General features: G+C 44.0%; 1 protein-coding gene across 2 annotated transcripts; it reads right to left on the bottom strand.

The window, feature by feature from the left end:
* Positions 1-39,886: 39,886 nt before the first annotated feature.
* On the bottom strand, positions 39,887-105,124 carry dcn (decorin). Of its 2 annotated transcripts, none has more exons than XM_048548678.2 (8): positions 104,847-105,124; positions 86,847-87,056; positions 64,053-64,165; positions 54,931-55,144; positions 48,273-48,386; positions 45,221-45,314; positions 43,401-43,539; positions 39,887-40,703 (listed from the first exon to the last, which is right to left on the bottom strand). In XM_048548678.2, exons 2-8 carry the CDS (start codon positions 87,028-87,030, stop codon positions 40,509-40,511), a joined length of 1,053 nt encoding a protein of 350 aa, XP_048404635.2. In that variant the 5' UTR covers positions 87,031-87,056; positions 104,847-105,124; the 3' UTR covers positions 39,887-40,508. The 2 variants fall into 2 exon arrangements, with proteins under 2 accessions (XP_048404635.2, XP_048404636.2); XM_048548679.2 differs by lacking the exon at positions 104,847-105,124 and adding an exon at positions 104,673-104,795.
* Positions 105,125-144,179: the final 39,055 nt, after the last annotated feature.

Below are 144,179 nucleotides of genomic sequence, written 5' to 3'. Positions count from 1 at the left end.
AAGGGAGAAATTTCGAAGTACACATAGTTACGAGGGGAAATTGTCTAATCAGGTCGGCAGCTGCTAACACTTGGATTTTTATCAGAGCAAATATTTATCTTGGCTCTTCCAAAGATTTTCTGGTCATGTTTGAATTGTGAAGAAAAGAAATTATGAAAACATGATTTCACAGGCTCAAAATGCAAAAATAAACTCTTTCAAACTTTACAACTGATTTGCCACAAAGCAATGCGAACATATCAAGTGATTTAATTTAATTACAACACTGTTCTGTCAGTTGTTAGGTTACTACCAGAATGACATTCATCTTGGAATCCAACTGTGTGAAATCCTGCAACATTCGGATTTTCATTGTCTTGTCATTTTTTTAAAGCAGATACCTCACCACCCTATTGAGGCCCTGCTGCAAGCTCTGTTTATTCATAGCCACAAATTTTAGCCAAAAGTCAGGGTGAAGAGTTTAATGACTGCAATGTGGCAGATGTCGAGCGTAGAGACTGCAATTTTGAGGAAGGTACATTATCTCAAGCTATTCAGGAGAGAGAGAGAGAGAGAGAGAGAGAGATTAGACAAGTCCCTGGAGAATCATTTGATGGAAAAGCAGAAGAGGAACCCTGGGATTTGATTATTTCCTGACCAAGCCGACCAGTCAGATGAGCCACAATATTAATTTCCTGTCCTGTAAATTCCAATGTTGCGATGTAACCACATCTTAGGAGACATGGGAGTCTGCAGGGAGTGTGTGCACTGCTTGCCTTTCTGTCTTCAAGGCACAACTGGTGCTAGCAGTTGCTGTCTGAGGACAGTTTGTGTTCCTGGCGACCCATTTTTTACCCGATGGAGTTTTTTAAAAATACGTTCATGGGATGTGGGCATCACTGGCTGGGCAGGCATCTGTTAGCCATCACTTGATTTCCCCGTGAACTACTGCTGAATTTGAAGTTATAGGTAGCCCCACAATTCCGTCAGGGAGGGAATTCCAGGATTTTGACCCATTGACAAGAAGGGACAGTGAAATATTTCCAAGTCAGGATGATGAGCGACTTGGAGGGGAGCTTGTAGGTGTTGGTGTTCCTCTATATCTGTTGGTCTTGTCCTTCTAGATGGAAGTGGTCGGGGTTTTAAAGATGCTTTTGGAGGAGCCTTGGTGAATTTCTGCAGTGTATTGTATAGATGGGAATCACTGCTGCTACTGAGATTTGGTTGTAAAGAAAGATAAGATTGAAGTCTATCAATGACATGGTCTGATCTCCTAAATAAACAAGCAAAAGAAAGAACTTGCATTAATATCAGGTCACCCTGAAGTATCTCTAAAGCTACTGTTACAATGTAGGAAGCACAAGGCAGAAACACATAGGAATGACAGTGTCAGCGATGGGTCACTCCTCAGGATAAAAGACCCAGATGCCAAGAGCTCCTGGCAATGAGTGGCCACTGAGGAGGCAACTCCTGCTGCCAGTACTGTTCCCCCTCCCTAATTCTTAGAACAAAAAGACCCAGACATGGGAGTGAGTGATGGAGGGATCAGGAAGTGGGGGTGTGTGGGAGGAATTTGCGGGCTCAGAGTCACCGTGGGGGTAGGGATTGGAGGCAAAATGAAGGGGATTGTTTCTCAACTTTCAAGGTTCCACTCACTGTGGCCAACTAATGCACAACATTCCCATCACACACAGTATGGCAAAGGCCGAATAACCTCCTTTCAGAGATGTTAGTTGACGGTAAATATTCGTTCAGAAATGAGAGGGGCAGGGTTGGGCATGGTATGAGCAGAAGCTCTCCTGCTCTTGAAGATCGAGCCATTGGCTCTTTATTACTCACCAGCGTGAGAGGACAGATGGGACCCTCACTTAAAAATCTCATCCAAAAGGTGGAATCCTATCCCCCCTTGTAGAACTCTCTCAGTACTAAACTGGGAGGGTCAGCCTTGATTTTAGTGCTCCAGGGGCTGGAATGGGGCTGCACCCAACAGCCATCTGGCTTAGAGGTGAGAGGGCTTCCACGACTGAAGGCAGAGATCGGAGAAAAGATTCAGACGCTAGTGATTAGTGAAAACTGAAGCAGAAATGTGGGAACAGGCATAGGTTGTATTTGAGGAACCATACACCGATTAGTTTGAGATTACGAATAAGCAAAAACCTATTTACATAGGGGGCCAATGTGATCGGTTTCCAGCATCATTTGGCACACCATCCTTCTGCGTCATCTATTTCCATTGCTTCCATTGGCTGTGCTGACAGGGAATTGTGACACAGGCTAATGATGCTGATGTACAACACATCCTTGCTAGGGCCACCTCAGGGTGGGAGAGGTGGTGTTAACCTGTAACTTGGAAGTGATGTCAGGTGTTGAAGATTATCAAGTCAGCCATGAATGGTGGAGCAGACTTGATGGGCCGAATGGATTATCTCTGTTCCTGTGTCTTATGGTCAGGATTGATATAAGAGATCGCATAATGATGAAGTGACTCAAGAAAGATGCCTGACTGTCGATCTTGTGCTAAATCTGTGTAGACTGGCCATGCAATATTGCCTGTGGCATCCAGGAGTGTGCAGGGCTGGGCATATTAGCCCTGGGAAATATGGCTTCACAAGAATAGGGTAGGGGCTGGGTATGGATGAGATGCCTTTTGGAGGGTTGGTGTAGATTCTATGAGCTGAGAGGCCCTTTTCTGCACTGTAGAGGTTCTATAATCCTGTACACGTTCCATAGAATGTGAATGAACCGTTACCCTCAAAAGAAGTTAGCTTCTAAAAACCTGTCTCTGAAATTGTTGTGTGCTCAACCTCTTCCAAGACTAATTCCACAATGATAATTCCGCAACTCCTGAACATGCTTATTGTGAGACCAGTGGAGGAAATGGGTCATGGCAAAGTGGAAAATGATTGGAGACTGGTCCTGCACTCACTCGCAGAAGGAGCAAGAATAAAAGGGTATAGATTTAAAGTGATGTGCTAAAGAAGCTAAAGCGAAGTGAGGAAAAGCTTTTTCAGTCAGCAAGCAGTAGGGTCTGGAATGTAGTACCTGGAAGGGTGGTGAGGTATTCAAGAGGGTGTTGGATAATTATTCAGAGAGAAAAATATGCAAGGATATGGAGAAAAAGCAAGAGATTGGCACTGGACGATGATACTAATTTGAGATCCATTGCCGGCATCCTGGCCAGAATGGCTTCCTTCTGCACTATAATAATTCTGTGAGTTTGCACCTAGATTATAAAATAATCTAATGAGTAGAAAGGTGAGCTGACTCTATTCAATACATACTTCATTCCTGCTCTGATCAGATTTGCTTTAAATTTGGGCCATTCAATCCATCTGGTCATCAGGGAGGAAAAAGCTGTCCAATGATCTGGTTCACTGACTAAGTCAGTGCTCCCTATCTCCTTTCATATCACTTTCTCCACCTCCTCCTCAATTTCACTCAGCTTCACCCTCAACTCCTCTCCCACATCTAATCATCTGAATATTTGCTCTATGTCGGTGACATTACTGAACCCTGTCTTATATCTCCCTTTCACTTGAAGCAAATAGAGTCAGAGTCATTCAGAATGGAAACAAACGCTTTGGTCCAACTCATTGATGACAACTAGGTTTCCCAAATTAAACTAATCCTATTTGCCCGCATTTGGCCCATATCACTCTAAACCTTTCCTCTTCATGTGCCTGTCCCAACGTCTTTTAAATGTTGTCACTGTACCTGCCTCTGTTGGCAGCTCATTTCTGCTCCACCCTCCATGTGGAAAGTTACCTGTTAGGTCCCTTTTAAATCTATTACCCTCACCTTAAAATTATTCCCTCCATTTTGAGCTCCCTTACCTGATGGAAAGGGCCTTTGCTATTTACCTTACCTACATCCCTCATGATTCTCTAAATGTCTGTCAGGCCACCTGTCAACCTCCTACACCCCAGTGATAAAAGTTCCAACCTATCCCCCCTCTCATCATAACTCAAACTCTCCAGTCCTGGGAACATTCTTGTAAATTTTTTTGCACCCTTTCCAATTTAATAATGTCCTTTCTATAGTAGGGTGACCAGAACTGTACACAGTACTCTAGAAGTGGCCTCACCAAAGTCATGTACAGTCATACCATGACATCCCAACTCCTACACTCAATGGACTGAGGAATGAAGGCAAGTGTGTCAAACACCTTCTTCACCACCCTGCCTACCCGCAATACCGCTTTGCTGATTGTCTGATTTCTGACCTGATGCTCACTGTTTGTTCCCGATCTATGGTCTGGATGGGGCTCATGTCTCGATAGTCAATGTCACATTTCAACTGAAAGACTTCATAAAGAAAAATTAAATAGTGGTGCTATGAGAAAAGAGCTAGGAGAGTGTGATTAATGGGACGGCTCTTTCAATGACAAAGTGACCTTCTCCTGTATATTGTAAGACTCTGTGGACATTTGTGATAACAACTTAGTTTAACCCTATTAAATTTCAATTCCCTTCCAAGCTGTTGATCAGATTCACAGATGGATGGAGAACAGCAGTCTCAGTTGAGAAGTTTTCATATCCTGAGATGAACATCTTGAGTTATTTTGGGACGGAGAACATTCAAGCAGAGTACAGACAATATAGAACTGGTTCGGTTCCTCATTTCCTGTGTCCACGTCTTCTATTGGATAGACCCTCGAGCCAAATTTGTAAGATCACAGGTGCACGTGCACTTTTGGACCTTATGAGTAAAATCTGCTCGTATGTGAGACTACAATTTTCAGGCTGACTGCACGAAAACAGCACATTTATACACTGCAGCCAAAGCAATGGGTTGTACAGACAGATGGGACCAATTATTCCATGAAATATCTTCTCTTTAAATTTAGCATTCTTGCTTCACAGTTCATCTTCATCTAAAGTAAACATAACTACGCTCTTTCACCACTCCCCACCATACCTCCATAAACTCCTCCAAACTATGTAAATTGTACAGATTTCTGTACTTCCCAATTTCTTGTACCTCCCTGTTTTACATCACTCCATTTTAGTGAGTCCTACAGAACAGTAGGAAGTCTAAGGAATTTGACACTCGAGATATTTCACCAGTTAAATTTGGAAAGCCTTTGGGATACAGATTTAATGCCACCACAGCATTATGTGGAGTTTAAATTCAATTCACAGAATCTGTAATTGAATCTTAGACTCAATGATGGTAACCATGACATTTATAAGATTCATCAGGTTCTCTAATGCACCTGTGAGAAGGAAATCTGCTCCAGATCCACAGTAATGTGATGATCTTTAACAACCCCCTGAAATGGTCTGGCAAGCCATTCAATTCCTAGGCAATTAGGAAAGCATAGCTGCCAACGATGCCCCTAAATCTGATCAAAGAATAACAAAAAATAATGGAACATATGTCCCAGAATTTCCAATGTGCTCCATTGAATGGCTTTCTGCACTTTAAGCACCATGTTGAGATTTTCCTCATGAATACACAGGAGTGTCATTGGCAAGGCCAGCCATAACTTCCCTTGAATTGAAAAGTTTGGTGGGGCATTTCAGAAGACAATTCAGTGTCAGCTGACCAGAGACAGAGCTGAAAAGTCTTTCCTTCAATGAAATGATACAAGGGTTTATAAAATTACGAGGGGTATAGATAGAGTTAGTGGCAGTTGTCTTTTCCCTAGGATGGCAGGTTTCAAGACAAGGGGGCACATTTTTAAGATGGGGGGAAAGGTAGATTTAAAAAAGATGAGGGGCACATATTTTTACACTGAGGGTAGTTTGCAAGTCGAATGAACTTCCTGAGGAAGTGGTGGATGTGGGTACAGTTACAGCGTTTAAAAGACATTTGAATAAGTCCATGAATAGGAACGATTTGGATGGATATGGGCCAGGTAGGTGGGGCTAATGGAATTACGTTCAGCATGGACTGGTTGGACCAAAGGGTCTGTTTCCATTTTGTATGACTCTATGGTTCTGTAAATCATTATCCAAACTTTGTGATTGACCTTAAACTGCCCAGGCTGTCATAGTGGATTAGTGCCCACGCTAACGGAGAATCAGACTGGATTTGAGGATCACTAGTCCGGTGATAGTGGCACGGCACCTCTCATCATGAGCTGTATCTGTTCATATTTAGTTAGTTTTTTTTATTCCTTCATAGGATGTAGACATTGTCGACTAGGCCAGTATTTATTACCCAGCCTTAATTGACCTTGCACTGAGTGACTTGCCAAGGCCATTTCAGAGGGCATTGACAGCCAACTAGATAAGTCTGTGATCACATGTCGGCCAGGCCAGGTAAGGCTGGTAGATTTCCATCCCTAAAAAGCATTAATTAGTCTAATGTTTTTTAACCACGATTGTTCCATAGTTACCAGTAAGCTGGCTTTTACCCCCAGCTTTACAGAATTTACATTTCACCATCTGTCATGTAGGAATGCAAACTCGTGTCTCTCAGACGGGGGCTCAGAGTTTACAAGTAAGGAGTTGTCCAGTTAAAACAGAGATGAGGACGCATTCTTCTTTCTCAGAGAGTTGTGTGTCTTTAGGATTCCCTTCCTCATAAGGCAGAATTTTAAACATTTTTAAGGCAGAGTTAGGTAGGTTCTTAATTCCAAGGGAATGAAAGATTATCAGGGATATGCAGGAATATACGTTGAGTTTAAAATTAAATCAACCATTGATCCTATTGAACAGGCTCAAAGGACCAAGTGGCTTGCTCTTTCCTAGTTCATATGTCCCAGAGCATTGGCCTGGGTGTCTGAATTACTAGTCCAGTGACACTGCAATAGGTTACCACATCATGCACCAAAAGCATCATTAAAAAAAAACAATGTTAAGTGTCGCAAATATGGTAAGGATCAGAACATTTTTGGGAGGACCCTTTGTTTGTGAGCACATTTAGATGGGAGGAGATGTCCTGTACTTTTCCTTGATATCTGGATGTTGATGATGTAGGTTTATTGTTTGCCCAGAGAAACTGATGGTGAGTCTTCACCTCAAAAAAAAAGGTGCTGCCACAGGTATGTGAGTTGGGTGTTCCTCGGGTAGACCACAGCCTCAAAGCCCAGAATAGTGTATGACTTGAAGAGGAAAGTAGCATTGCTGGTGTTGCCATGACATAGTTGGTCTCTCTCGGTGGCAAAGAGCATGGAGCTACAGCAATGCATTTTTTATAAATTTAGTGTAAGTAATTGAGGCATCTCCTTCAGTACCAAGAGAAAAATGCAATTGCTAGGTGCTGTTTGCTACAGAGTTATTTCAACGCCTCTTAAAATATACGTCAGCCACTCATGCAGAGCTAAAGGACTCAATGTGACTTTTTAACAGGATGATAGCCTGCCTGACAATAAGCCCACGCCAAATCCTAAAACAGATGATCTGGCCAATAGTGAGATCTTGCCGTGCACATATCAGCTGCAACACTCTTCAATAGCACCTAGTTGCTTGTGAAGTGCTTTGGGACAACCTGAGGTTGTGCAGGCTGTGACATAAATGTAAGATCCTTATCTTTTTAAATGTCATGATGCAAGGTTCCTATTGAATAGGTAGGTGCCTTAATGTGTTACAGATTACAGCTGGTGAGACTTCGTTTAGATTCCACCAGCTGGTTCTTTGTCTTCGTCCAGACGAGCACATCTGGTCTGACTAGTCTCGACACTGCAGTCTCCAGCCGAAGATCTTTGACCTTGTTTTCAGGCTGTAGCTGCCTTCACAGATTATAGTACATCTGGGATTAATAAGCAACACATCGACTGCAGTTCAATTCCAGCCAGGCAAATGTCTGAATTCTAGAGTGCTCTACATTTGTTAATACTTTCATTTTGGGTTCCTATTCACAACAGGAATGCTATTATGCTGGGAATGTAATTTGCCTTGCGATGCATTTAATGGAAATGCTAAACCTTTGCACACACTATTGAAGTTACTGGACTGAATTGCCTTAAGGCAGATCAGAAAATGATGCCTTGTGCTTCATATCTCATGCAGTGGCAAGTCTTCTGTTAACATTACATGTACTGATAAGTAAGAGAAAGATTGATGACATAAATCCACCTACCCTTTCAAAGTGCACTACTCATCCAGCACTTGTGCTAGCTCTCTGGAATTTGGTTTTATTTGCTCTGGAAGAAAAGGCAGCTGCCCTTGCAGTTGGCAGAGCTCAGTTCTAACTGAAAATGAGTGCCTCTCAGACGCTTTTCCCATCTATTGTACAGGCCAGTCTGCAACCTCTAGGTTCAGTGTGAATTCAAAGACAGCAAGAGGGCAGGGCAACACAAAACAGAAACAACTGTTGAAGGATGGCTCACAAGCATGTGACAGTACTGCTGGAAATTGAAAGGTAATCAAGGACTCTTAGGAGGAGAAGATGGGATCTACATGGATGCAACAGAGACAGGCCATTCGGTCTGACCACTCTAAGGCTAAAAATGTGAAAGAAAATCAGAACAGTGCAAACAACAGCTGCAGGCCAGGCAATGTCTGTGATGAGGGAGAGCTACAGTTAATGAGCCTTCACACAATCTGCAATATTAATCCTATTCTGTTAACCGATCCCTTCATATTTCTGTTCATTCATTGATGTGGGTTATGCTGGCTGGGTCAGCATTTATTGTCTATCCATTCTTGCTTGTAAGCAGGAATTGATGAGCTCCCTTCTTGAACTGCTGTAGTCCATATACATAGGTACACGCACAATGCCATCAGGGAGGGAATTCCAGGATTTAGACTCAACAACACCAGGGGAATGGTGATATATTTCCAAGTCAGGATTGCGAGTAACTTGGAGGGGAGCTAGCAGATGATGGTGTTCCTATCTATCTGCTGCCCTTGTCCTTCTAGCTGGAAATGGTCGTGTGCTTCAAAGGTGCTGTTTTAAGATCTTTGGTGAATTTCTACAGTGCATCTTGTAGGTGGTATACACTGCCACTACAGACTGTCAGTAGGGGAGGGAGTAAATATTTGTGGATGTGCTGCCACTCAAGTGAGTAGTTCTGTTTTAGATGGTGTCAAGCTTCTTGAGGATTGTTGGAGCCGCTCCCATCCAGGCCAGTGGGGAGTATTCCATCACACTCCTGACTTACTCCTTGTAGACGGTGGGCAGACTCTGGGGAGACAGCAGCTGGCAAAGTTTTGCCACAGTGTCTTTGGAAATCTTCAGTTTGTGACGACACTACACCTCGCTCGTCTGAAGGACATGGCATTGAGGACAATAGACTCTGAGCTTCCTATGCCTCCCTCCACAACCTGAGAGGAACTTCAGCTGGATGAGCTCTTCATATGGAGGCTGTTGCCCCTGAGTCTGGATTTGCTGACACATTTGTTCATCCTCAATTTAACTGTGCTTTCATTGAACTGAGGCCACACTGACAAATAACCCTTGAGCAAAAAAAAACCCAAAGAACTGCGGATGCTAAAAATCAGAAGCAAAATCAAAAATTGCTGGAAAAGCTCAGCAGGCTTGGCAGCATCTGTGGAGAGAAATCAGAGTTAACATTTCAGGTCCAGTGACCCTTCTTCAGAACTGATTATAGCTCAGAAAAGCTTGGTGTTTACGCTAAAGAAGGGGTGGCGTAAGAGGAAGGAGTAAACAATTGATGCAGATGGAAACAGCAGAGAGAGAAAAACAGTTGGGCAGACAATGGAATGGGTAACAATCAGCCCACAAGTATGAATAGCTACTAATGGGGATTATTAGTGGCTGACAATGGGTGGTATAGCAGTCCATGTGATGTCAAGGTCTGGTGAGGTAAGGACTTGGGGAAAAAAGTACTCAACCCTAAAATTGTCGAATTCAAGATTGAGTCCCAAAGTCTGCAGAGTTCCCAAGTGGAGAATGAGATGCTGGTCCTCTAGCTTGCGCTGAGTTTCATTGGAGTACTGTAGCAAGCCTGAGACAGACGTTGGCCAGGGAATACAGTGGTGCATTGAAGTGGCAGACAACCAGAAGCTTGGGGTCATTTTTGCGGACAGAACGTAAGTGTTGTGCAAAGCAGTCATCCAGTCTGCCCTTCAGCTCCCCAGTGTAGAGGAGACTGTGTGGTGAGCAGCAAACACAGCAACAACACCCCTTGCTGTGACTGGATCCTTTACTTGTGATTCCAGTGAGCCTGTGTGAGACGTAGCAGAAGCAGATCAGATCTTTCGGTAGTGTTGCAGTCAGCATACAGAACCGCACACATAGTGACTGTGTAATATAATTCTCTGTACACTGAACATGGAGGAGCCTGAAAAGGAAGGAGTGCCTTGGGATCCTTTGACATGGGCCTATGGCATAGGAGCCTTATGTGGCGTAAGCTAAGTCACACAGATGCAGTCAAAAATTGCAGAGAAGGACTACTGCCACCTTACCAGCTGTTGTTTGGAATAGTTTGGGTCAGTGCCCTATTAGATCTTGGATTATTTTTGTGAATTGTGGCCTGCAGTTAATCCTTTTCAGTTCACCTGTGAGTATTTATGCCTCACAATGATGACTATGACATGGTCAATGTTGCTTTTGTGGCCAGGATTTATATCCCACACAATTAGTTAGTGCATAGGAACACAGGACCAGTGAAGACCATTCAACTCATCTTGTCTACTCCATCACTTAATACAATCATGGCTGATCGAATGCTTCAATGCCTTCAACCCACACTGCATGGCGATTAGTGTTGACACCATTGGTAATGGTGAATCTATCAAACTTTGGGTAGAGAATTCCAAAGGTTCATAATCACTGAATAAAAAACAAATTCCTCTCAGCTTGGTCCTAAATGGCATCACCCTTACTTTTAATGTGTGCCTCCTGGTTCTAAACTTGCCAACCAGGGGAAACAACTTGCAGCTGTCAATCCCTCTACTTATTTTGTAGTTTTCAATGAGGTCACCATTCATTCTTTGAAACTCTCGAGAACACAGGCCCAGTTCGCCCAATCTCTCTTCGTAGGAGGGTCCCACCATGCTGGGAACACATTTATTGAACCTTTGTGGCATTCCTCTGGTGGCACTTATATCCTTATAGAGAAAAGGAGACCAAAACTGCACACAGCACTGCAGGTGCACTGTGATCAAACTCCAACACATTTGATGCTAAACTTCACTACTCCTGTACTTAGTTCCTATTGCAACAAAGACTAAGATTCCTTGATAGCAAGGTGTGAAGCTGGATGAACACAGCATGCCAAGCAGCATCAGAGGAGCAGGAAAGCTGATGTTTCGGGTCTGGAACCCTCTTCAGAAAATCAGAGATTCCCTGAGCCTTCTTATAGCTTGCTGCACCTGTACACTAACTTTCAATGACTTATTGACAATGATATCCAGTTCCTTTTGCATATCTACACTTTGCAGCTTCTCACTAATCAAGAAGTACTCGACAAATCTATTCCTCCTACCAAAGCAGGTAACCTCACTTTTTTCTGCATTATATTCCATCTGCCATGTTCTTGCTCACTCACTAAGCCTGTCCAAATTGTCATGAAATTGATTTACATCTTCCTCACAACACACATTTCTGCTTAGACTTTAAATCATCTGAAATTTGGAAGTATTACACTTGATCCTCAAAATTGTTGATATATTTTGTGAACAGCTAATGCCCCAGCTCTGATCCTTATGGTACAGAACTAGTCGCAGTCTGCCTATGTGCGAGTGACTCATTCATTCCTCGTCCTCTGAGAGGCATAGATAGAGTCGATAGCCAGAGACTATTTCCCAGGGCAGAAATGGCTAGCACGAGGGGTCATAGTTTTAAGCTGGTTGGTGGAAAGTATAGAGGGGATGTCAGAGGCAGGTTCTTTACGCAGAGAGTTGTGAGAGCATGGAATGCGTTGCCAGCAGCAGTTGTGGAAGCAAGGTCATTGGGGTCATTTAAGAGACTGCTGGACATGCATATGGTCACAGAAATTTGAGGGTGCATCCATGAGGATCAATGGTCGGCACAACATTGTGGGCTGAAGGGCCTGTTCTGTGCTGTACTGTTCTATGTTCTATGTTCTATGTTCTATGTCTCTGTTTTCAGTTCGTTAGTCAAATCTTTAACTCATGTCAGTATGCCGCCTCGATCCGATTTCTTCTCACCATCTCCTGTAGGGCGCTTTAACAAAAGTCTTCTGAAAATACAAGCATAGTACATCCAACAACTCCTTTTCATCAATTTTGTTAGTAACATCTTCACCAAGACTCCACCAAGTTCATCAGACACAATTTTCCAAAGCAAATCCATGCTGACTATTGCCAGTCAGATCATTTTTATTCGTGTCTATTTATAATATCCACAGTAATAGACTGTGACAATTTCCCTGCTGCTGATATTAAGCTGAACAACCTGTAGTTACTTGTAGTACAGGAGGTTATGGCCGAGTGGTATTATTGCTGGACTGTTAATCCAGAGACCCAGATAACATTCTGGGAACCTGGGTTCAAATTCCCCCCATCGCAGATGGTGGAATATGAATTTAGTAAATATCTGGAATTAAGGTGTCTAATGATGGGGGAAAACCCATCTGGTTCACGAATATCCTTTAGGGAAGGAAACTGCCATCCTTACCTGCTCTGGCCTGCATGTGACTCCAGACCCACAGCAATGTGGTTGAATGGGCAATTAGGGATACAATTAGGGTACCCCACCGATGACATCACATCCGCCACCGCCGGGCACACCACTTCCGGGACCGCTGCTGCAGTCACCGCCTCCACTTCCAGTCACAACACCTCACACACCACCCTCACCGCTGCTGCTGCCGCCCACCCTGCTCTACCCACCGCCGACGGAACCCCGCCCACGGCCGACGCCGACGGAACCCCGCCCACGGCCAATGCCGACGGAACCCCGCCCACAGCCAACGCCGACAGAACCCCGCCCACAGCCGACGCCGACGGAACCCCGCCCACGGCCGACAACCTCATCGCTCCGACCACAACTTCCACAGCCAGCAACCCCAGAGGAGACAGTCACACTGAGCCCTGCCAAATGTTCGCCATCCCCCCAGACCTCCCACTGACTGAGGACGAACGGTCAGTCCTCAGCAAGGGGCTTGCCTTTGTCCCCCTATAACCACACATCAACGAAGACCAGTCACGTTTGGATATAGAGCAGTTTTTCCGCCGCCTTCGCCTCCATGCCTACTTCTTCAACTGGGAACCTAACCCTCCCTCCACTGACCCCTTCACCCGCTTCCAACACAATTCCTCCTCCTGGACACCACCCCCAGGTCTCCTACCCTCCCTCGACCTCTTGATCTCCAACTGCCGGCGCGACATTAACCGCCTCAACTCCTCCACCCCTCACACCCACTCCAACCTCTCCCCCGCAGAACGGGCAGCCCTCCACTCCCTCCGCTCCAACCCCAACCTCACCATCAAACCCGCAGACAAGGGTGGCGCAGTGGTAGTATAGCGCACTGACCTCTACATCGCCGAGGCCAAACGCCAACTCTCCAACACCTCCTCCTACCGCCTCCTTGATCATGACCCCATCCCCGAGCACCAAACCATCATCTCCAACACCATTCATGACCTCATCACCTCAGGGGACCTCCCACCCACAGCCTCCAACCTCATTGTTCCCCAACCCCGCATGGCCCGTTTCTATCTCCTTCCCAAAATCCACAAACCTGCCTGCTCTGATCGACCCATTGTCTAAGCCTGTTCCTGCCCCACCGAACACATCTCCACCTATCTGGACTCCATTTTCTCCCCTTTCGTCCAGGAACTCCCTAACTACGTCCGTGACACCACCTACGCCCTCCACCTCTTTCAGAACTTCCAATTCCCTGGCCCCCAACACCTCATTTTCACCATGGATGTCCAGTCTGTATACACCTGTATTCCGCATGCAGATGGCCTCAAGGCCCTCCGCTTTTTCCTGTCCCGCAGGCCCGACCAGTCCCCCTCCACCGACACCCTCATCCGCCCAGCAGAACCCATCATCACCCTCAACAACTTCTCTTTCGATTCCTCCCACTTCTTACAGACAAAGCGGGTGGCCATGGGCACCCGCATGGGCCCCAGCTATGCCCGCCTCTTTGTAGGTTACGTTGTACAGTCCCTCCTCCGCACCTACACAGGCCCCAAACCCCACCTCTTCCTCCGGTACATTGATGACTGTATTGGCGCCGCCTCTTGCTCCCCAGAGGAGCTTGAACAGTTCATACACTTCACCAACACCTTCCACCCCAAACTTCAGTTCACCTGAGCCATCTCCAGCACATCCCTCACCTTCCTGGACCTCTCAGTCTCCATCTCAGGCAACCAGCTTGTAACTGATGTCCTTTTCAAGCCCACTGACTCCCACAGCTACCTAGAATACACCTCCTCCCACCCAACCTCCTGCAAAAATTCCATCCGCTATTCCCAATTCCTCCGCCTCCGCCGCATCTGCTCCCACGATGAGGCATTCCACTCCCGCACATCCCAGATGTCCAAGTTCTTCAAGGACTGCAATTTTCCCCCCACAGTGGTCGAGAACGCCCTTGACCGCAACTCCCGCATTTCCCGCTACACATCCCGCACACCCCGCCCCCACCACAACCACCCAAAGAGGATCTCCCTCGTTCTCACACACCACCCCACCAACCTCCGGATACAACGCATCATCCTCAGACACTTCCGCCATCTACAATCCGACCCCAACACCCAAGACATTTTTCCATCCCCACCCTTGTCTGCTTTCCGGAGAGACCACTCTCTCCGTGACTCCCTTGTTCGCTCCACACTGCCCTCCAACCCCACCACACCCGGCACCTTCCCCTGCAACCGCAGGAAATGCTACACTTGTCCCCACACCTCCTCCCTCACCCCTATCCCAGGCCCCAAGATGACTTTCCATATTAAGCAGAAGTTCACCTGCACATCTGCCAATGTGGTATACTGTATCCATTGTGCCCGGTGTGGCTTCCTCTACATTGGGGAAACCAAGCGGAGACTTGGGGACCGCTTTGCAGAACACGTCCGCTCGGTTCGCAATAAACAACTGCACCTCCCAGTCGCGAACCATTTCCACTCCCCCTCCCATTCTTTAGATGACATATCCATCATGGGCCTCCTGCAGTGCCACAATGATGCCACCCGAAGGTTGCAGGAACAGCAACTCATATTCCGCTTGGGAACCCTGCAGCCTTCACAAGCTTCAAAATCTCCCCTTCCCCCACCGCATTCCAAAACCAGCCCAGTTCGTCCCCTCCCCCCACTGCACCACACAACCAGCCCAGCTCATCCCCTCCCCCCACTGCATCCCAAAGCCAGCCCAGCCTTTCTCTGCCTCCCTAACCTGTTCTTCCTCTCACTCATCCCTTCCTCCCACCCCAAGCCGCACCTCCATTTCCTACCTACTAACCTCATCGCACCTCCTTGACCTGTCCGTCTTCCCTGCACTGACCTATCCCCTCCCTACCTCCCCCACCTATACTCTCCTCTCCACCTATCTTCTTTTCTCTCCATCCTCGGTCCGCCTTCCCTTCTCTCCCTATTTATTCCAGAACCCTCTCCCCATCCCCCTCTCTGATGAAGGGTCTAGGCCTGAAACGTCAGCTTTTGTGCTCCTGAGATGCTGCTGGGCCTGCTGTGTTCATCCAGCCTCACATTTTATTATCTTGGATTCTCCAGCATCTGCAGTTCCCATTATCACTGGGCAATAATTGGTCCCTGGCCAGTGATGCCCTCATCCTGTAAATGAATAGAAGGAAAAAAAAACTGCTCTTTTCCCCGCTGCATTCCTAAATGGTGGGGTGGAGTTTGTTAGCTTTCAATCTGCAGGAATCATTCTGGAATTTTGGAAGCTAATAGGGCAGCATGGTAGCTCAGTGGTTAACACTATTGCCTCACAGCATCAGAGGCTCAAGTATAATTCCACCCTCGAGCGGCTGTCTCTCCCTGTGTGGGTTTCCTCCTACAGCCCAAAGATGTGCAGTTTAGATGGATTGGCCATGTTGTGTCCGGCGAAAAGGCTAGGTGAATTAGCTATGAAGTGGCTCAGGGTTATGGGGATGGGGTAGGGGTGTGGGTATAGGTAGGGTGCTCTTCCGCAGGGTTATAATGGACTTGATGGACTGAATGGCCTGATTCCACACTGTGTGGATTGTATGATTCAATTCATTGCTTAACTTATAGCTACCTCCTTGAGCACCCTAGGGGTATAGATTATCAGGTCTTCGGAATATATCAACTTCCAGTCCATTAATTTCTTCAACAAAGTCTTCTTAATAATGTTAATTTTGGTTAACTTTTCATTTTCCCTAGTCACTTGGACCTCAAATTCGGGGCGACTTCTTGTATTTCCTCAGAGAATTTACACACAAAGCAATCAATCAGCTTCCTACCATTTCTCTTTTCCATGTTATAAATTCCCCTGGTCCTAATTTTAATGGGGTTGCAAAAACTGCAGATGCTGGAGTCAGAGATAACACAACAGGCCAGGCAGCATCAGAGAAGCAAGAGAATTGGCATTTTAGGTTGGGACCCTTCTTCAGAAATGGGGAAGGGGAAGGAGGCTATGAAATAAATAGACAGAGGAGCTGTGGGGCTGGGGAAGGTAGGTAGGATGGTGATAGGTGACTGCAGGTCGGGTGTGTTGGGAATTTGTCAGTGAGGTGGGAGGAGTGGATATTTGGGAGAGAAGATGGTCAGGTAGTGTCAGGTCAAGGAGGCGGGGATGTGAGGGATTCCCTACCATTGCCTACCTGCACTCACCTATCACCATCACACCTACCTTCCCTAGCCATGCCCCTACTCTCTCTATTTATTTCTGAGCACCCTTCCCCTTCCCCCATTTCTGAAGCAGGGTCCCAACCCAAAACATTAACTCTCTTGCTCCTCTGATTTTGCCTGTCTTGCTGTGTTCCTCCAGCTCCAAACTGTGTGATCTCTAATTTTAATGGACCCACTTTCATCTTAGCCAAACCCTTGCTTCTTCTGCACCATTAGAAGCTTATACAATGCATATTTATGTTATTTCCTCAATTACAACCACATATTATCCTTCATTTCCTTATCAGATTTTTGGCCCTCCTCTGCTGTATTCTAACATCATTCTAATCTTCAGGTTTATTACAATTTCTGACCATTCTTCATAAACCTTTTCTTTTAGTCTTATAGAATCCTTAACTTCCTTTCTCAGCCATGGTTGACTGACCTTTTTTGAGCTTTAGTACCATGTCAGCATCTTAGGAATCTATAGTTACTATAAGCTACATAATAGCCTTTTTAAAACTGCTCTCTAATGAAGGGTCTGGGCCCGAAACGTCAGCTTTTGTGCTCCTGAGATGCTGCTTGGCCTGCTGTGTTCATCCAGCTCCACACTTTGTTATCTTATTTTTAAAACTGTTTTAAAACTTGTTTGTGTACAGTCAAACCTTTTAATGTATTTTCCCAAATTTGCTGATGATACAAAATTGGGAAGAGGGCACGTTATGGTGACGTCATAAGTAATCTGAAAGGGGATAAAGGCTGTTGAGCGAGTGGGGAAAAACTTACCAAATGAAATACAAAGTAGAAAAGGGTGATGTTTGGTATGAAGAATCAGAAGGCAGACAATTAGTTAAATGACGTGGAGGTGCCATGTTTGGACTGGGGTGGACAAGGTCAGAAGTCATATGACACTAGATTACAATCCAAGAGGTTTATTTGAAATCACTAGCTTTCTCAGCATTGCCCCTTTGTCAGATGAAGTGAGAGGGAATGACACGAGCACAGGTCTGTGCAGGTGACCAAGAGTGTTAGATGGTGTGAGTAAAGTGCCAACAGCTGAATAACAAGCGAAAGAATGACCTATAATCTGACCAAATGAGGCAGAGAGTAATTACAAAAAAACTAAAAGTAAGGTGGTGCTGGAGACAACACAAATGACTGAAATAACATGGTAGGTATAAGAGTCGCATGCCAAGTGTCTAACCAAAGTTGTAAGTAATCCAAAACTGTACAAACTAATTAAGGTAGAGCGATCTTAATTTATCCAGGTGATGGTGACAAAACAGGACAGTGAGGAAGATTTTACAGACACAGAACAGTGTGGTGGGGTTACATGTAGCACGACATGAACCCAAGATCACAGTTGAGGCCGTTTTCATGGGTATCGACCTCAGCTATCAGTTTCCACTTGGTGATTCTCCGTTGTTGTGTGTCTCAAAGGCTGCCTTGGAGGATGCTTTCATGAAGATCGGAGGCTGAATGCTCTTGATTGCTGAAGTGTTCCCTGACTGGGAGGGAACATGCCTGTCTGGCAATCGTTGCAGAGTGTCCATTCAGCCATTGTCAGAGAGCCTGCATGGCCTTGCCAATATACTATGCCTTGGGGCATCCTTGCCTGCAGCGTATGAGATAGACAACATTGGCTGAGTCACATAAGTATCTGTTGTGCACTTGGTGGGTGATGCTCCCACGTGTGATGGTAGTCTCCATGTCGATGATCTGGAATGTCTTGCAGCTATTGCCATGGGGTTGTGGTGTGTTGTGGCTGATGTTGCCCTGAAGGCTGGCTAGTTTGTTGTAAATGGTAGACTGTTTGAGGTCTGGTGGTTGTCTAAAGGCGAGAAGTGGAAGAGTAAGGATGATCTTGTTGAGATGCTGGTCACCGTCAATGACCTATTGAAGGCTGTGATGAACAAGGCATAGGTTCTCTGCTCCATTGTGCTACATGTGACCCCGTCACACTTTGTAGTTCTCCTACGATGCGATAGTTGCATTCTTGTGGGACCTCGCACTATAGAAAATCGTGCTATACAAAACCGCCATTAAAAACCGTGTTATAGGGAACTTGCTAGAAAATCACTACACCTGTGTAGCAGAAAGTTCAAATTATCCAAACAGCATCCACTATTCATCAATTGCCTTACAGCCAATTTGCGTTAACAAAACACACGTTATAGCAGAACTACCAGAATCTGTAAAAGCTTCCTTACTGTCCCATTTTGACACCATCACTTTGATAATTTGTTACGATCTCTCTATCTTGAATTGAACTACTTATTACTTTGGTTAGACACTCAGCATGTGACTCTTATACATATCATGTTATTCCAGCCATTTGTTTTGCCATTTAGAGAGTCTTTCAAAGTGAGTGCAAAGTAGAGGAGACTGGGCGTTCTTGTGCATGAAACACAGCAAGTTCAATGTGAGTACAACAAGTAGTTAAGAAATCAAATGGAAGTTTAGTTCTGGATGTAAGCTTGCTTGCTGAGCTGGAAGGTTCGTTTTCAGATGTTTTGTCACCATTCTAGGTAACATCATCAGTGAGCCTCCGGTGAAGCGCTCGTGTTATGTCCCGCTTTCTATTTATGTGTTTAGGTTTCCTTGGGTTGGTGTTGGAAGTTTAGTCTTTAATTTTAAGGAGGAACTGGAGTTTAAAAATAGGGATGCCTTGCTACAACTGTACTAGGTCTTAATGAGGCTGTACCTGGAGTACTGTGTACAGTTTTTGTCCCTGCTTTTATAGAAAGATGTGTTGGCATTGTAGCCAGTTCAAAAGGGATCGCTAGGCTGACTGCTGGGATGAAAGGGTTGATTTGTCAAGAACAATTAAACTGGCTAGACCTTTATTCACTAGAGTTTAGAAGAATGAATGGTGATCTGATTGAAATGTATAAGATTTTGAGGGAGTTTGATGAGGTAAATGTTGAGATGTTTCCTCTCAAACTAGGGACATCTCAAAAAACCGAAAGAACTGAGGATGATGGAAATCAGAATCAAAAACAAAAATAGAAATTGCTGGCAAAGCTCATCAGATCTGGCAGAATCTGTGGAGAGAAATCAGAGGTACTGTTTCAGGGCCAGTGACTCTTCTTCAGAAGGATGCTAGACCTGCTGATTTTTCCAGAAATGTCTGTTTTGATTTAGTAGGGGAATCTCAAACTAGGGGACATTGTTACAGAATAAAGGGAAACTCATTTAAGATTGAGATGTGAAGGAATTTCTTCTCTCATAATAAAGTGAGTGTCTGGAAGAGAGTTGTGGCAGCTCGGCCACTAAAAGTATTAAAGGAGGAGGTAGATAGAATTTTGAAATATCAACCAGTTTGAGGACTAAGAGCAGTTGGCAGAAAAGAGGAGTTGAGGTCTTGGGTAGATCAGTGATAATCTTATAGAATGGTAGGGCGGTTTCAGGGCCTAAATGTCCTACTCCTGCTCCTAATTAAATGTTCTTATGTATTTTTTGTTGTAATACTTGACATGTGTTTGACAATTTGTGTACAATGTTTACAGGGGCCTTTAACCTGTACAAATCATGCACATCATGCAAAGCATCCATTTCATGAAGGGTCTAGGCCCAAAACTTCAGCCTTCCTGCTCCTCTGATGCTGCTTGGCCTGCTGTGTTCATCCAGCTCTGCACTTTGTTATCTCAAATCGTGCACTTACTCAGTACAGATGCCCCTTGAAGTGCTTACCAATGCTTACAAATACAGTTCAAGTTCTCAGGCAGTGAAAAACGTTTTCATTTCTCATCTCCAATGTGCATTTACAAGTCGGATCAGGTTGGAAAGCAACACAGATCACAGTTAGTGTTAAGGGTCTAGGCCCGGAACGTCAGCTTTTGTACTCCTGAGATGCTGCTTGGCCTGCTGTGTTCATCCAGCTTCACACTTTATTATCACAGTTAGTGTTACCCTATGTGAGCCCACAAGCTTTAATTTTCCTTTCTATTTCCACTGACTGTCGACCCCATCAGCTCTGAGCTTCAGAGATAGTAGGAACTGCAGATGCTGGAGAATCTGAGATAACACATGAACAGCTGGATGAACACAGCAGGCCAAGCAGAATCAGAGAAGCAGGAAAACTGACATTTTGTGCCTAGACCTATTTCTGAAGAAGGGTCTAGGCCCGAAATGTCAGCCTTCCTGCTCCTCTGGTGCTGCTTGGCCTGCTGTGTTCATCCAGCTCTACAGCTTGTTAGGTCTGAGCTTCTACATGGTTGCACCCAACCATTTCATTATTGTCATTATCTCCCAGCGTTACATCCTGAGTTTGGACTTTCATCTTGGTGCGTAAACCATCATGATGTACTGCCCTACATCAAAAACCCAGGCTGAACTTCAACTACTTCCCCACCGCCTCCCCTCACTCCAACAGTAACCTACTTTCTCCAATGCACTATTATCTCCCCCTTTCTATGTTGAGTTCTCCCACTTCACAATTGCTGTCCCCGCTGCACCCCACATACTTCCTGCAATCCTCACAATTGATTTCTCCAACTCCCACACTGTAATCATTAATCAAAAGCAAAGAACTGCAAATGCCGGGAAATCTGGAACTGAAACAGAAGTTGCTGGAAGAACTCAGCAAGCCTACAGCAGTTCTGAAGAAGGGGCACTGGAACTGCTTTCTCTGCATAGATTTTGCCAGACCTGCTGAATTCCTCCAGTAATTTCTGTTTGTGTTTCCCCTCTGTACAGGTGGTCTCTAATAACACACTTTGAGCTTCAGTGAGCAGGCCCCCAGGACTGGCGTAGCCTACCTCCCGACTGATGTGTGACTGGGCCCGTAACTGATTTATGGGCAGCTCCCTGACTAAATTATCACTAATCCCTGAACTTTTTGCAGGCCTGATCCTCTTCCTGGACAATTACAATATGGAATCACTCAGCTTGACCATTCCAGATGGCTGACTGACTGTGCCCAAATCCTCGACTAAAATCGGACACAGCCCTTGACCGAGTCACAACTTCCATGATTGGCACCAGGCCCCTTTCTCTTCACTGAGGGCTTCTCCCCTTAGACATTGAGACATGGCCATTTGGCTGAAGCATAGATAATGGAGAGGTGATGACCTATTGGTATTGTTGCTGGACTATTAACCCAGAGACCCAGGTGATATACTGGGGACCCATGTTCGAATCCTACTGTGGCAGATGGTGGAATTTGAATTCAATTTTTAAAATTTCTGAAATGAAGAGTCTAATGATAACCATGAATCCATTGTCAATTGTCAGAAAAACTTAACTGCTTCAATAATGCCCTATAGGGAAGGAAACTGCTGCCCTTAATCTGGTCTGGTCTGTGTGTAACTCCAGACTCATAGCAATATGGTTGACACTTAACTGCCCTCTGGGCAATTAGGGATGGGCAATAAATGCTGTCCTAGCCAGCGACGCCCTCATCCCATGAATGAATAAAAGAAAGCGTAAGTGTGATATTAATGGAGTAAAGTGTGTGCAGCGACAGGCTCACTGCCTTGAATGAATTACTGCTGACAACTGCCCGGCTTTGTTGCTGTGTTAAAAGGCAAGTTAAGTTATCCTGAAACTTCAAAGTGCAACAAAGAAAGGGCAAAGCAGGGATTCACTCAGCATCCAAGTCAGGGCAAAACAAGTAAATGTTCAGAGAGCCACCTGAGGTGTCTCTGCTCTGCTGTATGAGGTAAGTACTGGTCCCTGGTTACAAGGTATCCTAGCAGCAGCATTACACTAAAAGTTGTCAGTGCAGCACCAAGTGGCATGGAGAGCTATGTTCTAAGTAAGTCGGAGATGCGCCATGTTGATGTGGTAAAACTAGTGTGCATTTAATGCCAAACTCTGTGGAGCATGCTCTGAGATGTTGGGGGTTAGACACTGTGGGAAATGTAGCACGACCAGACTACATAACCTGTGCAACATTGGACAGTGAGAGGAAACTGGAGCACCCAGAGGAAACCCACGCAGATACAGGGAGAATGTGCAAATTCCACACAGACAATCGCCCAAGGCTGGAATCGAACTCGGCCTCCCTGGCACCTTGAGGCAGCAGTGGTAACTACCATTTTTTTCATAGACTTATTTTTCTAATCAGCCTGCTCAAAAATGCTATTACACACCTCTGGAGCAGCTGGATCTTAACCTGGGCCTCTTGGTCTAGGGATAGGGACAGGATCACTGTGCCTCAGGAGGGCCACATGCCACCGTTGTTGCTCTCTCGTGTGTTGGCAAATAGCTGATTGCGTATAAACGGGGCAAGAGTAGGTAATAATGAGATTGTAATACTGTACATGCAAACTAATCTATTGCTACTCACTGGTAAGATTCCAATCTCACCATTCAAATCTTGGGAGGGATAAATGAACTCTTTTCCTCAGTATTTTTCCCAGCTGGTTCACCATTGCCCATTATCATTCAAGGGCTGGTAAAACCCAATTCACTAACTCTATTTATCTCCCCACAGATGAAGCCTGAGTTGCTGAGCATTCCCAGCATCTTTTGCTTTTGTTCCAGATTTTCAGCATCCAGAGAATTTTCTTTTGGTTCTGATACAACGTCAGAAAGGAATCTGCCTCACCAGGTGTTATCAGTTAAACTCTCTCTAATCGTAACTTGAGACATCTGCATGAAAATCCATCATTAAATCATATGTAAAGTATTTAATTGTATGGCGTTTAAAAGTTAGAAGTCAAGTCCAAATTTTTTGGTTGTTAAGTCTGTTAACAACATGAACCACATTGACTAATACAAGTACTTAGTGCTCTCTGCTGGCTGTTTTTGAACAATTGACATTGTCTCTGAGGACACGATGCAACAACACAGAAATACTCTCACAGAGTGGACCAAAGACATCCATTGAATTCCAGTTCAATTAATAGCTGCATAGCTGTGGCATGACCTTTCACTCCCAGGATGTGCCAACTCATTCTTGATAGTAGCCAGATTTGTTTCTTTACTGTAAATCTCAGAGGTGAAATTTCTCTGTTAAGAATTGTGTTGCTTCCAATCGTCTATCAGTCTGAGACATAATCTGACCCCCTGCACTATCGACAATATTATTGCCAACTCATTTGAAAGAAAATTTCCCTGTCCCTCTCTGATGTTCAGTTTCCAGTTGAAATTCCCCTGTTTGTAAGTCCAAAAGCTTTCTAGTATCTAGCGTCATGTACTGAAAAATAAATCCATATCTTCCTCCTATTGTGTTTCAACGTAACACTCGGGAGCAAGATGCAAAATGTGGTCAGCAAATAAAACAGGACAATTCAATTTGAGAGTAAATATTTCATTATTTCTTTTTGGCTGGAGCAGAAATCGAATCAGTTTGATCCTATATTATGCATTGTGCATGCTAACGTTTAAGGGGCATTCTGCTAACTTTGTATTAATTTATATTTTATGCGTGATGAATGCAATACAGATGATAAGTATTACTTTTACCACAACCTGGATTTGAATCAAATTCTATTTGCCCTTTGCTCCCTGATACATATGGTCTGAACAAATCAAAGACAGTCAATTCCATGTGCTGCAAAAGATTCCTGGCAGTAGTGGATTTATGCTCACAGAATATTATCAAGTCACATTTTTGATGCTTAAACAGTTCTCAAACCAGCACAACTGTTCTCTGCCATGTGACCTGGGATGTCAGAGTGTGAGCAATATAGCAGAATTCCAAACTCTATTGCTGTCACCGTGGAAACAATATTCCTGACTAAATCATTTCACATCTTAGATTGTTCTTGAGACTTTATATTGGACTTCTGAAAATTTGAAATGCCTTGGCACTGCGAGAATTGTGAATTTTCTGCTGTCCAAATGACTTAAATGAATTTTGTTGCAACTCTAGCTCCGAGATCACATGAAGGACTGAGAAAAGGCTGTCCTTTTGTCTGTTACCTCCTCCAGCCCTATAACTGTCTGAAATCTAGAACTCCCCTGATACTGAACACATGTACATCCTGATTTCCATCACTCCACCATGGGTAGCTATTTTTGCAGCTATCCAGGCCTGACCTCTGGAATTCCCTCCCTAAGTCTCAAAGCCTTTCTCTGTATCTCTCCTTCTTTAAAATATATCCAAAAATTTATCTCTTTCACAAAGCCTTTGATTGCTTCTCACACACGCATACTCACACATGCGCACAGACCCTCTCTCATATATACACTGTCACACACGCATGCGCGCGCGCACACACACACACACACACACACACACACACACACACACACACACACACACACACACACACACACATGCACACAGACAGACACACTCTCTCTCTCTCTCCCTCATACATCCCCACGTATCCCAGATGACCTCCTACATCATGGATCACAACATCCCACCTCCCATGATCGAAAATGTCCTGAAACCCATCTCTTCCATTTCCAGCACCTCTGCCCTCACATCCCCTCCCCTCAACAAAAGCAAAGACAGAATCCCCCTTGTCCTCACATATCATCCCGCCAACCTCCACGTCCAATGTCTCATTCTCCACCACTTCTGCCACCTACAATTCGACCCCACAACCAAAGACATTTTTCCCTCCCCACTCCTATCTGCCTTTTGCAGGGACCACTCTCTCCGTGACTCCCTCGTCTGCTCCACACTCCCCACTAACCCCACCTCCCCTGGCACCTTTCCCCAGAACTGCAGGAAGTGCTACACCTGCCCCTACACCTCACCTCCAATCAAGGCACAAAACAAACCTTCTGCATTAGACAGGCGTTCACCTACACATCCTCCGACCTGTCTACTATATCCGCTGCTCCCAATGTGGCCTCCTCGACATTGCTGAGACCAAGCGGAGGCTCGGAGACCATTTTGTAAAGCATCTGTGCTCTGTTTGTGACAGACAACATCACCTGTTAGTCACCAACCATTTTAACTCTCCCTCCCACTCCCTGGGTGACATGTCCATCCTGGGCCTTCTCCAGTGTCACAATGACACCACCCTCAAACTGGAGGAGCAGCACCTCATATTCCACCTTGGGAGCCGACAGCCCGATGGCCTAAACTTGGAATTCATCAGTTTTAAAATCTCCGCACCACAGGCCTCTTCCCCATGTCCAAGTCTCCCTCTCATCCCTGTCTCCTTGACTGACACAACCTGTCCATCTTCTCTCCCACCTATCTGCCCTCCCACCTCACTGACCAATCCCCACCATTGCCTACCTGTACTCACCTATCACCACCCCACCTACCTTCCCCAGACCCACCCCTCCTCTATTTATTTCAGAGCCCCCTTCCCCCTCCCCATTTCTGAAGAAGGGTCCCAACCTGAAACATCAACTTTCCTGCCCTCTGATGCTGCCTGGCCTGGTTTGTTCCTCCAGCTCCACACAGTGTTATCTCTATTTTTTAAATGTTGCTATTGTGTCTTGCAGCCCATTCTATACATGCACGACTCTCTGTGTGAAGAAGTCACCCCTCAGGTCCTTCTTAAATCTTTCCCCTCTCACCTTAAACCTATGTCTTCTCATTTTCAATTCCCCATCAATGGGAAAAAGACTATCTGCATTCATCCTATCTGTGCCCCTCATGATTTTATACACCTCAATAAGGCCACCCCTCATTCTCCTACTTTCCAAGAAATAAAGTCCTATCTTGGCCGACATGTCTCTATAACCCAGGCCTGGCAACATCCTCAAAAACCTTTGCACGCTTTCCAGTTTAACTATATATTTCCCATAACAGGGTGACCAAAACTGTACACAATAGTGCGGCCTCATCAATGACTTATACAGCTGTAACATAACATCCCAAATCCTATAATCAATGCCTCGACCGATGAAGGCCAGCATGCTAAATGTCACCTTCACCACCGTGTCTATCTGCAATGCTGCTTTCAATGAGCTATGTTCTTATACTGCTAGGTCCCTCTGTTCCACAACACTCCTCAGGACCTTACCATTTACTGTATAAGCCCCACCTTGGTTTGACCTTCCAATACATCTTTTATATCCACCTGACTTCTATTTAGTGCTTCATCTAGGGAGAACATACCCTAGAACGACATTGAAGTATTGATCTGGCCTTTTGGATTCAGGTTTGGGGTGGTGTGACTTGAACTCAGACTCCTTTGCTGTGAAGTTGAGACCTTGATTCACTGAGCCACTGTCACTATCAGCTCAACGTGTGCCATTGAATCTCAACAGCTCCAGCAGGTGAGGCTACCACTCAAAGCCACTCTGTCACAGTCTGTGATAACATTGTAGTCAAACATTCATTAGTGGGTCGATCTGCTGCCCACACTTTACTTGAGAAGTCCACCCAGTGACATCTCAACCCTGCACTTACTCGTTGACAAACACATGACGATTTTCTTTGGAGATGAGAGAACGAAGGCAATCTTTAGCATAACGGCGATTCCAAACATTGAAGCTAGAAGTTTCGAGCCCAGGAATCCACTGCAGTAAGCTTAGCAACTTGATACCTGAGCCAGCAGTTGCAGGGCAATGCTTGGGTCAGTAATAGAATTGGAGGGATCTATCTAGCACTGGAGCCTAGTATCCCTCTAACTTGCCCTCCGCAGAAAGCCCTGCCCAGTAACGAGAGATAGGTGGGTCACTTCCCGGAATGGCGGGACTATCATAATGTTGAAAGATTGGAATGACTGGGCTTGTATACACTTGAGTTTAGAGGGATGAGAGGGGATCTGATTGAGACATATAAGGTTATTAAGAGATTAGACACTCTGGAGGCAGGAAGCATGTTTCCGCTGACGGGTGAGTCCAGAACCAGAGGATACAGCTTAAAAATAAGGGGTAGGTGATTTAGAACAGAGTTGAGGAAAAACTTCTTCACCTAGAGAGTGGTGGATATATGGAATGCTCTGCCCCAGAAGGCAGTGGAGGCCAACTCTCTGGATACTTTTAAGAAAGAGATGGATAGAGCTCTTAAAGATAGTGGAATCAACGGTTATGGGGATAAGGTAGGAACAGGATACTGATTGTGGGTGATCAGCCATGTTCATAATGAATGGTGGTGCTGGCTCGAAGGGCCGAATGGCCTCCTCCAGCACCTATTGTCTATTGTATATTGCCACCTTGTTGGGCACACATTAAATTGCTCATTCTCAATCTGCAATGGCAGAATTTGTAATTTTAACTGTGTAAAGTCCAACTTAGTCTGGGCCCAATTTGGAAGATCCCAATTCTTGGATCTGGCCAAGCTGCAATATGTAAGTAAAAAGTGTTTCTACAGGAGAAGTGCAAGCACATTGTGTTAAGGTAAACAGAAGTTCTACTAACGTAGATTTCTCTGCAGCTTGGTTTGCAAACTTTTAATGCCAAGAATGGGTTTCTTCATCCAAAGAATACAAAATGGTGAGAAATTGTGGCGAAAGGTGGTGGCCTTTCCTCATTGATAGAATCTTGAGTGAAAAGTGGTTAGAGCTGTACTTAGATGTGTCACAAAGTTAACAACTGTTCCTGGCTGTTAAGTATGTTAAAGGTTACTGATGTTAATCAGTTATTAATAGTTTGCTGATGCATATTATAGGAAGACATAGAAAATGCACTGTCTGATCAAGAAAAGACAAACTGCAGACGACAAGGTCTGTACTCCATAGCTAGTTCAAATTCAATCATTGATTTCCAAAGTAGAGAAGGTTAAAGTGAGATACAATAGAAGCATCCAGATTCATGAGGATTTGAGTAGAGCAGATAAAAACATTTCTCTGACAGGTCTGTTGCTGCTTTAAGATGATTGGTACACAGAACTAAGTGGGAACTGAAGATGTTTTTTCCACATAGAGTTATTAAAACTGAAATTCACTGCCTGTTAGGAGTGATATAATGAGGAGGTCCTGGTGTTGGACTGGGGTGGACAAAGTCAGAAGCCACACAACACCAGGTTATAGTCCAACAAGTTTATTCGAAATCACAAGCTTTCAGAACACTGCTCCTTTGTCAAATGAAATGGAGGGAAGCACACAGGCACAGAATTTATATGCATAGAGTTAACTCGCCATTGTCTCTCTGTATATAAATTCTGTGCCTGTGTGTTTCCCCCCACTTCACCTGCCAAAGGAGCAGCGCTGCTAAAGTTTTTGATTTCAAATAAACCTGTTTGACTATAACCTGGTGTTATGTGACTTCTGACTTTGATAGAGGAGTGAGAACAAACTAATTGCGGGGGGGGGGCAGATTCTCAGGATGAGGGGCTGATTATTTAGGACTGAAATGAGGAGGAATTAGCTCACTCAAGGACTGCAAATCTTTGGAATTCTCTGTTTTGTAGGATTCTAGGATTGTGGAGTCTCCATTGTTAAAATAGTTTTGGTCTATCAGGGAATCAAGGGATTGTGAGGAATGGATAGGAAAGCATTTATTGACCTTGAGATGGTGATGATGAGCTGCTTTCTTGAACCACTGCAGTCCATGTGGTGTAGATAGATTTACAATATCCTTGGGGGTGATTTCTGGATTTTGACCCAGCAGCAATGAAGGAACAGTGATGTATTTCCAAGACGGGATGATGAGTGGCTTGGAGAGGAGCTCGCAGGTGGTGGTGTTCTCATGTTTCTGCTGCCTTTGTCCTTTCAGATGGAAGTGGTCATGGGTTTAGGAGGTGCTGTCAAAGGATCTTTGTGGATTTCTGCAGTGCATCTTGTAGATAAGTTCAATAGTGGAGGGAGTGGATGTTTGTGGATATGGTTCCAATCAAGCAGTAGTAGCCCAGCATCCATCATCATTGTATCAATTACTAGAACAAGTTTGGGGTGCCACATGCTCCACTCCTCTTTCTGTTTTTGTTGACTTAACTTTGAAATAAATGTTGATATATGTGGAGGTACCAGGAAAAAAAAAGGATTTTGAATTAATTAAACATCTAACATTTCAATTATATAATAACTAATACAGAGGCTAATTGAATTGAAGCAATACTTCTGTTTGGAAGGGGATTGAATTCCAGCAGTGCACTTTTGGGAAGGCTGCAACTTGTGGTGGGATCTGGGTCAATCAGGCTACCCCTACCTGATCAATTCACAAGTTACTGCTGAGTTGAGGATGTTTTAAAAGTGGCGTCAATCGTTTTTCAGGCTAACTTTTGGAGATCATCTTGCCATGGTGTTCCTTCATTATTTTCATGAACTGTGGTAAGGCTGAGTTTTGTTTCCCAGCCCTGATTGTGCTTAAACTGAGTTGCTTGTGAATGTGGTTGTGGAGTCACATTTTGTTTGGCAGATTTCTTTCCCTGAAGGGGATTTGTGAATAATCAATGCTAGTTAGTATGGTCATGATTAATGCGTTTGGTTTTCACCTTACTCATTGAATTTAAGTTCCAGATGCTGTGGTGGGACCATAACTCATGCTCAGAGATCATTATAATAAAATGTGAGGCTGGATGAACACAGCAGGCCAAGCAGCATCTCAGGAGCACAAAAGCTGACGTTTCGGGCCTAGACCCTTCATCAGAGAGGGGGATGGGGAGAGGGAACTGGAATAAATAGGGAGAGAGGGGGAGGCGGACCGAAGATGGAGAGAAAAGAAGATAGGTGGAGAGAGTATAGGTGGAGAGGTAGGGAGGGGATAGGTCAGTCCAGGGAAGACGGACAGGTCAAGGAGGTGGGATGAGGTTATTAGCCCAGTGAATACGTTACAACTACACCACCACCTCTCCTAATGCATGAAGAGAGTGGGGAATGAAGAACACTGCCTTCTGTTTTATCCTCAACACTATACATGTTTCTGGGTGCTGGGATCTCCCTCATCTGAGTAACAAGGCAGCAACCCGCTTATCCTTTCCTTAGTATAACAAGTGTGAATGTGTAGTAGAGGAAGGTTCAGTTGATCAATCAAGATGGCATTGGGCAATTATTTTAATAGAAATGATGTGCGAGGATATGGGCACAAAGCAAAAGATTGAAACTGGGTAATGATACTAATTTGAAGAGCTGGTGCAGGCATGATGAGCTGAGTAGCCTCCTTCTACACCATAATGCTTCCATGCATTTGAACGCTACATGATCTCACAAATGGCATTGTGGTAATAATTAATTATCTATCTTTGTAAAGTTGGTTGAGGAATAAAATTTGGGAGAACTTTCTTCTTCTTCAAATGGTAAACATTGGATCTTGTGCCTCCACTTGAGAGAGAAGCGGGAGCTTTGGTTTGTGTCCAAAATATAGAAGGTGCCCATTCCGTCAATGCTGCACAACAGCATCTGCTTAGACTTCTGTTTTCAAGTCACTTACATGACAAGAGTTGGAAGGAATTTGGGACGACAGCTGGGAGATGCAGATATCTTCAGGGATCAAAACCCTGTGAGGCCCACAAACTTCAGTGGCACTGAGCAGCTGCTTTAGAAAGATACCACATGAGATTTGTCATGCATCATGGAAGTACACACCATACTGATCGACTCAATGCTGGAGTCAGACTGTGGCCATTGGCTGTTTCAAATGCTGAGTCAGAACTGTGCTAGAAGTAGCCCGATAGAGTGCAACCATAACTCCAGCTAGGAATTCTGAGTTGAAAAATCCCCGTTGGGTATACACATTAGTTGTGGGTAGATGGGCACGTCATGGGTTGCTAGAACCAGAGACCTCTAATCTCCAACACTCCATGAAGTTCGGGTATAAAGATGGTCATATGATCATGCACAACCTTTCTTATGTTAATGAGTTTGTAAATCCTTCCTTCAAGGAAAGGCAAGTTATAGAAGAGAGGAACTCAATTGCGAACTTGCAACAAGAATACCCCAAGTATTATGTGTAATATAACAATGTTAATTCAGCATTCACAGATTTAGATGTGGCACTATTTCATAGAATGGTCGCAATACAGATCCAGCTCATTTAGCCAAATGGGTCTGCGCTGGCCCTAAGATGGAGCAATGTACCTCATGCCTGCCTTCTCCCTGCAATTGTTTTCCTTTCCATCTAATGATCCGATGCCCTTTTGAAGGCCTCAGTTAAACCTGCCTCCACTACACTCTTCAACAGTGCATTCCAGGCCATCACAACTGGATGGGTGAAAGTGTTTGTCATATGTCCAGTGTTGTCTTTGCCAAATGGCAGTGTCTGCTAACACCCACAACACATAGGCAACTGTGTATTTATCTTAACCCAGAAATACATGTGTGCGCAAGGCCCTACTGGCAAGGTCATTGCATAAAATGTACAAAGGCTACACTGTGCTTGGGCAGCAAAGAAGTGCAGTATTAAAATGGAGTTCAGTAGGGGATGAGGAAGAGAATGGGGTCCAGTGGCTGAGGGCCAGGGGTAAACGAGAGGACACAAAGTGGGTGGATGTAGAGGGGATATGGGACTGGGGAGTAGAAGGTGTTATGGGGAAGAGTCTTCCATCCCCACTGACCTGTTCTCCTCCCTTCTCCAAGTCTCGCATACTTCACTTCCCCATTCTCATCTCCACCCACTCCAGATCCCAATCTCCCTCTCCACACTTACATCCCACCTTGTCCCAGTTCTGCCCCACCCTGTCTACCCATGCATCCCCCTGGTCTACCATATTCTCCTCCCTGCCCAGATCCCCTCGGCCTGTTCACGAACCACATCCCTTTAAAATCGGAGCCCAACCGTGGTGAGATGTGTATTTTGAAAATTTTAGCAGCGCATGACGGAGATGCTCTGGTGGTACCAAACACTTACATTTGTACCCTTTGATTCTCAATCACTGATGGGAACAGCTTCTACCCCACTACTCCTTCCAGATCCCTCATTGCTCTGTACACTGCAATCAAACCTCCACTCAATGATGTCTCCTCCAGGAAGTGTTTTCTTCATATTCGTCTCTCAGCCAAGTGATTATCTCGTTGCTGACTGTGGGATCCTGCTATATGCAGAATGCGTTTCCTACATCATAATAGGGCTTGTTCTTCTGAAGTGCTTTATTGGATGTAAGTACTTTTGGACATCATGACATTGGACTAGAGAAGGAAAGCTTGTGCCAAAGGCACTATGTGTCAGATGGGTTCCGCTCCAACGAAGCTGACCAAAGATTCTTCTAGATTCCATCCCTTCTTTGGACTTAAAAAAGGTACTGTTGGATTCAAACGGAAAAAAAACCTCGGCAGAAAAATAAGACTTTCAATTCCCTGGCCAAGAATGGTTGTCACATCCAACATTTGCCAGAGGAAATGAGTTAGTGAAAAACATGCCTCCAGCTCTGATAATCTGGTTTTCCCTGGACACATGTGGGCCATTGTGATGGAACATCAGAGAGCACAGAATGTGTGGTTTTAAGAAAAGTTTATTAGTGATGGCATCGGCCCAGGAATGAGGTCTCATTTCTTCAGGGATACGGGTTACTGAGTTGGAGTTCAAAGTAGGCCAAATGAAATTTGTGGCATTGTCAAACTTCATCCTTCAGTGCCGCACCAAATAATGAACATTTGTCAAAACATGAGTGCAAAATAATAATAAGGGGTATAGCAATTGGAATGGGTTTGTAATGTTTCAAAACACAGTAAAGGAATTTGTAAGCGAACTCTGCATCGAAGAAGGGTCAATTTCATCAAAAGGGAGGAAGCAGATTTAAGTCGTACTTTTATTTATTCATTGCCATCTATTGAATTGAGAATGATTTGGCTTGCAAATAGAGATAGCACATTACCTCACAGCTATGTCATGACGCTGGATCAGAGTCTTGAATTATTGAGGACGCATTGGACTTTTGGATATGATGCGTGTTTTTGTTTTTAAACAGACTGCAAGCCAGTTCGGGTGCTATTGTATCTTCGAAGCAGTTAATTCACTGCCTACAGAAAGATTGCCAGAGTGAACCATGGAATGCTACATACTGTAGGAGCCATAGAAGCTTCAAAGAGAAAGAAGTGTCAAAATGTAGAAATTCCAGGCAATTTAATTACCTCCTCTCAGCAGGAAAACATCTCCTGTGGGTTAAACTCTAGACTGGGGTTTTGAGTCAAAATACATGCTTGTGTTTTTACCCTTCCTGGAATGTACTAAAGAAGTTTCAGAATCCAATAGTATGTGTCATATATTTGTGACCTGACGTAGTAATGTGTGGGCTACTATGCTGTGAAGGTCACGGTTTGCAGCCAGCCATTAAACACACCTGCAGTGCAGGTAAAAGGTAAAGAAATCAACCTGCTCTGTGTCCTGCAAGCCCGTCATCACTGAAAGTAAGCAGGACTGAAGAATCTCAGTTAACCTGCAAAGTCAAGAATCTTGAAATCAGTTGCTTAACAGCAGTATTAATGTTAGCATTATCACAATGAAATGGCTACAAGAGTTTATCATTCGCACTTCACTGACCTCACAGACTGATTTGAATTTCATTTTTAACTTCCCTCTTATTTCCAATCTATGTGTGTGTTGCTTTTAATTCATTAGTGGGATGAAGCCATCATTGACTGAGCCAGCATATTTCACCCATCCCTAATTGCCCTTGAGAAGGTGGTGGTGAGCTGCCTTCTCAAACTGCTGCAGTCCATGTATTGCAAGTTAACGCACTATGCCCTTAGGTAGGGAGTTCCAGGGTTTTGACCCAGTGACACTGAAGGAATGAGGATATATTTCCAAGCTAGGGTAGTGTGTTGCTTGGAGGGGACTTGCAGTTGCTGTTGTTCTCATGTACATTCTGCCTTTGTCCTTCCAGATGGCGGTGGCTATGGTTTTCAAAAGTGTGATCCAAGGATGTTTGGTGAATTTCCGCAGTGCATCTTGTAGATAGTACACACGGTCACTACTGAGCATCGGTGGAGGCGGGAGTGGATGTGTGTGGATGTAGTGCCAATAAGCAGGCTGCTTTGTCCTGATTGGTGTCAAGCTTCTTGAGTGCTGTTGGGGCTGCACTCATCCAGGCAAGTGGGGAGTATCCCATCACACTCCTGGCTTATGCCTTGTAGATGGTGGACAGGCTTTGAGGAGTGCTTTTGCATCTTGTGTTTAATAACTAATAGACTTAACTCCTTTGCTAACTTATGAAATTCTGGTTAAAACTCATTTGATCTTAAAGAAATGCACCTCCAAGAGACAATTCTTTTTACACTAATCTGGTTCCACCCAAGAGGTGCCAGTCTATCCCTCCTCAGTCAGGGGCTTAATAAGGTGTGAAGCTGGAGGAGCACTGCAGGTCGGAGAGCATCTGTAGAGCAGGAAAGTTGATGCTTCAGGTCTGGACCCTTTATCAGGACTCGTGATGAAGGGTCCAGACCCAAAATGTCGACTTTCCTGCTCCTCTGTTGCTGTCTAAACAGTTGTGCCCCTCCAGCTCCACATTTTATTGACTCTGACTTCCAGCATTTGCAGTCCTTGCTATCTCCTACTCACTCAGGGTTTTGACCATTTAGAATATCCTGCCTGAAATCATGATATATTGGGAAGCCTCACCCAGGGACTGGTACTAACAACTGATACCTTGGTATGAGTTGAAACTGACTGATTCTCATAACGAACATATTCAGGAGTTTTGTGCATTCTTTCTTACTCCATCTTTTAGGTAAAGAACTTGTGTTCAAGAAGCGAATGGAAGAATTTCCTAACCTTTTTATACATTCAGTACTAATGTCACAGAGCATCCTACAAGGAGGAGCAGGAGGTTATTCTTCCAAAGAATCTTCAAATCCTGCTGTCACAGAATATTACAGTGCAGAAACAGGCCATTAGGCCCATCGTTTCCACACTAACTCTCCAAACAATATCCCACCCAGACCCGTATCCCTGCTATTCCAATGGCTAATCCACCCAGCCTGCACATCCCTGGACACTAAGGATAATTTGGTATGGCCAACCCACCTAACCTGCACATTTTGGACTATGGGAGGAACCCAGTGCATGTGGTAGAAACCCTCGCAGACATGGGGAGAATGTGCAAACACCACACAGTCTCCTGAGGGTGGAATTGAGCCCAAGTCCCTGACACTGTGAGGTAGCAGGGCTAACCACTGAACCCCACTGCCCCCCCCCTTACTGTAGATAGCTCTCTCACCCACAGATTCCCCTTCAGCATCAGTATGGATTGATCTCATTTTTCAAAATAGCAATTCCCCCCCTCCCATAATCTTCGGAGTTATTGCCAAAGTATTTATAATCCTATGAGAAAAACCATCTAGCCTTTGTACCGGTGGCCCGTGAGTCCAATGTTCATTGTTAAATCCATTGAACATGCTGACGTGGTCATGGCAGATGTGGTGGGGAGGCGTGGGTGTTGTGAGGAGGTGTGTGGCGGGGGGGGGGTTTCCTTGTGTTACAGTGGCAGTGTCCCAACTTCTGATCCAAGAGACTCAGGTTCAACTCCTACCTGATCGACTGGTGTTGTTTACAGTTTGATTAGAAATTATCTATGCTGAGTTGGCCAAGAAGTGTCTTGTCTGGAGCTCACTGAGGCCTGTTTGTGTGCAGTGCATTCAATGTGAACAGGCTGACCTCAATCCCATCAGAATCTTACATTACTGTAAGCATTGAATGAAGATTCCTCTCATCCTTTTTCATTTAAAGTAAATATTGTTGATGTGATATTCATAGATCAATGATCTGGCAAGAAGGTCTGTTTCAGAGAGTTAAGCGATGAGATCAGTGTACATTATACCATATGATATTCATGTATAAAGGCATCAGTTACATCTGGAAAAGTGCTTTGTAATTCATCATGGAAGTCTTCAGTTAACCAGCTTTAGCCCAGACTATTCCATGGTCTGTCATCAAGTTGTGATTTATTTAGCTGTTCCTCAAGTAAAATCCTTGATACTTATTGTCTGCAAGTCTCGGTGTTCACATTATGAGAGATACCATAATGGGGTTAAACCCCGAGAACTCATAAATAAGTATCTCACGAAATCCTGTAACTCCCTTCCCAACAGCATATTAGGGACCAACACCACATATACCGCAGTGGTTCAGGAATCAAGGCAACTCACTAGCACCAATTCTAGATTGGCTTAAATGTTGGCACACCCGGTGATGCCCACATCTCATGAATGAATGAATAAGAACTCGAGAGGGTAGTGGAGTCAGCCTCATTAGGGGTATTTAGGCGGCTATGAGATAGGTATATGGATGATAGTATAAGGTAGTGGTGGAGGTTAGATAGACCTTATGTTTCGGGTAAAAGTTCAGCACAACATCGTGGGCCGAAGGGCCTGTACTGTGCTCTACTGTTCTGTGTCCTATGTTCTAAGAATAAAAGCTCAGCTTTCCTTAACTTAGAGCAAGACTTTCTTCTCCCTCAAACTGAATGAATTAGTGATGGAAATGGGGGGAAGAATCAGAAAGCCTCCTGCCACAGGCCTGCCCCCATCAATGTGGAGTTATGGCTCACTCCCAGTCTGCCCAGGAGTCTCAGCCAACTATTTCTTGTATGCCCCTTGAGTGGCAGAGTGTTGGATAAACCATCATGATCATATTGAATGGGAGAGCAGGCTCAAAGAGCCAAATGGCCTACTCCTGCTCCTATTATCTGTGGTAGGGGCTAGGGCCTAAAATTCTGACCATTTCCTGACTGTCAAACTCTGCCTTGTGTTCAAGCCTACTTATCACAGAGACGAATGGGAGAGAGATGCCAGCCAGCCCTGAGTATTAACGCAAAGTGGAACAGTGGTCCCTCCTGAGGGGAGGCCATCTAGTGTTGGAACCTGTCTCTTTCCTCTTGCACTTATATTTAAGTGGCTCAATCTAAGACACTTTGTTAAATCTGAACCAATATTTGAGGCCCTTCTACAAAATCATATCCTGTACAGTAGTAGAGAAGGGGTCAAAGGGTTAAATCATTAAAAAAAAAGCAAAGTCTGACTCCCAATTCACCATGAATATGCCAAAGTCTGGTTTCTGGACATCTGAGTAAACAGAAACTGAAAGAACTGTGGATGCTGTAGGCATCAGGAACAGAGTTAATGTTTCGGGCCCTTCCTCAGAGGAAGGATCACCAGACCCAAAACTCTTGTTTTTTTCTTCATAGATGCTGCCAGACCCGCTGAGGTTTTCCAGTAACTTCTATCTGAGTAACCAGGACCAGAGAGGCTCCTCTAGAATTATATTTAATCAAGCAAGATCTCCTCAGATTTTGACAACCGTTTAAAATGAACAACTTTAGCCTGGGTTTTGAAAGACACAAGAAACAGTAACTGGGGTGGGATCTGCCAAATGCAACAGAAGAATGAGTTCTTCCAGCACTGCTGGGAGGTCAGGGGATGTAGTCCTCTGCGAGTAAATCCCCCATCACTATCTCTCCTCGTGTGGCCTCGCTCTGATTGATTAATCAGCGCTGTGTGAAGCATTCTCTCGCTGTTGTGTTCTGTCTCAAAATTGATGCAAAATGTACCTTTAAGGGCCATGCGTATGATGTTATTGTTGTGTCATGTGACCTAATGATACATATTGCTGTGAGGCAGAGCACACTCACCCCTGTAATCATACCTCTTCTGTCAACGCATTCCACATCGTCCCCATGCAGGTGCTCCTCCCCAGGCCCAGCAACCTCTGCTCCTTGCAGCCAACTCCTTCAATACCACCCCTCCCCACCTTCCATGTCACCACATTCCACTCCTCAATTGTTGGTGATGAGGACCAGTTGGGACTTTCTACCTTGCACTTTAGAGAGATGGCACAGTGGGTAATATTCCTGCCTCTGGGCCAGAAGCTCGAGGTTTGAGACCCAGTCCAGGATTTGATGGCCAAGGAAGGTGCTTTTGTTTTCTTTATTCATTCACAGGATGAGGGCGTCACTGACTAAGCAGTATTTATTGTCCATCCCTAATTGCCCAGAGGGCAGTTCAGAGTCAATCACATTGCTGTGGGTCTGAAGTCACATGTAGGCCAGACCAGGTAAGGATGGCAGCTTCCTTCCCTAAAGGACATTAGTGAACCAGCTGGGTTTTTCCAACAATCAACAATGGATTCATGGTCATCATTCGATTCTTAATTCCAGATGTTTGTTGAATTCAAATTCCACCATCTGCTGTGGTGGTATTCGAACCCGGGTCCCCAGAACATTATCTGAGTCTCTGGATTAGCAGTCCAGCGATAATACCGCTAGGCCATTGTCAATCCTTCCACAACACACCAAAGGTACACAGTACAGGGGGGAGAGATTCCTGTTTGGCCATGTGATGGGAAGGTCACCAGAGGCTCTTCTGTTATGGTGGCACATTGGATCAGTGGTTAGTGCTTCTGCCTCACAGTGCCAAGGACCCGGACTTGATTCCACCTTTGGGCAACTGTTGGTGTGGAGTTTGCACATTCTCCCCGTGTTTGTGCGAGTTGCCTTTGGGTACTCTGGTTTCCTCCCACAGTCCAAAGGTGTGAAAAATAGGTGGATTAGCCATGGGAAATGCAGCATTACAAGGATGTGTCTGGGTGGGATTCTGTTTGGAGGAGCGGTGTGGACTTGATGGGTCAAATGATCTGCTTCCACACTGTCAGGATTCTATGATTACAGTGTGTAGCTCTAGAATACACCATGCACATGTGCATGTTTTCATTGCAGTTTGGACTCCCTCAGCAAATTAAACAAACAACAGCTCACCATAACCTTCTTAAGGAGATTAACTAATAGAGTAAGAGTAGACAATAGATCCAGTGCTCCATAATAATTCTGTTACACAATTAGGGATGGGCAAAAATGCTAGCTCGGCCAACACCCACATGCCATGAATGAATACATAAAAACGTTAGACTTTCCCATCCAGAAACCAGCTAGGCTCTCAATCTGTTCAGGAAACAGATGATGAATGATAGCCTATTGTTTAACTTCAGCAAGATCCCAATGTTGTCAAAAGTCATAGATTTGCCAATTCTAAACACATTCACACTCCTGATACACATGTCTTCCACGTTCCATCCTCCATAATTCGGAACTCTCTACCTGTGAATTAATTCACACCGAGTCATAACGGTCATACAGCACGGGGCACAGGCCCTTCAGGTCCTGGTCACTTTTGCGAAGTCCCCATCCTTGCTCATCTACACAGATGAAGTAATGTTAACACTGGTATCATTGCTTTCAGGTCTGTCCATTGGCTTCGCCTGTAACTATCTGATATTTTCCCTCAAGGTCTGCGCTCATCCCATTTTGGCTTCTTCATCCTCTTCAATTTTAGCCGCTACCCCACTGATATCTTCAAATGTCTATAGGAACCAACCCACCAACTTCCTGCCTCTCTGCTTTACCTCCCTCCTTGAAGACTCTATTTAAGACCTATCTCTTTGACCAAGCTCTTGGTTGTTGCCCCCAACAACACCTAATGTGGCTTTTCTTTGCATTTTGTTTTACAATGACACTGTGAGGTGCCTTGAGATACTTCATTAAGTTAGAGGTGCTCTATAAACACACAAGTTGTTGTAGAAAAGATTGAATGCGAGGAGACCAGGGCTGGAGCTTATGATATATTTTTGTATAATTCTCACTTTAACCAGATGAGCACCAACATGCTGCTTATGATACATACAGCTTGCAAAGAATGGGAGAGCCACACACTTCAATCAATCAGATCGCCTCTTCCCCTTGCCTCCCCCACCCCACCCAACACACAAAGGCTTTCACCAGGAACCAGGCAAGAAGCATTTCCGAGGAATTGTTAAAATAATTTGGCTGAGGGTTGTCACTTTAGAAAGCAATACACTCCCCTTGGAGGGTGAACAAGGAACGATTAGCCACAGGGTGGGCCCGACAGGTCACGGTAAGCGATGGATAATAAATTACTGGCTGATGGGAGGGTTCATTTGGATTGTGGAATGTACTAGCATCTCTAGACATAATGGAATAAGTGTACAGATGGGAAATGAAAGCTTGCAGGTATGCTCGTTTCTATATTTAGGTCAGGAAGATAATGAAGGTATTTTAGTAGCACCTTTTCTGTTTGGTCAGCTGTACGCTTGCAACTCCGGGCAGCTCTTGGGAATGTTTGGTTTTATTAATTATTTTATTGCTTTAAACTGTATGAGGGGTGCTCAGCACTGCATGCGAATTCTCCTCCTCACCTCCTGGGAAAGGTTTTACTTAAAGTTGCCAAGCTGGATGGCTGCACGGTTTGTGGCACAGCGGAAAGTGACTGGCTGGATCTCCCAGTATGGGACGGGGTTATTGAAGAGACTAATCCCCGAGTACAGGTTCTTCTTGGCGTAGTAGTCAAGCCCGCAGAAGTCATTCACACCCACTGCCGCGATCAAGTTGTTATGGAGATAAACTACCTGCAGCGGGTAAAGGGAAATGTTGGCAAGGACAGCAATTAGCAAAACAGAAGAGAAACAGCACTTCTTTAAACATCCCCACCGTACTAACACAACATGTCTTTTCCCTGAAATGTTGTCGTTCAAGATGCACAATTTGCTTCCATAACCAGCGATGACAGTGTAATAATTCTGATCAAGTGTCTAGGCCCGAAACGTCAGCTTTTGTGCTCCTAAGATGCTGCTTGGCCTGCTGTGTTCATCCAGCTTCACACTTTGTTGTCTCAGTGTAATAATGACTTGTGTTTACATGTTTGTTTGTGGCTGGCACGGACTTGTTGGGCTGAATGGCCTTTTTTCTGTGCTGGAGACCTCCAAGATTTTTCTAACGCCTTGTTTGAGAGACAAAAAGTGGTCAGGTCACCAAGACAAATGTATCTACCCAGAATCACAGAAGGACGTCTTTTGTAGTAATTGGAACTAGGTGGATATTATTGACAATGATTTCCTTGATTGGGGTTGTTAACCTGGGCCAATTTGGGGAACCCTGGCAGACAGAATTAAACACAAGACTCACTTCAGGGACTGACCCTGAGCTGGCTGATCATTGCAGGTGTGCTGTCCACGCGTAAATAACAGGGGACTCGGTAACAGGATACCTGCCTCTGTGCAGTTATTTCATCTTTTATTGTAGAAGGAAGGCACTCAGCTCATCATACCTGCACCAGCTAGTAAAACTCAATCGGCCTTTGATTCTACTGCACCTGCAGTCTTCATTGTGATCGTACTTATCCATTATTACTTTGTGATTTGATTTGCTTCTGCCACATTCTCACATAGTGCAACCCAGATCCCACCCATTCACAAAGTAGAAATATCTCTCCTCCTGCAGCTATTGCTGTGTTTGCCGAACTCCTTAATCATCTGGCTTTCATCCCCACTCAAATATGGAATTGTGTTTCCCTATCTGTCCTCTCCTGGCCTGTCGTGATTTTGAACACTCTAATTTCCTCTCAACAAAGATGCATTTTTGTCAAAGTCTTTTAGACTGTCCACTTCAGGACATTTTGCAAGAAGTACCTAATCAAGGGGAAAGCCATCATGTATAGTGCATGAGAGGAGAGTGCTGATTGGTTAGCACATGGTGTCCCCTCGGCAAAGGTGTTGCCCTGCAGAATGTAGCCATTAATGCTGATTGATAGTTAGCTGTCACGTTTTGTTTAAATTTTAAACTAAGCCAGTCAATTTTGGTCAATACATTATCTTGAGAAATAAACCAGTAAATGGCTGTCACCCATTTTGCTGAGTTGAAACACATTTAGTGTGTACACACATTCTTTGGGTCTGCAAACAGCAGGGCCTGTGTATTAGTATTTATAATTTGCAGTCCATGAATGTGTGTCACACTGAGAACCTGATGGACAACCCTAAATTAGATGTCAATGTATGTCTTTGTACACTCAGGATTATCCAGCAAATGTAGTCCAATTGCAGAATCACAACTAATGTTGGACAGCGCCGTGGGTTTTGAAGCAGAGGATTGTCGGATACAGTCTGCACCCTTTTTTACTCCAAGAACAACAACCCAGTTTCTCCAGCCTATCCATGTAACAGAGCCATTCCTGGAACCGTTCTACCTGCTCAGTGATAGCTGACACCAACTCAAAGAACTAATCCATAACTTCAGGGGGAAGACCTTTTAAGATCCTGAGTTACAGGGATGGAAACACTAAGGTACATTTTAAGGAATCCAGGAATAAGAACAGTTGGGAGCAGTTGAAATGACTGAAACTGCCCTATTGCATGAACCCAACTGTCCTCAGATAAGCTGCTATCCTTACTGATTCTACACGTGCTTCCACAGCAATAGGTTCGAGTCACTGAATTACAGAGTAATGCAGTACAAAAACAGAATCTTCAATACAACTCGCCCATCCCAACCAGGTTTCCCAAGCTAAATTAGTCCCACTTGCCTGCATTTATTATCCCATTAAATGGCCCAACAAACCATTCAGTTTTAATAACAAAGTGTGGAGCTGGATGAACACAGCAGGCCAAGCAGCATCTCAGGAGCACAAAAGCTGACGTTTTGGGCTGAGACCCTTCCGAAACATCAGCTTTTGTGCTCCTGAGATGCTGCTTGGCCTGCTGTGTTCATCCAGCTCCACACTTTGTTATCTTGGATTCTCCACCATCTGCAGTTCCCATTATTTCTCAGTTTTAATGATAGGACAGTCCTGAGGTGTGGCTGGGAATGTGGAGTTGAAGCCACAATCATGTTGAATGGCGAAGCAAATATGAGGAGTCGAATGGCCTACTCTTTACTCCTATTTCTTAACTCAGGATAGAGAATAAATCCCAACAGTTACATGTGGCCCTCGTATCTTGAGAGCTAATATTCTAAGAAATGACTATTAATGAAAACTGGAGAAGCACTATCAAAGCATTTCACCTTGCATCCAACAGGATAAATGCAAGAATGGCAAATTTCACATGGAACAGCAATCGGCACTGCATGAGGAAAGGATGTTGGTAAGTGGGCTTGGATTGGCCAAGGCACTGCTATAGAAAGTGCACCTGGTTCAAGTGAAGAAAATGCTCTTTTAATGTTCCTCTTAAAAATTAAGTCTAATAAAAAAAACGAAGAGAACCAACAGATTAAACATGGGATCGCCAAAACAAATCTATCATTGTTGGACATGCCATTTACTAACATACCTGGATGAACCGATGGTCAGCCAAGCCAGCCGGCACTTTTCGGAGTGAATTGTTGTCCATGTGGAGTTCCCTCAGGTACGGTGTGTTGTCCAATGAGCCATTATCCACTCTGTTAATCTCATTGAAACTCAAGCCCAGTCTGCAATGGTAGGAGAAAATCAGATCAGAAGGTCTGAAGCTGATAACTAATAAGCCACTGTCATTAATAATGAGGAGGGAAAGTATGCTGGAAAGAGCAGCATCTGTGGAGAGGGAAACAAAGTTAACGTTTCAGGTTTTTTCTTTAGAAAAATTGTCCATTGTCCTGAAATATAAACTTTGTCTCTCTGTCCACAGCAGCTGCCTGATATAGAAATACAGTGTCATTACTGTAGAGAATGGCCATTCGGCCCACCAAGTCTATGCTGTAGAGCAATCCAGGCAGGCCCACACCTTACTGCTCTATCCCTGTAGCCCTGCAGGTTTAATTCCATCAAAGGGGTCAATCAATTTTCTTTTGAAGTAATTTTTGAAGTAATTAATTCTCTCTGCTTACTCCATTCTTGTGGGCAATGAGTTCCAGGTCATTATCACTCAACACAAAAAAGATTTTTCCTTGTAGCCTCCTGCATTCCTTCTCCAAAACATTGTATCTGCAATTTTTTGTTTCTGCTTTTATTTCAGATTTCCAGCAACCAGTGTTTTGTTTCCTCTCTGGGGATTTTTACATTCTTGCCTAAGCCTGGCCGGAGCCTTAGGGCCTGGTGTGAACAGAGTTCCATCACCTCACAGGCTGCAGATGATAGCATACTTGTAATGTCAGTGGACTATCAATCCCAAAGCCTCAGGTTTGAATCCCACTGCGGCAAATAGTGTAATTTGAATTCTACCTGAAATTAAAAGTTAGTTCAATAACACCGATCTAACCACCATCGATTGTTGTTTAAAACCCATCTGATTCACTAATGTCCTATAGGGATGGAAATCCACCATGCTTGTCTGGTCTGGCTTGCGTGTGACTCCAGATCCACAGCAATGTGGATGAATCTCAACTGCCTTCTGAAATGGCTCAGTAAACTGTTCAGTTCAAGGGCAATTAATACTTTGGCAGGAAAGGCTTCCTGCAGAGTGCTGATCCTTTGTCAGTTGAAATGATGAATGAGCAGTGTTCTGAAAGTTTATGATTTCAAATAAACCTGATGGACTATAACCTGGATACCAAAGTGTACAGCTGGAGGAACACAGCAGAGCAGGCAGCATCAGAGGGGGAGGAGAGTTGACGTTTCAGGTCGGGACCCTTCCTCAAAAGAAATATCAACTTTTCTGCTCCTCTGATGCTGCCTGGCCTGCTGTGTTCCTCCAACTCCATACAGTGTTGTCATCTGACTCCAGTTCTTGCAATCTCGGACTATAACCTGGTGTCGTGTGACTTCTAACAGTGAGTGAACAGTGATATAGTTCCAAGTCAGGGTGATGTGTGAATTGCAGATGGTCTTGTAGTAGATGGTGGTCTCCCCTTAAACACATTGTTTTGTCTTCCTAGGTAGTACAAGTCACAAGTTTGCAGATGTTTTATTGAAGGACACTTGCTGAGTTGCTACAGTTCATCCTGTTCACAGCGCTATCATAGTGTGTCAGAGCTGAAAGGAATAAATGTTTACGTTGATGGATGGGGTGTAGGCAACTGAAGTCAGAACCTCCAATGCTGGTCTGATTAATATCAGGGTTAAAACATTTGAGGAATTATTAAACACCAGAGGAGTGCAGAGAGCTGGCTTGGTTCATCGGGCTGGACAGGATCAAAGAGACAAAAAGATTCTCAGACAGTGAGATTCACTTACCTGACCAGATTCTTCAGACCCTTCAGCGAATCAGCTTTGACCCGGCTGATTTTGTTGCCATCAAGGTGAATTTCAGCCAACGATACTGGGAGATCTGGTGTAGAGGGTGGACATGGGGAAGGAGAAAGAAATTGATCAAAATGATCGTGTGCGAGATGCCATAAATCACCGAGGCTTGGTCAGATACTCTCTGTGGCCTTAACATATCACAGGGACTAGGTACTTGCACAACCCTGCTCTCCTGCAGGATGTAGTGCTTACCACTGGGAATATATCACAGATAGTCAGTGGGAAAGAAGGCTATGATTCATCAAGGTATGGTCCTTTCTTCTGGGAACTGTCACGACCATTGAAACACCCCTCATAAGTTTAGGCAATTTATCAACAGTTGGATCATTTGAAAGTTCGGCACTCATCATTCCATGCAATGGAGTCCTGAAGGATCTGTTGACATGTTCCAGCATGCGTATTGTCACTTTAATCGTGTGAAATCAGAAATTATGCCATCAACTCTGTACAAACATCTCATGGAGAAATACAAGGTGAGAAATTATCAATCTCAGAACTACTGCTCAAAATGTTCAAATTCATTCCTCTGCCCAGCATTTCTCTGATGCTGTTAACCACTTAAATTATTGTCCATTTTAAAACATAACATTGACAATTGGATCAGAAAGTTTATTAATCATCTATCCAATAATATTGGCATAAGTAATTTTATTTACTATTAGTTATCTTCACTACATGATGTAGTGTTATAATCATAGCAATACAGCACTAAGGGTGAGTAGGGATAGTTTGCACATTGTACTTGTGCTATCTTTCTGAAAGAGCTATCTAATTTGTCCTGCTCCTTTATTCTTTCCCCATAGACCTCCAAATGTTTCCTTTCAATGCGTCTATCCGTTTTCTTTTTCTTGATAATTATTGTTAGATCTGCTTCTGCCAGCACATTCCAACTCACCCAGGCTCCTCAGACATCACCTGTGACATCTCCAACCTGGAGGGACAAGGGCAGCAGATACATGGGTGCATTGCCAGTTGCAAATTCACCTCTTAGCCATACACTATCCTATACTGTCACTGGGTCAAAATCCTGGAACTCTCTCTCTCTCTAATGGATTGTTCTTCATGGATACCTCATGGACTATTCCTCCAACGGTGGTGTTTGGAATATTACGTGGTGTGAGTTGGGGCGGGTGGAGAAGAGAGAGAATGAAACAATCAAAATTACATAGAAATGGTTTCTTTAGAATCATGCTCTAACCTTCTCATGAGCAATTAGGGATGGGCAATAAATGCTAGCCTAGCGATACCAACATGGTATGAATGAACAGAAAAAGTTGCACATCACATGATGGACTGGTTAGCAAGGTTAGACCATATGGAAAAGAGGGAGAACAAGCCCTTTGGATACAGAACTGGCTCAAAGGGAGTGTTGGAGAGAGATAACAAGGTGTAGAGCTGGATGAACACAGCAGACCAAGCAGCATCAGAGGAGCAGGAAAGCTGATGTTTCAGGTCCAGACCCTTCTGGTTGGAGAGTTGCTTTTCAGGCTGGAGGGCTGTGACTAGCAGTGTGTCACAAGGATCAGTGCTGGGTCCACTGCTTTTGGTCATTTATACAAATGACTTGGATGTCAACACAGGAGTTATGGTGAGTTCTTGCAGGTGATATTAAAATTGGAGGTATAGTGGACAGTGAAGAAAGTAACCTCAAAGTACAACAGGATCTTGACAAGATAGGCCAATGGGCCGAGAAGTGGCAGATAGAGTTTAATTTAGATAAATGTGAGGTGCTGCATTTTGGAAAGGCAAATCAGGCAGGACTTATACACTTAATGGTAAGGTCCTGGGGAGTGTTGCTGAACAAATAGACCTAGAGTGCAGGTTCACAGTTCCTTGAAAGTGAAGTTCCAAGTAGAGAGGATGGTGAAAAAGACATTTGGTATGCTTGCTTTTATTGGTCAGTGCATTGAGTATAGGAGTTGGGAGGTCATGTTGTGGCTGTACAGGACATTGGTCAGGCCACTTTTGGACTACTGTGTGCAATTCTGGTCTCCCTGCTATAGGAAGGATGTTGTGAAACTTGGAAGGGCTCAGAAAATATTTACAAGGATGTTGCCAGGGTTGGAGGGTTTGAGCTACAAGAAGATGCTGAACAGACTGAGGCTATTTTCCCCAGGAGCATCAGAGGCTGAGGGGTGGCCTCACAGAGGTTTATAAAATCAGCAGGGGCATGGATAGGGTTAATAGCCAAGGTCTTTTCCCAGGGTGGGAGAGTCCAAAACTAGAGGGCATAGGTTAAAGGTGAGAGGGGAAAGATCTAAAAGGGATATAAAGTGTGACTTTTACACACAGAGAGGGTGGTGTGTGTATGGAATGAGCTGCGAGAGGAAATGGTGGAGGCTGGTACAATTACAGCATTTAAAAAAGACATCTGGATGGATACATAAATGGGTACATGAATAGAGGGATATGGGCCAAATGCTGGCAAATGGGACTAGATTTATTTAGCTTATCTAGTCGGCCTGGACGAGTTGGACCAAACATAACAAAGTGTGAGGCTGGATGAACACAGCAGGCCAAGCAGCATCTTAGGAGCACAAAAGCTGACGTTTCGGGATCTGTTCCCATGCTGTATGACTGCATGATTCTATGACTAGAACTTGATGTGAAAGTAAACATTCTCCCTATCTCCCACTGTGGTACTTTTGCCAATTACCTTAAATCCGTATTCTCCAGTTATCCATCTCCTGCTGTTGGTAACAGCCTCTCCTTATTTATGTTATTAAAGTGATTTATCCTTTTGTACAGTGTTAGAAGCTCCCCACCCCAGTCTGCTATGAGTTAAGGGAGAATGATTCCAGCTTCTCTGGTGATCGTGGCTTAATAAATTCTGATTGATTTGCCAAAGTCCTGAATCGATTACAGATACACCTACGGTTTGCCACACCACAAGCTCAGTGTGCGTCTGGCAAGGCACACATGTCCCACTGTGCTTGGTAAAGGGGCTCCTTTGCCAATCTGAACTGTTTAATTTGCACATTACCTTTAGGAATGTCTGTGAGTGAGGCATCTGACAGTCGAATGAAAGAAAGCTTTTTCAATCCATTAAAGGCACCGCTGTCAATACCTGAATTTTTCAAAGGGTTGCTGCCCATTTCTGTTGGGTTAGAGGTGAACAAAATGAAAAAAAATGTTAGAATCACCACATCTTATAGCGCAGAATGAGACCACTCAACCCATTAATCCCGTGACAGCGCTTGGAAAAACTGATTGAATTTCTCCTAGTCCCCTGATTATTTCCCACGACCCTTCAAATTTTCCCTTTCCCTCAGATTTAGAATCACTACAGTGCAGGAAGAGGCCATTTGCCCCATCTAGACTGCATTGACCCTCCAAAGAGCATCCTACCCACCCACACCCTAGTCCCATATTTCCCAGGGCTGACACACATAGCCTGCACATCCCCAGACGATATGAGGCAACTTAGCATGGCCAGTTCACATAACCTGCACATCTTTTGGGCTATGGGAGGAAACTAAAGCACCCAGTAGAAACCCACGCAGACAACATACAAACCCCACGCAGATAGTCACCCAACAGTGGAATTGAACCTGGGTCCCTGATGCTGTGAGTTAACAGTGCTCACTACTGAGCCACCATGACATCCCAACATTTCATTATTTGCCAGGAGGGGATTCAAAGCCATGTTTTCAAACTATTAGCACGTGTACTAGCACAGTGACATTATCACTACACCATGGCCACATTTATTTCCACCTTATACCTTTATGAAACTCACTGTTTAAACTGCTTTCATCACTTGTTGAGGCAGTTCATTCCAATTATATAATTTATTTAAAGTATTACAAGACACAATTTTTAAGATAAATATAAGCTAAATACACTTTGCATTTTGACTTATTGAAAATGAACCAAAATTGAGGGCACAATGAACCTGGAATCATAAAAATCTTAAGTGATAATGGGAACTGCAGATGCTGGAGAATCCAAGATAACAAAGTGTGAATCTGGATGAACACAGCAGGCCAAGCAGCATCTCAGGAGCACAAAAGCTGACGTTTCGGGCCTAGACCCTTCATCAGAGAGGGGGATGGGGTGAGGGTTCTGGAATAAATAGGGAGAGAGGGGGAGGCGGACCGAAGATGGAGAGAAAAGAAGATAGGTGGAGAGGAGAGTATAGGTGGGGAGGTAAGGAGGGGATAGGTCAGTCCAGGGAAGACAGACAGGTCAAGGAGGTGGGATGAGGTTAGTAGGTAAGAAATGGAGGTGCGGCTTGGGGTGGGAGGAAGGGATGGTTGAGAGGAAGAACAGGTTAGGGAGGCAGAGACAGGCTGGGCTGGTTTTGGGATGCAGTGGGGAGAGGGGAAGAGCTGGGCCCCAAGATGACATTCCACATTAAGCAGAGGTTCACCTGCACATCTGCCAATGTGGTATACTGTATCCATTGTACCCGGTGTGGCTTCCCCTACAGTGGGGAAACCAAGCGGAGGCTTGGGGACCGCTTTGCAGAACACCTCCGCTCGGTTCGCAATAAACAACTGCACCTCCCAGTCGCGAACCATTTCCACTCCCCCTCCCATTCTTTAGATGACATGTCCATCCTGGGCCTCCTGCAGTGCAACAATGATGCCACCCGAAGGTTGCAGGAACAGCAACTCATATTCCGTTTGAGAACCCTGCAGCCCAATGGTATCAATGTGGACTTCACCAGCTTCAAAATCTCCCCTACCCCACCGCATCCCAAAACCAGCCCAGTTCGTCCCGCCCCCGCCCACTGCACCACACAACCAGCCCAGCTCTTCCACTCCCCCCACTGCATCCCAAAACCAGCCCAGCCTGACTCTGCCTCCCTAACCTGTTCTTCCTCGCACCCATCCCTTCCTCCCACCCCAAGCCGCACCTCCATCTCCTACCTACCAACCTCATCCCACCTCTTTGACCTGTCCGTCTTCCCTGGACTGACCTATCCCCTCCCTACTTCCCCACCTATACCCTCCTCTCCACCTATCTTCTTTTCTCTCCATCTTCGGTCCGCCTCTCCCTCTCTCCCTATTTATTCCAGAACCCTCACCCCATCCCCCTCTCTGATGAAGGGTCTAGGCCCGAAACGTCAGCTTTTGTGCTCCTGAGACGCTGCTGGGCCTGCTGTGTTCATCCAGCCTCACACTTTATTATCATAAAAATCGTAATTCAGGTGATGCAGGATTGTAGGGGAATGAGGGGACCATTCAGATCCTTAAGGTTCTTCCACCGTTCATTCGGTTAAAGTTAATTATTTTTTAATTCCTTCTACCCAGAGAAAGACAGTAAAGGGGTCGAGTCGTGGCCGATAGCACTGGAGGTAGAAGAGTTGAATTATGAGGAAGACTGTTCTCTACTCCAGAGAGGAGGAGAATAAGAGGCGATGCAACAGAGGTTGTTAAAAGATTCCTACGTGGGTGAACATTTCTTGAATGAGAGAAGTTCTTCCACGAGCCAGACGGCGAGACCAGGCTGGGTTCGAGCAGTTCAATGGGAAAATTTCCAGTCCCTGCCTTAGGGGGCCTATCAGACTGCATCCACCCTCCTCCATCATAGTCAAGGCCAGCGGTGTGGGAATTTGCTTTCATTGTATTAATCCTCAAACGGTGGTGATTGGAACATTATTTTGTAATTGGGATACAGAGAACGAAGCCATTTAAAAAATTCCTTTAAATGTCTCCTTTTGAAAGATCAAAGATCCTAACACAGCGGCTATTGGGAGGATGTTGCCTTTTGCACCTGGAGCTAGGACACTCAGTTTAACAACGAGGATTTTTCCTTTTAAGATGGCGACGAGAGTTTTTTTTCTCGAAGAGGGTTGCTAGTCTACAAGATCACCTTTTCTTGGGAAACAGCGAAGGCTGGGTTATTGAATTTACTCAAGGCAGAATTCAATCGACTTTTGAGAGCCAAGGGAGTCAAGGATATATGGGGTTGAGACCACAAACAGCTCTGATCTTACTGAAATTCCTTTAAATCACACTCTTAACAGTTAATCAGATTAAAACAAGTGAAACCAAATTGAACCAAGTCGAATGAGAAAGGTGTCAGCAGCCTGAACTACCAAAAACCAATATTCAAAACTTAAATGAACCAAGTCAAACTAATGTGTCTTTTTTGGTTTTGATAATGTACTCAAGCTCCTGTGGTGTCTGCCAGCTACAGAAGGCCTTGAGTGCGCCAGTGGACACAGGATGCTCTCTTTCCAAGTACACCAGGCAGAGACATAAACATGAAAGAGAGACAGAGATCCTACTGAACACAGAGCAGTTCCAAAGTGCAAATTGACCTAATTCTGCTCCCTAATACTAATTTCCGGCTGCTTGCCAAACAGCATCAGCAGCAAGTGGGATTCCTTAGCTAAGTCTCATCTACATATGACTTCAGACCCTCAGCAATGTGGTTGAATCTTATCAGCCTCTGGGCAATTAGGGATGGGCTAGCCAGAAGCGTCCTCATCCCATCAACAAATAAATAAAAACACAAATGCAAATAAGAGACAATCAAACCACTGCCCCCTGACATTCAATGGCATTACCATCAGTGGGAGCTGGCATTCATCAGAAATTCAACTGGACTCACCACATAAACACAATGACTATAAGAGAAAGTCAGAGGCTAGGAACATTGCAGCACGTAACTCACTACCTTGACTCCCGAAAACCTGCCCATCATCCACAAGCCACAAGTCAGGAGAGTGTTGGAATACTCCCCACTTGTCCAGATGAGTGCAGCTCCAACAACACTCAAAGCTTGACGCCAACCAGGACAAAGCAGCCCGCTTGATCGCCACCACATCCATAAACATCCATTCTCACCACTCAGTAGCAGGATTGTGTACGATCTATAATATGCACTGCAAAAATTCACCAAACATCCTTAGACAGCACCTTCCAAACCCACAACCACTTCCTTTGAGAAGGACAAGCACAGCGGATGCATGAGAACACCACCATCCGCAAGTTCCCCTCTAAACCATACACCTCCCTGAATTGAAGATAATGAAATGTGAGGCTGGATGAACACAGCAGGCCCAGCAGCATCTCAGGAGCACAAAAGCTGATGTTTCGGGCCTAGACCCTTCATCAGAGAGGGGGATGGGGTGAGGGTTCTGGAATAAATAGGGAGAGAGGGGGAGGCGGACCGAAGATGGAGAGAAAAGAAGACAGGTGGAGAGGAGAGTATAGATGGGGAGGTAGGGAGGGGATAGGTCAGTCCAGGGAAGACGGACAGGTCAAGGAGGTGGGATGAGGTTAGTAGGTAGGAGATGGAGGTGCGGCTTGGGGTGGGAGGAAGGGATGGGTGAGAGGAAGAACAGGTTAGGGAGGCAGAGACAGGTTGGACTGGTTTTGAGACGCAGTGGGTGGAGGGGAAGAGCTGGGCTGGTTGTGTGGTGCAGTGGGGGGAGGGGACGAACTGGGCTGGTTTTGGGATGCGGTGGGGGAAGGGGAGATTTTAAAGCTGGTGAAGTCCACATTGATACCATTGGGCTGCAGGGTTCCCAAGCGGAATATGAGTTGCTGTTCCTGCAACCTTCGGGTGGCATCATTGTGGCACTGCAGGAGGCCCATGATGGACATGTCATCTAAAGAATGGGAGGGGAGTGGAAATGGTTTGCGACTGGGAGGTGCAGTTGTTTATTGCGAACCGAGCGGAGGTGTTCTGCAAAGCGGTCCCCAAGCCTCCGCTTGGTTTTCCCAAATCCAGCCCAGTTTGTCCCCTCCCCCCACTGCACCACACAACCAGCCCAGCTCTTCCACTCCCCCCACTGCATCCCAAAACCAGTCCAACCTGTCTCTGCTTCCCTAACCTGTTCTTCCTCGCACCCATCCCTTCCTCCCACCCCAAGCCGCACCTCCATCTCCTACCTACTAACCTCATCCCTCCTTGACCTATCCATCTTCCCTGGACTGACCTATCCCCTCCCTACCTCTCCACCTATACTCTCCTCTCCACCTATCTTCTTTTCTCTCCATCTTCGGTCCGCCTCCCCCTCTCTCCCTATTTATTCCAGAACCCTCACCCCATCCCCCTCTCTGATGAAGGGTCTAGGCCCGAAACGTCAGCTTTTGTGCTCCTGAGATGCTGCTGGGCCTGCTGTGTTCATCCAGCCTCACATTTCATTATCTTGGATTCTCCAGCATCTGCAGTTCCCATTATCACCATCCTGAATTGATACATGTTGCAGTTCCTGCATTCTCGCTGGGTTAAAATCCTCCAATTCCCTCTTGAGCGGAAGGTCAATCTCTAGCAAGTGGACTGCAGTGGTTCAAGAAGGCAACTCACCACCAAATTCTCAAGGACAGCTCAGAACGGATGATAAATGTTGACCCAGCTAGCAACGTCCTTATCCATTGAATGAATTACAAAAAAGCTAAGATTTTCAGAAAGAAAACATCTAGCATTGTGACTCTGAAAACAAAAGGTAAATTTACCATAAGTCTCCCCTGGCTATGGGGTTGCTGTCTTTTTAGAGAGAGATAATGGGTGGTGATTTAGCCTGCAGCTCAGGTGAGGGAAGAGATTGAGAAGGAGAGTCCCTCAGTTGGTGTGGGAATTGGACTGATGCTATTGGTATCATTCTGGATCATTAACTAGCTGTCTCACCTAACTGCCCCTGACTTAAATGATCTTTGTATGAAATCCAGTGCCTTAAACTCAACCTAAACTTTTGTAGCAGATTGCCCTTGAGTTTGTAACAGATGGTCCCTTCAGCATATTTTATCTGGATTATACTATATTGGAATTAAAAAGCAATTGATTTCCCGACAGTGTCTTCAAGCTACAATACATACACAAATATAATACCTGCTGGGCTGGTGGGACTGACATTCAAGGAGAGGTTGAATCAGGATTATATTCACTCAAGCTCACGCAAATGAGTGGTAATCTCATAGAATCCTGTAAAATTCTAACAGGGCTAGACTGGGCAGATGCAGCAAACATGTTCCTGATGGCATGGGAGTCCAGAAACTGGGGTCATAGTTTAAGGGTTAATGGGGTAAACTATTTAGGACTGAAATGAGGGAAAATTTCTTCACCCAAAGAGTGGTGAGCCTATGGAATCCGCGACCGCAGAAAGCAGTTGACATCAAAACATTGTATGATAACAAGAAGTAGTTATTGGCACTTGGGGCTACAGGACCAAAAACTGTGGAGAAAAGTAGGAACATGTTTGGAGTTGGATGATCAGCTGCCATCATGTTGATTAGTGGAGTAGCAGCAAGCTTGACGAGCCGCGTGGCCTACTGCTGCTGCTATTTTCTCGGTTTTTACTTTTCTATGAGATTCCAATGGGATTATTTTATCCATCCGCATTGCAAACACAGAGCTTTGCCTACTGGGAGCGGCCGTTGGGAATCCTGATGCGGGTTGTATCGTGACTTTTAATTGCTAGCCCGAGGAGTTACAACCAAACAGCAAGAGTTTGAGAGAATTCCTGAAATGTGGCAGCTGCAGGAAGTTGGGAATTCACATTGAGAGCACTAAGCATCTGAGATTATGCCCAACCCCCCCTCCTTAATCAACCCCAACCTTTTAACCGTCATCGTCAACTGAAGAGAAGATACATTCAGTTCCAGTGGAAGGACGGGTTGATTCACCAGAATTGGCTGGGAGGCATGTCGAATGTCAGAGTGCAGGGAGGCAGTAAGATATACCTAAGGCGTACACTTGTGACAGATTGTCAAATGCATTCTTCTTCACTTTGGTGATTTCATTCTCATGGATGCGAAGTTCATGGAGTGATGGAGGTATGTTAGCTGGAATTTCTTTCAGCAGGTTCTTGGACAAGTAAAGTCTCTGCAACTTCACCAGGGGTGCGAAGGCCTTGGGATGCACTGTGCTGATTTTGTTGTTCACCAGGATCAAGGCCTGGAAAAGAAAGGAGAAGCGCCCCCGCTCAACATCAGCTCGCAATTGCCACAAATTGTCAAAATACAGTGGACACTTTACACCCGAAACGGAAAGGAAAGACGCAGGAAAACCTCAGCGTGTAAGGCAAAGCAGTAGAGTTAATGGAGGGGAAGTTAATATCCTGTCGCAAGGCACGTTTTGTGGCAGTAGAGGGCATTTCATCAGGTGGAGGCAATAACAGGTGGGGAACCCTGCCACCTCTAGCCCCCACCAAAGTTAAGCCTGAACCAGGACCGCTCCAACCCTTCCCATCCCATTGCTAACAGAGGGGCTTATCCAACCAATTAATATCCACAATAGGGCATCACCCTGCCTCCTGGGGAGACAAAATAGAATATTCACAGCAGCCTCCTGCTGAATTAGCTCAGTGGTTAGCACTGCAGCCTCACAGCACCATAGACCCGGGTTTGAGTCCAGCCATGCACAGCCGTCTGTGTGAAGTTTGCACATTCTCCCCGTGTCTGTACGGGTTTCATCCAGGTGCTCCAGTTTCGACCCACAGACCAAAGACGTGCAGGTTAGGTGAATTAGCTGTGCTAAGTCTGTCCTGTAGTATCCAGGGATGTGGAGGTTGGTGGGTTAGCCATGGTAAATGTGGGGCTACGGGGATAGGGTGGGATGCTTTTTGGAGGGTCCGTGCACATTGCGGAGTGGCTTCTATCTGCATTGTAGGGATTCTCTGCTCACTTGTTGTCAGGTACCCAGGCCATGATTGAGTGACCCAGCACTAGAAAGGGAGTTTCTGTGGAGACCCACTACAGGCCACTTTGCCAGCCTATCCTGCCCAGTGATCTGTCTTCCATAACCTCCTCCTAGCCTGTGATCCTGACCTCTCTGGGTACAGCACCATTATCAACCACTACACCCCACTGGAACTGATGAGCACCATGAGAGCTGCTGATCTCTTATTGGCGAGAATTCCTTAGCCATGGGGTTTGCAATTTTGTGAGGGTACTGAGCCCAGGAAGGCCTGCTGCTGATTATCAGCTTGCGTGGCACTTAGTTCATCAGAAGATGGGACTACGGAGCTTTTGCCAATCAAGCTGATGGGTGAGCCCACCAATACCTCAATAAACGCCTGCCCAATGTTTCAGTGTGATGACCTTCCATAGGCTTGTGCTGATGAAAAGTCACCAACCTGAAATGTTAATTCTGTTTACCTCTAAACATATCATTTACACAGTTTGTACACAACATAATATATAAAAATAACACAACAACCTTCAAAATCAGGGCCTGGGTGCCGAAGAAATTATAACCATGCATTGTGGCTCCTTATTTTTCTATATTGGGATCTACCTCAAGCCCATACTTGAGCAAGAAGTAGCACATTAACTTTTGAACATATATTGAACCTTGGTTAGGTCACCCAGCCCTGGTCTCAAAGTTATATCAAGGGTCTAAAAGAACTGGAGATGGTGCCAAGAAAAGATTTACATGGATAATACCAGAACCAAAACATAACAAGCATGAATAGGCTGCAGCTCTTTCTTCCAGATGACAGAAGGCTGAGGGCTCTCATAGAATTCGTCAAAATTATGGAAGTGCTCGACAGGGTAGATCTTGACTAAAGTTTGTCTTTAGGAAGGGTTTAGAGGGGTATGGACCAAATGCTGGCAAATGAGTCCAGATTAATTTACGATACCTGGTCGGCACGGACAAGTTGGACCGAAGGGTGTGTTTCCACAAGCACAGCTAAATGACTCTATCATTCATGGATGTGGACATTGCTGTCTAGCTCAACAATTATTGCCCATCTCTTGAGAAAGTTGGTGGTGAGGCTGATCTTGAACTGCTGCAGGCCTTGGGGTGCAGTAACTCCCCCTAAGTGCTGTTACGGCAAGGGTCCAAAAACTTTGACCCAGCAACAGGAAAGGAACGGCAGCACTGTGCCAAGTAAATGGGGTAGGGAGCTTACAGGTGTTGGTGGAGCTGGTATGTTTCTGCTGCCCTTGTCTTTCAAGGTGGTAGGTATCACAGCGCCGCGGAAGGAACCTGGGTGGTTGCGGGGGTGTTCAAAACTATGTGCCGTGAATAAAAGATAGTGACTAACACATCTAATAAGGAATTCAGCAGAAACTGCTCTCACTCCCTTAGAGTGGTGAGAAAGTGAAGCTTGCTACTTCATAGAGAAACAATGGTCAACAGCTTTGATACATTTTAAGGTAAAGGCAGATAAACATACGAGGGAGAAAGGAAAAGAAGACTGTGAAGGTACAACTAGACGAAGACCAGTGGAAGCATGAACACCAATACCGACCTGGTTGGCTGAATGGTGTCTTTCTGTGCTGCGGATTTCTGTACAATTAAAAAAAAACTCAATCTGTTACTTAGCTGCCTCTAACAGCTTGGTTAGGGCGCTACCTAAAAATATTCATCGCCTCTTCCATACCATTATTGAGTCCAACTTGTCCATGCTGACCAAGTTTCCCAAATTAAATTACTTCCGTTTGCAATAACTCCCAGTTGCAGAGTAGGAAGTGTCCAGGCTTAGCCCTGGGCTTGTCCTTTCTGTCTGTTTCTCGTTTTTCCTTTTTCTTATTAAATTTTTTTGTGTTTTCCTTTCCTCTACTTTGGCTTATGAGGAGAATGGCAGTGCTGTGGCAACTCAGGGACCTGAGTGAGATGGCCAGGGATCAGCGGGGCAGGGCAGAGCAGAACAGGGCAGAGCGGGATGGCCGGGGGTCAGCAGGGCAGGGCAGAGTGGGCCATGGCAGAGCGGTGTGGCCAGCTTTCACAGCGCTGAAGTGAAGTTGGACGGCCAGCAGTCAGTAGGCCTGAGTCGAGCAAGGCAGCCAATTGGCCGGAGTGGTGTGGGATGACCAGCAGTCGGCGGGTTCAACTGGAGCGGCCAGTGAGCTGGGAATCTGGAAGGGTTTGCCAGTGGGCTGGGCCTGTTGTGGTCAATCTGTCACAGATTTCAAGCCCAGCAGCGTGGGGAGAATGGGAAAATATATGGAGAGTCCACAGCATGGAGAGACTGCAGGCTATAGAACAACTGTAACGTTTATCTCTTAACTTTACTTCTTTATCTTCCTAAATTTATACGATGAAGAGCTATAATGTAAAACTTTGGCTTTTCTCTTTATTTCCCTATTTTTGTACCTAATCTATTTTAGTGTCTAATTTTTGTGCCTGGGTACTTTGTACCTAAGATGGCTCCTCATGGGGCGCAATTGTAAACTTTTCATTTTGCTCCAGTACTTTTGAGTACACATGACAATAAACTTAATTTTTAAATTCTAAGAATGGTAGTTTATTGTCTCTTGTATTTTTTACAAAAGACACAGTATGGCACCCACCTCTCATTTTGGTAAAAAAAAGTTTGTAAAAGTGTTAATAAAGTGTGGAGCTGGATGAACACAGCAGGCCAAGCAGCATCTCAGGAGCACAAAAGCTGACATTTCGGGCCTAGACCCTTCGTCAGAGAGGTGTAGATGGGTCTAGGCCCGAAACGTCAGCTTTTGTGCTCCTGAGATGCTGCTTGGCCTGCTGTGTTCATCCAGCTCCACACTTTGTTACCTTGGATTCTCCAGCATCTGCAATTCCCATTATCTCTTGTAAAAGTGTTATGTTGGCATAAATGAATGCCGAATCTTTCATTTTCTGTGTTTTTTTTTGTTCTTAAACTAAATCTCTAATTTAAACAAAGCCTGGATTGGTGCAATATGACAGATTAGATATTTAGGACTTTGTCCCCAGTATCTTTCAATTGCTTTTGAGCTTTGCTTATATAATCTTTATGAACCCACAGAGGAAACCAATGATTGTAGCCTTATCTGAATTTTATTAGGAGCGCCTTGTTGTTGTGAGTAAATGAGGAAAATTAAAGTCATTAAGTTGTTTTTAGGTTGTGTCCTTGCCTGAGATTATAATCAACAGCTTTCAATATATTTTCCGTGGCTCTTATTTTGTTCATGTATAATTGGCCTAAAAAGGAACATCTATATTTATACTGTACCCTTTATGAGATATCTCGAAGAATGTTAGAGACTCTGTAGTATTTTTGAGGCACAATCACTGTTGTAATTTAGGAATGGCAGCAGCTAATGTGCACACAGAAAGCTTTCACAAACAGCAATGTGACAATGACCAATAATTCTACTGAAATTGATTGAAGGATAAAATTAGTCAGGACACCCAGAGATAACTCCTCCACTCTTTCTTGGATTGAACAGCCATGGGATCTTTTAGATTTACCTGAGCAACTGAGGAGAGCTTGATTTAACAGTTTATATGAGAGAGAGAGACAGCATCTCTGGCAGTGCAGCAGAGACTCAGTACTATGCAGGGGCACGAGGTTTAAACTGTGGACTTACATCCTGGAGTGGGAGTCAAGCCGCAAACTTCTGAATCGGAGTGGTATCAATTGAGACAAAATTGACACATAATTGGAATCATAGGTCCATTTCATTCATGCCAACCAGATATCCTAAATAAATCTAGTCCCATTTTCCAGCATTTGGCACACATCGATCTAAATCCTTCATATTCATGTCCAGATGTCCTTTAAATGTTGTATTTGTCCCAACCTCCGCCACTTCCAGCTCATTCCAGACACACAGCACCCTCTGTGTGAAAAACATGGAAAAGATGGAGGCAATTTGAGGAAAAAGGTTTTCACACAGAGGATGGTGACTATGTGGAACTCACTGCCTAAGTGGAGGTAGGATCCCTCATCAAATTCAAGATGGGTTTAGATGAGCACTTGAAACATCATAGCAAAAGGCTAAGCGCTTGAAAATGGGATTAGAATAGATAGATGCTTGATAACCAGTGCAGACATGATAGTCTGAAGGACCTCTTTCTGTGCTGTAATTTCTCTATGACGCTGTGAGATAAATTGGATCCTATTTTGGAATTCCTCTCAAATCTGCTGCGCCAATGATTTTCATTTGCCTTCTACCTCAACTCTGTATTCTGATCAGTTCCCAACATACCTTCGGACCCAAAAAATCTCTCCCCCTTTGCCTTGAATACATTCAATCAGGGAGCATTCACAGCTCTCACAGATACAGAATTCCAAACAATTTGAAAACCTCTGAGTGAAGCAATTTCCCTTCGTCAGTGATAGACTCTTTACTCAGGATCTTTAAATGCCGAACTTTAACATCTCAATCCAGCCTCTCAGCTTGTAGAGATTTCATCCTTTTCAATCAGATCACCTCTCATTCTTCCAAACACCAAAGGAATTCAACACATTTGGTATTGTCTCCTAATGGCTTTGCTGATTTGCAGGTGGCTGGAAGTAGAAGAGGTTCTCACATCAAGCAGATGTGAATTTGTGTCCATTCTGATTATCGTCATTCCTCAGGGCCAATTCCTGATGGATTCTGCAGACCATTTGCACCAGTAGCACGGTATAAATGTGCTGGCAGTGACTTGACAAGAGCCTGGAGTTGGGAAAGTGATGCCAGAAAATATTTCAACTTAAAGATAAGTGGCAACATAGAATCATAGAATCCCTACGGTGTGGAAACAGGCCATTTGGCCCAACAAGTCCACACCGCCCCTCCGACAAGCATCCCACTCAGACCCATTCCCCTATCGTTGCGCATCCCTTGTTGAACCCACCTAACCTAAACATCCTTGGGCACTCTGGGCAATTTAGCATGGCCAATCCAACTAGCCTACACATCTTTGGACTGTGGGAGGAAACCGGAGCACCCGGAGGAAACTTACCCAGACACGGGGTGAATGTGCAAACTCCACACCGATAGTTACCAAGGCTTGAATCGCACCCAGTCACATCACTTTCCAAGTCAAGGTAGTGAGTGACTTGGAGGGGAACTTGAAGGTAGTGGTGTTCCCATGTATTGATTGGCCTTGTCTTTTTGGATGGTCATGGGTTTGGAAGGTTGTCTCTAAGGAGCCTCGGTAAGTTTCTGCAGTAAATCTGCATGTTACTGAGCACGGTGGTGGAGGAACTGAATGTTGTGGATGTGGTGCCTTTCAAATGGGCTGCTTTATTCTGGATAGTATCAAGCTTCTTGAGTTTTGTTGGAGCTGCACCCATCCAGGCAAGAGGGGAATATCCCATCACATTCTAGATTTGTGCTTTGGGGAGAAAGGAAGTGAGTTACTCCCAGCAAGTTTCCAAGCCTCTGACCTGGTCTTGTAGCCACAGTATTGATATGGTCAGCTCAAAACAGCTTCTGATCCATGGTAACCCCCAGGGTGATGATAGTGGGGGATTCATTGATAGTAACACCATTGAGTGCCAAGGGATGATGGGTAGATTCTTTCTTGATGGAAGTGATCATTGCCTGGCATTTTGTAGCACAAATTTAACAGCCAATTGGTTGATACTCGGCTGGAGGTGGGACTCCCGTCCTCAGAAAGAGAAATTCCTACCTAAGAGAGCTGCCAACTAATCAGAGACCTGGAGCTGTGCAGTGTTGGCAGCACAACTGAGTGTGCTGGCCACTGACAGTACTGCGGTTGAGGGCTCCAACGTGAGCCTAGACTGGAGACATGTCCAACAACAGGAGTGCATTGGGTTTGTGGACTGAGGTAGTCAGGCCAGAAGAGAGGAGGAGTCTTTGGTTGGTGGGATGGGTTTTGTTGTGGGATGGGTGGGGGGATGTGGTATTGTGTCTTGTGAGCCATGTCAGACAATCCTTTACCTTACACAGGATTTCATACAATTTTACTGCACAAGAAGGTCATCTAGCCAATTCTGCCTGTACCAGTTATTTGACTCATCCTATCACACATTTCTATATCTAAACGAGAGGATGGTGGCTCGCACAAGAACTGACGGTCAGCCCAGAAATTCTATTGATTGGAGAAGGTCACCCTGTGCTCAAGAGGACAGGAAGCCAGCAGGGAAAGAGAAATTCCTGGCTTAGTGACTCATGCTGCGGGCTCTGCTTGAGAATGTCTTGCTGCCTTATTGTTCTGCGTTTGTCAGCAGAGGCTGAGTGGAGCTAGTTAGAAAGATTTGGGAGGTGTAAAAAACAACAGTCGGGGGTGTAAAACAGCTGATTGTGAATTGGCTTGCTCCCCACCCCCCCATCACACACCAGACTAAATATTCCACCCCATTGCCATCAATGGGAAATCTCAGGAGGCTGGAGGGGGCCTATACTTTGCATAACAGGAGACGCGAACCCAGTGGTAACCTTTTGGACTGGGTAATCCAGATGGCCCAGGCTAATGCTCTGGGAAGGTGGTTCAAATTCTACCAGCTGGTGAGCTTGAAATTCACTTTTAAAAATCAAGCTTGTCCCTGAAATGGTAAGTCTGACAGCTATTAATTTGGGAAGAAAATCTGCCATCCTTACCCAGTGTGGGCTACATGTGATTGCAGACTCACAGTAGTGGGGTTGACTTCTAACTGTCCCCAGGAATGGCCCAGCAAGCCACTTAGTGCAAGGGCAATTAAGGATGGGCAAGAAATGATGGTCCGGCCAATGTGTTTGGTTAGACCACACTACCTTGTGTCTCCTTATCTCAGGAAAGTTATTCAGGGATTTGTTCCAGGGATGGCAGGCCTGGCCTATGAAGTGAGATTGGGCAAAGTGGATTCATATTCTCTAGAGTTTTGAAAAATGAGATAAAATCTAACTGAAGCTTACAAGATAATTAAAAGGTCAGGCAGGGTAGATGCAGATAAGATGTTTCACTTGGTTGAGGAATCCAGAACCAGGGAGCACCTTTTCAAAATAAGGGGAATATCTCACCTGGATCTGACTTGAGGAGAATTTTTGTTTACTCTGAGGTTGTGAAATTCTGGAATGATCTGCTTCAGAGATCTTCGGAAGCTCAGTCTTTGTGTTTGTTTATGGTAGAGATTGATAGATTGCTGATTACCAGTTTCATAAAGGTTTATGGGGATAGTGTGGGTAAAGGACATTGAAGTGTTCGATCAGCCATGACAGCATTGAATGGTAGGGCAGGCTCATTGGGCACTGCAGCCTTCTAGCTTGGCTTGTAGCTCCCAAGTCCCTTGAACAAATTGACTGGTCAAACACCCTTCAGTGAAGGATATGGACAATCAAAGTTTTTATGAACAACAGATTTCAGCTTCATGGGTCAGTGTTATTTCTGCCAGCGTTTTGTAAACCTCCTTTAAAACTTCCACACAACTGTAATAGAATTTGAATGAACTGATTGGGATCTCCACATTTCTGTAACATAACCACCGTACCATTGAACATGATATGATGAAATAAAGAGGGGCTGCAAGGCGAGCCGTCCTTTATAAAGACAAGCTGGGTCCCGTTTGACTAATCAATAAAGACACAAGAGCACTTCTGAAGAGGGTCCAGACCCAAAACATCAGTTTTTCTGCTCTTCTGATGCTGCTTGGCCTGCTGTATTCATCCAGCTCAACACCCTGTTATCTCAGATTCCAGCATTGGCAGTTCCTAATATCTCAGAGCGCTTATCTGTCGTGTTTAGCTCGGCACAAATTAGAGCTCTAATTAATGACAAAAATTAGTTTAAAAATAAAACTGAACAGTTTTCATGTTGATCCCTTTGTTCTCAAAGCATTCCAGTCTGTCCTGCCTATTGATGAACAAAGGCCTCAAGCACAAGGAGAATAATAAAACATCAAAGCACAGCTCCAGGAGAGAGGGATTGAACACCCACATTGTGCTTGGGCCCATCAACTCCATTGTGGTCAGGCCGTTCGAGCTGTCCCTCCAGCCTAGCCCTCTCCCCTCGCTCAACATCAGATGGCCCTGGGGGGAGGAGCGCGGAGACTGAAAAATACCCAAAGTAGCGGCCCTCTCATATCTTAGGAGAGTGACTGCACTGAGACAAGCCGCTGACACTGCTGCTGGTCATGAGGCAATTCTGTACATGAGTGACCACCTCAGAAGTCAAAGTTGTAAAACACTTGTGAAAGGTAGCTTACATTAAGGTTTCTTAGATTCTTGAAGTCATTTTCTTTTATCTCTGTGATCCTGTTGTTCTGTAGGTCAAGCAGTGTAGTGTCTTTGGGGATGTCCTTGGGCACTGTGGTTAGACCTGTTTTAGGAGAAAAGTTGAAAGAAGTCACTTTTGGGTGTCCGCACCTCGTTTTTCAGACTGGCATCAGCTCAAGTGGTAGCTCTTTTGCCTCAGAGAGACAATTGGTGATTAAAGATTTTAGTCCAGGCTGACGCAAAATGATTCGTTGTTTTGAAATGCAGACACCTTTGTAATCACAGAATTGTTAAAGTGCGGAAGAGGGTCATTTGACTCATAATGTCTATACTGTCTCCTTTGGTGCTCAGTCCCACTTTCCCATAATCCTGCACATTACTTTTATTTAAATAATTATCCAATGCCCTCTCGACTGCCCCAACTGTATTCAGGAATGCAGGAACCGTGTCTGACAATTTATGTGGAGCCAGCTCCCACAAATTATGATTGAATGGTGGCGCAGACTTGATAAGCCAAATAGGCTAATTCTGCTCCTATATCTTATGGTAAGTGATATGATTTAGACCAGATATCTCGGCCTTCTCCTTCATGCTTTTGAATGAGGGATCAGTGTCAGCTAAGAAACTATGGAGGAAAGCCCTCCTGCTCTTTCTTGAAGCATTATCATGAAATCACTTCCATCCACCAAAGTGAATCATAGAATCCCTGCAGCATGGAAACAGGCCCTTCAGTCCAGCAAGCCCACAATGACCCACAGAGCATCCCATCCAGACCCATCCCCTCCTATAACCGACACATCCCTGAACACTGCGGGCACTCTGGCATGGCCAATCCACCTAACCTGCACATCTTTGGGCTATAGGGAGGAAACCCGAGCACCCAGAGGAAACCCACAGAGACATGGGGAGAATGTGCAAACTGCACACAGACAGTTGCCCAAGGGTGGAATCGAACCTGGGTCCCTGTGAGGCAGGAGTGCTAACGACTGAGCCACCATGGGGCAGGTGGGGCCTCTACTGAACATCTCACTCATAAGTCAACATCCCCAAAAGTGCATTGGCAACATAAAAGGGTTGACTATGTCAAGGAGCATCAGGGCATTTCAACAGGTTTGGCACGGACTGATATTTTAATGTAAAAATCAACTGGAAGAGTTGCTGTTACACCAAAACAATGCCATTCAGTTACAGAAAATTCAGAGCCTGAGTAGTGGAAGGACATCAGTATTTATTCAGCAATGTGAAAGGCGAGACTAGGCAAAGGAATAAATTACAGCCTCAGGCAATCTAATTCTGCAGCTTCAATTTTCTCCACATCTGATTTCAGGATACACGTCACTGGAATGGGTTGATTTATTTCAGCTGCAAGCAAGCAGACGCTGCTAACGCTCACGTTATCAGCTCCTTTGTAACGTGCTGATACACAGAGCTGGGAGCGAATATTTGAGACCTGCCATGTGACTGCTCTCATTTTTGCCTAGTATATATTTATTTTTTAAAAATTGTTTAGCTGCAGAACCAGATCAGCATCTCTTCCCAGCCCCCACTTTTCCTTTTTTCTCAGCAGCTTAAAGCAGGCAAAGCTCATGTCCCAATGCAAATTGCTCCTCTTATGGCAACGTATAATTCACTTAATGTTATACAGATGCCCTGATGACATAGCCCCAGGATTGGAGGTTGAATAGATTACTGAGAAACACATGTAGTTCATTTGAAGGCACAAAACGAATCTTACCGCACAGAAACCGGTCTTTAGAACAACATGGCTGTGCCCAAACAAGCCATTAGGATCAGGGACAATTCAAAATGGCACTAAATGTTAGACTTAGCAGTGATGTCCACATCACAAGAATGAATCAGAAAATAATGTCAGTGCTTCTTCCCCACATAAAGCTCGACATATCTTTCTACTTCTTTCACTTTTGTGCAATTAATTGACTTCCCTTTAAATCAACACATCAAATTCACCTGAACTACTCCTCATGGTAGTTGATCACAGTTTGAGTAGGAAAGTTCCACCTGAATTGCTCACTGCATTTCCACAGTACACCATGGAAACCATTTGATCCAACCAGTCCATGCTGGTTTTATGGTGAATTAAACTGTACCCATCGATTTCCTCCACTTTCAAATCTTTATCCAACTTCCTCCTAAATGCATCTGTATCATTCACTTCAAACAATCCCTGTGTAGAGAGTTCCACATTCTCACCACACTGTTTGGATAAAAATACTTCTTCTGAGTTCCCACTTGGATTTATTGATGACTTAGCTGGTATGATGGCCTCTGACTATGATCTTCCCCACATGAGGATGTACTTGATCAGATCTTACAAGCAATGGAAATCACTGTCATCCCCTAATCTTGGAAGACGTCTTTAGAAATGAATGGTCCACATGAAAAACTCCACCATAGTCTCACAGAGTCAGGGAAAGACAAGCTGCTTGGCCTGCTGTGTTCATCCAGCCTCACATTTTATTATCTTGGAATCTCTAGCATCTGCAGTTCCCATTATCTCTCCTTTCTATGGCACTGGTTATGATCAGTTTAATTGTCCAATATGAATGCTAGTGAATGGGTGAGCGGAGGAATAAGTGAATGGGTTCATTGGGTGAGCTAAGTGGGCAGGCTAAGGTGATAGGTAGGTAGGTTGGCAGGTGGGTCAGGAACTAGTCAGGTCCAGTCATGGAAGAGAGAAAAGGGTTAATTGTGAATGGGAGAGGTAGTTCAATTGGGTTGGCAGAGTGGCAGACAGTGATAAGGATGGGTCACAGAAGCCCATTCAGGCATGAAAATATTGTAGATATGTGGGATGGGTGGAGTTATTGGTGAGTCAGGGATTGGTCTGGTCAGGTTGGGGGAAGCAGTCAGGTAGTGGGGAGCTGAATGGACAAGATGGTATTATAGTAGGGTACTGTGGTTGAGATAGGTACTTCAAATTGGGTTGGAGGTGGGATTGTAGGTGTATGGGGTCAGGGTAGTAGGCTGGGAGCTCAATTCTAGATGTTAGGCTAAGATTTTTCTGACGAGCATTTCTTGAGTAACAGAAATATTCTACTAACTAAGTCAGAACTGTTGGAAGTCTCAGTCCCTAGCTTGTGGTCAGAAACATTTTTGGAAGGTCTTGGAAATGGCCCACTGGAAAATCGGTTTTTCTCGGGAATCTTTACAGATTTCAGAGCACTGGGACTTCCAATGGGCCTGATGCACGTCATCTCTTATCCAGTTTATCAAAACTTTTCATTACCTTAAAGACCTCTATTAGGTCATGCCATAGTCACCATTTTTCCAAAGAAAAGAAACCTAGCCTCGTAATTCCCCTCCAAACGTGTGTATCCACAGCTTTCTGGAATCAGTTATGTAAATCCTACCCACACTTTCCTGCCTCTAATTACTTTTTGTAATATTACTACTCCCATTTGTGGGGCAGAACAGTGGCTCAGTGATTAGTACTGCTGCCTCACAGCACCAAGGACTTTTGATACCACCCTCGGGTGACTGTGTGGAGCTTGCACATTCTCTCTGTGTCTGCATGGGTTACCTCCTCATGCTCCGGTGTCCTCTCACAGTCCAAAGATGTACAGGCTAGGTGGCCTGGCTGTGCTACCTTGCTCATAGTGCCCAGGAATGTTCAGGCTAGGTGGGTGAGCAATGGGAAATGCAGTGTTATAGGGATAGGGCAGAGGGGTGGATCTGGATGGGTGATGTTTGGAGGGTCGATATGGGTCAAATGGCCTGCATGGGGATTCTATGATTGGCTACTCAACTGAAATAATTGTGCAACTGTTACTCTCTCAAACGTTCTGAAATTCAAAACCTTCCCTTCACCCTTACTGCACACTACTGTAAATAAGTACAATTGAACCACAGTTCAACAAAGTTTTAGCATAACATTTCAATTCTATTGAAAAGTATCTCACATTTATGGCTACTAGCTTTGCACTCTAGTATGAGAGAAAAGACTTTCTCCATGTCAGCCCAGTCAACAACCCCCTTCAGAATTTTAAAAGTTTATCTTCTCTTTCCCAGAGAATAGAACTTCAGTTTGTTTAGATTTGATTATCTCAAATGATCTACAATCAAGTAGAACAGGGGGAGATGGTGGTTTAATGGTATCATCTCTAGGCTAGAAATCCAGAATTCCCAAGCTGATGTTCTGGCAACATGGGTTCCACGATGGTGGGTGACAGAAATTGAATTCTGTAAAGTCTGGAATTAAAAGCTAGCCAAATAACAACCAGTGTTAATTTTTGTAAAAATCTATCTAACACCCTGCAGAGAAGGGAAATCTGCTATCCGTACATGGTCAGCCTACATGTGACATGCAACTATTAACTGGCCTTTGAAATGGCCTAAGTAAACAATCCAATGTCAAGGGCAGTTTGAGGTGGGTGAAAAGATATTAGACTTGCCAGTAATGTCCACATCCCATGAAATAATGCAAAAGAATTATGTGGACACTTGTTAACATCGAGCAAACCATTCAGTTCTGACATGAAGAGATTCCCAGATGTTAACTATTTACCAGTGTTTGATTTGGAATAAGTTCAATTTCAATAAAAAACCAAAAATATTCAGCCATTACAAAAAGGAAGCACAACAGTAACAGTTTTGGTGTCTGCAGATCCTTCATTCTATCATTAATCGAGAGAGCTGTTTGTATGCAAAAGAAAGCTAAAGAAGAAAAAGCCAACACACTTAGGGGAATTTCTTGGTTGACACTAACCGAAGCTGCCTCACATTTCCATAACAGTACAGGGGTCATATTCTGACCTATGCCACGCTCAAACAAATCAAAGGGAAAGTTTTGAATTTTGAAATGTTTGAGAAAAGAAATGTTGCATAATCATTTCCACTGGTTAGCCAATTGAGAATAGGAACAGTGCTAGCTGATTCCCACTCCTCCAATTCTGACTCTCTATTGGCCTTGTATTTCCTTCGCTCTAAACTGGCTCTGTGCTTTCAGCTGTCTGAACCCTACACTCTGGATTTTCTCCTACAAACATCTCTGTCCTCCTATCTCTCTTTCCTCCTTTAAGATGCTCATTAAAACTTTTGTCTTTGAAAAAGCCTCTTTTCATCTAGAAAAATGGAATTTTGTCATATAGGAGGAGGCTATTTCGCCCACCGTGTCTGTGCTGGCTCCTGAAAAAGCTACCCAGCCAGTCCTGTTCTCCAGCTCTATCTCTGTAGCCCTCTAAATTCATAATTTTCAAATATATGTCCAGCTCTCTTTTGAAACTTCCACCTTCACCACTCTCACAGGCAGCACAGTCCAAATTCTGACCACTCTCTTAGTTAAGAGGTTTCTCCTTCTCACTCCTAGCTCTCTTGCTGTCAATCTTGAAATTGTGATCCCTAGTTACCAACATACTAATGGAAACAGAATATCCTTCTTTAACCTTTCAAGATTGTTCATAATTTTGAAAACCTCAATAAGGTCAACTCTGACTTTTCATAACTTCAAGGAGAATAAACCCAGATTCTCTAGTCTTTCCTTGTATCTAAAATCCGTCACTCCTGGTTTCATTCTGGTAAATCTCCTTTGATCTTTCTCCAGAGCTTTAATGTCCTTCCTTAAATAAGATGCCCTCAGCTGAATACAATACTCCAAATGTGATCTGACAGATGATTTGTAGAAGTGTAGCATTGCTTCCTTACTTTTATACACTTTGCCTCTATTTATAAACCTAAGGACCCTATAGATTTCTTAACAATGCCTTCAATTTGCCTGGCCACCTTCAGAGAATTATGCCCTTGATCCTGCATTGCCCTCAAAAATGTACCATTCAGCGTATATTGTCTGTGTTTCTTTTAAGTACATTACCTCACATTTCTCTGCATTGAAATTCATCTTCCAGGTGTCTGCCTCATTTGGCTAATTTGTCAAGGTTCCTCTGAACTTGCTAAGCATTTTCCTCACAATTCACTATACTCCCTAGCTCAATATCATCTGCAAATTTGGAGATCTTGCCTTCAAAACCCATCTCCAAATTGTTCACATAAATCAGAAAAGGAAATCAATAGTGATCCCTGGGGAACATTGCTTTCAACTCGTCACCAATCTGAGAAATTCCCATCCAAACCTACCCTCTGTTTCCTACCTTCTTTCGCCAATCTCTAATCCATACTGCCAAGGATCCATCGATCCCAAACATTTCTATTTGCTAACCAACCTGCCATGTTGCACCAGATCAAATGCTTTCGGAAAGTCCAAATATACAAGATCCACAGCACTCCCACATCCACTGCCTGTGTCACCTCAACAAAGAATTCCATTAAATTTATCAGACATGATCTGGCTTTAACAAAGCCATGTTGATTATCTAGTATCAAACTATTTTTCTCAATTTATTTTTCCCCATATTGCAGCCTCCAACAGTTTTCCCACTATTGATATCAAGCTGACAGCTCTGTAGATTCCTGGATTAACATTTGCCCTGTCTCGAACAATGGTGTCATGTTTTCAATCTTCCAGGCCCTCAGTCCAAATCCTGTGTTCAGGGAGGAAAATTCCAGTCAACTGCTCTCTGATTTGCTCCCCTACCTCGCTCAGCAATCTAGGATGGGCCTTCTCTACCTGGAGTGCTGTCAGCCTTTCATCCATCACTATGCTGCTCAATTGCTCAACGCTCACACTTTCAACAGGGCCTGTCATAATAAGCTGACATGATGCTCAGTGTCAAATGTTGTTTGATCTTATGAGCCTCCGTGGCAAAAGGTAAATACCAGGAGCATTGAGAATGGAGAAGGAGAGAGCTATTTTCCATACAATAGCTAGTGCACACTATTTAAATTATGTTAATGATTTTAAAATAGCACAGAAAGATATCTTCATTAAGTGGGGGAAACCCCTCAAGTTGAGCTCAGCCTTCTATGCATGAACCTAAGGTCTGAAGACTGACGCATAGCAGCTCAGAAAAAAAAGTTATTTGTCTTTATTCTTTCAAGAGATGTGGGCATCACTGGCAAGTCCTGCATTTTTTTGCTCATTCCCAAGTTGCACTTGAAACTGAATGACGTGTCAGACCATTCTGGAGGGCAGCTAGGAGCCAGCCAGATTGCTGTGGGTCTGGAGTCACATATTGGCCAGACCAGGACAGCAGATTTCCTCCAGAAAGGACAGAGAAGTTATAATCCCTCCGGTGTCAATGCAGGCCCTTCAGCCCATTGAGTCTGCACCAATCCTCCAAAGAGCATCCCTCCCCCGAACCACTCTCTACTTTATCCCTGTAACCCTGCATTGCCAATGGCTAATCCACCAGGCCTGAACATCCCTGAACCCTCTGGGCAATTTAGCATGGCCAATCCATCCTAATCCACATGTCTTTGGACTGTGGGAGGAAAGCGAAGCATCAGGTAGAAACCAATAAAGACATAGTGAGAATGTACAAACTCCACACAGACAGTTAATCAAGGCTGGAATGGGACCCAGGTCCTTGCTGCTGTAAGGCAGCAGTGCTAGCCACTAAGCCACTGTGCTGCCCCATCAGGGAATCAGATGGGTTTTTAAAACAATTAATAATAGACATCATGATCACTAAAACTAGCTTCAATTTCCAGATGTATTCATTGAATTCAAATTCTCCAAGCTGCTATTGTAGGATTTGAACCCCAGTCTGAACAGCATTTGCCTGGGCCTCTAGATAGCTAGTCCAGTAGCATGCCACTCTCTTCCCCTCAATGTCAGCCATATGTTATCTTTAGCAAAGGGGACAACTGTTTAAAAAGAAGTTTGCAGCAGAAAGGACAGAGAAATGCAATCCAATTTGACAGTTCCAGTTGAGATGTGAGTTGAAAATGACAGTAGATCCCAACCCAACTGATGAAGTATGAAACTCAACTGAATTCCTTTTCTTGAAGGCTCCTGTATTTAGAGAATGCAATGTTCCATATTTATACCTCTCGTGCTCAGCAGCCTCTCTCTATACTATTTTGAAATAGTATATTGATGCAATTAAAAATTTGACTGAACAAATCAGAGAAAACCCCTTAATGCGGCACTGTCACAAATGTCAAATCTGTAAAGGAAATTTATATTTTAAATCAAATTGTTGGCTTTGCCCAGGAGGGGGAGAGATGATGACTCCAGCAGTCCCTCCTTTTCTATTCTCAAGGTACTCAGTCAATCAATACCCTCCAACTGTTTGCGTCTAATTTTAATAATACAACTAACATAACATTAACAAAAGGCAGGTGAATGTATATTTCCACTGAAGTCAGGAGAATGGACAAATCCCAATTAATTCTCAACTTTAATGTCAGTTTTTAATCTTTTCATCTTTTTTTTGTATCCTTTCATGGGATGTGAGCATATTGGCAGAGTCAATATTTGTTGTCTATCCCCAATTGCCTTTGTACTGAGTGGATTTCTCCACCATGTCTGAGGGCAGCTAGGAGATAGCCACATTGCTGTGGGTCTGGAGTCATATGTGAGCTAGACCAGGGTAATGATGGTGGAGAGAGTAGGAACTGTCGATGCTGGAAAATCTGAGATAACACAGTGTAGAGCTGGATGAACAGAGCAGGCCAAGCAGCATCAGAGGAGGACGAAAGTTGACGTTTTGGGCCAAGACCCTTCTTCAGAAGTGAAGACCTTATGAAATGAAAATGAACATCTCAGAAATTTCTGAGGAAGGGCCTTGACCCGAAACGTCAACATTCCTGCTCCTCTGATGCTGCTTGGCCTGCTGTGTTCATCCAGCTTCACGCCGTGTTATCTAAGGATGGTGGATTTCCTTTCCTTTAGGACACTGGGGAACTGGATAGATTTTCAACACAAATAATGATTATTTATGGTTATCATTACTGGGTCTGAATTGTATTTAAGTTTTGCCAGTTTCCACAGTGGGATGTGAAATCAGAGGGTTTCTTTTTGTTTTTATTTTCTCACCTAGACTGCTGGATTACTAGTCTAGCGACATTACTGCTATCACTGGATTACTAGTTTAGTGCCAGTGCCATTACATCTGGATTACTTGTCTAGTTACTAGTCTTGCAACATTACCCACTGTGCTACCATCTCCCAGTAGCTGCATTTTAATAAAACATCTACTATTATTTTGGAACGGTTTTGTCAAATTCTCCTGCAGGCAAATGTTGGGAATCTGTGGGACTGCTCCGTGTACCCGACTTTGGGCACAGGCAGATGGCTCAAAATAACATAAGTTAAAGCCTTTCAAGGAAGCAAATTTTGTAAATAAAAGTATAATTGTTAAATTAAAAGAAAACTGGCAGGCACAAACTGCTTTTCGGCTATACCACGGCTTTATGTTGATGGAGCATTCAAAATGAGTAAGAATTCTGTAAATTGTACGCAAATATTTAAAGCTGTATTGCTGATTTAAATTTTACAGATCGCTCTTACAATTCCTCCCTGGACTGAAATGCATGTCCTCACAAGCTCCAGGGTTGCCTGTATCAGGAGTTGTATTGAGAGATATACATCGAAACAGACGTATCCAAACATGTGGGGGAAGGGAATGTGAAGCTTGCATTAACCAAACCCAGTGGATTGAAGTTAAGTGGATCAGACGCTCAGTTCATTTAGAGTGGAGCCTGGAGCCACAGTCTGGCTTTCAGCAATTAAAACTGTCGGTTTCAGTGGAGATGGATGTGGCAGTTTAAAAGTGGCCCCATAGGTAGCTTCCATATGGGGTCAGGGGAATATCTGTCTGATGTGTCTGTAAGATATCCAACCAACAGGAATGTTCAGGCTAAAGGCTGGATCCAGCAGATTTAAAGGGAAAAGACAGTGAATGTTTAAAACTGAAAGCTTGACTCTAAATCGAGTTGAGATGCCATCACCCCATCCCATCTCTGAGGCTAGTATAAATAAGTCAGTGACTATTTTGAAACAAATGGGCAATCTGGCTCGTACAGTCACAAAGTGCACACAAAATAATAAAGGACCACAAACCTCAGCTAAGTCTACTTAAAGTGGACAGGACAGTGCCGCCCCTCGCTTCAGGTCGAATTTAGCGGGAGTCTCTAATACTAAGTGCATATAATTACAAGTTGGAAAACCATTGGCAGGCCAACCAGCAAATGCAGACACATTGAGCTGCCTCCTGCTGGCAGATACACCACTGATGGTGCACCACTGGGAGAATCCATGATGGTTTTAAATTTCCTGGAGACACAAAGGGTAGGTGATGGCCTAGTGGTGCTATCGCTAGACTATTAATTCAGAAACCCAGGTGATGTTCTGGGGACCTGGGTTTGAATCCCGCCATGGCAGATGGTGGAATTTGAATCCAATAATAATCTGGAATTAAATGTCTAATGATGACCATGAATCCATTGTCGATTGCCAGAAAAACCCATCTGGCTCACTCACGTCCTTTAGTGAGGGAAATCTGCCATCCTTATTTGATCTGGTCTACATGTGACTCCAGACTCACAGCAAGGTGGTTGACTCTTAACTGCCATCTGGGCAATTAGGGATGGGCAGAAAGTGTTGATCTAGCCAGCGATGCCCGCATTCCATTAACAAACAAAAAAAACTTCCAGTTGCAGTTGACAATATCAGAGTTTGAATGGAAAAAGATCTGGTCCATTCTGTGTATGCCAGCTCTTTGTGTGAGCAGTTAGATCCAGTACTCCATGCTTTACGTGTCAAATTAACTGCTGAATGTCCCTGCTTTATAGCAGAGATTTACAGGAGTGATACCTGGAATATGTGGGCTATTTCATGAGGAATGGTCGGGCAGACTGGGCTTGTTTCCACTTTTTTCTGATGAAGGGTTTAGGCCCGAAATGTCAGCTTTCGTGCTCCTAAGATGCTGCTTGGCCTGCTTTGTTCATCCAGCCCCACATGTTGTTATCTTTCTTTTGCACTAGAGTTTAGAAATGTGAGAGGCAACTTGATTGAAGCGTGTAAGATTCTGAACAGTTTTGACAAAGTGGACATGGAGAGGATGCTCCCTCTTGTAGGTCAGGCAAGAATTAGAGAGCATGGCTGTAAATTTAGGGGTCACCCTTTCTGGACAGAGATGGGGGGATTATTTTTGTGAGAGGAGTGTGTGACTGTGGAATTCCCTCCCTCAGGAGGTGGTAGAGGTGGAGACACTGTATATTTTTAAGGCAGAGATGGGTAGGTTTTTGTTAGGTTTGGGAGTCAGAGGAGCTCGCAGCTAGATGGAAATCCAGAATTGGAAACCTGTCACCAGTGGTGCAGTGTGGAGCATGGAGGTAATGGCCAGTTCAGAACGTGGCCTGTACACTCTGTACCTAAGATAGCATCAAGTGTTGTGACATTGTTACACTGCATCAAGTCTATAACTGAAGAAGCTGTACTTAGGTACTTTTGTGCCAAAGACAGTGCTGCAAATAGCCACTTATAAACTTACACGTGACAATAAAGCCAATTCATTTATTCACAAACAGAACAGTCACGATCTTATTGAATGCTGGAGCATGTTTGAAAGCTGACCACTACCTATTCCATTGTCTGCCCAACTTTGTTCTCTCATCCCCCCCTATTGCTTACTCCTCACCCCACCCCATCTTCAGCATGTATACCAACCTACAGTTCAGTCACCCAAATGCAAACTCTGCTTTCTCTCCACAGATGCCGCCAGAATTTTCCCAGCAATTTCTGTTTTTGTTTCTGAATTCTAGTATCCACAGTTCCTTGCTTTTTGTTTCGTTTTGAGGTTATTGTACCAGTTACATGCTTTGTAAAAGAATTATTTCTGTCCTCCATCTCTCATACAGTCATTGAGTCATAAACTCCAACAGCATGGAAATAGACCATTTGGCCCAACTCACCCAAGCTGACCACGTTTCCTAAGCTAAACAAGTGCCATTCATTCCATCTTAATGGATCTAGTTTACACTGCTATAACGGGGATACTTCCAGTTTCTCACGGTTCTCCTGTTAACTGGAGTTTGCTATTCCTAACTTCAGCTTCATGTAGCCGACTGGTATCCTGCTGTGGATTCTGAATCAGAACACTTGAAACAGCACGCAATACCCCAACTGCACCCTCACCAAAATTAAATTTACAGCTAGTTCTTTCTTTAATATCCTAAACTCTTGCCAGTCACTCATTACCAACTTGTAAAACACATTAAGGTAGTTTGTCATGAGTTAGATGTTCAACTAATGATAGTCCCTGTGGTTGTGCTTGTATATTTCTAACAGGCTGGTCCTTTAAGAAAATGCCTGAATTATGGGAGAACTTCTTCTCCCAGCTCAATGTGTGTAAATCCCATGAGACCAATGAAATCCTGGCTTGACAAGCCAACAGTGCTCTGCATTAACTTTAACAGTGAGTCATAACTGCACTATGTGTAAAGCATGTGCTGTGCCCGATCCCATCAGTTTCATAATGTGTAGCTTACATCAAAGTTTTATCATTTGTTTGTCATTACTCACATGACAAACCTCCTGAACTGCCCATAGGTAGCAGTGTTTGCGCAGGCACTGTGCCCAATACAATCCCAAAAATACACTTCAACTTTCTCGGTAGTATCCTTAACCTCTGGGATCAATTTTACATGTGCCTGTCTGACAGGTCAATGGCCCTCAGTGGATTTAGGCACCTATTTCACTCATTCTTTTCCCTAAAGAGCTGGGCCAGCGTTTGCTCATCTTCCTTAAGGGTGCTTAAAAAGGTAGCTGTGCATTGACTCTTGAACTGTTGCAGACCATTTGGCATAGACATACACATAGGGCTATTTGGAAGTCAGTTCCAGGGCTTTGACTAAGTGGCCGTCATGGTGCAATGTCTATGGGCTGGTCATCCAAAGGCCTGGGTTAAACATCTGTTTGACCCAATCATGGTAACTACAGGAATTTTACAGGTTTACAAAATAATGATGGGTACAAATAGAGTTAATGTTAATTGTCTTTTCCCTGGAATGGAGGATTTCAAGACTAGCGGGGGGCACAAATTTAAGGCGAGAGGAGAGAGATTTACAAAAGATGGGGCGCAATTTTTTTACACAGAATGTGGCTCACGTATGGAATGAACTTCCTGAGAAATTGGTGGATATGGGTACGCTTAGGACGGCACGGTGGCTCAGTGGCTAGCGTTGCTGCCTCACAGTGCCAGGGGCCTGGGTTCGATTCCACACTCGGGCAACTGTCTGTACGGAGTTTGCACATTCTCCCCGAGTCTGCATGGGTTTCCTCCGGGTGCTCCAAAGATGCACAGGTTAGATGGTCTGGCTGTGTTACCTTGCTCATAGTGCCCAGGGATGTGTAGATTAGGTGGGTTATAAGAGAATGGTCTGGGTGGGACGCTCTGAGGGTCGGTGTGGATCTATTGGGCCAAAGGATCTGTTTCCACACTGTAAGGATTCTATGATAGTTACAACATTTAAAAGACATTTGGGAAAGTACATGAATAGGAAATGTTTGCAGGGGTATGGGCTAGGAACAGGCAGGTGGGAGTAATTCAGTTTGGGATCATGTTCAGCATGGACTGGGTAGATTGAAAGGTCTGTTTCCGCACTGCATGACTCTATGACCATTGATAAATAAATCAGGACTTGAAAGCTAGTCTAAGTAATAGCGACAATGAAAAAAATCAGAACTTTGTCAAAAAAATTTCTGGCACCCTGAAGTCTTTTTGAAATCTGCCTTCCTTGCCTGATGTATTTATGTGTGACTACAAATCCATTGCACTGCAGCTGACTGTTAATTAGCCGGTGGTTTAGGAAACCTCTCAGGTGTATCAAGCCACTACTGCCTACCCAGGATGTGGGGAGAAGTAATGAGAAAGGACTCTACTGTTTTAAGTGAAGACGTTTAAAAAAATGAGATGAAAGCCGTCCTGTTCTATCGGTGAAAGGTCTTTGGAAACTTTCAATCCAGTTCTTAGTGGATGCACATCCCACATCACAAGAAAACTGTTCCTAATTTCTGTTACCAACTGACAATGTCAAGAGGAGGTTGCTCTCAGGAATTGGAAGAAAGTTTACGTTGGCCTAATCACGCAGACTGTCCTCTGAATTTGCGTCTGAGATCCATTGCTTGTCAGGATGGGGAAAGCTATGCTCTTCATCTGGCTGCACTGCCCTGAGTGCGATTAATGTTTTCACTGGGTAATTTCAATGAGGAAAATTTCTTTTTCCACTTAGTCACATCCCTCACAGCAACGAGCAGAAGAAAATATCACATCACTGTCTTGGAAAGGACTTACTTGGAAAGTGTAAAGATCCAGAAATGACGGCCCTTTGTCCAAGAGTGCTGGTGAATGCATTCTCACCAAAATGATGTGCCAAAAGAACATCAAAAAGCAATGAAATGCGTGCTGGGAGGCAAACAAATTTCCTGCACATCTGATATTTTAGCCTGAATGAAGTAATGGAACGAGAGCAGCAAGACTCCATTTGGATTAGTTCTTAAACTTTTTGCCAGATTGATTGCTGCCATCAATTTCCACACTCCAACTTTTCAGCCTCACTTTTGAACGAGAGATTAATGATTTGTACCCAAGAACCAAACAAGCATTATTCTGTACTGCAAGTTGACGTGGTTATTTGCACAAGCCCTTCTGATTGGTATGCCCTTATGTATTTGGCACTCAAATCTTTGCCATAGCTTTTGGACGTTTGCAGCATTGAGGTCCATTAAATCTAATACACGAAGGGTGAGAGAAGGTTTTGAATGGTGAGTTTGAAGACCAAGGTGGACAACACAATCAGGAGCTCAGGTGGGAACAAGGCCCAGTAGATTCATTGAGCATATTATTATCTGAAGTGGGTCATTTGGCTAATTGGGAACAAACTCACAGCCAGTGGGTGGGAAGCAGGAGTTGGGGCATGGAGTGGACCATTACATGAATAAGCCAAGTGCTTAGGAAAACTGGGGGCTATTGATGTGGGGGAAGGGGTTGCAATTGGGAAGATCCCAGAATTTCTTCTCAGACCTGGTCAAGGAAAGAATAAAAGTAATTTAATTTAGCTTAACAGTTCTGAAGAAGGGTCACTGGACCCGAAATGTTAATTCTGCTTTCTCTCCACAGACGCTGCCAGACTCGCTGAGTTTCTCCAGTAATTTTTGTTAGTGTTAATTTAGCTTGGCCTCATCTGGTCACTCTGCGGCTTTCAACCAGGATTCTTCAGAGCATTTGTTCATGACACTATTCCAATGATCAGTCATCAACCTGAAACATGAACTCTGTTTCTCTCTCCACAACTGCTGACTGACCTGATGAGCTTTTCAAGCCTTTTTTGTTTTATATTGACACAAAGTGGGCCTCAATCCCCCTCCAAAATCTCCTTCACCTTCCCTCCAGCCCACCATAGCACCCTTCCCACACCCCATTCACCCTTAACCCAATGTGTCCTGTGCTCTCAACACCCCTCAAAACCTTTTCCACCCTCCAAGTGCGGTCTTCTTCCCATCCCAGCCTCTCCTCGCAACCTCCCCAAGCCAATCCCCCCAACTCCCTCATCCACCCTACCAAATCTGCTGGGCATTCTCTGGCCCTCTACACATTCCCACCTCTTCTCAACCACCCCCAAGTTGAGTTGAATTTAACTCTCCCGTCCTCTGTTGTGGATAGCTGGGGGACAATGCTACGACATCTCCGTAGCACACTCATTGGAAGTTTAGGTTAGCAGCTGATTGGCCAAGTGGCTTCATTTTGCGCTGCACACTTCCATCATCCTACATTCCAACAGTGACTGCACATCATTGTCTGTGAAACACTTTGCGACACTTCAGGAATATAATATATGTAAATCTTTCCTTTGGATGACCTCTTCAGGATATATCACCCTGTTTTAATTTACTCCGGCTATCCATCTTTTTCAGAAATCCAACAATCACAACTTTATAATTGTGGACTAATTTATTTTTTGTTCTCGCATGGACTCGATCCACAATCATGCCCCACACATTACTGTTCCCAGAAATAAAACAAAGCATGCTCTATATATCAAGGGCATTGAATTCTTTAAAACCCACATTGTTCAAAAAGAAGATATTCAAGGAATGTTCACTGTTACTGGGATGTGCTCAATGTTGATGACGCTTGAGAGTGTTAGGAAGGGTTTTGTTATGTCGAGACTGTTTTTGCAGCTGTGAAGTTGGGCTCTGTAGCCCCAACTGAGTTGACATAAGGAAGTGGTCAATGAATACTGCCACGTCTTTCAATCCACCCTTGAGCCTCGCTTGGTGTGGGGATGGTGTTGCCAGTGCCCAGAAAGACTACCAGCACAATTAATTTTTAACTGGCTTTATCATTATGTACTTGAGCGAAGCAGGTCCAGTGATGCAGACATGCATACGCACACACATGCACACCCGCACACATGCACCCACACACACACACATGCACACGCAGACACATGCACACACAGACATGTATGTGCACGCACATGTATACACACATGCACACGCGCATGTACACCCACAAACAGGCACACACAGATACACACACACACACACACACACACACACACACACACACATACACACACACACACACACACACACACACACACACACACACACACACACACACACACACACACACACACACACACACACACAGCTCTGCCATCTCCATACAACCACAGGGAAAGGTACATTCATTGTAAGGGGAAGGACTAAGTCCACGTCAGCCAATGCCCCCTATCCTGGAGGCAGCCACAGCATTTTGAGTCAGAAGTAACCTGCTCTTCCTGCCATCTTGAGGCATGCTAAGACAAAGTCAAACAGCTGATTACCCCCAACACCCCCTGGAATCCCAGCAGTCAGCCGAGGCTGTAAGAACATCAGGAAAATAACGAGAGTCAAAGAAGACATCAGGAGTCATTGCCAATGCTGAAGCAACACTTCCGTTGTCCAGACCTGCTCAGAGCAATCTTCCAGCATGCTGCCATCATTGGCCAAGGCTTTGATAGTTCTGTTATATCCTTTATAATGGGTGGGCACAGCTACTGGCACCCAGAATCAAGGGCATCCTCAGGGGGAGCAGAGGACAGGAGGCAGCATGGGGCAACGTGTCTAGGATTCCTACAGAATCCACATACCACTTGAAAACTTCCATTCACTATCCCTCAAATTGCCATTGCACTGGGAGCCCAATGGGTGCAATAAAAGCCTCCATCGATAACACCCCTGTAACACCTTGATCTAAAAACGCATTCCCTGTGTGTAAAATAGGATGAACACTTTAGCAGTAATAATGGGAACTGCAGATGCTGGAGAATCCAAGATAATAAAATGTGAGGCTGGATGAACACAGCAGGCCCAGCAGCATCTCAGGAGCACAAAAGCTGACGTTTCGGGCCTAGACCCTTCATCAGAGAGGGGGATGGGGAGAGGGAACTGGAATAAATAGGGAGAGAGGGGGAGGCGGACCGAAGATGGAGAGAAAAGAAGATAGGTGGAGAGGAGAGTATAGGTGGGGAAGTAGGGAGGGGATAGGTCAGTCCAGGGAAGACGGACAGGTCAAGGAGGTGGGATGAGGTTAGTAGGTAGCTGGGGGTGCGGCTTGGGGTGGGAGGAAAGGATGGGTGAGAGGAAGAACAGGTTAGGGAAGCAGAGACAGGTTGGACTGGTTTTAGGACGCAGTAGGTGGAGGGGAAGAGCTGGGCTGGTTGTGTGGTGCAGTGGGGGGAGGGGACGAATGGTTTGCGACTGGGAGGTTACCCAGTGTGGCTTCCTCTAAATTGGGGAAACCAAGCGGAGACTTGGGGACCGCTTTGCAGAACACCTCCGCTTGGTTCGCAATAAACAACTACACCTCCCAGTCGCAAACCATTTCCACTCCCCCTCCCATTCTTTAGATGATATGTCCATCATGTGCCTCCTGCAGTGCCACAATGATGCCACCCGAAGGTTGCAGGAACAGCAACTCATATTCCGCTTGGGAACCCTGCAGCCCAATGGTATCAATGTGGACTTCACCAGCTTCAAAATCTCCCCTTCCCCCACCGCATCCTAAAACCAGCCCAGTTTGTCCCCTCCCCCCACTGCACCACACAACCAGCCCAGCTCTTCCCCTCCACCTACTGCATCCCAAAACCAGTCCAACCTGTCTCTGCTTCCCTAACCTGTTCTTCCTCTCACCCATCCCTTCCTCCCACCCCAAACCGCACCTCCATTTCCTACCTACTAACCTCATCCCACCTCCTTGACCTGTCCGTCTTCCCTGGACTGACCTAGTCCCTCCCTACCTCCCCACCTATACTCTCCTCTCCACCTATCTTCTTTACTCTCCATCTTCGGTCCGCCTCCCCCTCTCTCCCTATTTATTCCAGAACCGTCTCCCCATTCCCCTCTCTGATGAAGGGTCTAGGACCGAAACGTCAGCTTTTGTGCTCCTGAGACGCTGCTGGGCCTGCTGTGTTCATCCAGCCTCACATTTTATTATCTTGAACACTTTAGCTTTGTGTATTATCCTTGTTTGCTGTCCTGCAGATGTCTTTCCCTTTCCCTGTGCACTGAAACTCCAGTGGTTAAACTCAGCTGTGGAAGGTTGCCAGCTTTCAGGACAAGAGACTGCAGATGGCCTTGCAGGGCATCCTTGAGCAGTTGTGGGCTTTGAGAGGCCAACTGCAGTCTGTGCCATCTCATGTGGATTCAAGAGGGAGCTGAGTTTGGCCCACGATGCTAAGGGGGTCAAGTGGTGTGGGGAGAAAGCGATAATGGGATATTGAAATTGCATGACCATTTTGAATGGTGGTGTAGGCTCACAGGGCTGAATGGCCTACTCCCGCACCTATTTTCTATGTTTCTATGATAGCACCTGGAATGGCAGAGGACAAGAGCATTGGTACTGGCAGAGTGGCACCGGTGGGAGGAACAGGGATGACTTACTGCAATTTACTGGGCCTTGGTAACCCCACACCTGCAGCTTTGTGTACAGTTTTGGTCTCCCTTTGTAAGGAAGGATGTTCTGACGATGGAGAGAGCGCAAGAAAGTTCTATCAGATCGATTCCTGGGACGGCAAGACTGACGTATGAAGAGAGACTGGATCGGTTACGTCTACAATCACTGAACTTTGGAAGAATCTCATAGAAACCTATAAAATTCTAACAGGACCATACAGTGTAAATGCAAAAAGGATGTTTCCACTGACTGGGGAGTCCAGAACCAGGGATCACAGTTTAACAATGCAGGGTAGACCACTTATGACTGAGATGAGGTGAAATCTCCTTACCCAGAAGGTGGGGAGCATGTGGAATTCTCTGCCACAGAAAGCAGTTGAGACCAAAAAATTGGATGTTTTCCACTACAAGTTAGATACAGTCCTTAAGATTAAAGGGGTAGAAGGGTATAGATTGAAAGCAGGAACAGGGGGCTGAGTTGGATGATCAGCCATGGTCATACTGAATGGCGGAGCCAGCTTGATGGGCTGAATGGCCCTAGTCCTGCTCCTATTTTCTGTGCAGGACAAATACTGTCAGGTCTGACAGAGCTGCTGCTGATCCCACAGCGTGGCAATCCTATCCCAGTGATCTGATGGAGGACGGATCCCTTAGCTGCTTTGACAGCCCCCTTAAGCTTCACTATCTGCAGCTGGCTGATACCAGTCTAAGGTCACACATCACCAAGCATGGAGCTGTGGATCCAGTCTGAGCACCAACTGCAGCGCTGGGACATCAGCTGCTTTCTGCTCCGGAGTAGGCCGTGATATTTTGTCCCTCCCTGGATAAATACTCGGTATTCATTCACAATCCGATGCTTGGTGGAACACACAAGGAATGCAAAAACCAGTTGTGAGAAAAGAAAAGTTTGAGAGATTATGGGATTACAACTCAAAGCATTGGCATCTAAGTACTTGCTCAAGCTTAAAGATAGAACCACAGAGCTCCCCAGTTCGAGGCAACTGGAATTATAGATTCATCACAGCACAGCAGGAGGCCATTCAGTTTGTTAAATTCATGTCGGCTCTCTGCAAAAACAAGCCAGCCACTCCTCCCCTGCCTTTGCCCCATGGGCCCTGTACACTTTTTCCATTTGTTTAGTTATCCATTTTTCTTTTAAAGGCACAGATTGAAACTACCTCTGTCATATTCTCCACCTATGCATTACAAATCCTAGCCACTTGCTGCACCGAAATATTCTTTTCCTTCATGGCATCTTTGTTTTCTTTTGCCATTCATTTTAAAATGGTGTCACCTGGTAACTCTTGATCTGTAAGGAGTTCTATGTGGAGAATACCCCCAACTCCTCCAACCTTTCCACAGGACTGAAGTTTCTCATCCCTGCAACCATTCTTGGAAAACCTGTCAATCCCGTCTCTCTAAGTCCTTCGCTTAGTGTGATGGTTGGAATTGAACGCAGTACTCCAGCTGATGCTGAACTTCATTTATGAAGGCTCATCATAACTTCCTTGCTATTCTTCTCTGTGGTCTCTACATTGAAAGGCCAGGATCTCATCTGTTTTATGAACCACTTTCTCACCCTGACCTGCCATCTTCAACAATTTGTGCCCATATACCCAGCAAGTTCCTCTGCTCCTACACCGCCTTTCGATTTCTACACTTCATTTTATATTCCTACCCTTTCCTCTTTCCTCAGAATGAATCACATCACACTCCTCTACAATAAATTTCATCCATACACCTTTTCCAGGAGCCTTTCTATATCCTCCTGAAGTCTACCTCTGGTCTCCTCACAGTTTGCAATTCTTTCTGGAATTGTCTCATCAGCAAATCTTGAAGTGATCCTAACGGCTGTACACCCATCTGAACATCCCTGAGACAAATCAGGAAAAAAACTGACAGCTGGGAGCACCTTTCAGCAAAACAAGAGAAACCATTCACCGTTACTTTCTCTGAGATAATGGGAACTGCAGATGCTGGAGAATCCAAGATAATAAAATGTGAGGCTGGATGAACACAGCAGGCCAAGCAGCATCTCAGGTTCTCTGTCGTGTTCCTCAGCCAAATATCATTGAGATGTTGCCCCTGGCTGTCCCTTTGTATTTCACTGGCTACACATTTTCTGACAAACCTATTGCGTACACTACAATAGAAAGAAGGAAAGGGGAAATCAAGAATTGCAGTCGATATCATTAAGCCAGATGTACAACTCACTGTCATATAAAAACAGGAGCATTCCAGATCTTAACAGTGATTAGTGTTTAATAAAAATTTCCCCTTTGTTTCTTCTGCATATAACCTCAAAATGATCTCCCCGGCTATGGACCCTTGAGTAATTATTACATACCATGCTTCTATGGAATCTATCATTGCAAGTAACAGCAGGAGTAGGCCATTTGGCCCCTCCACCTGCTCTGCCATTCAATAAGATCATGGCTGACCCATTTGTGTTTCAAATTCTTCATTCCCATTTACCTGATCATCTTTGATCCCTCGGCCTGACAGGATTCTATCCGCTGTGGTCTTAAAACTGTTCAAGGGCCCCATCTCCAGCCCGCTGTGAGGCTGAGAGTTCCAAAGTCACAAAACCCTCAGAGGAAAAGCATCTCCTTATCTCCATCCTGAAAGGGTGAGCCCTCTGTTCTGGGAACTCAGCCACAAGAAGGAACAGCCTTTCCAAATCCGCCTTGTCAAGGCTGCTCAGGGTCTGAATAAAAAAAGGTACGCAGTTTACCCATAGTGCCCAGGAATGGGCAGGCTAGGTGGATTGGCCATGGGAAATGCAGAGTTACAGGGATAGGGTAGGGGTGTGGGTCTGGTTGGGAAATTCTTCAGAGGGTCGGTGTGCAATCGATGGGCCCGTGGCCTGCTTCCACATTGTAGGGATTCAATGAATCTATGAAAACAAGATGAATCAAACAAGAATGCCGCACCTTGCAGAAGGGTCTGATGCCTCATGAGGACATTGACCTAGCGATACCCTATCACTGTTGGATAACACTCATCAGAATAGACTTTTGTAGCAAATTATTGTAAAAAGATGGAAATGTGAGTACCAAGTATCACAAACTGCAGCACCTAATGCGGCTCCCCACTTGCACTGTATCAACCCTCTTGTAAAATACCTGGATGTTTTGCTACTCACATGCGGACGGCCAGAGAAAGGCGTTCGCACTCGAATTCCCTGCGTTTCGCCATCTCCACTTTCAGTGTCTCCCCAGGCAACGAAGTTCGGGCCTTTACCATTCGCTGGGAAAAAGAAACATTCTCTCCTCACTTCACCGCCCCCCCCCCCCCCCCCGCACCACCCCCACGCTCATCCCGCCACATATCTCTTGCCTGAAACATTAAATCTGTTCCCAAGAAGCAGACAGTGAGACGGAGGGAGAGCAAATCTATTTTCCACCTTTGAACTGCAGAAAGGCTAACAGGAGATGGCTCAGTTCAGGGATCATGTTTAAGGACTGGAGCTAGGCTGGCAAAACTCGGTGAGAGAGTATTCTAGTGATAACTGCGGTCATTTAGGTTTAGAATGGTTATGGAACCCTCCCGCCATTGGAATGGTTACTGCTAATTCATTCTACTGGAACCATCCATCATTTCAAACAAGAGCAGGCTACTGGACCAAATGGCAATCAGTCATCCCCAGGAACTTGTCAGGAGTGTTAACAAGAAAAGCCGAGCTTAAGGAGCTTTCGGGGAAAATGATTAAAATCCTGGTCTAAGAGGCAGAGAGGTTGAGAGGGAATTTCACAGCTTAGGACCTAAGCAGCTGGAGTCACGGCCACCAAAGGTAGAGCAAATAAAGCTCACAAGGCCATAATAAGAGGAGTGAAGAAAAGCAGGAGGACCGGAGAAAGTTACCATAGAGTTATGAGAATAGGGATGGGAATTTAACATTTTGTTTTCAATGTGAAGACGACAGGCTCCAATAGACAGTGGCCAGCCCCACAGGCGAAGCAGTTTGAGGATGATAATAGCTTACCTAAGTCAGAACACTGCACCACCCGGAGGTGGCACTGGCACCCAAAGGGGCACACGGGCATTTCGGTATCAGGGAATAAACCAGATCCCTCATCCTCCATCATAAAGTCAAGGAACTGTGCCTGATGAAATGGCTTAGCCCAGGAGGCTGCTATCAGGAATGCCAGCGAGATGAACACACGCATGGTTGCACAAGTAGAACAGTATCAACCTAGGAGGAAACAAAAGGACCACAGTGGTTACAACACATAGGATTTGATAGAATATCCAGCACAGAAACAGGCCTTTTGGTCCACCTGGTCTAGGCTGGTGTTAATGCTCCACACAAGCCTCCACCCACCCATGTTATCTAACCCCATCAACACATCCTTCCCTTTCTTTCTCTCTCACATAGTTAACTAGCATTCCCTTTAATCCATGCCACTACAGTAAATACATCATACCCTGTTGTTCAAAGGACAAGGCAATTCAATGAGACCCTGGGAACTTGCATGTAAATGAATGAAAGTTTGACATCCATCAATAGAGACACCTTCCTCCCCATTTCTGGGGTGAAAGTGCTGGCGTTGGATGGGCTGGACAAAGCCAGAAGTCACACCATATCAGGTTATAGCCCAGCAAGTTTATTTGAAATCACGAGCTTCTGAAGCACTGCTCCTTCATCAGGTCCAGCTCAGGTAACTCAAAGTATTTTACAGCCAACAAAGCCCTTATGAAACGGTGGTCAATGGGTGTGCAGCAAGCTCTCACACATTATAAGACAATAAGGTGATAATGCTTGAGAGCTGAACAATGGCCAGGACACCCTACTCTTCTTTGAAGACTGCCCTGGGGTACCCATGAGAGAGAGCTAAGAAGACCCAGTTCAACATCTCACTTGAACATGAGTAAGATAATCCCTCCATACTGCTGCAGAGTTTTAGCCTCAACATACACTCTTCAGTCTCTGGAGTACAATTTGAACCGACAAACTGCTGGCTCAACTCCTGCTGGTTAGTTCAGTTGGCTGGATAGCTGGTCTGTGATACACAGCGATGCCAACAGTATGGGTTCAATTCCTATGTTGACCATGAAGGCCCAGGCTTCTTGATCTGGCCTGTCATCTGTGGTCACCCTCAGGTTAAACTCACCACTAGTCAATTTTCCATTGAGAGACCAGCCCTGGGGTTCTCTGGGGCTCTGGTGACTTTACCTTCACACCAAACCACTGGCGGCAGCCGACCTGCTCTGGGGTAAGGCAGGTGGAGAGAGTTGGGCCTGCTGGGCCCTTAGACACCATCATGATCATTAATGTGAGAGCACCACATCCGGGGGGAGGGCAGTTTTCTGCTGGAGATGGATGTGACTCTGTGCTGCAAGACCAACGCTGAGTATCTGCCTGGAATATTTTGTGAGGGAAGTGGACACATATTGGGGAATTTGCCACAGGGTGTGTCACAATGACATAATTGCCCACAATAGAATAATCCCTTTCAGACACCGCCTGTTTATAGATGGGAATATTTTCCTTCAACGGTAATAACAATAAGTTCCAAATATAATAATGGGCAATATATCTAGTTACTGTCTCAAGTGAACTGGCATAATTCTTTCAACATGCAAGCTTTTGATTAATGCGGAAGAAATGTTATTTTGAAAGAAGATGTTTGTGAAATGGGACATATAATTAGAAAGAAAGTATAACATTAGAAATCATCACTGAATCAGTGACTATCTATTTAAGCACCTTCATTCAGAACTCCTAATCATATGTAGGTTTTGTCAAATAGTCATTAGTCTGGTACATTATTCTAAAACTGGAGCAGGTCTAGTTCACATGCAGATAGTCTCAGTTACATTCCAGTCAATACTGCTTAAGAACAGAAGGAATTTCAGACATTGCCTCACTCCACATCCTGGCCACTTCTCTTGAACCAAATAAGTCAGACTGGCTGAATGTTGCAAATACTCAAGTTGTTGCTGCTATGTTTTGAGATGTGGTAGCGTGTGGGCGAAAATCTTCAAGAATTTGTTCAAAAACATTGGATGACATACAAAAGGGAACTTTTAAATTTCTGGCATTAATGTATTGCTCTCTGAACTTAAATCCATTTTAACTAGGCCAGCCATGATATTTGACGCAAAATGTAGGTCAGAGGCTGCGAATTCTGTGGTGATGATTTTGGGAATGTGATAGTGTACTCCCCACTTGCCTAGTTGCATGAAGCTTGAGGGATAAATATTCCTTTGACAGCGTGATGAGATATTTTATAGCCAACTCTTTTGGTTTTTCATTCATGGGATAAGGCCATCTCTATCTGTGCCAGATTTATTGTCCGCCCCAGATGCTCCACTACAGACTATTAAATGTAGGTAGACACAAAACGGCATTAGTGAGGGTGTTCTAGGATTTTAACCCAAGTACACTGAAGGAACAGTGATGTATTTCCAAGTTAGGATGGTGTGTAGCTTAGAGGGAACTAGAAGGTGATGATGTTCATGTTGTTAAAATCGGGAATGTGTGGAAAAGATTTACAAGTATGCCGTTGGGATTGAAGGGTTTGACTTAAAGAGAGAGGCTGTATAGACTGGGGCTCTTCTCCCTGGAACGTCAGAGGCTGAGGGATAGAGGTTGGTAAAATCATAAGGGGCATGGATAGGGTGAAGATTCAAGGTCTTTTCCCTAAGGTGGGAGAGTCCAAAACTACAGGCCATAGGTTTAAGGTGAGAGGAAAAGATTTAAAAAGGACCCGAGAGGTAACTTTTTCACGCAGAGGGTGGTGCGTGTATGGAACAGGCTGCCAGAGGAAATGATGGAGGTGGGTACAATTACAACATTTAAAAGGCATATGGATGGGTATATGACTAAGAAGGCCAAATGCTGGGAAATGAGACTAGGTTAGATTGGGATGTCTGGTCAGTGTAGACAAGTTGGACCAAAAGGCCTGTTTCTGTGCTATATATGCTATGACTCTATCCGCTATCCTTGTCAATTGCTGCAGCGCATCTCATAGATGATACCCACTACTGCCATTAGGTGTCAGCAGTTAAGGGAATGAATGTTTGTGGACACGATGCCAGTCAAGTAAGCTGTTTTGTCCTGGATAGTGTTAAGTGTTGTTGGAGCTCCACCCATCCAGGCAAGTAGAAGGTAACCCATCACATTCCTGACTTGTGCCTTGTAGATGGTGAATAGGCTTTGGGGAATCAGGAGGTGAGTTAGTCACTGCGGGATACCTCGCCTGATTCTATAGTGTTTACATGGCTAGCCCAGTTCAGTTACTGATCAATTGTAAACCCCAGGAAGTTGATAGTGGAGGATTCAGTGATGGTAATGCCATTGAATATCAAGGAGTGATGATTAGATTCTCTCTTGTTGGAGATGGTCATTATTTGGCATTTGTGTGGCAGGAATATTACTTGCCAGTTGTCAGCCGAAGCCTGGATATTGTCCAGGTCCTGCTGTATTTAAATATGGACTGTTTCAGTATTCAAGGAATTGTGAATGATGCTGAATATTCTGAAATGCTCAGCAAGCTCGCTCACTTCTGAGTTTATGATGAAGGAAAGATCATTGTTGAAGCAGCTGAAGATGGTTGGGCTTAGGATGCAACCCTGAGGAACTCCTGCAGAGACTTTTTGCAGCTGAGATGACTGACCTCCAACAACACAACCTTTGTGCCAGGTATGACTCCAACCATCGGAGACTTTCCCCAATTTCTCAAGACCACACCTTTGCTCAGGTTCCTTGTTGCTACACTGCAGCCTTGATGTGAGTCTCAGGTCACGTGGAATTCAGCTGTTTGGTCCATGTTTAAACTAAACTGTAATGGCATCAGGGAGTGACTAGCCCTGGTGGAATCCAAGCTGGATGACGCTGAGCAGGTGCTGCTTGACAGTGCTGTTGATGGTACCTTCCATCACTTTGCTAATGACCGAGACAGATCGGCAGGCCGGTAATTGGCCAGGTTGGATTTGTCCTCCTTTCTGTGTATAAGGCATACCTGTGCAACTTTCATCATTATAATAAAGTGCGAAGTTGGATGAACACAGCAGGCCAAGGAGCACAAAAGCTGATGTTTCGGGCCTAGACCCTTCATCAGAGAGGGGGATGGGGAGAGGGTTCTGGAATAAATAGGGAGAGAGGGGGAGGTGGGCCGAAGATGGAGAGAAAAGAAGATAGGTGGAGAGAGTATAGGTGGGGAGGTAGGGAGGGGATAGGTCAGTCCAGGGAAGACGGACAGGTCAAGGAGGTGGGATTAGGTTAGTAGGTAGGAAATGGAGGTGCAGCTTGAGGTGGGAGGAAGGGATGGGTGAGAGGAAGAATAGCTTAGAGAGGCAGAGACAGGCTGGGCTGGTTGTGTGATGCAGTGGGGGGAGGGGACGAACGGGGCTGGTTTTGGGATGCGGTCAGGGAAGGGGAGATTTTGAAGCTGGTGAAGTCCACAATGATACCATTGGCCTGCGCGGAATATGAGTTGCTGTTCCTGCAACCTTTGGGTGGCATCATTGTGGCACTGCAGGAGGCCCATGATGGACTTGTCGTCGAAAGAATGGGAGGGGGAGTTAAAATGGTTCGCGACTGGGAGGTGCAGTTGTTTATTGCGAACCGAGCGGAGGTGTTCTGCAAAGTGGTCCCCAAGCAGAACACCTCCGCTCAATGGTATCAATGTGGACTTCACCAGCTTCAAAATCTCCCCTTCCCCCACCGCATCCCAAAACCAGCCCAGTTTGTCCCCTCCACCCACTGCATCCCAAAACCAGTCCAACCTGTCTCTGCCTCATTAACCCGTTCTTCCTCTCACCCATCCCTTCCTCCCACCCCAAGCCACACGTCCATTTCCTACCTACTAACCTCATCCCACCTCCTTGACCTGTCCGTCTTCCCTGGACTGACCTATCCCCTCCCTACCTCCCCACCTATACTCTCCTCTCCACCTATCTTCTTTTCTCTCCATCTTCGGTCCGCCTCCCCCTCTCTCCCTATTTATTCCAGTTCCCTCCCCCCATCCCCCTCTCTGATGAAGGGTCTAGGCCCGAAACGTCAGCTTTTGTGCTCCTGAGATGCTGCTTGGCCTGCTGTGTTCATCCAGCTTCACACTTTATTATCTTGGATTCTCCAGCATCTGCAGTTCCCATTATCTCTGATACAACTTTCCTCATTGTCAGGTAGATGCTAGTGTTGTAATTGTACAGGAACAGCTTGACTGAGAGTGCTTTACCTAAACGTTCAAGCCGTTTAAATAGCATCTCTGATAATGCAGCAGTCCTCCAGCACCACACAATGACATGATGTTCACAGTATCGCAGAATTGTTAGATTGGAAAGAGAGGCTCTTCTCCTCATCATGTCTGCACTGGTTCTCTGAGCATTCTGACCTAGTGACAAACTTGTGCTTTTTCTCCATAACCCTACAAGTTGTTTCTATTTTTTTTCTCAAGAAGGGTCTTGACCCAAAATGTCAAACTTTCCTGCTCCTCTGATGCTGCTTGGCCTGCTGTGTTCATCCAGCTTCACACCATGTTATCTCAGATTCTCCAGCATCAGCAGTTCCTACACTCCACCTCAAAACAAAATTGCTTCACATTGCCATCTGACTAACCCCATTCCTGTGCCTTGACAATTCTTTTCCTTTCAAATATCTATCCAATTCATTTTTGAAAGTTACTAACGAATGTAGTCGCACCACCATTCCTGATAACAGCTTGCTGCATAAAAATGTATGTGGTTTTATTACAAAATTGTATAATTTCCTGTATTAAATAGAAGGCTAACCCACAAAGGTCAGTGATAATAAGTTAAATATACACTGTTATGGTTAGATAATATTCAATAAACTGAGACTACATTTCAAAGATACTTTGCGAACACAAAGTTTTCAATGTTGCCGGACCAAAATCCTGTAATTCCCTCCCTAACAGCGTTGTGTACATCCCTACACTATATGGGTTTCAGGAGTCACATGACACCAGGTTATAGTCCAAACGGTTTATTTGAAAACACAAGCTTTTGGAATGCTGCTGCTTTGTCAGACGAAGTAACCTGATGAAGGAGCGAGGCTCTGAAAGCTTGGCATTTCAAAATTACCAGTTGACTATAACCTGGTGTCGTGTGACCTCTGACCTTGTCCATCCTTTTGTTCAGCACCAGCATCTCCACATCATATGGGTTTCAAGGACACAGCCCACCAACACCTTCGCCAGGGCACTTACAAGTGGGCAATAAAACTTGGCCTAAGCTATGATACCCACATCCCATGAACAAAACTAAGAGAAACGAATTTTACAAAACCATCACTGGCTGAAAATCACTTCGAGTGGTTGTGGGATCATGAAAGGCAAATAAAATGTCTTGCTTTCCTCAATTCATTTTGCCCAACAACACTGGAGAGTTGTTAACAGCTACATCAGACACTTTGAAAGACACCCAACCTCCGATGATTGGTTGCGCTGACTCGCAGGACATCGAAGAACAAAGAAAATTACAGCGCAGGAACAGGCCCTTCAGCCCTCCAAGCCTGCACTGACATGCTGCCCGTCACAACTAAAACCCCCTACCCTTCCGGGGACTGTATCCCTGTATTCCTATCTTATTCATGTATTTATCAAGATCTACTTTAAAAGTTACTATAGTACCTGCTTCCACTACCTCCCCCGGCAGCGAGTTCCAGCACCCACAACCCTCTGTGTAAAAAACTTGCCTCATACATCACCTTTAAACCTTGTCCTTAGCACCCTTATAACTGACTCTTCCACCCTGAGAAAAAGTTTCTGACTGTCCACGCACTTCGTAACTTTGTAGACCTTGAATAGGTTTCCCTTCAACCTCCATCTTTCCAGTGAGAACAACATAAGTTTCTCCAGCCTCTCCTCACAGCGAACGCTCTCCATACCTGGCAACATCCTGGAAAATCTGTTCTGTACCCTCCCCAAAGCCACCACATCCTTCTGGTAGTGTAGCAACCAGAATTGAATACAATATTCCAAATGTGGCCTAACTAAGGCTCTATAAAGCTGCAACATTACCGGCCAATTTTTTATGTCAGTGCCCCAGCTGATAAAGACAAGCATGCCGTATGCCTTATTGATGACCTTCTCTACCAGCATTGCCACTTTGTCACCTGTGTACCTGTACACCCAGATCCCTCTGCCTATTAGTACTCTAAAGGGTTCTGCCATTGACTATATATTTTCCATCTGGATTAGACCTTCCAAAATACATTGCCTCACATTTTTCCAGATTAAACACCATCTGCCATCTCTCTGCCCAATTCACCAACTGATCCATATCCTGCTGTATCCTTTGACAGTCCTCATCGTTAACCACAATCCCACCAACCTTTGTGTCATCAGCAAACTTACTAATCAGACCAGTTACATTTTCCTCCAAATCATTCATATATATATTACAAATAGGTCCCAACACTGACCCCTGAGGAACACCACAAGTCACAGCTCTCCATTCAGAAATGCACCCTGCCACTGCTACCCTCTGTCTCCTAAGACCAAGCCAGTTTCTATTCCATCTTGCAAGCTCACCTCTAACCTTGTACAGCTTTACTTTCTGTATCAGCCTGCCATGAGGGACCTTGTCAAAGGCCTTACTGAAGGCCAAACAAAGGCCAACATCCACTATCCTACCCTCATCGATCATTTTCATTACTTCCTTAAAAAACTCAAACAAGTTAGTGAGACATGACTTTCCCCTTCACAAAGCCATGTTGCCTCTCGTTAATACGCCCAGTTATTTCCAAGTGGGAGTAAATCCTGTCTCAAAGAACCCTCTCCAATAACTTCCCTACCACTGACATAAATTACCAGCCTGTAATTAGTTGGATTATCCTTGCCAATCTTTTTAAACAAGGGAAGAACACTGGCTATTCTCTAATCCTCTGGGACCTTCCATGTAGCCAACGAGGATACAAAGATTTCCCTCAAGGCCCAAACAACCTACCCTCTATTGCCTCTCTCAGTATGCTGGGGTACATCCCATCAGGCCCTGGGGACTTGTCCATCTTAATGTTATTCAAGGACCCCAATACCTCCTCCCTTTTGATCTCAATATGACCCAAGCTATCTACCCACCCGTCCCCAGACTCATCATCCACCAAGTCCTTCTCTATGGTGAATACTGACGTAAAGTACTCATTTAACACCTTGCCCACTTGCTCTAGCTCCACACATAAATTCCCTTCCCTGTCCTTGAGTGGGTTAACCCTCTGCCTGGCTACTCTTTTGCTCTTTATATATATATATATATATATATATATATATACCACAACATTGTAAAATAATTGGTAAGAGTTACCTCAGTTGCTAGTGGATGCTCATAGAGTACCATTAGCTGTTACCTGGCCAATGTGATGCCAAGCAGACAGAAGGAGATGATGAGATTAGTTATGGATTGATCTAGCTTTCTGTCAGACAGGATAATATTGACATGATAATGCTCAATTAAAATTCCAGCTGGAGTTGGTCATGTGGATGCTGCAGATAGGAAGCTGCCTTCTATCACCTTAAATTATAAGCACTGTGCATTAAATTTTGCTGCCTTAAATCTGTTAGAAGTGTAGCTGCGAGCTAACATCAGCAAAGTCAGACGGCAGACACAAAGAAAAACACCATATTGAATTTCTGGTATTTGATGTTATTCTATGATCTGTTTTTCTGCTTAATTCTTAAAGATATAACAAATTGCTCACCTGATCCACATAAATCCCGGCGTGCCAAGTCTGTGACTGAACTCCACCCCATCCTTCCTTTACTAGTATTCCACCAGACTCCCTGGCTGTTGTTTCAACGTTTCCTTGGCTCCAAACATCTGGTTAAAATCCAGCTGTCCTTGCCTGCACAGGGTCTTGCCATTAGTGAATGTGGAAAGGATGTTTCCTCTTGTGAGAGAATCTCTAACTGGGGTTGCCAGTTAAAAATAACAACTCATCCATTTAACACAGAGATAAGGGTAAATTCCTTTTCTCACAGAGGGTTGTAAGCCTTTGGAATTCTGTACATCTGAAGACGATGGAAACAAAGTCTTTCAGTATTTTCAAGGCAATTGTAGGTCGATTGTTTATGAGCGAAGGATGAGGGATCAGCAGGTATGTGGATTAATCAGATCAGTTACAATCTTATTGAATGTCATAACAATGGGTGGTACTGGTCATTACTGTCTCATGGGCATCAGGGACCTAGGTTCGAATTCACCCTCGGGTGACTGTCTGTGCGGAGTCTGCACATTCTCCACGTGTGTGCGTGGGTTTCCGCTGGGTGTTCCAGTTTGCTCCCACAGTCCAAAGATGCGCAGGCTGGGTGGATTGGCCATGGGTAATGCAAGGTTACTGGGGGCAGGGTAGGGAGGTGACTCTGGGTGGAATGCTGTTTGGAGGATCAATGTGGAGTCAATGAGCCAAATGGCCTGCTTCCACACTATCCAGATTCTGTGATATTATTCTATGTTCTGTGTTCAGTTCGAGTGGCCTCCTGCTCCTAATCTGTGTGCTCATGTGGAAGTGCAACATGAAGCTAAAATGGTGGCAAAATGAAAGTCTGCTTTAATTATTTTTCAAACAAATATTTCTGAGATTCGTCAAACTCATGCACAAAATGTCATCATTGAGAATGTGAGTCATTATTTCCCAGCAATGTCTGAATGGCTGTTTCTCCACTTCTTTAGCAGGAAGTGAGCACTGAAATCCACAGCAGATGTTGGTCTGTAATCTCTCAGTTTAACTATGATGGCAGATCTATATCTGCTTTGATGATAGTGGCACTGAGAACCTGAGTGATGCCAGGAGATCATCAGAAATCCTAATGGAATGTCAGGGCTTAGAAACTGAGATCCTGGCTGAATCTTAAAGATGTGCGTGTCATTCTGCTTAAAAGTTGTGATAAGAGTGCAAAATACTGGAACAAGAATAGGCCATTCGGCCCACTAAACTGCTCTGCCATTCAACCAGAGCATGGCCGATCTTCAACTCCACTTTTTCACCCACTTCCCACATTCCCTGATTTCCTAAGAGACCAAAAGTATGTCTATCCCAGCCTCAGATATACTCAATGATGGAATATTGGCAACCTTCTGGGGTAGAGAATTTCAGAGATTCACAACTCTTTGAATGATTCAATCCTTGGTGCCCTGCCCTAAGACTCTTCGCCCATGTTCTAAATTACTCAAACAAGGAAAACAATAAAATATAAACTATGTATTTATCAATGTTTAATATTCAATGTTAATTCTAATCTCCAGTTGAGTCAATTATGACCTAGTTGAATTCCTAATCTAACAGGAAACAAGGTGCTTTGGACTAGAGATTCATTTACTTTGAAAGGCTCCTGTGTAGAAACAGGATGAAGCCATTCGACTAGGTCATAGCCTACCTGCAGCCAATCTCCATTAGCCTGCCTTGGCTTTGTAACCTTTAATGACCAACCAAGGTTCATCTATTCAAGTCTTAAACTTGTCAATTGCCTAATGTGGGAAAGTTTGAGATTTCAATGTCATTTAAGAACAATTTCCTGATATCATCCTATAATATCTTTGCTCTGACTTTAAGGCATCATTCCCCCATTCCAGATCTCCCCACGAGAGGAAATAGCTTCTATCTACCACATCAACAGTTTTAATCAGGTTAAATAACCAGATCATCCCTTAATCTTCCAATGTCCGGCAGCCTATGCACAGTTCAGCCACGATCTCAATGAATGACAGAACAGACTCAAGGGGCTGAATGGCTGACTCTTATTCCTATTTTCTTAATATATCTTCATTTTCTTGACCCTGTTGCCTAGGTATCATTCCGGTGAGTCTGCACATCACTCTGTCCTAGTCCTAATTCTCCAGGGCTGAATCCAGTATTCTAAATTACTTTCAACTAGAGCATGAGTCAATTGTGCTATATCCATCCCTTTGTGATTCAGTCCCTTTAAGGTGAAGGTGGCATTCTTTAGCATTTGCTTTTAATCTGTCCAAGAGCTTTCATTGGCTTCAAACCTTAGTCACCCTGCATGTCTGGTAAATATCTGCTCAGCAACCTTATCATTTATCCTCCAGAGATCACCAATTTAAAACCATCAGATCCTTTATATTGGCTCCTGATAATCTTAAAGAATGGAATTAGTGAGTTTTGAGAAGATTTGTAGCTCCGGTTGAGGTTCTGGATGTGAGTTTGCTCGCTGAGCTGGAAGGTTCATTTTCAGACGTTTCATCACCATTCTAGGTGACATCATCAGTGAGCCTCCGACAAAGCGCTGGTGTTATGTCCCGCTTTCTATTTATCTGGTTAGGTTTCCTTGGGTTGGTGATGTCATTTCCTGCATTGGTGATGTCATTTCCTGTTCTTTTTCTCAGGGGATGGTAGATTGGCTCCAAATCAATGTGTTGGAATGGAATTGTTCCAGCTAACATTGCTGCAAGTAGCTGCAAATCCAGTTATTAAACTTGACTGTTTTATTCGATTTGAGCGAAATTTTATTGTTTCCCGGGTTTTTTGATGCCCATCTCCCCTAAAAGTCATGCTGATATTTCTTCACCTATGATTGCTCTGGGTAATGGTGATACATACTTCGGGTGATGTTCACAGCGCAAGTTCAGCATTGTCACAAAGTGCCTTTAGCTTTGTACCAATTGTGATATTCCCCAGTGATAGTGGGGACTGCAGATGCCGGAGTATCCAAGATAACAAAGTGTGAAGCTGGATGAACACAGCAGGCCAAGCAGCATCTCAGGAGCACAAAAGCTGACGTTTCGGGCCTAGACCCTTCATCAGAGAGGGGGATGGGGAGAGGGAACTGGAATAAATAGGGAGAGAGGGGGAGGCGGACCGAAGATGGAGAGTAAAGAAGATAGGTGGAGAGGAGAGTATAGGTGAGGAGGTAGGGAGGGGATAGATCAGCCCAGGGAAGATGGATAGGTCAAGGAGGTGGGATGAGGTTAGTAGGTATGAGATGGAGGTGAGGCTTGAGGTGGGAGGAAGGGATGGGTGAGAGGAAGAACAGGTTAGGGAGGCAGAGACAGGTTGGACTGGTTTTGGGATGCAGTGGGTGGAGGGGAAGAGCTGGGCTGGTTGTGTGGTACAGTGGGGGGAGGGGACAAACTGGGCTGGTTGTCCAAGTTCTTCAAGGGCCGCAACTTTCCCCCCACAGTGGTCAAGAATGCCCTTGACCGCGTCTCCCGTATTTCCCGCAACACATCCATCACACCCTGCCCTGCTGTGTTCATCCAGCCTCACATTTTATTATCCGTGATATTTTCCCAGTTGGCTGCTGCTCACTCCCTAAGAGGCATTTGCCCCACCTCTATAGCATGGGGTACTGGGTAAGGGTTTTCAGATAGTATGCTGCTACCAATCATCTTTTGCCTTTGCTTTGTCTTGGGCCCATCTAGTGATTAGCTGTCAGCTTGCTCCAGAGCTTGAATGCAAAAATTAAAGTTGACATTCTGGTGTAATACTGAGGAGGTGCCACACTATCAGTCTTTGCTGAACTTGCGCTGTGAACATCACCCGAAGTATGTATCACCATTACCCAGAGCAATCATAGGTGAAGAAATATCAGCATGACTTTTAGGGGAGATGGGCATCAAAACTATCAGACTATATAGTCTTTTTAGGTACAGTATTTATCTTGCGTGAATGCAAAAGATGGCATGATACTACGCTGAATAAGAGCAGGGAATGTATGTTCAGTGGTCTTGTAGCCATCCTGCAATCAACATCACAGTAAAGAGATTTTCTGCTCATCTTGTCATTTGAGAGAGCTCACTGTGAGCAAATGGCTACTGCGTTTCATTAACTAAGACAGTGACTATTACATTTCCAAAATGCGGCATTGGCTGCAAAGTACTTATAGTCCTGAATGGTGCTATAACACAAGACGTTTCTTCTTTGTTTTGTGATCGGACTGCTGAAAGCAGTGCAGTAAGACTCACTTCTCCAGTTGTAGATTTGGCTCTACCACAAAACTATAGCCTCAGATTAAAGTGAGAGCACCTCTCCGCGCTTGCAAGGGCCATTTCCCATATTGTTGAACATACTAAATAACAAGTGTTATCAGTTCTGTACCAAGAACAGCAGCAGAGAGAGCTGTTCAAAGTAGCAGATTATTTTATGTGTGTACCCTGCCAGCGTACAAACCCCCATTGACAGCATCCTTTGACAAGGTCTGTAACTGTCTTCAACCCCATGAGGTCTTTGCATCCCTGCAGTTCTCGCCTCTTGGCCATCTTTGGTTTTATTCGCTCTGTTGTCGGCAGCCACACCTTCAATCAAGGTATAATCTGTGGAATTCTCCCACTAACGCTCTTTGACTCTCTCGCCTCGCTCTACCTTTCAGCTGCCCATTTGAACTTATTGCTTTTGGTCAGCTGTCCTAATTTCTCCTCGTGTCATTCATTGTCAAATTCTGTCTGATAATCTGTCCACAAAGAACCCAAGGAACGTTTTACAAATATATTCTTGGCGGTTGCATCACTGAGATGTTCTCTTATGTGGGTTTTTTGACCGTATATTTATGGAAGGATCTTTTTGCTGACCTCCCATTAAGTGTGTTGGAACTCCATCCAAATTCATTCATAAAATCAAAACAAAATGTTTTATTGCAGGGGAGCAAATCATGTTTCCAGTGCTACGCCTAGAGAAAAATTGTTATTTGCCATCCCTTTAAAAAAAATTGACAAAGCTCTTTGGGAACAAAATCCACATCTTAAAAACAGAAACGCAGGAAAGAGTCAACTTTTTTTAAAAATAAAAATTGTTAAATAAATAAACTTAAAACAACCAGGTCGGAATTAACTCATGCCCTTTGCTGGATGTACTTCAACAGTGGAGCTGTTCTGTAACAGAGTGTCAGTCCAAATGTGAGTTTTGTTTCAGATACTGCTGCATTGACACATTTAGTGCTAACTCATGGCAGGAGGAGTATGCTTGTATAATTAGGTATTTGCAGCCCTCCAACATTGCCTAGGACTCTCTAGTAATTACACTTCAAGCTCCTGTCGTGAGGGAATCTGGAAGGTTAATCAGAGAGATTTTAACCAAATGTAATTATTTTATTTTAGGGGGAAAGACAGTGGTGTCAGAGTAATGTCACTTGACACGTAATCTGAAGGCCTAGATGATCAGTCTACTTGGGACACAGGTTCAAATCCAACCATGATAGCTAGTGTAGATTCAATGAATAAATCCTTGAATATAAAGGTAGCCTCAGTAGTTGTGACCACAATAACTGCAGTCGTTGTCATAAAAATTTACCTCCGTCATTAGTAGCCTTTAGGGAAGGAAACTGCCATCTTTACAAGATCTGGGCTACTTGTGACTCCAGTCCCACAGCAATGTGTTTGACTCTTAATTGCCCTCTGAAATGGTCCAGCAAGCCATTCAGTCCCAGGACAATTAAAGGAGGGCAACAAGTACTGGCCTTGCCAGTGGTGACCATATCCCTTGAACAAATAAAAAGTTATTTGAAGACCTGCAATTATGAGTCATATAATTAGTGTACCTGGCATTAAAATTGCCATTTGATTGGTAGTCAAGAATCAATTAGTTGATAACAAAGTGTCTGTGCATTTTCCAACTGGCTTTGGGGAGAAGGGCACCATGGTGATGGGAATAGTGGGTATCAATGGAATAGGAGGCCATGTGATGATACCTTCAAGAATATGTCCAACCAAATTTGACAATCGGACACCAAGGGATCATTGATGCATCAACTCGCAGCCTTCAGGCTTCTCAACAGTCAGCTGCCAGACAGAATTGTGCTCAATCTACAAGTAGCACAAATGGGGAATTTTCCCTTTATGTTGCTTCATTCCCGTACACAGGAAACTAAAGCCTTAAGGTTTGGACATTGTTAAGAAGTCATTGTGGGAGAAATAGGAGGTAGAAGTGATAGAATCCCAGTGCTGAAAGTGGCCATTGGCCCCTCAAGTCTACACTGACCCTCCATACAGCATCCCATTTAGACCTCCCACCCTATCCCCATAACTCTATATTTACCATGGCCAATCCACCTGAACTGCACACCTTTGCAGAAACCAGATTATCCAACAAAAACCCATGCTGACACAGGGAGAATGTGGAAACTCCACACTGATGATCACCCAAGGCTTGGATTGAACCTAGGTCAACCACTGTGAAGTGACAGTGCTAAGTACTGCCTATTGTCCCCGTGTATCCACTATGGAAGGTAACGTCTTTGCCTAGACAGTGGTTAGAATATGAAAATATGAAACTTCCTATCTCAAGGGAGCTGTTGAGGTGAATAGCATAAAAGCAATTATAAGCAAGAATGATAAACATATAAGGGAGAAAGGAAATGAAGAATACATTGATTGATTGGGATGAACAGGGGATAAGAAGAGGATTATGTAAACACCAGCATGGGCTAGTGGATTGAACGGCCTGTTTCTGACTGTTAATTCTGTAAAAAGTAGGAAGAAAGAACAAATTTAAAACAACAACAATTGGGACTTTGAGCACCTTTCCTTAGCAACAAGTGTTTAAAACTGAGACTGTAATTTATTCCTTGTTTCCAATTCCAGAACTGAAAGGTCAGACATGCTCATAATGAAATGCAGTTCAAGCTGCTGGCTGTTATATAACTGAAATTGGCATTTCTGTCCCCTCTCATTAATAGTGAGCCAGAAACTGTGGTAGGATTTCCATGTCTGTTCCTGAAAGATGCAGCAATCTTTTCTCCATTAAGTATGTAAGGGCTTGTGTACATTGCCAGCAAAGTTTCTGAGAATTAAACAAGAGTCTGATGTTTAACAATGAACCTTCTCAGTGTCCATTTAGGGGATAAAATGAAAAATGATGCTTAAGAGGAATGGAAATAGGAAGGTCATTCTATTTAATTTTATCTTCCTTTAGAAAATAGAAAACTTAAATTTCAGCCACCAGGAAGGTAAAGTTGCCATAGCTCTCCTGGACCATAAGGCTGCTCTCTCATTAGAGAGTGATGATTGAACCTGAAATTCACTGCATTTCAGCTCAGGGGAGTGGTTGAGAAGGAGAAACTTCCATGGTACCTTCAGCCAGTGGAAAAATTGAACCCATGCTTTATGGCATCACTCAATGTTGCAAAACAGCCATCGAGCCAACTGAACTAACCAAGGCCCCTAAGCCACCAATAATTGTCAACCCATTAAGATAAATTACCTATTTGCTAAGCATTTCTTCTATATCCCAGGAGTGGGTTGAATGCCCTGACACTGGCTGGTTTCAGTAACACAGTGTAGCCATTGAACTATTGAGTCAGACCAGTCTTGAAAATTAACTCTGCTTTTCTCTCTCCACGGACGCTGCCAGACCTGCGGAGTTTCTCTTGGAGTCTGTGTTTGTTTCAGGTTTCCAGCATCTGCAGTATTTTGCTTTCACATTAGGAGATTGTTTCCAGTGGCAGAAAGAGCAGGGGAAGCAGTGCACAGGGTTTTAATAGGATTGACAAAAGAACTGGAGGCTACATTCCGAAGAAGGATTTTGGTGTAATTTGGCACATACTGTCTGACAGAGTGGCGTAAGCAGATTCAATGGACACTTTCAAAAGAGCATTGGATTCAAAGGGGAAGGTTTGCTTGGCTATGAGGAAGAGGAAGGAACTGGCACTATATAGATTGCCTTTTGTGAGGATTGTTTCCTACTGCACTATTGTTATTTGGGGAAGGGATCAGTATTGGTCAGGACACCAGCAAGAAGTTTGTTACTCTTCTTCAACATCTTCCCAAAAGGAAAGCAGCAAAGTTTTGGTTGGACGTCTCCTGCAGAAGACAGTGGCACTGCAGCACCCCCTTAGCACGGCGCCTGAAGGGACATGCTGAATTCCCTTCAGTGAAGATCGAGCAGTGGGCGAATGGGTTCCACTGAGACACAGCCAGCGTTTACTGCTGGATGAATTGCTGCTTCCTCTGACCCCTACACCATCAGATGTCCAATCACAATCACGTTCTGATCTGTCCAGGCACCCTTCTCGCTCTAATTTTTACAGTGCACTGCTCATTGGACCAGGGGAATTGAAATGAGTTTATATAGGGTCAATGTCGCACCTCAACAACAGGAAAATCGGGTGGGACGTTGAAATTGTGATGGGGTGACACGATAAATCAGGAATCATTTGCAAAATCTAAGCCCCGATGAAACATCTGAGGAAAGGGTCTTAAAATGATAGACATTATCTAATTATCCTCCAAGAAAAATTGCTCCCATTGTGCAAAAGGGCACTGTGGGAATGTAAAATCATTGGGGAGTGGGGACTCGAGAGACACTATTACATTACATCACTTTTTTTAAAAAATGATTAAAAAATGATAAAATTATGACAATTCCAACACACTGAGAAGACAGCATAAAACAAAATCCTTTCAGAAATACACGGTTAAGATTAAACCTATGTAAGAGGTAATCTCGATGATGGAACTGCCGAAACAACGCTGAACACAAATACTTTGAAGAATATACTTATTAAAGCGAGCCGTTCAGTTCTTTAACGGCTGGTATATTCTTCAGGACAAAGATTGCAATGCAAGGACCAAATAGCTCGTGTTTCCAAAACTCAACACAAGCTGATCATTTCACTCAGTAGTTTCATTGAGCCCCCTTCTCAAACCGGAGGGCAGCTGTGAGGTTCCCAAGGTGGTTTTAGATCTTTTCATATGCTTAAACTTCAGAGTCAAAAGTCAACGCCAGCCACCCATCCCGCCGAGAACCTCTTAATGAGTGCCTAAAACATTCCATCTGAACTTCGATACATCACAGCAGTTAAATGACAAGAGAAAAAAAGACCCATCTAACACAATAACTTTACAAATCGACCACGCTGCAGTGAACAAGATTCCCTTGTGTGACGGCGGAGCATACCTTATCAACTATGATCTTGTATTTTGGATTCTGTCGAGCTAAAGATACGAACAAACCACTTAAATTCAGAAAGATTTCAAGGTTTTTTTTCTTTGGGGGGAGGGGTTAAAGATCACAATTAAATGGACTATTTGCAGCAAGATTGAATTGATCAGAACTGGACGCGAGCCATACCTTTTCTATTGCTTCAGGTCCGTCCCAGTATGAGCCGGAGAAGTTGTGGTGGTATTATCCCGCAGCCTGGGGAAAGGGTACAGGTGTGCGATGGAGAGAGACAGAGAGAGAGAGAGGGAGAGAGAGAGACTGCTGTCTGGAGGTACACAGCTGGTTAAAAAAAAACTTCCTTGCTCCTGTTCTTTAGCTGGGCTGTGGGCTAAGTCCCATTAACTGCAGAGAATTTTACAACTGACACACACATAACCAGGAACTCCTGATCATATGGTAATGATATATCCCTTGTGTTGGAGCCAAGAACACTTTATTAGCCTTTTGTTGGATTCCACACCTCCCACCCCCACCCCCCCCCCCCCCCCCCCCACTTTGGCTTGTGATCCCCTCGTTCCTCGGCTTGTTCAGCCACACACCCACTGCAACCGAACGTGTCATTTTACCAAATGTGTCACCGCTGGGGGTTTATAAAAATAAACTGCACGACAGGGGATGCTTTGCCACATTTATCAGCGCTTACAATGATCATTGGCAAATGATCTTACTTTGGGGCAAGGCTGGAGGTCAAGAATTTGCCCAGTGGAAGTCAATTCCGCCACAATTTCTCTCTGAGAGCATTCAGAAAAGTGCAAGTGGGTTTACGTTTACAAAAAAAAGCTTGACGGGAGGCCCCCAACTTTAGTTGACAGGAGACGCCTGGCCATTTTTAGCTTTATAACAAGCCAGTTTGAGCTTCAAAGTGCTCATTGCACTATAATAGCCTCATTCAAAGACTATACTTTCACTGGAGTGAATGACCAGCCCTCCCTTCCCCTCATAAATTAAAATTAACCTCAACCACTCTGGAGACCACAACACCCATGAAAAGAGATGCAATACAATTAGCATTTACTTTCCACTGAAATGTTTATTGTCACTGAAATGTTGTCAAAATATCCGCCCACGAATAGCTGAGGAAGAACATTGCACTGAGAGTATCAGGATCAAAATCAGAACTCCTGAAGAAGGGTCACAGGACCAGAAAGCTAACTCTGCTTTCTCTCCACAGATGCTGGCAGACCAGAGGAGTTTCCCCAGCAATTTCTGATTTTGTTTCTAATTTCCAGCATCCGCAGTTCTTTTTTTTATTGGAAAGAATCAGGGTGATGGGGGCTCAAATCGGGTACAGACACAGTGAGATAAAGATTTGCTAAAAAAAAACAAGAGAAGACAGTTGCAGAAATGAAAAGTGAGAAAAATATATAACTGTAAGTCTAGGGAGAATTACTATTGACTGCAACGAGGGCCCACAGTTTTGGTTGGTCCTTTTCTGGGCTGGAGAGATTGGGCAGCATCTCAGGACCATAAATCTAGCTAATAGAATAGCTATAGCTTACCAACCCTGATTTTCTGCACTGAGATTTCATTCATATTCACCATGCAAATCCAGCATTTCCTGATACTCGGGTGGGAAGCAGGGACATGCCAAATTCATAGACTGAATGGACAAGTAGCCCCAGTTGTGTAGCAATTTGTGAGAATTCCCAAATTCACTGTGTCCCTTGATCACCTTATTTTGCTGGTTTCTTCTTAATGTGCTAACTTCATGAGCTTACTAATTATCCATCAAATTCTGGGCTACTATTAAACTCAGACAAAATTACTGAAGATGGAATGAAATAAATGTGCCCATTTTTGAAAGTGCAGGGAAGAAGCAAAATCAACATTGAAGTTGTCTGTGATGCACAGTACTCCAAAACAGTGCCACCAATGCCCTGTATAACTGAAGCATGACCTCCCTACTTTTGAATTCAGCTCATACTTTTGGACCATTCTAAAGAAGAGTCACTGGACCTGAAATGTTAACTTTGTTTTCTTTCCACAGAAGCTGCCAGACCTGCTGAATTTCTCCGGCAATTTCTTTTTTGATTCTAATTTACAACATTCCTTTTGTCTTGAATTCACTCGCCCTCCTGCTAAATGTTAACTTTGTATTACCTTTCCTAGTTACTTGTCCTATCTGCATACAATGTCTCAGGGCTCTGCAATGTCTTGCTCCTGAGATAAGTGTTTTTTTTATATTCTCCCTGGCAAAACAATTTAATTCTTTTTCCCACATCACATTCCATTTGCTAGATCTTTGTCTCCTCAGTTAATCAATCTACATCCTTGCTGTAATATGAAAATGCAAATGATTAGTAATTAGTCCACAGCAGGATTCCACTACAGCAACAAGTTTAATGTTTAAATTATCTGTTTTTGTTGCTATTTGACTCATTTCCTTGACTTTAAATTCAATCGGCTAATAGCAACAATAACAATAATGATGACATTAATAACCAGTCTGTGAACAGCATGAGTAGGAATGAAGTGCGAACAGGCAAATGTTTGCTTCACCAGTTGGCGTAAACTCCACTTTGTCCTTACAATTTTTTGTAAAATGTAAACTTCTATTTAAACAAGGGCTTCAGTAGAAAGTATCAGACAATCAACGAAACGTGTCTGTGCACCAGGTCAAAATACCAGTCTGGACCAGTATAGATCTGTCTGTTGATGTAATGAATGAAAAGCAATTGTAATTTTCACAAACTAAATGCACAAATCCTAATACTAACACTGCAAAATGATAGATGCTAGCATTGACAAGAATCTGTAAAGCACTTCAAAATATCCCACAGCTCTTTACAACCAAATAAATCTTCTTGGAATTGTAGTTTCTGTTGCAGCAGTAAACAATGGGCAGGTACTTTAGTTTGGTGATGCTCATTCAAGGAAAAATATTGGCCAGAACATCAGAGATAAATCCCCAGATTTTTTACTCGTGAGTGCCATAGATAGAGACAGGATTGCAGTGGCATTCCAACACCTTGGGCTCGCCATGCCAAGTTGTTGTTCGCAAAAGGTATGGTTTTCATTTGGCCAAACTGGTTGATTACTGACCTTCAAATCCTTCCAATACATCTGATAGCAGAGGTCTGTTTCCCGATCTGCCTACTGACAACAATGGCAAACCTTTGCAGCACATTGCCCATAATCCAATGGAAACCCATATCCCAGCCCTTGGGGAAACCAGGATGGGGGAAAAGAAAGTGTCGAAGGATCTTTTACAACCTCACCTCAAGGAAGCAGGCAAGCCTAATTTAGTGCCTCATTCAAAAAGCGATACTTCCAACAGAGGAGAACTCCCTCATAAATGCATTTCAGATGCTTGGACCCCTGACGAAGCGCTGCACTTTTGGTGAGCGCCGATTGGCTGCTGAATTTCCTGCATTACAGCTGTGACTACGCTTTGAAATGTATTTCATTAGCTGCAAAGTGCTTTGAAGTTATGAAAAGTACATTTTCTTTCTGCCTTCCAAACCAGTAGGTGGAGATGATGGTAATGTCACTAGGGTACTAATCCAAAGACCAAAGCTAATTTCTTTTATTTCAAAAAATATAATATTCATAACAAATATCTTTATACATAGTAGAAACACAGTTCAATTCTGTTCTGTAGTGTATCAAAGAAACAAACAAACATTGGAGTTTGACGCTGAGGATGTGAATTCAACACCCACCATTGTAGCTGGTCGAAACTGGGTCTATAAATCTGAAGTAAAAGCTAGCCTCAGTGATGATAACCATGAAACTATCATCAGTTCAAAACAGAAACCCATCTGACTCACTGAGATCTTTAATATGCATTCCTTACCCAGTCTGGTTTTGATGTGATTCCTGAATCAGGGCATATGATAGCTCCTAACCCTCTCAGTGTGGGCAACCAATAGACCAGCAATGGCCACATCCTATGAACGAAGGAAATAGAAGTATGTGTACATACTTACTTAGGAACTATGTCACTCAACACCACTACTGTCTTGAATTTGCCACATGGCTTGCCTGGCAACTAGTAGCAGATGAGCAGAAATTTCATCCAACTAAGTCTTTTAAAAATGCTTCCATTCTTGCCAAAAATTATGATTCCTACCACCAACTCCATTCTCCCTAGCAACTAAGGTTTAACCAGACTATTTGCAATCTTGATGCCCCATATTTATCCTAAGATGAGCTTTTGACAATATCTCTGCACCATTGGCAAGAAGCCCTGATCCCGCCTTTACAACAAAATCCACTTCTGTCTTTTCCTGAAGCCCTCATTGAACCCTTTGCTTCTGTACCTGGTTACTGTATTGCAGTCCTGGCCAGCCTCACACTATCTACTGTCTGTAAGTTTAAGACCATCAGAATTGCTTGTCCCACTGTGACCTAACTCACACCAAGTTCCATTAACCAGCAACACTTGTGCTCACTGGCCTGAATTAATTTCCAGTTAAAGAGTACCTTGATTTCCAAATTATTTTCCTTGTTTTGAAATCTGCCCCGGCCTCATCTCGTCCCAGGCCTATAATCTCCTCTAGCCCTACTACCCTCCACGATATCTGGGCTTTTCCGACTCCAGTCTTTTGCCTGTTTTAATTGTTTGATTATTGGTGGCCTTTCCCTCAGCCATCAAGGCCCAAGCTCCCCACTGCCCTCAGCAAACGTTTGCTAATATTTCTGTCCTCTTTTAAGACAGCCATTAAAACCTTCCTCTTTGAGGAAGCTTTTAGTCCCTTTCGGTCATTTCTCCTTCTGCAAACTTGCTGTCAAATTTTGTTTGACAATTGTTCCTGCAAATTGCCCTGTGATATTTTCCTATTTGAAGGGGCCGCAGAAGGACAAGTTGTTGCTATTGAGAAGAGATTTATTAAAGATGTACAAAAATATGAAAGGTTTTGTTCGAAAGACTAAAGAGTAACTGTTTTGACTGCCAGAGAGGTTGGTAATCAAAGGACACAGCTATAAGGCAAGTGGTAAAGAGACTGCAGAGTTAGAGAGGGGAAGAATGTTTTGTGCAGCAATTTGTTGCAATCTGAACTGTGGTGCCTCAGAGGGAGTTGGAGGCAGATTCAAAATAATATTAAAAGGTAACTTAGACAAATAGTTTAAGAGGAAAGATTAAAGGAGCTAAGGGGATTGAGCTAGGGATGTGTGGAACTAATTGGGATGTTCCTTCACATAGCTAGCACAGGCATGATGGGCTGAATAATCTCCATACGCTTTGGATGATTCCAGGGGTTCTAAAGTACAGGAGAGCAGTTAAAAGTATGAATCTCGAGCTTTGAGTAAAACAATATGGAGTGACAAATAGCTCATCTCAAAATCACAGGAAGGCTATGCAATGTTTAATGTTGAAGGATGTCATTTGGCTCATTAGGGTTAGCACATTTTCTGAAAGGTCGACCACCTGAATCCTATTCCTCGCTCTTTCTAACATCACTAACAATAGCAAAAAAAAAGTACAGAACTTGAATCGTGGCTCAAAATAGATATTGCCAAAGCTTTCGTCACTCTTCAGGGCAGATGCAAAAAATGCCAAGTTTCAATTGATCGCAACACTTCCTGCTACAGAAGACAATGGTGGCAGACTGATTGGTAAGTTGTCTCGGAAGTTAGAAATTAACTAGGGGCTTGGGGAACTTTTCATTCCCTATTGCTTTCTCCTTTGTTATACCACGGCCAATCAATGTCAACTTCTAACCACTCAGCATCCTTTCCTGTAGAATACATGGTAATTGTTTGAAATTTGGCTTTCTTGCATTGGTCCCTGATGAATGTGAGATGAACATTTCAGCAACGCGATTCACTGTCCAGTGATACAGCAATAAGTAGTGTAGATCCTGGAAACCTCAAATTAAAAAAAAAAGCAAGTGCTAGAATGTGTCATCACTGAAGAAGTCATTTTCAACTGGAAACAATAACTGTTTCTTTCTCTACAGACACTGTCAGATGTGCTGATTATTTCCAGAACTTTTAGTTTTTATGGCTTTGTGGTTTCGTTTGTCATCAAATACTAATCCGGTTCCTGTTTATAAACTGTTGTGGATTCTGCATCCAAAGTTGTTTCTGATCAGACATGACAGCCATATTAACTGCCTGCATGATAAAGCAGAGATAATGGGAACTGCAGATGCTGGAGAATCCAAGACAACAAAATGTGAGGCTGGATGAACACAGCAGGCCAAGCAGCATCTCAGGAGCACATGATAAAGCAAACAGGTTTTGTCATGTTTTTAAGAGATTTTATTCTTTTAGAGTTGATCTTTGTTACTGACTCATCAACCAATGGTTACAGAAACACAAACAGGAGTAGGAGTAGGCCATTCAGCGCCTTGATCCTACTCCACTATTAAAAATAAGATCATGGCTGAACTGCTTATGGCTTTACACCACTTTACTGCCAGTTCTCATAACCTTTGACACCCTTGCTCATCAGGAATCAATCCTACCCCAAATTTAAGTATATTTAATGACCCTGCCTGCGCTATTCTCAGAAGAGGACAGTTTCACAGACTCTCGAAGGTCTGACAGAAAAGAGGTTTCCACATCATCATCAGAAATGCGAGATGCCCTACACTTAAACTGTGTCCCCTAGTTCTAGTCTCTGTCAAACATCCCCTCAGATCCTCCATGCCAATTTGCCTCCTGATTTATCTCAGAATTTGGAATGAATTTTCTATTAATCTTGTTTGAAGAAAGGAAAAAAAAATCTTGTTTAGGCCAGAGCTTGCTGAAAGATGATGAATGTGTGAACAGTACTGTTCAAAATCACCAGAGGCTACTTGATGATTTGTGCGAGAAACAGTGGCTTGATTGAAGGATAGAAGATCCGGAGGGGTCTTGTCTGGTGACCTGGGAGAATCTGGAACCAGGAGTCAGTGTTTCAAGATAAAGGGTGACCCATTTAAAACAGAGATGAGAGGTTTTAGTCTGTCTCTCAGAATGGCATAAGCCTCTGAAACTCTTTTCCTCAAAAGATGGATGAAGTAGAGTTGCAGGTGAAGAAGATTTACATCATGCTTGTTTTCACCAGTCAGAGAATTGAGTAGAGGAGTTGGGACATCATGTTATAGCTGTACAAGTCATTGGTAAGGCCACATTTGGAGTACCGTGTTCAGTTCTGGTTGCCCCACTATTGAAAGGATATTATTAAAATAGAAAGAGCACAGAAAATATTTACTAGGATGCTACCTGGACTCAAGGTTTGAGTTATAAGGACAGGTTGGATAGGCTGGAACTTCCTTCCTTGGAACGTAGGAGACTGAGAGTTGACCTTACAGAAGCCTATAAAACCATGAGAGGCATAGATAAGGTAGAGAGCCAACAGCTTTTCCCAGACTAGCTGGCATAGGTTTAAAGTGAGAGGACAGGGAGGGTCCAGGAGAGAAACTTTTTTTCACACTGTAAGTGGTAAGTGTCTGAGACAGGCTGCCAGAGGTAGGGAAGTGAGCACAGTTTTGACATTTAAGAAACATTTAGATAGATACATGGATGGGATGGGTATGGAGGGATATGGACCAAACTGCAGGGAAATAGGACCAGTTTAATTGTGAAAGCTGGGCAGCATGAGCAAGTTGGTCCAAAGGGCCTGTTTCCAGGCTGTAGACCTCTATGACTCTATAACTGTAGAGTCTGTGAATATTTTGATGCCAGATTCATGATAAGCAAGGGGGAATTTTGATCAGCCATGATATTATTGAATGATGGAGCAGGACTGCTCTTAATTTATATGGTTGTGTGCAAAATAACATCTCTCCCTTAAACTGCCTCCCAGCTGCACCCCCTCACCCCACCACCACCACCACTACATTGCAGTGGCTTTCACAGATTTGCTGCAGTTGCAAGTTGATTTTCCTCCAAAGTCAACTCAGCAAGCTAGCCTCGCATTTGTCAGGCTGAGGATCTTTTTAATCACATGCTAATTGTTCATGTTCAACCATGATGTGGAGGTGCCGGTGTTGGACTGGGGTGGACAAGGTCGGAAATCACACGACACCAGCTTATAGTCCAACTGCCAGGTTGCAGGATGCAAGACAGTGTTTGCAAAAGTTCGAAAGGCCAGGCATTTGAAAGATGAAGACCTTCTACCAGCCTGTTCCCACTGCACAACACTGCCCCACACTGATCAAGATCCACACTGAACCCTTCAGATTGTGCGCCGTCTTAAGAAAAAAAAATAAAGTGTTCATTTTCTTTCTTACGTGTCCTTTCTGACCCTTTACTTCATCCCGATTTAGTCTTTCTTTGCCTGACTTTATTTCTTTTACAATTTGACATTAAACGCGTCCATTCTAATTCACCCTCATTCTTTTCCACACTGTAGGGGATCTAATCTTTTCAGGAGATGTTCAACTCCTTCCATTGTTCAGTGTGGTGCTCAAATGTCCTGTTGCTCTCGTGATGCTTTATCAGCTCACCCTTCCATCACCTTCATGGCCAAAGCATTTTAAAGCCTAAACTTGCAAATGACATGACCTCAGGAGGTGCCAGCTGATTTTTCAGTCAATCAATTATGTCACAAGTATCATCATAGTTTCAAATTAGAGGGGTCAGGCTGGTCAGATCCAAAATTGTTAGATCCCAGAGACATGGCCAAACCATTGATAACACAGCGTAGAGCTGGAGGAACACAGCAGGCCAGGCAGCATCAGAGGAGCAGGAAACTTAATGTTTCAGGTCTGAAGAAGGGCCCTGACCCGAAACGTCAACCTTCCTGCTCCTCTGATGTTGCCTGGCTCCCTGTGTTCCTCCAGCACCACACTGTTACCTCAGACTCCAACATCCGCAGTTCTTGCTATCTATGACCAAATCATTGTTTTGAGGTAAAAGGAAAGCGCTGAAGTCAGAAAGAAAAACAAAAATTGCTGGAAATGTTCAGCTGGCCTGGCAGCATCTGTGCAGAGAGAGCAGAGTTACCTTTTTGGGTCCGGTTACACTTCTTTGGAACTGATGGTAGCTAAGAAAAGGTAGAGTTGGGGTTGAGAAAAGTAAACAATAGGTGGAGATGGAACCCATAGAGAGAGAGAGAGTCTGGTTGCAGCAGCAGCGCGAGCGGGAGCTTGGACCAGGGACCTGTCCAGAAGCCGGTGAGTCAGAGATTTTAAATCTTTAAAAACCTTACGTCGTGAATAGACGGAGCGTACCCTGAGCAGGAGCGGACACGGGACTGCTGAGTAAGTGAGGTAATTTATTTGTGGGGTTGTGTTACCCAAAACACTACTCGGGTTGTATCTCCCACCCATCCTCCTCCTCGAACCAAAAAAAAGGTTCTGTGCGCCAGATTGGTAAGGTAACTAGTTTATTTTTTATTCTTTATTTTTCAGCAGTTTCTTTGGGAATTTTGAATAATGGGAACGGAGGTCAGGGCAGTTGAATGTTCCTCCTGCAGAACGTGGGAGGTAAGGGTCACCACTAGTGTCCCTGCTGACTACATCTGCGGGAAGTGCACCCAACTCCAGCTCCTCGAAATCCGCGTTAGGGAACTGGAGCTGGAGCTGGATGAACTTCGGATCATTTGGGAGGCAGAAGGGGTTATTGAGAGGAGTTACAAGGAGGTAGTCACTCCTCAGGTACAAGAAAAAGGCAGATGGGTTACGGTTAGGGGACGGAAAGGGAACCGGCAGGCAGTGCAGGGATCCCCTGTGGCCATTCCCCTCAACAATAAGTATACCGTTTTGGATACTGTTGGGGGGGGCTGACTTACCAGGGGAAAGCAGTGGGGCACAGGTCTCTGGCACAGAAGGGAAGGGGGGAAGAGAAGCAGAGGAGTAGTCATTGGGGACTCCATAGTTAGGGGACAGATAGGAGGTTCTGTGGGGATGAGAGAGACTCACAGTTGGTGTGTTGCCACCCAGGTGCCAGGGTGCATGATGTCTCTGATCGTGTTTTTGGGATCCTTAAGGGGGAGCGGGAGCAGCCCCAAGTCGTGGTCCACATTGGCACCAATGACATAGGTAGGAAGAGAGATGGGGATTTAAGGCAGAAATTCAGGGAGTTAGGATGGAAGCTGAGAGCTAGGACGAACAGAGTTGTTGTCTCTGGTTTGTTGCCTGTGCCACGTGCTACTGAGGCGAGGAATAGGGAGAGAGAGGAGTTGAACACGTGGCTACAGGGATGGTGCAGGAGGGAGGGTTTTGGATTCTTGGATAATTGGGGCTCTTTCAGGGGTAGGTGGGACCTCGACAAGCAGGATGGTCTTCACCTGAACCAGAGGGGTACCGATATCTTGGGGGGGAAATTTGCTAAGGCTATTTGGGTGGGTTTAAACTAATTCAGCAGGGGGATGGGAACCAAATTTGTAGTTCAAGTATAGAAAAGGTTGACAGTAGGGAGGGCCAAAATAAAGTTTCAGGGACGCAAGATGGCACCAGCAGGCAAGAAGTTGGTTTGAAGCGTGTCTACTTCAATGCCAGGAGCGTCCGGAATAAGGTGGGTGAACTTGCAGCATGGGTTGTTACCTTGGACTTCGATGTTGTGGTCGTTTCAGAGACATGGATAGAGCAGGGACAGGAATGGTTGTTGCAGGTTCCGGGATTTAGATGTTTCAGTAAGAACAGAGAAGATGGTAAAAGGTGGGGAGGCGTGGCATTGTTGGTCAAAGACAGTATTACAGTTGCAGAAAGGATGTTTGGGGACTCGTCAACTGAGGTAGTATGGGCTGAGGTTAGAAACAGGAAAGGAGAGGCCACCCTGTTGGGAGTTTTCTATAGGCCTCCGAATAGTTCCAGATATGTAGAGGAAAGGACAGCAGAGATGATTCTCGATAGGAGTGAGAGAGACAGGGTAGTTGTCATGGGGACATCAACTTTCCAAATATTGACTGGGAACACTATAGTTCGAGTACTATAGATGGGTCAGTTTTTGTCCAGTGTGTGCAGGAGGGCTTCCTGACACAGTATGTAGACAGGCCAACAAGGGGCAAAGCCACATTAGATTTATTACTGCGTAATGAGCCCGGCCAGGTGTTAGATTTGGAAGTAGGTGAGCACTTTGGTGATAGCGATCACAATTCTGTTATGTTTACTTTAGTGATGGAAAGGGATAGGTGTATACCACTGGGCAAGAGTTATAGCTGGGGGAAAGGCAATTACGATGAGATTAGGCAAGATTTAGGGAGCATAGGATGAGGAAGGAAACTTCAGGGGATGGGCACATTAGAAATGTGAAGCTTATTCAAGGAAAAGCTCCTGTGTGTCCTAAATAAATATATACCTGTCAGGCGCGGAGGAAGCTGTAGAACACGGGAGCTGTGGTTTACGAAGGAAGTGGAATCTCTGGTCAAGAGAAAGAAGAAGGCTTATGTTAGGATGAGATGTGAAGGCTCAGTTAGGGCGCTTGAGGGTTACAAGGTAGCCAGGAAAGACCTAAAGAGAGCGCTCAGAAGAGCCAGGAGGAGACATGAGAAGTTGTTGGCGGATAGGATCAGGGTAAACTCTAAGGCTTTCTATAGTATTTAAGGAATGAAAGAATGACAAGAGTAAGATTAGGGCCAATTGAGGATAGTAGTGGGAAGTTGTGTGTGGAGTCAGAGGGGATAGGGGAAGCACTAAATGAATATTTTTTGACAGTATTCACTCTAGAAAACGACAATGTTGTCGAGGAGAATACTGAGATACAGGCTACTAGACTAGGTGGGATTGAGGTTCACAAGGAAGAGGTATTAGAAATCCTATAGCGTGTGAAGATAGATAAGTCCCCTGGGCCAGATGGGATTTATCCTAGGATCCTCTGGGAAGCCAGGGAGGAGATTGCCGAGCCTTTGGCATTGATCTTTAACTTGTCCTTGTCTACAGGAATAGTGCCAGATGACTGGAGGATAGCAAATGTGGTTCCCCTGTTCAAGAAGGGGAGTAGAGACAACCCTGGTAATTACAGACCAGTGAGCCTCACTTCAGTTGTCGGTAAAGTATTGGAAAAGTTTATAAGAGATAGGATTTATAATCATCTAGAAAAGAATAATTTGATTAGGGATAGTCAGCAGGGTTTTGTGAAGGGTAGGTCGTGCCTCACAAACCTTATTGAGTTCTTTGAGAAGGTGACCAAACAGGTAGATGAGAGTAAACCGGTTGATGTGGTGTATATGGATTTCAGCAAGGCGTTCGATAAGGGTCCCCACAGTAGGCTATTGTACAAAATGTGGAGGAATGGGATTGTGGGAAATATAGCACTTTGGATCAGAAATTGGCTTGCTGAAAGAAGACAGAGGGTGGTAGTTGATGGGAAATGTTCATCCTGGAGACCAGTTACTAGTGGTGTACCGCAAGGGTCAGTGTTGGGTCCACTGCTGTTTGTCATTTTTATAAATGACCTGGATGAGGGCGTAGAAGGATGGGTTAGTAAATTTGCAGACGACACTGAGGTCGGTGGAGTTGTGGATAGTGATGAAGGATGTTGTAGGTTACAGAGAGACATAGATAAGCTGCAGAGCTGGGCTGAAAGGTGGCAAATGGAGTTTAATGCGGACAAGTGTGAGGTGATGCACTTCGGTAGGAGTAACCGGAATGCAAAGTACAGGGCTAATGGTAAGATTCTTGGTAGTGTAGATGAGCAGAGAGATCTCGGTGTCCATGTATACAGATCCTTGAAGGTTGCCACCCAGGTTGACAGGGTTGTTAAGAAGGTATCCAGTGTTTTAACTTTTATTAATAGAGGGATCGAGTTCCGGAACCAAGAGGGTATGCTGCAGCTGTATAAAACTCTGGTGCGGCCACACTTGGAGTATTGCGTACAGTTCTGGTCACCGCATTATAAGAAGGATGTGGAAGCTTTGGAAAGAGTGCAGAGGAGATATACTAGGATGTTGCCTGGTATGGAGGGACGGTCTTACGAGGAAAGGCTGAGGGACTTGAGGCTGTTTTTGTTAGAGAGAAGAAGTTTGAGAGGTGACTTAATTGAGACATATAAAATAATCAGAGAGTTAGATAGGGTGGATAGGGAGAGCCTTTTTCCTAGGATGGTGACGGCGAGCATAAGGGGGCATAGTTTTAAATTGAGAGGTGAAAGATATAGACCATAAGACCATAAGACATAGGAGTGGAAGTGAGGCCATTCGGCCCATCAAGTCCACTCCGCCATTTAAATCATGGCAGATGGGCATTTCAACTGCACTCTCCCTGTAGCCCTTGATTCCTTCAGAGGTCAAGAATTTGTCGATCTCTGCCTTGAAGGCATCCAACGTCCCGGCCTCCACTGCACTCCATGGCAATGAATTCCACAAGCCCACCACTCTCTAGCTGAAGAAATGTTGTCTCATTTCAGTTTTAAATTTACCCCCTCTAATTTTAAGGCTGTGCCCACGGGTCCTAGTCTCCCCGCCTAATGGAAACAACTTCCTAGCGTCCACCCCTTCTAAACCATACATTATCTTGTAAGTTTCTATTAGATCTCCCCTCAACCTTCTAAACTCGAATGATTACATTCCCAGGATCCTTAGCCGTTCATCATACGTTGAACCTACCATTCCAGGGATCATCCGTGTGAATCTCCGCTGGACACGTTCCAGGGCTAATATGTCCTTCCGGAGGTGTGGGGCCCAAAATTGGACACAGTATTCTAAATGGGGCCTAACTAGAGCTTTATAAAGCCTCAGAAGCTCATCGCTGCTTTTATATTCCAACCCTCTTGAGATAAACCACAACATTACATTCGCTTTCTTAATTACGGAGTCTACCTGCAAGTTAACCTTTAGAGAATCCTGGACCAACACTCCCAGATCCCGTTATACTTCTGCTTTGCGAATTTTCTCACCATTTAGAAAATAGTCCATGCCTGTATTCTTTTTTTCAAAGTGCAAAACCTCACATTTACTCACATTGAATTTCATCAGATGTCAGAGGTAGTTTCTTTACTCAGAGAGTAGTAAGGGTATGGAACGCTTTGCCTGCAACGGTAGTAGATTCGCCAACTTTAGGTACATTTAAGCCATCATTGGACAAGCATATGGATGTACATGGAATAGTGTAGGTTAGATGGGCTTCAGATTGGTATGACAGGTCGGCAAAACATCGAGGGCCGAAGGGCCTGTACTGTGCTGTACTGTTCTATGTTCTAAAAATGCAGACAAAGGAATGGGTAAGGGTCAGCCTGGGAGATTAAATGGGACCATTATTTGCTGACTAATTTGGTGGCAGCCCATGTGATGACAAGGTCTGGTGTGTGGGGGTTTTGGTAAGGACATGGAAGAAGGTAATCAGGTGCCAAAAATTATTGTACTCAGCATTAAGTGCAGAAGGTTTCAGGTTCCCCAAGTTAAAAAATGACACACTGCTCTTTCAGCTAATGCTGAGCTGCACTGGATCACTGCAGCATGCCTGAGACAGGAATGTTGACCATGGAACTGGAAGTGGCAGGCAACTGGAAGCTCGGGGTTATTTTTACATACAGAATGTAGGCGTTCTGCAAAGCAGTCACCCAGCCTACCCTTTGTCTCCTCGCCGTAGAATGGACCACATACTGAGCAGCGAACACAGTGGATTAGATTGAGTGAAGTGCAGGTAAAGTGCTGCTTCACTTGGAAGGTTTGCCTGAGGCCTTGGATACTGAGGAAGGAGGGAGTCAATGGGCAGGTCTTACACCTTCTGTGGCTGCAGCAGAAAGTGCCGTGGGGCTGTGTGTGTCGGGGGAGGGGGGGGTGGGGGTTGGAAGTGAAGTAAAAGTGGACCAGGTTGTCCCAGAGGGAATGGTCCCTGTGGAAGTGCTGACAGGGGTGGGGGCGGGGAGGAGGGGAATTTGTGTCTGGTGGCGGCATCATACTGGAAATGGCTGATACGGCAGCTAATGATCTTTTGGGTGTGGGTGCTGGTGGGACCGTCTCACGGACAAGGGGAACCCGAAGGAAGAGAGGGGGCGAGGGCCAAGGTGTGGGAGGTGGGTCGGACATGGCCGAGGGTCCTGGCAACCATGGCACAGGGGAATCCTCGGTTGACGAAGAAGGTGGACATTTCAGAGGCTCCCTTGTCAAAGTTGGCATCATTGGAACAGATGCAATGGAGACGGAGGAACTGGGAGAATGGAATAGAGTCTTTACAGGAGGCAGGGTGTGAGGATGTGTAGTCAAGATAACTGTGGTATTCGATGGGTTTGCAGTGGATATGCGTAGCCAGCCTATCCCCAGAAATGGAAACAGGTGAAGGTGTGGGCAGAGTTGAAATTTGAAGCAAAATAGACAAGCTTTTTCAATTCTGGGCGAGAGAGGGAAGCAGCACCAATGATGTCATCATTATGGCAGAGACAGAGAGTTATGGGTGGGGCCCTGAGTAGGGCTGGAACAAGGAAATGTTCCACATACCCCACGGAGAGGTATAACTGGGGCCCATGTGGGCACCCATGGCCAGCTCTCTGACCTGAAGAAAGTGAGAGGAGTTGAAAGAGAAATTGTTGAGAGTGAGGATGAGCTCGGCCAGGCAGAGGAAAATGGGGGTGGATGGAGACAGCTCAGGCCTTTTCCCAGGAAGATGTAGAGAGCCTCAAGACCGTTCTGGTGGGGGATGCAAAGCATTCTTGGATGGAGGAAACCTGAAGTAAAACAGTAAGAGCAACAGAAACTCAACAAGTCTCGTAGGTCTGTGGAGAGAGAAATAGAATTAACATTTCAAGTTCAATATGACTTTTCTTTAGAACCCCTTCAAAGGTTATGGTGAGCTTTTACTGGTTCAGCTCAATGACAGTAAGGAATTCCATTTTGGGAAACTGTGAAGTCTTTGGAGAGAATTCTGAAAAGACTTCCAAGAATGATTCCAGGGATGATCTCAACCGTTAAGTGAATAGGTTAGAAAATCTGAAACAAAAACAGAAATTGCTGGGGAAATTAAGCATCTGTAGAGAGAGAAACAGAATTAATATTTCAAGTCCAATGTAACTCTTCTTGGAAGAAAAATCATTTTGGACCTGAAACATGAACTCTGTTGCTCGCTCCACAGATGAGGCCGGATCTGTTGAGTTTCTCCAGCACGGTTCTGTTTTTATTTCATTGGTTTGAGGTGCTGGTTGAGAGATAAGTGTTCCTCTGTCCACATGGTTAAAATAGCACTCGAGTAAAAGTAAAATACAATGGATGCCAGAAATATGAAATAGTAGCAGAAGTACTGGAGAATTCAGCAGACCTGGCAGTATCTTTGGAAAGAGAAACAGATTTAATGTTCCGTGTCCAGTTAAATTAATCATAAAATTTAATTCTGTGTTTTTCTCTCTCCACAGAGATTGCCAGACCTGTTGGGTTTCTCCAGCACTTTCTATTGGTAAAATAGCAGGTTGTCTGGTCATTATCTTCCCACAATTTGTGAGAACTTACTGTGCACAAATTGGCTCCTGTGTTTCTTTACATATGAACAGTGGCTACACAAAAGGGTGCCACTACTTCAAAAGTAGTTAATTAGCTATGAAGTGCTTTTGGATCTCCTATGATCTCCTTGTAAAAGCATTTTCTTTTTGCAAAATCAATGCCAAAACAAACACTCTTTCAGTTAACAGTAGCCTTCACAATTTTAATAACCTTTTAAAACACTTTTCTTAAAAAAAATCAAATCAATCTTTTTCTTTTATTTTCTCTGTGTAAAACGCCCCAGGAGGAGAGACTGGGCTCACCTAGTGTTTCACCCTGGAGCTTGGATTTGGGTCTTGTCCAGCCTGATTTATACACCCTGTGTTTTTTTTTAATGATTCACCCCACAGCATCGCTCACCAGTGGAGTCTATGCACGCAAGGCAGTTCAGATGTCTCTGGAGATTTGGTAAAGACCTATTGCAAACTAAAAGTTCTGCTCCACTTCTTTTAAAACAATGATGCGAGAATGACTATCACCATTGCTTAATCACTGTCGGTCAGCATCGAAGATGAGCTCATCAATCCTGTCCTCCCCACAAGTTCACCCTTACTTGTGGTGTCTGTCCATTTCTCCAAAAAATGGGCTCTTATTCAAATTTCCCTCCAGCCTTGGAAAAGGCTGTCTATCTCCATATTTTTTGAAAGGAGAGGAATACTTGCATTTATATAGCACCTTTCTGGCACTCAAGACATCCCAAAGCGCTTTTTGTCTGATTAAGTCCTTTGATGCCTAGTAATCCAGTTCAACTTCCCTCAAACAATAAAAGGAACAATTAGATAAAAGGAACAATTGTGTAATTTACAGGAATGAAAGTTGGCCAGGGAATCTCCAACTCTTCATTAGATAGCAGTGTGGTATCTTTAATGCCAACTTGACACCAAGGGAGGAAATGGCCAACTGATATTATCACTAGCCTATTCATCCCAGCAATGTTCTCAGGACTCAGGTTCAATGGTGGCACATGGTGGAATTTGAATTAAGAGTCTAATGATGACCATTGTTGATTGTTGGGAATAATCCATCTGGTTCACTCATGTCTTTGAGGGGAGAAAACTGCTGTTGTGCCTGGTCTGGCCCACATGTCGTTTACTCTCAAGTTTCTTTATTGCTGGCCTGGCCAGAGATGCCCCCATCCTGTGAATGAATTAAAAGAGAGGAGATTAATATCTCCTGAGAAAGATGGCACAACAATGCAGCGCACTGCTCAGTACTGTACTAGACTGGATTACACACTCAAGTTTTTGAAGTGGGACTTGGAATCCCAGCCCGCTGACTCAAAGACAATGAACTCAAACAAAATATTGGATTGTCAATGAACTGTATAACATAGAGGGGAGCCATGATGCTGGCAGCATTTCAAACACGAATGATTCCAAAACATTTATTCCACATTCAATTGAGAAGACGCAGTTGCTTACAGACCACCAGCTTTTCCAGTTAACATCTCAAACTGTTCAATTCAAAACAAATGGGGCACTTCCCCCAAACATATTTCAGATATACCACCTTAAACAACTTAGTTACGACATAACTCTAAGGTTTGACATATGGGAATATCACATGTGGGTGGGTAATCATTGGTGATATTTGAGTCTGATTTCCAAGACAGAGAGGCATTTCAACACATGACAATGTAGATTATCAAGAAAAGACACAAGCCATCAGTAAACGACATAAATACTCAAATAAATCATTGGCACCTCTGGGTTTTATTATGAACAACATTAAAGATCAGCAAATGCTTTCATTGACAGGAAGAAGACATTACAAATGTCATATTGTTTGACGCGATTGAACCAAAACACCTGCTGGAATATTAATTAGTTGCTTTCTTAAAAAAAATAGTTTCTCAGGGTTCTGTGTGAAAGTATTAGACATCTGGCCCAGCTTTATTGGAACTATTTGTTTGAAAAACTTCAACTGGAAAAAAAAACAGTCATTTTCTTTTCCAGCCTGTGATCCTACAGGAAACACAGAGTAAAAACTGGAAACAAACTACATGGAGTGATTTTCAGATTGTGAGTTAATCTTCTTATTCTATTCCATCAAAGGCATTAACTTTCCATTTCCTCCCAAACCCGAGACAACTTATCCCACAAAGTATTTACACGTTACTGTGATCTAAGCCTGGTTTTATTCCATTTAAAATGCACATTCCCTTTTGTTGTCTGCATCAGGACAGTTTTTATGGGCTTGTGCAGAGATGGGACAGAGAGATAGCTGTAAGGCTAGAAAAGATGGGACAGAAATATAGTTGTAAGGCTAAAAAAGGAAGCTGCTTGGACCATTCTAATTCCAGAGCAAGAACCTGGGTATCATATTTCATAGAATCCCTACAGTGTGGAAACAGGCCCTTCAGCCCAACAAATCCACACTGATCATCAGAGCATCCCACCCAACCCCATTACCCCTACAACCCGCCTAATCTACACATGCCTGAACTCTATGAGTTTAGCATGGCCAAACCACCTAGACTGCACATCTTTGGACTGTGGGAGGAAATCAGAGCGCCTGGAGGAAACTGTCACAGACACAGGGAGAATGTGCAAACTCCACACAGACAGTCACCCAAGGGTGGAATCGAACTGGGACCCTGGTGCTGTGAGGCAGCACTGCTAACCACTGAGCCACCGTGCCACACCCTTTCCTCCAGTCAAATGCTCTACCACTGAACTATGGCCCATAGCTTGATCTTATCCTTCTCAACTTATACAAGTATACCCTGGCAGCCAAAAACAATCCTTTCTTTTGACTTACACCTTTTTTTTGGAGTTACCATGTCTCTCTGTCACCTAAGAACTTCAATGTAAGAAGCTTGAGCTCATTGACTCTCCTTGTACAGAAATATCTACAGTTTTACACCTATTACTGGTGCTGTGAGTTAATAGTAGCTTTGGAATACTGTAATGTCACCCACGAAGGCTGGCGGAGCCTTAACGTCTCATCTGAAAGATACCACAATGTGTTACTGCACCTGAGTCAGCTTAGATTGAAAGTTCAAGACCTGGAATAGAGCTTAGACCAACAGCATACTGATTCATGGAAAGACTGTTAACACACTGCGCCAACTGAACTGAAACCTATTCACCCCATTCATATTGGGTTAACAATTCCCAATTCAATAAAAGTCTTGTTATACAGAGCAGCTATCATCACCAGACTTTCAGATTGAACTAGACTGTCCACCAATGACACAGCAGACCCTTGGAGAAACATTACCATACTTCTGCATTTTCCCTGGATTGAATGGGAAGACCATCCAATGAATGCTTGTGCTCTTCTTGAAGCCATCTCTATGAGCATTCAGGCAAAATTTCTGCAAGATTGACCATGATAGACTGGACACTGAGGCCAGACGCTCAATCTTCAGCTCAAGCAGTGGAATCCTCACATTTTACTTCAACAAAGGCATAAACTTTCGATGCTCCCCAGATCTGGGTCTACTTGTCCTACAAAATATTTCCATGTTACTATGATGGTAGCCTGGTTTTATTCCATTTCATTGTCAGCATCTCCCTCCTGTTGTCCTGGTTTCTCAACTCTCAAAAGGTCAATGTTCCAGGTGAAGGCAAAGAAGACAGAACAAGTACACACTTCCTTTGAGGCATAGCAGTGTTGACTTTAGTGATGACAAGGAGCTTGGTGCCCTTACAACCAGCCCCCCAGGCGAGCTTCCCTATGTTACTCGGGTTCCAAATAAGATAACTGATGTGAGCAAGCTCCTGGGTGTGTAAGGATGAACTGGCTCCCAGGTAAACTCTGATATATTGATAGCTGACAGGACCCCAGTGCAAAGCTAAACAATTTACTTTGATTTAGTTTCTAAATTCATCTTTCCCACTCTCTCTTGATACCATGATGCTTAACTAAGAGTACAACTTTTCATGAGGAGGTTTATTAGAAGTCTTTTGGAGATCTGTGGAGATACCTGATCTTCCAGATTCATCACTTTGGTGAATCCTGGACTAGATTTGTCTAAGGTGACATCTCTGAAATGAAACAATGTTGAAAATCTTTGATTGAGCCCAGGCAACATTGCTAATCATGAATAACATCTCGAATGATTGGATCCTTTAATTTCTGGACCATGCCATCCATCTGAATTTGAAGATGCTGGTGTAGTGGTAGTGTCACTAGACTAGTAATGCAGATGCCTGAGCTAATGTTCTGGAGTCATGAGTTCAAGAGCTGCCAAGGTAGCTGATGAAATTTGAATTCAATTAAAAAGAAATTGGAATCTATAGCTACTCTACTCTCAATAATGGTGACCACGCAACCATCATTGTTAAAGTGGAAAACATTGTTGTTCCTTGACATTTCACTGGATAGTGCACAGAAATTCAAGCCCCACTGTTCTCAGGCTCATGACAACTATGAACATTGAATAACAGTACCAGAAATTCATAGTTTTGCTTCTGACTGACTGCTACACTTCAGTAACAAAAAAAACTATTTATTATAACATTTAACAAGAACTTTCAAGACAGTAGGAGATCTATCCATATTACAAGAGTGCAAGGGGGAAAAATGCCCAGAGAGCACAGTGCTTACCAGTTCAATACTAGATGATTTGATTTCATATCTTTACAGTTCTTCAAAGATGCCTAGATCTTATCTGCATTGTGATGTTCAGTTTATACTTCATCTGTCTTTCTGGTTGCCTTTGAATTTTAGAATTATTTCTTTCCGCATCTCCGAATTTTTTTTTTGCTTTTGTTCTTTCAGAAAAGATTTGTAGCCGACAACTTTACAGAGAAAAAGCAGAGAGAAACACATTGATTGAGTCAACTTCTGGAAGTGACTTTGCTTCTCTCTATTTAATTCCCCTCACCAGGTTTATATTAAAGTGTAACCCAACTGATTAGTGAACTGTTACTGTACTGAGCTCTCCTAAACCCACAAGGAATGGTGCCAGTTCAAAAAGTAACATTGATGCATATGCATCAGTTAGTATCACTCATTTCTTGATGCTGCAAACATCTCCTAAACATTGTCTCCTTTTTTTTGTTAAAAGCAGTGTCTATTTTTGTAAATTTCAAATCATAGCTCATAAATAAAGATGCGATCTCTTATGTGGCTACAAATGAAAGGTCATTTTTAAATGCATTGCATTACAAGCTACTGTATTTGACACAAACAGTAAAACATAAAATATACATCCATTCATCCTCATTTATCTCCTTTGTGGTAGTAAAACAATTTCTTGTCATCTTGCTCCTAAATGCGTAATTTGTTCTATCATTTTCACAGTCTGAATAATGTACTGTATCTGTGCTCACATTATCTTTTCCAGTAAAGCACACAATTTTTACATTGGATGGTTGAATCAGTAAATTCTACCTGAATAATCTGGCATTAAATGTTTTGAATTTGTCAAGAAGACATAGGGGATTACAGTTTTGTTTTATTCACTTGTAGGATGTGGGCGCTGTTGGCTGGGCCAGCATTTATTGCCTCTCCCTAGTTGCCCTTGAGAAGGTGGTGGGAGCTGCCTTCTTGAATCACTGCAGTCCTCGTGCTGGGGTTGACCCACAATGCCATTAGGGAGGGAATTCCAGGATTTTGACCCAGCAAGTGAAGGAACGGTGATATATTTCCAAGTCAGGAAGGAAATGGTCATGAGTTTGAAAGGTACTATTGAAGGAACTGCGGCAAATTCTGGCAGCACATCTTATAGATAGTACACCCTGCTGCTACTGTGTGTCAGTGGTAGAGGGAGTGGATGTTTGTGGATTTAGTACTAAATCGGGTGGGCTGCTTTGTCCTCGATGATCCAGAGAGTGTTCTATTGCACTAGTGACTTGTGCCTTGTAAATGATGAACAGGCTTTGGGGAGTTCCAGGATGTTGATAGTGGAGTATTCAGAGATGGAAATACCATTGAATGTGAAGGGGCGGTAGCTACATTGTCTCCTATTGGAGATAGCCATAGACTGGTATTTGTGTGGCACGAATGTCACTTGCTGCTTGTCAACCCAAGCCTGGATGTTGTTGAGATCTTGCTGATTTTGAACACAGACTGCTTCTGTATCTGAGCAGTCACTAACGATGGAGCAAATTGAATTCGCTGAAGACTGGTATCTGTAATGCTGGGGACCACTGGAGGAGGTCAAGATGGATCATCCACTCAGCACTTCTGGCTGAAGATTGCCGCGAAAGCTTCAGCCTTACTTTTTGCACTGAAGTTTTGGGCTCTTCTATCATTGAGGATGTGGATATTTGTGGAGCCTCCTCTTCCAGAGAGTTATTTAGTTAGTCACCACCATTCATGACTGGATGTGGCAGGATCTGATCTAATGGCTGTGGGATTGCTTAGTTCTGTCTCTGACTTGATGCTTATGTTATTTAGCACAGAGTTTGGTGTGTCCTGTTTGGTGGCTTCACCAGGTTGACCCGTCATCTTCAGGTATGCCTGGTGCTGCTCAGGAATGCCCTCTTGCACAATCCATTGAACCAGGGTTGATGCCCAAGCTTGATGGTAATGATCGAGTGGGGAACATGCCGGGCCATGATGTCGCAGATCACACTGGAGGACAATTCTGTTGCTAGTGATGGCCACAGTGCTTCATGGATGTCAAGTCCTGAGTTGGTAGATTTTCTCGAAATCTATTCCATTTAGCACAGTGAGTGCCACACAACGTGATGGAAGTTATTTTCAATGTGAAGGCGGGGCTTCATCTCCACAAGGACTGAGCGATGGTCACTCTTACCGATACTGTCATGGACAGATGCAACTGCAGCTGGCAGATTGGTTAGGATGAGGTCAAATGTGTTTTCCCTCGTCGGTTCCTTCACTACTTGCTGCCGACCCACTCTAGCAGCTATGTCCTTTAGAAAACAAACAGTGTGATCAGTAGTACTGCTGGCGAGCCACTCTTGGTGGTGGACATTAAAATCGCCCACCCAGAGAACCTTTTGCGCCCTTGCTGCTCTTGGAAGTTTCGTCTAAGCGCCGTTTAACATGAAAGAGTACCAATTCATCAACCGTATGTGGTAATCAGCAGGAGGTTTCCTTGCCCATGTTTAACCTGAAGCCATGAGATGTCATGGGGTCCAGAGTCAACGTTGAGGACTCTCAAAAGTAACACTCTGCTGACTGTATACCACTGTGCCGTCACCTCATGTGGGCCTGTCTTGCCAACGAGACAGGAAATATCCAAGGATGGTGATGGTAGTGTATGGGACATGCTCTCTAAACTATGATTTTGAATATGACGATGACAGTGAGACAGCACTCCCAATTTTGGATCAAACCCCCAGATGTTATAAAGGAGGACTTTGCAGGGTCAACAGGGCTGTTTGTCTTTTCCGGTGCCTCGGTCAATTTTTGGGTGGTCTGTCTAGTTTCATTTCTTGTTGAGACTGCAGCGATTAATACATCAGTGTACATTCTGAAGAAGGGTCCAGACCCAAAACATCAGCCCTCCTGCTCCTCTGATGCTGCTTGGCCTGCTGTGCTCATCCAACATTACACCTTGTTATCTCAGATTCCACAGCATCTGCAGTTCCTATTATCTCAGTATACATTAATGTTTCTTCGCAATCATGTAGACATAGACTTCAAAAGTTGAACAGCCAAAAAATAACTCCAAAGTCATTTCTACAGTCAGGTAGTTCTTCTAATATTATTTTAATTGAAGGTATTGGCAAAGATCCATATCTTGGGTTGTGGAGGTTGATGACTTGCTCGCTGAGTTGCCTTGGTTTTGTTCAGATGTTTTGTCGCCATGCTAGGTGACATCATCAGTGGAGCCTCTGAAGAAGTGACAATATTCTACTTTGCTTGGAATTTATACCGTTAGAGTGAGTAGTGTCATTTCTAGTTTTGACCTGGATGGGTTTATATATGAGGCCCAATGTATGGGGTTAACATCACTTCATTGGAGGCTCCACTGATGATGCCACCTAGCATGGAGACAAAACATCTGAAAAAAATACAAGCCAGCTCGGCGAGCAAGTCAAAACTTCATTATTTCAATCCCGTAGAAAAGTGACCATCTGTGTGGAGTTTGCACATTCTCCCCCTGTCTGTGTGGGTGTCTGCCTGGTGTCCTGGTTTTCTTCCACAGTCCAAAATTAGGCGGATTGGCAGTTCCAAAAAGATGCTCTGTAGTGTCCAGAGATGTGCAAGTTATTTGGGTGTGCCATAGTAAAAACCCCATGCAGAGTTATGGGCATGTGATAGATCAGTGTGGGATGCCCTTTGCAGGATAGGTGCAGACTTGATGAGCCAAATGGCCCTTTTCCGCACTGTACACAGTCTAAATTTTAACAGTAAGCCAACCAACTGATAATACTTAAACAGATCTTCTACTTCATTTACATGCTTTCTCCATGAATACTATATACCACAACTTGATTCCTAAGCCTCTGGAATGTAACTGAAGAGCTCATTCGAGATTGGTATAACCCACTTGGAGCAACATAAACAGATATCTTTTTAAGCCCTTGTTGTTGATGGCACTTACCTGTGCCCATTCAATAGATCAATCTTAGAAAGGAATTAGGCACTGCCAACCCAATCATAAACACTAATGTCAGAAACCCAAAAGCCATTGTATACACCAAGTCATCACAACTGTAATGCCTGGAACAACCAGCTATAGATTTGGACTGGGCTGACTCAGTTTTTGGTCAATATCTTTCAGTCAAATTTCCACAGTGGGTGACACAGCGGCTCAGTGGTTAACACTGTTGCCTCACAGCACCAGGGACCTGGCTTCGATTCCATCCTCAGGATGACTGTGTGGGGTTTCCACATCCTCCCTGTTTCTGCGTGGGTTTCCTCTGGGTGCTCTGGTTTCCTCCCACAGTGCAGGTTAGATGGACTGGCCATGCTATATTACCCAAAGTGTCCTGGGATGTGCTGTTCAGTTGGATTAGCCACAGAAAATGCAGGGTTATAGCATACTGGGTGGCATGCTTCCCAGAGGGTTGGTGTGGACTTGATGGGCTGAAAAACCTAGTTCCACACTGTAGGGATTCTACAATTCCACTATTATATCTTTAAAGGTTCAGGGTTTGTTTAGCTGAGTTGGCTGGACAGCTGGTTCACAATACAGATTGATGCCAACATCCTGGGTTCAGTTTCTGCACCAACTGATGTTACCATGAAGGACTCTCCTTCTCAACCTCTTTCCCTCACCTGAGATGTGGTGACCCTCAGACTAAACCATTACCAGTCAGACTCTCTCTGTTTCTCAACTGAAACGTTCGGGTGCATTTGCATTATAAAAAGGATCACTGTCTAAATGAACAAATTATTTAGCATCATTCATTTGGGTCCAGTGTCAAATCTGATTAAAATCACTGCAAACCCAGAGCCAGTAACCAATTCCTAGAGGCCATCATCCAGTATCATTTGCACGCAGACATACAGAGATAAGTTTAACTATTTTTGTGCAAATTAAACAGCAATCTGTTGGCATGGTTTTGGTTTAGAAGCATATGAACTTTTGGGTCAAATTAGCATGCTGTTAAATACAGAATTGCTTTTTTCTTTCATGTATATAAATTGCTTGGCTAAATGACTTCAGTTCAGTTGCAATTTGATGATTCCAAGACTTGATATGAAGATATCTAAATAATTAAAAACAGAAACCCAAGAGAATTGGCTGTACTGTGCAAGCTGCAATAACCCACCATCCACATGCTGCTTACACACTGAGAAGACCATTGCAGAGTTCTGGACGTGATATAAAACTGCTCAGTTTTACTTGTACCATCAGTCCACTTGGTTCATCAACCTACACTGTAAAGGACTACAAACTACAACTTATGTCTCTCACTTCATGGCAACTGCTTGCATGAGATGTTGCTTAAACTGAAAAACTTGCCACAATTCCTATTGTATGACACACAGAACCGACAATTACAGTGATGTACTTGGCCAAGTAAACAAGAAACATTTTCCAACAACAAGGGATTTAATTTGCCACACTTTGCTGTTTACAATTCTTTTCCATTACTACTGTCTTGTTGACAATGCGTACATGAGGTATTAACACTGAGGTCAGTATAATTTGGAGTTGCTCAATGTTTCCTGTCTCATTCTTTCCTGGAATATTTTTCCACAATTAATTTTCCTCCTCCCTTTCCCACCAGGATTAGCCACTCCTGATGTGCTATTAGCAACCATCCTGTGGTTTCTATTGAAGGCGATGCGGCCATACAGGCCCATATATAGACAAGCTTGATGAGGTCCTTAATGGATAACCATGGACACTTATGCCCAGCAGGAGTCACTGGGAATATGACCTCTCACCAACTGTCCTCTCTCTCCATTTATGTTATTGTGGCACACCCAATTAATGATGCTCGATGAAGCTGGATGACATATGAAGCTTACAACAAATTAAAGCAGCATGAGTTGAGTATTTTCTGCTCAGGATGCTGAATCCTGAGCAGATGATGGTCCTATGATGAGCCTACCTGACAATCAATGGGAACCATGTTCAACAATTTTGGCTTCCATTTTGGGAGGGTTTCACAGCGAAAGAACTCAATTTTAAAGTCGGAGTGATTGGACAGTCATAGTACTTTTAAAACCAAAAGTCTACACGTTGATAGTATTATAAGTATCCACGACTGGGCTGCTAATACCAGGGCGGCATGGTGGCTCAGTGGTTAGCACCAGGGACCTGAGTTCATTTCCAGCCTTGGGCGACTGTCTGTGCAGAGTTTGCACATTCTCCCCATGTCTGCGTGGGTTTCCTCCGGGTGGTCCAGTTTCCTCCCACAGTCCAAAGATGTGCTGGCTAGGTGGATTGGCCATGCTAAATTGCCCATAGTGTTCAGGGTGCATGGGTTATAGGGCGATGGGTCTGGGTGGGATGCTTCAAGGGGCAGTATGGGCTTGTTGGGCCAAAGGGCCCGTTTCCACACTGCAGGGAATCTAAACTAATCTAATGTTTTAGGAGATAGGTCCTTTTTAATATGAAAATTGAGTTCTGGGCACGTAGCAAGGATACTATTTTTGGGTCATCTGTCATCACCCAAAATAGTTCTGCTGCTGTTAAATTTGAACAGGCCACAAAAGATACACTGCAAGTTACTTTGTCAGCATCAGGAGCGGTGAGGGAACTTACCTGGGTCCCACAGAAGTTATCTACCCCAGGCCATACCCATACTAAATTAGCCAGAACTTGCAGACACCATGAAGTATATGAAGTCGAAGGATTAAGGTGGATCACAATTCCCATTGCATGTTCTCCCGGTATAAAATCTCCCCCTGTCTAATCTTTAATGCCAGCATTCAGAAAGCAATCTGTTTAAAAACTCCCTGTAATTTTTCATCTGACTGTTGTTTCTTTGGTGTCATGTTCCAGGCAGCAAGTCCCAGTTTACTTCTTTCAGTGATAATGGGAACTGCAGATGCTGGAGAATCCAAGATAATCTTATGAAGGGTCTAGGCCCGAAACATCAGCTTTTGTGCTCCTGAGATGTTGCTTGGTCTGCTGTGTTTATCCAGCTCCACACTTTGTTGTCCCAGTTTAATTCTATCTTAGTCCCAATGTTTCCTTACACAGCAGGTTCATTTCCAGTTAATTCCTGAGGTGGTTCTGCAATTCTTCCGAATGACCCGAAAGCTGAAAGCCTCTGGATTTTTGAATTCCTCCTCCATGGCCTCATTAGTTAACTGCACATCCTTCATTGTGCAAACCCCCTCCTCATTCAACAGGGTAAAAGTTCACTCTCCTTGATTAGCAGAGCATTTTGTTACTGTCAGCAGTACCATGTAGTTTAATGTGTCCTCCCAACAGTGCCTCAGTTAGGTTTGTACAGGGCTCCCACTTTGCATTCCAGCCTTCTTGTATGTTTGTTTTACAGAACACATCTCTTCTGAGACACTTTCAACCAGATGTTTATCTCTGCAGCTGGACATAGCACCTTGCGTCATGAAGTATCATCCGATCTTGGATTATATCCAAGCTTTGTCCCGAAGGCTCTAATGTGTTGTGTTCAAATTGCACGCAAATTATTTGCTAAGACACCAAGCTTAAGTTATGAGGACCACTTGCACTGGCTCAGTCACTCAAGAACAGTCTAATAATAATGTTGTAACATCACCATAGAACACTATCTGGTTCAATGATGGCCTTGGAACACTTGTGGCAGTGCCAGTATCTCTGGACCAGAAGGCCTAGCTTTAAATCCCATCTGTTGCACAGGTGTGTAATAATGTCTCTGAACAGATTGTTTCAAAAATATCTATGGAAGATTAAGGGGTGGTATGAGGTGTTTAAGATGAGTAAAAGATGTGTGAGGGTGGATGCAGAGAGAAACCTTATTCCCTTCTTTAGGAGCCCAGAACAAGGCAACAGAACATTAAACTCCTGTCCTGAGCAAGGGGCACTGGACCTGAAGAGTTAACTCTGACTTTCTCTTCACAAGATACTGTTAGATTTGCTGAGTTTTTCCAGCAACTTCTGTTTTGGTTCCTGATTTCCAGCTTCCGCAGATATAAATTAAAAACTTCTTCACGCAGAGGAATAGAAATCTGGAACTTTCTCAGCCAAGACGTTGTTGAAGTCTAGGTCAATTGAAAGTATTGAAACTGAAATTGATAGCTTTTTGTGACACAATGTTCTTAAGGGAAACGGAACTAAGGCTGATGGATGGATGAGCCAAGATCTAGTTGCAAGTCATAACAGGCCCAAGGGGCTAAAACGGCCTGATCCTGTTCCTGCATTCTCACTTTCTATTCAAATACATCGTCAAGCTCATTCAAAGTTTGTTGTTTTTTGTTTCTGAGATGACTGTGGGGTTAGTTAGAAAGAACTTGCAACTTCATAATGTTTCCACATCTTCAGACATTTTAAAGAGTTTTACAGCCAATAAAGTACTTTTGAAGTGTGTCATCACTGCTGGAGTGTGGGCTACCATGGCAACCAAACTGTGCACAGCAAGATCCCACAAAAAGCAATGTGGTAAATGAATGATAGTTGAGAGTAAATGTTGGAGAGCACGCATACCTTATTATTCTTTGAGATTAGGCCTCAGGATCCTTTGGTAGAAATTGCCTTGTGTTTATTTTAAGCAAAGTGGCTACAACACAGCTTTATTTTGTGGATCAATGACCTACAGGTTGCTGAAAATTGTCTAACAAGTGCCTAACTAGTTTGAAACAAGAACACATTTTCACAAGTGTACACGCTAGTTGCCTAGAGCTAAAGTTGCTTTTACATATGAAAATGAGCAGTATAGTTTGGGCTACCCTCTTGGAGTTCGGTCAACAAAAGCAAAATACTGCAGATGTTGGAAATCTGAAATAAGAGCAGAAAGTGCTGGAGGAACCCAGCATAATCTAGTTGTTTTGAGTCCAATCAGACTCTTCTTTGGAATCGAAGGAGTTTCTCCAACACTTTCTATATTTATTTCTGACTCAAAGTCTACTCCTCCTAACCATCAAACTCTCTCTTCATTAAAACTGGCTGTCAGGGAATCACAACAAGAACAGCAGTACCCCAGCCCCAAACTGATCCTCCACTCTGTTAAATGGTGAAAGCTACTCTGTTGCTCAGAAGTTATTAATTGCTTAATAATCTCACCCTCAGTATAATATCCGTGCCAGTGAATGTTGGATTGGCCCCAGAGAATGTCTGTACCGAGAAAATTACTCTGCTCAAATCACATTATGCACTTAGTCTTAAGATGTAACCTCTGCTATTCTTGGCTTACTATCAAAGTGGGCTCAATTAACTCAACTTGTGAAACATAGAAGATTCTTATTGAAGAGTAGATGTTAACAGGCTGTCTCCAATCACCATGAAGTCAAGAACACAAAGCCACAGTCCCTGAGTGAGGGATTGGCTGGGTGACAAGCTGTAACTTCTGGAGTGGGATCAGTGCTAATGCCTAAACAATTTGCCGTCTTTATTAATGACTTGGACGAAGAAAGACCAAACGTAAGGCTGATAAATTTGCTGATGATGTAAAGATAGATTGGAAAGTAAGTTGTGAGGCAGATGTAAAAACACCCCAAAGTAATTTAGATGGGTCAAATGAATGAGCAGAAAATTGACAAATGGGAGTATAATGTGGGAAACATGAACTTGGCCCCTTCAAGAATTATAGAAGTGCAGTACTTCATTTAAATAGAGACATTTTGTATAACTCCACATTGCTGAGGAATCTGGGTGACTGGCACACAAATCACTAAATGTTAGCATGTAGGGACAGCAAGTGATCAGGGAAATAAATGGAATATTGCCAGTCATTGTGGGGAATGGAATTTTAAAGAAAAGATGTTTTTCTGCAGTTGACCACGTCTGAAATACTGAGTGCAGTTTTTGCCTCCTTGCTTGAGAAAGCCCTCGGAATACACAGGGTAGGAATTGTCTTGTGCATATTTTCTGCACAGCAGCTGCAACAAGGGGTCAACTTTGGGGACCAATGTCCTATGGTCCAAAGGTGCCTGCAAAGAGCTTGTCTTGAAATTGGAACTTGCTATTCTACAGGCATCTCAATGGTCACCAAAAGCAGCTGTTGCTACTACATCTGAAAATGATGGGCATATTTTAGGTCCCATATGAGACTGTCGTGCACCGAGTGAAGTTCGGCAGGATTTTGCAGCAAAAACACAATACGTCACATGCTGGGAATGTGAACAACAGAATAACAAGGAATAAGAGTAGTCCATTCAGCCCTTCGAAACTATTCTCCTATTCTGGAAAATCATGGCTGATCTGATTTGAACCTCAACTCTACATTTCTGCTTTTTCCTGATAATCTTTCATCTCCTTGATAAACCAGAATCTAACTACCTCTGCCTTAAAGATATTTAAAGATTCTACAACCATTGTCTTTTGAAGAAGGGAATTCCAAAAACTCTCAACCCTCAGAAAAAAGCTTTCCTCGTATCTATTTTAAATGGGTTCTGCCTTACTTTTAAAGCTATGAGCGCTACTTTTAGATTCTTTCACAAGGGAGAAGGTCCAGTTAAATGTCCATCTGGGCAACCCTCCTGTATTTCAATTAAGTCACCTCTGACTCTTCCAAACTCCAGAGGGTACAGGCCCAATCTGTCTGGCCTTATCTCATAAGGCAATCCGATCATTACAGTTAGTGTCTAGTGAACCTTCTGTAAACTGCTTTTAACACATTAAGATCCTTTCATTGATACGGTGACCTGTAATGTACACAGTACTCTAGTTGTGGTCTCACCAATGTCGTGTATGACTGCTGTATAACCTCCCTGCTCTTACATTCAAATCCCCTCTCACTAAACGATAATATTCGGTTAGCTTTACTGATTACTTGCTGCACCTGGACACTAAGCTTCTGTGATTCTTGCACCGGGACACCCATATCTTTCTGCATCTCAAATCTCTCACAATTTGGATAATTTGCTTCTTTACTATTATTTCTGCAAAATTGGACAATTTCACACTTTCCCACATGGTACTGCATTTGCCAGATCTTTGTTGTCTCTCTTAAGCTGTCCTCATTCCTTTGTAGGCTCCTTATGTCCTCTTCACAATTCCTTTTCCTGCCTTTCTGTGCTTCATCAGCAAATTTAGCTACCATACCTTTGATTCCTTCATCCAAATCATTGATATACATTGTAAAGTATTGAAACTATAACATTAACCCCTGATATGCACCACTCATGACATCCTACCAGCCTGGAAAAGACCTACCTATTCCTACTCTGTTTCTAGTTGGCAAGCCAGTCTTTGCCAATACACTATCCTTGACATCATGAGCTTCTACTTTCACAATAAACCTTCATGTGAAATCTTTTCAAATGTTTTCTGGAAATCTAAATTCAACACATCCACTGGTTCCCTGTTATCTATGGTACAAGTTATTTCTTCAAAGAATTCACATGAATTAGTTACACATTTTTCCCCCTTCATCAGTACATTTTGGTTGTATCTGATTGCCTTGAACTTACCCAAATGCACTCTTACAATGTATTTAATAATAACTTCTAATATTTTCCCTGTGACAGATATTAAGCAAACTGGCCTGTAGATTTTTGTTTATATTCATTCGCAGGATGAGTGTGTCATTGGCTAGACCAGTATTTATTGTCCATCTCTAATTGCCCAGAGGGCAATTAAGAATATTGCTGTCAATGTTGAGTCACAAATTTGGAGTCGTATGTAGGCCAAACAGGTAAGGGTGGCAGTTTCTTTCCTAAAGGACATTACTGAACCAGATGGGATTTTCAGACAATGGATTCAGGGACTGGCATTCCAACCGAAACGCCATCAACAAATACAGTGAACTGGACCCAATGTACAAACCACTGAAAAACAGAACCAAAAATGATACCAACCACCCCAGCAAACCGAGGCGTATAAATAACAAGTGGAACACCAATGCTTCACTGAAGGCACGCTGATGGTGTTACCTAGCAGGGTGATGAAACGTCTGCAACCAAACACCCCAACTCAGCGAGCAAGTCGACAACCAGATTCAAGGACTCTTAGATTCTTAATCCCAAATTTTTTATTGAATTCAAATTCAACCATCTGCAGCGGCAGGATTTGAATCTTCCTGCTTTTTTGAATAAAGAAGTTGCATTAATATTTTTCCAATCCAAAGGAACCTTCCCTGAATCTAATGAGTTTTGGAAAATTAAAACCAATATATCAACAATTTCTCTGGTTACTACTTTTCAAATCCTGAATGAAATCCATCAGATGCTGGGGACTTAAAAACTTGCATTTCCATTAATTTACTCAGTATACTTCTCTGGTAATTGGAATTTTATTCGGTTTCTCTCTCCCTTTCTTTTCCTGATTTACAGATAGTTCTAGGATGTTATTTGCATCATCTCTAGTGAAGATTGGAATGAAATATCTGTTCAATTCACCTGGCATTTCTTTATCCTTCATTACTTTCTTGTGTTTTTTTTATGTTCTGCCCAGTCTTCTTCATTGCCACCTACCCGTGCAGAATCATATGTCTTTTCTTTGAGTTTGGTACTATTTTTGATTTCTTAAGTTAACCGTGGATGGCAGCTCCATCCCTTAGATATTTTCTTACTTGCTGGAAGCTGAAACCTAAACTAAAAACAGGAAATGTCAGAGAATCTCAGGAAGTCTGACAACGTGTGTGGAGAGAGAAACAACATTAATGTTTTGAGTCCAAAATGGCTCAAAAGGGGTATAAGTTCTATAATTGCATCAGAAGCAGTTCAAAGAAAGTTCATATTATTTTATGTGGAAGCATTGAACAGGTTAACCTATCTGGTTTAGTAGATTGAGAAGTATGTTATTAAAACATAGAAGATCCTGACGGGACTTACAGGATAGATGCTGAAAGAGATTAAACATTCACAGTTTAAAACGAAGGAGTCTCCCATTTAAATCAGAGATGAGATGTTTTCTTCTCCCAGGGGGAGTTTGCTCTGTGGAACTGTCTTGTCCAGATAGTGGTGGGGAAAAGTTGTTGAATACTCCTAAAGCTGAGTTATTGATTGATTAAAGTCAAGAGGTTGGCAGGAAAATGGAATGAAGCTCACAATTAGATCAGTTATGTTCTTATCAAATGACAAAGCAAGTTTGATGGGTCAAGAGGCCTACTCCTTCTCATAATTTAGCATGAGGGGAAATTTCTTATTGAACATTTGACATTCTTCTTCCCAGAGAGCTGTGGAAGCTAAGTTGTTGAGTACGGTTGAGATGGAGATCAATGGATTTTGGATGTAAAAAGGGAAATGTGGATAGTGCAGCAAAATGGAGTTGGAGTATAGCAGCCACGATCTTATTGAATTACTGAATAGAGGACGAGGGGCTGAGTGGCCTATTCTGGTTCCTATTTCTACTGAACTGTGATGTTATTATGAAGAGGTTTCCAACCAAGTTACTATTCATCCATCATAGCCACTATCTAATTGGAAAGACACGTGCAATGTACACCATATTGATTCTTGAAGGATGACTAGGTTTTAAAGATGACTTGCAGACGCTTTGTTGAGTCCTAAACCTCACCCATTCTCAACATTTTGGAAAGTAGTTTCTATCTAATAAGTCAACACATGTATTTCAGTACTTGGAGTTGGTATTGTGCAGTAGTGATCATCATTAACAGATCACGTCCATCAAACTTTGCGTAAGAGTTTAGTCAATGTATTAAATAAGTTGAACAAATGTAAAATTGAAATAGGGCAGAAAAAAGGATTTCATTTATATAGCACCTTACAGCATGACCCAATGGGATATACAGCTGACAATGTATTTTTGAAATGTCTTCACTGTTGTAATGTGGGAAAAATGACAGCTAATCCATGCCCAGAAAGCTCTCACGTTACAATCAGATAATGTGTTTTAGTGATTTTTGTTCCAAGTTCCTGTACTTTCTCGAAAAATAACATCAACGGGTTCAAAAGGGAAGCCATGTCTTTGTTGAACACCTCAACCAAAACAGCTTCTTTAACAGCAATCCCCGAGTACTGTTCTGAAATGTCAGCATGGATTATGGACTAAAACCTCCAGAGTGGGACTTGAATCCACAAACAGATGCAAGGCTAGTTAACCATTTATCAAGATGTAAAATGTGACAGAGTGAATTGCATACAGCTCCAACTGAGGGATTGAAGGAGAATGGGATGTGCCAAATGGGGCTAGACGTGTTGTCAATCACCTCATTTCTCAATGACCACTGCACAAATAGGAAATTGATCCTTGTGGTCTTTTACGAGCTTGTAGTTCTACTGAGCAACAGAATGCAGGAAGATAATGGAAACATCAACACAGGTCAGAGAGTAGATAATTCCATCTCACAAGCCTGTTCTGCCACTCAGTTAAATCAATGCTGATCAACCCCATCAATTCACCTTGGTTCTGTAACCCTTCGTAACTTCACCAAAAAAAAACCCTGCCAATCTCATCTTAAAATTTATCAGTTAACCCCCAGCATCCCCAATGTTTTGGGAGAGCACATTCCTGGTTCACATTTCCTTGTTCACCCTTCGCTGTTCCCCATTTGGCAATGGGATTAGGGTTCCAGTGGGTGCACAGATGACAAATGAGGCTGCCCGGCATCTGGAGATTCTGCTGCAAATCAGACAGGATTTGGTGGGAAACAGAATTTTGGATGACGGCTGGCTTCAGATTCCTCTCCTTGCTTTTTTATTGCTGATTCTGACAAGCGCTTGCTTTCAAAGAAAACCGTACCCTTGTTTAAAACTCTTTCCCTGGCAGGTGCTTTAACTTCTTCCAGGGCTCCAAGTTGATACTAAAGCCCCTATGTGACGTCTTCAACAGGTTCTAGTTGTGCTTTCTTTAGCCTCAGAGCAGCCATGATCTCGTTGAATGGTTGAGTGGACACGTTGGGCTGATCGGGCATTTCTGCTGCTATGATTTACCGAATTACAAAGGTAACGAAAGGTTCTGGGAAAACACAGGAATTAGGAGTTAAGGATTAGGAGATCAGCCATGATCCCATTGAATAGCAGAGCAGGCCTGATGGGCTGAACGGCCAACTTCTGCTCCTTTGTGTTATGGCCTTGAGATTGCACCTCAGACATAAGATCACCCTAAAAGGGGGATTGTCAACTCACCTCAGTTGTGACTGCCTCACATGGGTGTTGATGTCTGTTGAACCTGCTCTGTTTAGCACTGTAGTGCCTGGTACTATGTCCTACCGTCTAATCTCCAGAGGCTTCTGAAGACAACTCAACTGACAGTGATTGAGCCTCTTGCTGTGAATCAGTCCAACTCTTGCACATGCAGGGCAGAGTAGATAAGATGACTGCTCCATGGATTTTCAGCTTAGTCATTTACTCCTCTCCCTTCTCAGACTGATGCTCAAACTCTGCCAGAGACTACTGTTGCTCTGATAATTTCTTGCTAGGGTTTTGTCATCAACATAGCCTGCACGGCAGCATGTGGCTTTCAAATTAAATGAGCTTATCCACAGATGTCAGGTTCTGCTTATGGGATGACATATTGGCCTTCAAATAAGGCTTTCCTGGAGAAGACTGGTCCAGGGGGAGGCAATGGTCAATGGTATTATCACTTTAAATGCTTCTGTTTTTCTTTTTCTCTGATGTCCTGACCTGCTGTGTTTCTTTCGCTTTTTGTTTTTGTTTTAATTCCAAGAGCATATTTTTTAGTCATGGCTGCTACATCCAAAAGATGACTGTGGATAGAGAGAAGCCATTCTCTCTTGATGAATCTGAAAGCCCTGGGTCAAAATTAAAGCTTGGGTATTGAAAATCTGGAGGATTCTGACTGCTCTCCAACACTACCAAAATCTTTAGCAGAATCTGTCCAAAACATCTACAGCACCTTCCTGACAAGGGTTTCTTTTTATTCATTCACAGGATGTGGGCTGGGCCAGCATTTATTGCCCAGAAGTCAGTTAAGAGTCAGCCATACTGCTGTGGGTCTGGAGTCACATGTAGACTAGACCAGGTAAGGATGGCAGTTTCCTTCCCGAATGGACATTAGTGAACCAGATGGCATTTTCCTGACAACGGATTCATGGTCATTATTAGATTCTTAATTCCAGATAATTAGAGAATTCAAATTCCACCACCTGCCATGGCAGGATTGGGGCCAGGTCTCCAGAATGTTGCCTGGTTTCTGAATTAACAGAAACAGAAACATTTAAAGTCTAAGCATTCTTCTCTAAAACTGCAGGGGCTGGAAAATGATGGTTTTTAAGCCGTTGACAAAGAGGAAAGCGAAGCCAGTGAAAGAGATAGAGCGCGTGTGCCCAGTACAAGAGTTAAAGCTAATGGTTGTTGAGGAATGATATAGATGTAAAATGGGTGTCAATAATAGGAGTGAATAGATGAAAATAGATCAGCTTTGGAGAGAGCAGACTCATAAAAATCATGAGATAATAAGGTGTAGAGCTGGATGAACACAGCAGGCCAAGCATCAGCAGAGAAGCAAAATGCTGCTTGGCCTGCTGTGTTCATCCAGCTCAACACCTTGTTATCTCGGATTCGCCAGCATCTGCAGTTATACTATCTCACAAAAATAATTTTTTATGGAAATAAACATTTCCATCCCAAACCAACTACAATGCTCCATCAAAGTTCAATGAAAGCTGGAGAATTTTCAGCTCAGAGACTTTACAACTTTCAGGATTCACAGTGAGTTCAACAACTTCAGGTCATGAACATAGCCATCCATTCTGATTACACAGCCAGGAATTCCGATCCCACTTCCTTTAGAAATGTGGGCCGTACATAAAATTAAACAGTTCCCTCTTAGGGCAGGCCAGTTAGGTGAAATCAAGCCAACACCTCCTTTGGCAACAGTGTGCTACGTCCTGGGATTAAAATGTCCAGCAGCAAGGTCAGACAGTGACAGCTGGTGTGTAGGGTTAAGCATTGTAAATATATAAACTAAGTGTGGGTTTAGGGTGACAGTGATGGAGGGGTTGAGGAGAGGAATGGACACCAGGTTGGTACAGCGTCAGGGTGGGTAGTGTTATAACCCTATCCAGTCTTTCTAACTTGTTTATTTATAACTAACTCCTAATTTTATTTGTTAAAAATTGACCAGATAAGACTGGGATTCTGTACAAGACCAACAGATCAGTCTGGCACCACTTCCCGCCTTTCCCCACACACACTGTACTGGAGAATTGATTTTGGGAATAGTAGGAGTCAGCATGGATTGGGAATTGGCCACCCCAATTGGCTGCTGAAAGCCAACCAAAGGTAAGAGGGGGTGTAACCCGATGACATCACAACGAGTAGAAAAATAGAAGGGTAACAATCTGGAGGGAAGAAAATGAGAGTCCAGAGTTGTGAGGGCAACGCCCACAGCTCTGTGTGAGGAATTGATGGCTACAGCTTGAGTGGTGAGGTCTGAGAAAGGATCGTTCCTAGACAGGAGTCACACTGAGTGCCCAATTCGTAGACAATCATGGGGAGACTGCTTGGAGCAAAAAACAGAAAACTGCAACGAACCAGTAAGGGGTGATTGTTTTCAGCATGGAGCCATATTGAGCGTGTCCAATTGGTTGGGACTAATCCACCTCAGTAGCTCTTTCAAACATTTAAGCTGTTTCATTACCAAAACACAGTCGAGCTGTCTTTTAACACATCCACGAGGTCAGAACGCAACCCATCGAGTCCACGCTGAACCTCTGAAGAGCATCCCACCCAGTTCCAGCCTCCTACTTATAACCCTGCATTTCCTATGGCTAATCCAACCGGCCTACATGTCCCTAGGCACTGTGGGTAATTTCCCACTGCCAATCCCCCTAACCTGCACATCTCTAGACTGTGGGAGGAAACCTGAGCACCCAAAGGAAACCCACACAGACATGAGGAGAATGTCTGTGTGGAGTATGCACAGTCACCTGAGGGTTGAATTGAACCCTGGTCCCTTGCTCTATGAGGCAGCAGTGCTAACCAGTGAGCCATTGTGCCAGCCCTTGTGTCTTATCTGTCAGGTTTAAATTAGATTAAATTAGATTAGATTCCCTACAGTGTGGAAACAGGCCCTTCGGCCCAACAAGTCCACACCGCCCCTTGGACCATCCCACCCAGACCCATCCCCCTATAACCCACACACCCCTGAACACTACGGGCAATTTAGCATGGCCGATCCACCTAGCCTGCACTCCTTGGGACTGTGGTAGTAAACCGGAGCAGCTGGAGGAAACCCATGCATTCACGGGGAGAACGTGCAAACTCTGCACAGACAGTTACCCGAGGCTGGAATTGAACCCTGGTCCCTGGCGCGGTGAAGCTGCAATGCTAATCACCGAGCCACCGTGGGCGTCAAGGGGGATTTTGGCCTAATAATCTGGGTAATTATTTCATCATTTTAACAGTTTGTGTCATTGTCATTCCTAGAATTTTGTAAAGTACTTTTCATAGTAAATAGCTGTGTAACTGTATTGATATGAAACAAACAGTGTCAGACATCTTTGCGACAATTATTGCTTAGGGGGCTGTAAATTGGGGGACAGGTCTACTAGGAGGAATTATTGCATTAAATTCACAAAGCTGACATCACATGTTATGGATCCATAGTTCTCTATTTTGTGTTTGTCTGTGTGGTTAACTGCACTATCTATGACAGTAGGATGTGATGTAAGCAGGGTGCCAAGTGGGCAGGTATGTGATGGGGTAGAGTGAGTTGGGATTGGGTGGAGAACACGTGTGTTGGAGTTGGCAGTGGTTGAGCAATATGTTGAGACTAGCAGGGCAAAGTGTTTGTCAGGACCTCAGGGCTAGTGGGGGTTTAAATC

This window comes from Stegostoma tigrinum, chromosome 18, assembly GCF_030684315.1.
Source record: "Stegostoma tigrinum isolate sSteTig4 chromosome 18, sSteTig4.hap1, whole genome shotgun sequence".
NCBI lineage: Eukaryota > Metazoa > Chordata > Chondrichthyes > Orectolobiformes > Stegostomatidae > Stegostoma > Stegostoma tigrinum.
The sequence above is the reverse complement of the archived record's forward strand: the minus strand, read 5'-3'. Positions and strand labels throughout refer to the sequence as shown.

Coding starts and splice junctions, on each gene's coding strand:
- dcn (XM_048548678.2), bottom strand. CDS start 87,030: ATGCGTGTGTTCATCTCGCTGGCATTCCTGATAGCAGCCTCCTGGGCT. Junction 43,540..45,220: donor GGTCTGAAGAATCTGGTCAG/GTAAGTGAATCT, acceptor CTACCATTGCAG/ACTGGGCTTGAGTTTCAATG. Junction 40,704..43,400: donor CTGACCATCGGTTCATCCAG/GTATGTTAGTAA, acceptor TACCCGCTGCAG/GTAGTTTATCTCCATAACAA.